Source organism: Scomber japonicus, chromosome 18, assembly GCF_027409825.1.
Source record: "Scomber japonicus isolate fScoJap1 chromosome 18, fScoJap1.pri, whole genome shotgun sequence".
NCBI lineage: Eukaryota > Metazoa > Chordata > Actinopteri > Scombriformes > Scombridae > Scomber > Scomber japonicus.
In genome coordinates, this window is record NC_070595.1 from 21,682,293 (window position 1) to 21,825,297 (window position 143,005).

The window sequence follows — 143,005 nt, forward strand, 5'->3', positions numbered from 1 at the left end:
GTTGGTTATTAATGTAACCATGGCATACCCCAGATACACAGAGTATAGGCATAACCATACTATTTCAGTGTGTTTTCAGTTCATGAAAGCTTATTGGCATATTTTAGTCACCTAAAATGATCTTGTTAAACATTTGGTTGTACAAAAAGGCCCTCAACAAAGTCAGATGTATGTTTTTCCCGGTAAATTAATTTAGTTTTAATGGTTTAAACCTCGCTAGCAGCAATTAGAATTAGCATTAAAATGATCACAGTTAACCACAGACTCCTAGCGTTAGCGTCTGCCCCACCCTCTTGCCCAAATATGATAACTTCTGGCCTTCAATCAAAATACATACTCAGGACTTCAAAACAGGAGTCCATAAACCAATGGGTGATGTAACGGTGGCTATATCCATGATTTTTTACAGTCTATATTCTGCCTGTCCATCCTTCCTTGTCTTCTGTCTCCTCCCCACCTTCCCTCTTTAGTACTGAAACAGGACTTGAAATAAATATTGAAATAAATGAACCCAGGAGCAAATCAGAGTTGATTGCATTTGACTGTGTGGATGCTGATTACAAAGCTTGTTGAGTGAGTGTTACAGTACTCTTGTTGATCTAATACATTCTGAGTGGACACTGAAGGCAACTGCAAGCTCTCATATACAGTATATTGTAAAATACACCCTGTAAGATCTGGAGAAGAAACAGAAAACAGACTGATTTCTTCTTTGTTTTTATTCGCGCATCGAATTTTGACATTGTACATTTGTTTTTCATTCAGGCAACAGGTTATTTTTCATAAAGTCCTAAGAATAACTGTACAGTATATAAAATTAATACAACAAACTATACACAAGAGGGACGACAGGATGGGACAGGAGGAGAGGAGTTAATCACTGGAATGTTTAAATGCTATGATACAAATAGAACAGTGGGAGTGAACTGCAAAATTATACATGCTGGATACACAGTCTACTGTTTGAGTTGGAAGAGGTAGGCAGAGCATTAAGAAATTTAATTTGCCTGAGGGAAAATCAACCGTAAAATGGAATTTACATACACATGTCAATTTCTGTAATGTTTCACAGCTCCATTTGTTAATTTGAAGAAGACTCTGCTGAAGCTGACATACAGAGACAGACTGTAGTAATAATGTAATCTAAAAACCAATCCGGGTGCTGCTCCACCGACGGTGAATAATGGACTAACAGCTATGACACTATAAAAGCAGCCATGGTAATTTGACTGGTTTATGAGGACAATTTCTGATTCACAGTTCTACAATATAAAAAAATAAGCATTTTTAAAGAAAGAAATTTCACCTGATGACATCATCTTTTCCAGTCTTGGTACTGTGATTTCTACTTTAAGGAGACTGATATTTTTGCACATAAATACTGAATTTACTGTCCAAAATCACTGACAATGCACAATGTAAATTCTGTTTAAGATTGGATTTTCCCTTTAAAGCGATTAACCACATTGCTCTGAAATGTCCCTAACCTCTTTTCATCGGCCCTGTGAAATTGGCACAATCAGCCAGAAGATGTGCAAAAACACAGTAGACTAGTCCCTAGCCTCTGAGGGGTGTTTCTTACTGCTGAAAGAGCAATAACCCTCTCTCTCTCTTGTCCTTTAATCCTGCCCACAGAGACATACAAACACAGTGACACAAAAATAACAGAATCATCTTTAGCACCACTGAAGAGCATATCTTGTCAAATGAACAGCAACACATTCTGTTCAAAATTCAACATATCAACAAAACAGAGAAATAAAAACCTCTGAGTAGGGGCAGAAAAGTGAAAACAGGTTATGTCAGCAGCTTTCAAGAGCATTCAAAGGATGTGTGAAATGTCTCTTGGTGTAAAGGACTGCATTTAAGACTAGAGAACATTTAAATCAGCAATGCTCTTAATTCTTGCCCTGAAATATCCCCAACCTAGTTGCTGAGGTATGTCATGACAGGTACATACACAGGAGAAAGGATGTTGACATATACAGTACTGTACTGTGTAAGACATGGAGGGCCCAATAGCTTATTATCAAGCCCAAGGATGGAAGCAGTCCAATAAAGGAAACAACCTTATCCTTTCAAGTAAGTGTTGGGTTCAATAACTAGCTACGCCTATTGAATACTAATCAAGGTAATTCACTGAACAAACTGCAGTTGAAGGGTAAAAAAGGACAATTTATCATTCCACCACACAGAAAATTAATTATAGTGCTTGTGTGGAATTAATATGCTAGGCTAGTTCACAACAGCTATGCAATTATCATTATAGTGAAATCGGAGCATGCAAATTAGTATGATGACGTCTCTGATTTATTCAGTCCCAGTCTTTGTAAAACATTAGGTAGCAACTAGTTCATTCATGGTCTGAAAAGTCTCACTTTCTATTCTTTGATTGTACAGATCCATCTAATTTATAAGTGGTCATCGTCAAGTGGTGCAGTCCTCGTAATTCTTAAAGGATCAATTATAGCACACTCAAACAGTGAAGAGAAAAAAAACACTTAAAATTAAATATCTAATTGGAATATTTCCCTTTGGTAAATGTGCTTTGTTCCAACTGTTGCATGTCCTCTTTCTTGCCATTATCCTTGGTGTAAAGCCATAGAACCTGTTTCATTGGCTGATGAAAAGTCTTAAATAATACCACAAACCCACCACATACAGGAACATAATATAATAAATATTGCTTGGGGCAGCGGTAACAGTCCAGTTTCTTTCTGCTGTGCACTTCTTTAGTGTGTGTGTTGTTGGCAAGGTGCTAACCACTGAAGCATACTTGTCCAACTTCGAATCCAAACTTCTGGTTGCTGTTGCCAAAGTCTGCTGAAGCCACATCTATAAGAGGGAGCAAATCTGCCGAGGGGGAGTCAATCTCTAGAACAGTCCTTTCCTGACCTTTGCGGAGCTGAAAGAGAAATATTAAAGCCATTATTAGAATTTACTTGGTTTAAATCAACTAAGTCCCTCTAGCCTAAATCCATATTCAAGCCAGTGATTTGATGACTACCCTGTTACTAAATCATGCACCAGCCGACAATAGTAACACAACTGATACACACATTAGTCTTATTAAAGCTAATTCCTATTTGTCCAGCTAGTCCATTTCCCTGGCATATCCCAGTACTGACCTGGCATCCATCATGCACTGCATGGATGAAGGGGCTTTTGGCTTGTGTCAGTTCCTCATAATTGCTGCCCCGGAAGCGGAGGGCATGCTGGTAGGACCGTGATGTGCTGTCAAACCAGCCTGCCGAGTTCTGGCAGGTGTAGGTGAATCTCTGTTTTGCTGTGGCACTCAGTAGTTTCAGGAAGGTCAGTTGAACCACATGCACAGGGGTTCCATCCATGTCAATGTAGGAGAACTGGACAATAAAGATACACAGATAGTAGTGTGTAACACAGGCAGAGAAATATTATGTGTACTGTAGGTCCGTATTGTAATGCTAACTACAATTAAAACTAACCCTAACCCTTAAATGACACAAAATCTAACTGTATTGGGACACCCACCCCCCCCCAAAAAAAAACAAAAAAACAAGAAATTAAGTTGTAGAAAAACTGAGCCTATAATCCATGTCTTATTCTATTTCTGTCTCTGAAGTTACCAAAACCCTAGCTTGTATTGATGCAAGGTTATAGCAAATTTTCTTCAGAATCAAAACAGACAGGGAAAGTAAAGTAGGAAGAAATAAATGAAGGAAAGAGAATGAAACCCTAAGCAAATCCAAGGACTTTGTGTGAGAAAGTCGGTAAATTGCAATTGTGCTGGCAGCTCTGTGATTATCTGAGAGGGTTATGAGACCTCTGATCGGGTGCACATGAAAGGCCAGTGCTCTGAGCATGCTGCCCTGAATGCGAGTCAATGAGACAGAGCTGCCAATGGCTTCATGTGAGTCATCCTGACTGCTGAAATCAACTGCTGGCAATATCAAGTCAGTTCTCATATTGCACATGGTGTAACAGGTTAATATCAAATTATACAGTGAACAGATTTATGAATAAAAACAAACATTCACATACAGCCATCTGCATATGGATAGACACACATGTATGCTTTCACACACACCCACAAACGCTCACACCTTTTTTATGTGCATGAATATCATTCAAACACTCTCAATTAGCATGAGTAATTTAGCTAAAAATTATTGCCTGGCATTTGGAGCCAAATGAGATTAATGGTAGGAGGTGAGGTTTGATTTTTTTTGTACCTGCTTGCCTTTCCTGTATTGGCTGTACCAGCTTCCTGGCTTCTCTTTGTTCCACGCTGCTAATTTCACCTTGACACACAATGGGAGAGAGGGAGGATGTTAAGCACGATTTTAGGGTCAGCTTTGCAAAGGATGACAGTAAGAGATTGAAGACTTACCATTTCAATCTTCTTGTCAGGGTGGAGACAGGTATCTCCATCAGCTGTGAAGTTACAGTAGACCTTGATGGAATCTCTGTGACAACCTTGGTTAGGATCTATCCAATAGTCTCCTACAAAGTGCACCGAGAAAAGATCAACAATCAAGCAGCAAATGTTAACACAATGAACATATCTATTATAACAAACTGACAATATGCAGTTGAAATGATAAAACTGCATTAAAAATAAAAAGGGTGTATGCTGGACAATCTATGCATATCTGATACGTCCAGCTTTTCCTGGAGTAGTTTTTACGGTAGTGTAATCAGGCTCCATTATGAAACAGTATGTTAACAGTTTTATGTCTACTAACCATCTTTGTAGTGAGGTTGGACCATCATGAGCTCTTTGCAGGTGCGGGCAGGGCTCTCAAAGGTTCCCAGGGGCCTCCTCATGAGCTCCACTTCGGTTTTCATGGAAGACAAGGTGGCAAAGACTTCTTCCATTCCCTCAGGATCCTCTAGAGGCTGATCTCCCTGGAGGAACTCTTCTATATCCAGATCCACATCCTCTTCCCTGGATGGGCCTGCCCCTCCTGTCTGTCGATCTGAGTCCCTTCTTCTCTTCCGCCTGCCCTCCCTGATAGGCAGGGGCTGAACCATTCTTGCAGGGGGTCCCTGGAGGTAGAACAGAAAGGTGAACAAGAGGTGAAGTGGAAAGAAAGAAGATAACACTTGTACCGAGAAGGCCATGATGTGGATCATTGGAGGCACTCACTGGAGGTCCTGGGGGGCCAGCAGGGCCTGAATCACCTCTGGTACCAACAGCACCCTGGAGAACAGAAGAAGACAAAACTTTGTGTCAATCATTTCGCACCTGGAGCCTTTCTCACATCACTTGGCTAAATCCCGGCTTTATCCAGGCAGATATGACTGCTGCTTTATAGGATTATCCAGCTGTGTGCATCAGCACTCTGTGGTCAAAGCCCTGGCTCTCCAGACACACTATAGTGGTTTTCATAACATCACACACCAGAACCAAATCCTATTAAAAGGGCCCAATGGAAAAATCACACACAAGGCAAGTGTGGCTATACAGCAGGCTTTTAGTTCCAAAGACATGCTGTAAACACAGTGGAGCATTATGATTATGAAGCATGGTACATTTAAGCCAACAAACACACTTTCTCTCTCTTCTGTAGCATATGTTCCTAGCAGCTGCTAACCGTGCTGAGTTGTGAGTACAGGAATGGCAATGCAGGAATAAGACACTATACATGACTCACCATGTCTCCTTTCGACCCTTTCTCACCAGCTGCACCCTATAAGTGGAGGTAGAAGTAAGTAAGCAGTAAAAATGTGAATAAATCAATCCTCACATCCAAATCTTCAAATGTTAATCCATAAATAATAAATATTTATTGACTTTCATTGATTAATTGATAAAGCCATTTTCCATTTTATAGAACAGTGTACTGAAACTCTTTGATGCCTTCGCTTTCAGTGACAACATGTCAACACTTAATTTCCTCTCTTCTCTCATGCTCCTCTGAAGTGTTTTGTTTACAACTGCAGAATCTTTGCAAAATTATAACTTGAGATTAAAATGTTTTCCTGATACAAAGAACATTTACCTTTCCATTAACAATTATGAGATACAGCAGACCACAAGTAAAAATGTGCAATAGAGTTGAAAAAAAATCCTATACAGTTCCTGCATATTGTTATGTCATGACCTTCTAGCTTACAGCAATTTTAAGTATACTGTTGTAAAATATGTCACTTACTGACAGTCCAGGTGGTCCTGGTGGGCCAGTGGGACCAGCTACACCTGAAACACCCTAGATATAAGAACAATTATGTCTAATTAGTGAACTGAACTTTCTTTGTGCATAACTGTATCAGATGCATCAGATTGCAACAAAACGTACTCCATCTCCTTTGGGTCCTTGTGTACCCTGGTTTCCTGGCAAGCCTCTGTCTCCCTTTTCACCAGATTCTCCTGGAGGGCCAATAAGGCCAATTAACCCACCATGACCCTGCAGACAGAAACATGGTTTATCAATATTGTTTCCCAGGGTTTAGACAGGTGCCAAGTATTCTCTCTGTTTGGGTTTTAACACTCACTTTATCTCCCTTATTTCCAGGGTCTCCTTTTAATCCGGGAAGTCCTGGTGGTCCCTGTTAAAAATGTCAGATACATTAGTTTGCTAACAAAAGTGCTGTGTATTCTGTAAATGAAAAATAGATTGTTGGATTTTGTTGGTCCTGATTGTGGCAAATGTCCCGAATCCCTCCTCTCATTTCATTGGCTTATCAGCCAAATATAAGGATCTTACTATTGGTCCTGATGGTCCAGTCTGTCCTGGTGGCCCATTTAACCCTTGCTCACCCTGGAGAATAAACACATGATGTACAGATCAGTTTACAGTATGTCAAAGCATACAAGCAAGGCATCACGCTGTTTAAATTATGATTGTTGCCAGTGTGTTCCTTCAATAGAGGCTTACTATCAGGCCTATGCAATCAGTATTTTGTATTGTGTACTGACCGCGGGACCTGGGATGCCTCGAAACCCTTCTGGACCAGACCTCCCTGGCTGCCCTTGGGGTCCCACTGGGCCTGTCTTCCCTACCGGACCCTCGGTTCCTGGTGTCCCCTACAGAGAAAAAGGAAAGAGCCAGACAGCATTGTATCAGAGGCTAAGTAGATCAGAAAGGCTTAGTTGAAGGGCACCATATACACGGTCACCCATAAACTTGTAATAATTTTGTTTTCAGACACATTCCTCTTTTTATTTTCTATTTATACACACCAGTAATCACCTTTGACCGGGTGCAATGAGATTGATCAGTACAATTTTGAGAATATTTACCAAATAAATCACATTGTCACAATCATTTCATGAGACAAAGTAAAAAATATTTTATTCCAACTTTAGGGGCAACCGTGTATAACCATTAAAATGTGCCAGTCTTTATCCTTACCTTGGCTCCCTTCATTCCTTGCTTCCCTTCTTTTCCTGCAGCACCTATATGACCCTGGGAAAAGCATTGTTGTTATAAAGACTTGATTTACAAAGCAACATGAACACATATAGCTACATTCACATTCATACAAACCCATAAAATACATTAAGCTCACCCTGCGCCCAGGAGGTCCTGAAGGACCTGGCTCTCCAGAGGCTCCTGGTGGTCCCTGCAGATAACAGTAAAAAGAGTAAAGTTAAAACAGACACACATCCACCTAGTCACAAAAAGACTGAGAGGAAAGCTCGGCCACGGTAAAGAAGATTTCTGCCACGCAGAAAAAAAAACACTGCTCACTGCATTGCCAGGATCCCCATTGTCTCCTTTAGCCCCTGGTCCACCATCTAATCCCTGGATGAAAAAAAAGTCACATAAGTACATTAAAGACAAATTAATAATAAAAATTAAAAAAATTAAAAACAACAAAACAATAACTCTCACATTGACACCAGGTTCTCCAGCGGGTCCTGAATCTCCTGGGAATCCAAGAGGGCCCTGTGGACCCAAAGAATGATTTAGAGTCCCTCATATGTGTGACATTTATAGTAACTGACTGACTGACAAGATACTCACAAGGTTGCCTTTAGGGCCATCATCTCCTGGTGTCCCTCTGGGTCCTGGGGGCCCAGCTGCACCAGGAGGGCCGGAGTCACCCTTCTCCCCCACTTCACCTTTAGCACCCTTAGACGCCAACAAAAATATATGACAGTCAATGAAAAGGGCGAAAAGAAAAAGCAAAGAAAGAATGACATTGAGAAAGAAAGGGACGAGAGACAAATGTGACTCACAGCAATGCCAAGCTCTCCAGCTGCTCCAGGGTCTCCAGCTTCTCCGTCCTCACCCTAGAAAAGAGAGAAGATGCAGCAAGATAAAAACACACCACAAATGCACAAGCCCACACACACAAACCACCATTGTATGTGCACTGGCACACATTGTGTAGTTGGTAATGGGGAATTTTAACCTTTTCTCCAACAAGTCCAGGCTGACCAACTCCACCAGGCATTCCAGGTGGGCCCTGTGACAGGAGGAAAGAGAACAACTTGAACTAAAACATCAGAAAACAAGGGCAGGTTTGAAATATTCATTTGAAAACCAAGTTCTTGGTGCAGTTTTTTTTCTGTCTTATTTTTTGGTTTGTTTGTCAGCAGTTCTGTTCACAGACTGTTGAAACTGGAACAGAATTATCACAACACAGGGAAAGAATATTGAGTGGCAGGTTTGCTATGTATGTGGATATTGTCTGAGTCACACAGTAGGTTGGAAGCTATTTCCCCTCTTTCAATCAAGTTTGCCTGTTTGTTTTCTGTGTGCAAGCATGTACAGTATGTCAGTGTATTTTGTGTTGCATCTTGAGACAAACCCAGTAAAAGCATGTCTTCGGTAGAGTGCACAAACATGAGAGCTGAGTACAGCCACGCACTACTACTGAACTCCTGCTGTCAACTGCTTTCCTCTGATGCCATCCCAACCTATTTCACTCTTTTCCACTATTCCTGTATCAGTCCATTTATGGATCCCACCATCTCTGCACTGCTGTATTTCCACGCTTCCTGTGATAGGGCATTAGCATGGCTGACATAGCTTTCTGCAGCACGCTGCTGAATAATTGACCGGCATGAAAGTCTGTAGAGAGATGGCCATTACTAGAGGTAAATATAACTGCCTCTCAGGGATGATAGGCTAATACTTCTTAATGATTCATAGAGCAGTAAATATAACTCTCTCCCAGGGATTATATCCTAATACTATTTAATAATTCAAATTTCAAAAGCAGTGGAGGGTCTGTGGCAGGAAGTGTTCAAACGAAGAGACTGTATACCGTACATAGAGACAACAGGCTGGAAAGTAAAAAGTATCTGTGGTGTGTAAGGATAAGCTGTTGTTCAGTTTGAACTTTAGATAACTATAAATAATGGAAGTCTCCTTAATTCCAAAGCTGATACACTATCATGTTTTCTTTATTACTCATATACGCATGCAATTACCATAATTTGAAAATATTAGAACTTTAATATTGGCACTGTCAGAGAAAGTTTAACATCAAAATTGAACGAGTGAAAATCCGGGGAGTTTGCCTCTCAATTTGAATTGAAGATACATAAATAATTAAAATATTTAAGAAACATAATTTTCAAAAGAATAAATCCAGATAAGAGAATAAAGTCAATGAATTATCTGAAAAAAAAGCAAATAATCCCAAGCTAAATTTGACACATTTTTAAGACTGATACATTTATTCATAATTGGGAGACACATCATAATATTTGTTAAAGCTGATTATGCTGATTAGAATAACCAAATTAAATGGACCATGCTAGGGCTGTTACTGTTTCAACTAGTTTAATACTGATTTTGGTAATCTGTGCATGTTCCATTGCATTGGTTTTATTAGGAACATATTGGAGTTAGAAATAAAGGAATTTATTAAGTGGCTGTGAACATGCATATGACAGCTTATAAACTGCAAAATCAAACAAACAAACCCAGAATTATAGCCATTTTGGAAATTCATTTTTATTTACCAAAGAGTACCTGTATGTTTATGTTTTAAACCCAAGTCCTCTGACCAAAAAAACATATCTTTACTCTTTCCCCAATAACACTGTCTAATGGGTATTATACTACAATAGTGATGTCAACATCTTAATCCAAATTTGTAATAGTGAAAAAAAACACCTGGACAATAAGCATGCATTCATGCTATTCTTTACCTCTCCACCAATGGGCCCCTGAGAGCCTCGTGGGCCATGCTGTCCTGGAGGCCCCTGTGGAGAGAAAAATAAAATGTTTTCATTAGGATCTCATTGAAGATGATAAAGATATACTGCATCAATAAAACACACAAATACAAGCTGAATGTGATCTGGGCTTGGCTGCTGCCCCCTAAATTAAATGAGTTAGAAGTCAGCTCATGGTGGATTGCTTATGCAATGGCTCCAGTATCCATGATCATTATCATAGTGACATGATGAAGACGTCCAGACAGGTCATTACCCTCAATGTGACAGGCTCTGATTTTTCTCATTTTTCCCACCCTCTCTCTCTCTCTCTCTCTCTCTCTCTTTCTCTCTCTCGCTCTCTCTCTCTGTCTTATTCTCTCTTATTAATAAGAAACCTCTCGCCTCTGATGTGCAAGACCATATTCTCTCAGCCACAGTGATGGCATGTGATTTGACTGTTCTGTGCAGCTCAAGAGAATGCCTAGCAATTAATCCTAACAGTGCTCTGTGTTTCAGTTGAGTAGATGTTGAGCTGTTCTCTGAATCACTCTGAAGTCTTGGAGGGAGCCTTGTGTTGTAAAGACACTGAGACAGAAAGACAGACAATCTGCCCAAAGAGAGACTGTGTGAGACTAGAGGAAACACATATCCTTCTGGCAGAGAGATACTTGAGCATTAGAGGGTAGAATTCTGTGATCCGCAACACTCACACATGAATGAAACTTCCCCAGTGAGTCCTCAGCATCTTTCCTCACCCCCACCACCCTTCTCTCGCTGTCTCTCTCTTTTGTTTTGGTTCCATTTTGATGCATTCCCTCCCTAATCTGGCTGTGGAGAAGAGGGGCTATAGAGAATCTTGTTGAGCGTGTGTTCATGGTTGACAGCGTTGTGAGATGACTGTCACAAAGGGGGATGCTCATTAGACAGCCAAGGCTGAGGCTAATCTGATTAGCAGCTGTCACACCGTCTTCCTGCTCACAATCAGCGCCCCGCCTCTTCCTTCCACTCCATTGCTCCACTGCCTCCTTTCTGTCACTCTCTGCCTTTTTTCTCTTTTCACATACAGGACCATCTCTTCATTCTATGAGATTGTCTGTCTTACACATAAAATTGTGGTCTATTTTGTCATTCACACTCATCCTTTTAGATTCATCACACACTGAAAAGACGTGTCTGTCACTGTTATAGTTTGAAAGAAGTTTATATGGCTAACATTTAACCATCATTGTGGGTATCATCTCATAAAATGACCAAAAGACATGACCAATGCCAGTAGACACAGAGACACAAGAAACAGAATTTAGAGGGTAATTGACTCAAGTGTGTTTTAAACCTAAAGCAAAGGCTATTACAATGGAAAAACAGCTTTTAGCTTATTTGGTCTGTAGAATAGCCAATTTAAATTAGTCTATCTCAATTTTATTGCAGCTGTCTCACACTAGAATAGTCTTGAGTGCAAAATCAAGATTACTCTATCAGTCTAACACCTCTCTGTACAACCAGTCTGGGGTCGAAACAATATTGAGACTAATCAAGGGCCACAGCAAACTGTGCCCCATTCAAGGCCACAGCCTGTAGTAGTTTGAGAGTGGTAATGATTATTGGCAGAGAAAAAGCTTGGTTCACAAGTTTGACACACAGCAGCAGAATCAGCACAGCTGGCACTAAGGAACTAAATAGGTGGCACTAATTAAAGTTTAATGAGCTGTGGTGGGTTGTTTGCGTACCAGCTATCGTTCATAGCCTGCTGATACCTTCAACCTTCTCAATACTGTGCATATAGAAATTGAATGCCAGATACAATTTTGCAAACATTATATTTTTCTTGTTCATTTACAGTATTTTTTTCTAAAATGGGATATTCAAAAATGACATTTGAGATGATAATATAATATTGATATTATAATATTCATAACATTTGTACAGTACTGTGGGATGACCTTTGTCTGCTACTTGGACATCACATGCAGGATTGCATGAATCAAACTTGCACCTTGTTAGGCTGTTTATAATATACTCACATCACACAATGACCAGCATGGTGCTTGAAAGTCCTGGCACTGACCTGATATTTGAATAGCACCTTTATGAGCTGGGTAGTTATTTCAGCCCAAATATAAAATAATGCTTCAGGAGTTTCCTGATCATAGACCGAAATGTGAATTTACAGTATTTGCAAGAGCTCTACTCCCTTTATTGATTCACTGTTTTTCTACTATTATATGCATAAATGTTTGAACCTCAAAAAGAACATTTGAACTGCTTTTAATACTGGGGATGGAAATGAAGAAAAGTGGACCAAGTGGAGAAACATATTAATTTAGATACTGAGGAATAATCACGTCATTATCCAGTATCTGGCAAGAGACCAAGATAAGTCAAAGTAATAATGATCATGAAGCAAAGTGTGAGATGTCAGGGAAGTGCTCTCATTTGGTGAATGAGCTGTGTTAATATAGCACTTGTCTGGTCTTCCAACCACTCAAAGCGCCTTATAGTACATGCCAACATTCACCCATTCACACATACATTCATACACAAATTGCAGAGGCTGCCATGCAAGGTGCAAACCTGCTCAGCAGGAGGAGTTTCTAATCATTCACACACACACACACACACACACACACTTGAACACCGATGACACAACCTGAAACAATTTGGAGTTCGGTATATTGCCAAAGACACTTCAACAGGTGGACTGGAGGAGCAGGGGATCGAACCACCGATCTTGTGATTAGTGGATGACCCATTCTACCTCCTCAGCTGCCCCTAGCTGAGACTTGAGGCTGGCACTGGACTTGTATGTGTTGAGAATACTGAGCAGCACTCACCATCGAGCCAACATGTCCACTCTCTCCTTTCTCCCCTGGTAGTCCTGGCATTCCCTATAAATGCAGATATGGTAAGAAATGCAGTCTAAGGCATGGAATAAAGGAGACATATATAAAGGGATGAGTCTTGGATGTACAGTCAGTCTTGGAATTTATATTGTTCTTTACCTGTAGCCCAGAAGGTCCAGATGCCCCCTTAAAGCCCCTGTGTCCTTCATCTCCTTTTGCTCCATTCATGCCTTGCTGCCCACGAGGACCTGGCTCACCATCTGCACCCTGACACATACACAGACAGGTCCACACTGTTAACACTGCACAAACCAAACCAAAATATATGCTGATATATAGTTATATGACTCTTTGTGAGTTAAAGCAACATACTGTCAATCCAGGCTGGCCTATAGGTCCTTGTCTTCCATAAGGTCCTGGTGGTCCCTAAAAGCATAGTGACAGTTAAATACACGTTCACTGAAGTAAAGTCATGATCAAAGCCATCTGTTAGTATACAAGATGATGTACAGTCCAGACAAACAGTTGTTGCAATGAATTACTCAAAACCAATTACAACCCAGTTTGTCCTCTACCTCCTGGTGATCCAAGGTAATGACATGATGTTGGAACTATTCACATAAAATTCATACTCACTGCTTCTCCTTTGTCTCCTTTGCTGCCCTTCTGACCTGGTCCTCCCGTCTCTCCCTATAGAGACAGATGCAGATATGTGAACACACATACAAACCACTGAGTCCCAAAATCAGCAAGCACTGAACAGCAGTGCTGCAGTCCCTGCTAACTATCCAATGTACCTACCTTGTCTCCGTCCTCTCCTGGAGGTCCAGGAGGTCCTGCAGCCCCTGGCAGCCCAAGAGGTCCTGGTTCCCCGTCATGCCCCGCTGGTCCCACAGGTCCCTTCTCTCCCTTGGGAACAGATGGAAAAACAGTACACATCTAGCAAACACTACAAAACATATTATCCTCATTTGGCAGCATGGCACATTGACTAATGCATCATACCAGGAAGGAACCTCGCACCCAAGAAAGTAGACATGATCACATTGATATTTTTTCTCTCCTTTTCTCTTTCTGTCTCCTTTACCTCTCTCCTGCTCCCTATCTCATAATAACACATTCCAAAGAGACAGCACATGTTGTTTATTACACAATGGTGGGAGGTGATGGCACACTATGTGTTCGAGGACACTGTAGCCTAAGAAACAAAATTAGAAATGTTCCAAATCTTACTGGCTCGCCTTTCTCTCCCATCGGCCCAGCAGGGCCCACGCCGCCAGGTGGTCCTGGCTGGCCAATAGCACCAGCCGGCCCAGCAGGGCCCCTCTCTCCAGTGGCACCCTGGAAATAAAAGATAGAGTCGAGGTGAGCATGTCACATGATTCATTATTTGATTTAGTGCTGTGGTCACGATCACTGATCACCATGGAAACAGCCTCCTGTTTCATATGGCAAAGCATTCTATATACCATAGAAACTGAACAGAGACCAAAGGACGGGATGGGATGTAATTTAACTAAATCACACTTACAATAGATCCAGCAATACCAGGCAGGCCCTCTCCTCCCTTCAGACCTGCAGGACCCTGCAGAGACACAGGCACAGCTTTCACAATCAAGCAACATCTGCCACCATTACAAGAATTACCATCAGTGCATTACAGTTTTACAATTGCTTTGGTACAATTTTATCAACAGAGTTCCAATTTGAAAAACCTTTATGAAAATCTCACGATGGCTGTTGACAATTTAACTACAAGATGCACATGTCAGGAGGATCTGATGCTGACAGTTAGTGTGGGTAAGTATGAGATTTAAGGAATTTTGAATTACCATAGCACCAGGGTTCCCTCTGCTCCCTCTGAATCCTTGAAGCCCAGCAGGACCACTCTTTCCTGAAGATCCTGATGGACCTGGGTCTCCCTAAAACCCACATTAATACACACATGTGATTAGATATAAGGTAGATATAAGGTAAGTAGCCAGTAGTCAGCAGGCCCTTGTGCAGTCATAAATCACACCAACCAGCAAGTCACCCAGTGAAGGAACATTTATCTTTTATGAGCCATAATACACTCAACACCGTAAGGTTTCCTCTGTTATTTATTAGCAAATTAGAGGATAGGATGAGACCCCGGAGATAAGATATTCAGGGAGTATTGAGAGAGTCCTTGGGCATTATCTAATGAAACAGTAATAAGGTGATGCTGGTAAGTGATTATGGTCCTGGCATTATGATGAAAACCACTCACCTTGGCACCCTCCTTTCCAGCTGCTCCTGGTAAACCATGCTCACCCGGTGGTCCGGGTGAACCTGGATGGCCTCTATCTCCAGTTGGCCCTGTCTCACCAGATTGACCCTGAAAACAACCAAAGTACACAACACCCTCAGGCTACATACAACAGTTATGTAAAATACATGTTATCTGTTTTCTTTAGAACCAACTATAAACTAATCTGATTACCTGTGGTCCAACAACACCTGGGGGCCCAGGGGGTCCATTCTTGCCTTGGAAGCCCTGTAAAATAAGACAATTTAGTCTGGTGACTCTCAGTCAAGAGTTGAAACAGAGGTAGTAGGATGCACAGATGCTTTTTATTTGAGGACTGCACACAGGGCAGGATGTTTTTTCTAAATTTAGTTTAGTCTTTTCAACTTGAACTCTGACTGAGAACTTCAGTGCTGAAGTCTCAGTTTTCAACTTGTTTGCTTTGTTGACACATACAGTAGATCAACTCTCTGTGAAGTTATTGCTGTGGTGTGCACCTCACAGAAGCAAAATGCTACACACCGAAAGCTGTATATAGCTTTACTGAGATAAAAGGTGACTCACTGATTCCCCTCTCTGGCCTGGATGACCTGGTAATCCATCTTTTCCAGTTGGACCCTGAAAAACAATAATTTTCTCAAATTATTTTAATGAACTAAACATGATCAAAGGTGATCATAGATATGAGTAACATTAGTTCATAGACACCACCCAATGTATCTTAGCCCACTCACATTAGGTCCTTTAGGCCCTGGTTCACCATGTCTTCCCTGAGGCCCTAGAGGACCCTGGAAAATAATAACACAGATTGTCAAAACTCTGACTCCAACCCGAAATCCTTTTTTTCTGGTGAGGGACAGGTTTTGGAGCTATGGTCCTATTTAGGTACAGTATATAGGTATAGTATGCTATCATCTAAGAGTTAAAAGGTTACCTGATCTCCAAGGGATCCTGGAGAACCATCTTGTCCAGCAGAACCCTACAAGTGAACAAGACAGCAAAAATAAAGTAACTGTACACAAACATAAGCCACTAAATGTTTCTATTTTTTCCTGTCAGCCAATCTTTAGCTCTCCAAAGATGATATTTGAAGGTGAGAGTGTAAACTGCAGCATCCCCTTTTAGACAGCAGCTTCTCACTGCACCAGATGTTCTGTCATCTAGAAATGAGCAGCAACAATCAGCTCCAACTTGGTTGGTGCATTCATCCATACTTTATGAGGTATGTTTTTATGTGTTTGTAACTGTATGTGCATATGTCTTTGTTTATGTCTTTGGTTATGTCAGTGTGTGTGTGTGTGTGTGTGTGTGTGTGTGTGTGTGCACTCGTATCAGCCTAAACTCACCTTTTCTCCAGGCTTTCCAGTGGGCCCCCTGGCTCCTCTTTCCCCTCGTTCTCCCTATCGCAAAACCAACAATAGTCTGATTAGCACGTGCATCACAAACATGGAGGTGGAAGATAAACTGTTGATGTGAAAAAACTATGCCTCACTCCCACAACCTGTGTTAAACTAATGGTATTATTATAACTAGAGCAGCAATTACAAATATGCTATATAGGCATGACACCTATAGCTTTACTTACATTAGGACCTCTTTGGCCTCCAGACCCCGGCTGACCAGCTGGACCCTGTATTGTAAAGATTTATAAGAGTTATTTATCAGTTGCTCATTTTATAGTTCCTACAATACATACTGTAGCAAAGTTTACATTTTCTAAAGAAGTCAGAATGTGATGTGGATGAAATGTCTGTACAGTCCTTACCCTTCGTCCTTTCTCTCCTGGGACCCCTGCCACACCAGGGAAGCCAAGTGATCCCTGGAGGGACACGTAGAGGTTAATCAGCCTCAGCTTTCCATTCATCACACATCAACCCCTAATGTCTCATTAATGTATAATTAACTACTGTATCAAATTAAAGCAAATCTAATCCATGAGCCCAACACAGCCTTAAATACACCATTCATCAACATGTAATGAATTGATGTCACTAATGAACTATTAATAAAATAGCCTTTTTTAATAAGCCATTTATCATCCTTTATTTTTAATCAGACAGGAAACAGTCCAGCCAAAGACACACATCTTGCTGGTTAAAGCTCTGATAAAGGAACCAGAGGACACATTATAGCTCATCAATGCTAAATCACCTTAGGCCCTTGTCGTCCTGGGTATCCTGGCAATCCAGGCACACCAAGTTTACCCTGTAGAAAATTAGAGGGGAGGAGGAAATACATGGGTAAAATATATGTTTATATACAGTATATATGCATGAAAACCATTTAATTAAGATTTGTATGGCATAATGCTGAGTATACATGTACCAAAACATCAAGGCATCTCTATACTAACGTATAGTGATGACAGAAAGATTCAACACGCACACTAGTTCAGTGCGCCTTAAGAGTAGGCTGTTACCAGACGTAATATACATATTCAGTATTACAGTGATTTCAGACACTCATTTAATAAGAAAGTTTTGTCAAAACATTAAATGGAGCTAAAGAAAATTAACTGTAATACATTATAATACATAATGCCTATAGAAGCACAATGCAAGTTTAGATAAAAGTTTTCTATAATTTGACAGCCTATTTGATCTTCCTATCCTCCTCTTTTTTGTCCCAACTTTGTCTAATGTTAATGTAATCTTTTATTAATGTACCTTCTCTCCAGCAATCCCAAGACCTCCTTGATCACCCAAAGGTCCTCCTTGGCCCTTCAGCCCCTCTGGTCCATCCTCTCCACGAGCACCTGGAGCTCCGTTATCACCCTAAAATGAAGAATTACAATAGAAGAGAGGTGACAATTTTATCTCTGCTCCAATAGAGAATAACAGAGAAAATGATAATGAAGTTTATGATCTGTAAGCGCTTTTACCCTGTCTCCCTTGATGCCCATGTCTCCTTTGAACCCTGGGAAACCATCTTCTCCCTGTGATGTATAGAGGAGTAGTAATGTATGATGAAAAGCTTTTAAATGATAAATGGCATCTTAATATTGTAATTTGTCAGTGTCCTAAGTCCCAATCCACAGTTTGCAATAACAAGCAAAATGTGTTTTACTCACCTTCTCTCCTTTGCTTCCCTTTGGACCTCTAACTCCATCTGCTCCCTGTGAAAAAGAGGATAAAATACTTTAGTTAATGACAATATAACATCACTGAAACACTTCTGGACACCACATTGAAAAATGACTGGTTATCTGTATTTCATCTTAAAACACTGAAATGATTTATAAGTGTGTATTGATTTTCTCTTGACCTAACATTGCTCTGGTATTGAGCAGTTATTGACCTTACATTCATACTAATGATTGCCATCAAGGTCAGACTTCCCCTAAAGGATGTTGAGCCAAAACACCAGATAAAACACCAGATGTAGGAATGTGACAAAAACAAACACCAAGCAGAATGACATTCCATGACATCTTTACTTTTATTCCTCAATTTCAAAGGCACAAAATTGACTGCTACACACCAACACACACAGTTTTCCTCTATCTGGCTCTGACATTTCTCCTATCTGTCAAATGCTCTTTACTCTGCTGTTAGTAGTCCCCTTGAGAACCAGGGTACCTTCCCTCCACCTGCCACCTGTCAGTTTAAGACTCAAACAGCTTGTCCGTCACAGGTAGACATACACGCAGAATGAAATGGACGAGGGAATAAATATCTTAGTGGACATTACACCCGAGATCATGATACATTTATGTCTCACCTTGACTCCACGGGACCCTGGGTACCCAATAGGCCCCTGAGGACCTAGTGAACCCTGCATGTAAAAAAGAACAAAAATATTACTCAATCTTAGCAAGCAGCAGCATCTGAACAGATACTCAGTCACTGTGTCCTATCCTTTATTGACAATAAGAATTTTCAAACAGAAACAGTGGATGATGCTGATGAATGCATGTGGCTGACTCCAATGGGCTAATGCTCTTGTACAATAAGGATGATAATATCATAGGGGCACAATAATGATTACAATGATGAGAGTGAGCATTTCTGTAGCCTAATGTGACTGAGTGCACAATTACAATAGACTGAATGAAAGAGCATGATGTTGCACTTTTAATATCTTGCTGTTAAACTACAGCACACAAGCCTTAGAAATGCAGTTACCCACTTGCATGCCTTTCTCTCCTGGGGGGCCCTCTCTTCCTGGGTGACCCTGAAGCAGGAAAAAAGCAATCAGATTGACTTAGCGCTGCTGTAAATACATCATTATTGTATTACTACTTGATGGAAATTTCTGAATGCAACCATCCAGTGAAAAAGAGGAAAACACAGTGGCATTGAGAATGAAGCACCATGAAAATATCATTGTGTGTCACAAAGCTTTGCAGAACAATAAAAGAAGCATTAAGTGAGAATCATTCGACTGTGTCTGACTGCAATCTAAAATTAATTATTGAAGATGAGAAAAGCCTCACTGTAAGAAGATTTCTCATTCTTTACTAAATGTCATACTGCTTCTGATCACTTCCATAAATGCCTACAGTATCCCCCTGCTGGCAGATGACAGAATGTGTATAGAGTACCACCCAAAAGTTTGGACACACTTTCTCATTCAAGTGAATGGAAGAGTGTGTCCAAATCTTTGACTGGTTCTATACATACAAAGTTATTATTTGTGTATAATTTGGAATTTCTGTGCTGTTGTGCTGAAGATAAAACTTCCTATTGAGGCTGCTCCTCTAGTTCTACTCCTTTTTGGTTAATCAATGAAAACATTCTTTATAAAACAAAATAAAATAAAACTCCCTGTGCGAAAATGTGTTGCCTGAGTACAGTGCACTCTTATAGTAAGTCAGTTGATGTTGCAGAGTTGTCATTCATATTTTGTTGTCTTGCCACCTGAGCACGTAGTTGACTGACAAAGTAGGAGCAGTGCACTCTCTATAGATACTGTGTGCAAAAGTATGTATGGATATGTGTACATGTATATGTTTGTACTTACAGGAGGGCCATCAATGCCTGGTAGTCCCTGCATGCCTTGTTTCCCCTGGGGACCCTGTACAGGACAGACAAAATCATAAATCCTGGCGCTGAGCAACAGATATAATATAACATCTCAACTCATCCCTAAGAGACCACATTTCCCACTTTGTTGCTCCTCTACCAAACATACAGAATTTATTGCTAAGTCCACTTTTTATTTCTTTTATCAGTTTGACCTCATGATGTGAACTGTTCAAGGCTGTCCCCTGTCTCTGTTATGCCTGTGTGTGTTTCTTTGGTATTGATTTCCTGTCTAGCTCTGTCTTGTCTGAATGGGATCCAGAAGTGGTTGGGTTTTACTGGCCTGCTTAGTCGGCCTCCCCTGAGTATGTGATGACAAAGATCACAAGGTCACAGCTTTAATTCTGAAATTAAGAGAGAGACATGCTACCTACCTTCTCTCCTGGCAATCCAATGGGACCCTGAGGACCAGCCAAACCCTGGACAGAAACATAGCATCAATCAGGTTAAGTGTCACAAGACTGGGAGAAGGCTTGGAGTTGAGGTTTTGCTTGAGCCATATGGCATGTGTGTGTATGTAAGAATCATAAACAGTAAGTGCTGATGTCTTTGTGTGAATTGGGAGTTGTATGGGGTGTTTACATGCTGGAAAATGTGGTGACATTTTAAAAGTCCTTTTTGTTGCAGTGGGGTGATACCTTTTATTTTAAAACAGGACAGTTTTAGTGCTAGTACAGTACCTGTACTCCCGGATTGCCCTGTTGACCTGGGGACCCTATTTCTCCAGATGGACCCTGAGAACAGGTAACACTGGTGGTTACACATTGTCTACACATCATCACATCACATGACTGGTTAACAGGTTCAATAGAAGGGCACACAAATACACTGTGGCTGATGTTTCTGTAGCTGACATCAATTTCAAAATCCACACCATGTTCATATGTCTGTATCTCTTAACATACATTATAGCCATAAGTTGTATGTAATGGTTGTTATGGGGATGAGGTATGAAGATAGCAGGACTGACCAGGTTTCCCTTTGCCCCTTGTACTCCATCAGTTCCACTGATACCCTGTCAAAAATATGGGATGAAATGTCAAAAGTTTGATTGAAAGAGACGCAGTTCAATAGCTTCCTTGTTTATCTTTAGTGGCATATTGATGATTCTATGAACTAGAGGAACTTTTATAGAGTTGAAAAGACTGAATAGCTCTGATCTTATAATCAAGGCGATGTTGACTTACCGGTTGGCCAGGTGGGCCAGGTGGCCCCCTTGGCCCAACAAGACCCCGAGAACCCTGGAGACAAAACACAGCAAATAGTCAGCAGCTAACCTGCATTCATGATGAGATGGAGTGAGTGTGGAATACTAAATCACAAATCAGAACTAAGAAGAGACAGAGAGTGAAAAACAGGGACAGACAAGTAATATATTTGTGTGTGTGTGTGTGTGTGTGTGTGTGTGTGTGTGTGTGTGTGTGTGTGTTTGTGTGTGTGTGTGTGTACGTGCACGCATCTGGTTTTGTATGTGATAGCCACAGAGACTGTGCTAGCCTGTGTTTGCGCAAGTGTGTTTGTGTGCTCTGTTTTTGTCAGCCTCCCTCTTTGTAGGCTGGCCAAGCCACCTGTTCCAAAGCCACATCTGTGATCTCCTGGGAAGTGATTGATATGGAAATATAATCATTCAGGCCAGGATTTTATCTCTTCCCTCTCTGACTCTCTTTTTCCTCTCTCCATCTCTCTTATCTTGTTCACCACCAACCAAAATTCTGTCTCGCGTTTGTCTCTCGCTGTCTCACTTTTTCTGTCACTTTCTTCTCTTTCATCAAAAAACAGCCAACTCCTCTTCTTTACTGTGTTTTTGTAGTTTAACACAGCTCTCCTAACAAGTCTTATAGCACTCTATTTCTTCCTGCACTGGGTGATCCATTTGGAGGGACAGAACCCTGCTGAGCCAAAACCTTACCTACTGTGAGAAAGATAGAGTGTGAGTCATAACCAATCAACCAGTGTTCACTGCAGATATACACCGAGAAAATGACAGCATCTTCACCGGAGCTCTCAAAATCTTTCTGGTCTCACATTGATATAAAGATTGAAAGTTACTTTGTAGGTTGAATCTCTGTGACAGAATTGAAATATACTGACAAGCTGTGCAATCTTATATTTTTATGTTTAAGCTGCACTCTTTCCAGGGACTATCTCTGGTAATGCAAGGGTCAAAGTTGCATAAATAAGGTGTAACCAGCCTACTATTATTCTAGTATGTTCTACATGTACAGTAAGAGCAGTAGATTTTGTATTTGTATGTGTCTGCAAGATTCTGATGGAAATTTCTGCTGTAGCTGAAATCCAATGATCTTATACAATCCCCACAGGATTTGTCATGGAAATCCATTGCTTCTGTGGGTATAAACTAAGAAAAGGGTTTTGGTGTTTCACCCCTAGCATCTACTACATTAAATATTCTAATATAGAGACATATTTAACATGAAATAAAGGTGTGCTGTGATGTCTGTATCTATATGTATGTTTGTGTGAGCTTGCTATAGGTGTCTTCTCTACCACCTTGATGCGGTAGAGAAAATTGTGTGTACCAAAGATCCCAAGGGCAATGTTGTCCGGAGCTTAGCTCCTGTTAGGGTCACCCTTTATGATAATGTTGAGGGGGAGCACCAGAAAAGCACAACTCCAGAAAGACCTCATCAGCAGAGCAGGCAGATGATGGTGTCCAGCAAATAGGTGGATCTCTAAAACAGCTGTGAAGATGGAGGAAGGCTGCAGCAGGGGAAGACCTACAATTGCCATTCAGTTCATGGCGGTGGTTGTAGGTCTGTCTCTGTCAAGGATTGTGTGTCAACTGGACTTAGAGGTCTGGAAGCTTTAAGCCCAAACTGGCATACCGTGGATGAAGCTGAGTTGCTGGATGTCAAGCCAGGAGAATTCTTCCGGCACTTCACCCATGACTGAGCAGCCCTTTTCAGGGTCCACTGCTGGTCTACAAGGCAGTTATCTTGCTCACACTTTTATATGGGACCACTTAGAGTAGGCATATCAGAGCCCTGGAGTGCTACCACCAGAGGTGCTTGCGAAATAAATATTGTGTATCAGCTGGAAAGAGAAGCACACTCACATCAGTGTCCTTGAAGAATCAAACACAGACAGCATTGCCACCACCATCTTTAAACACCAGGTGAGGCCTGGTAATACAAATGCCCGACACATGCCTCTCAAAATATGTCCTCTGCTCAGAACAACCACCTGGAGGTCAGAAAAAGTGTTTGGTTCTTTTTTTAAGTCTCAAAAATTCCACATAAACAGCTCTAACTGGGAAGACTTTGCTCAAAACAGAAAGGCATGGACAAACAGTTTACATGAAGGAGCCACATTCCATGAAGATGGTCTCCGTTGGGCTGCCAAGGTCAAACAGCAGCAAAGAAAGGATAGAATCTGCATCAAAAAGGCTCCCACAATGAGCATCCCCCATGAAGACCATCATATTTGACTGCGAATGATTGCCAATGACTGTAAGTGTGCATGTACAGGTAGGTGTGTGTATGTTTGAGAGAGAAAGACGAAGAGGGAACATTACTCACAGGTTCACCTGGTTGCCCTCTTGGCCCCACAGGTCCATCAGACCCCTAAAATAACAAAGAAGGAAAGAGATTCTACACATAAATCTCATGCATCTCTTTAAGTCAGCCTCAGGCATGGATACATTTGTATCCCCAGAGACATAATCTGTGAAAATAGCTCATTAAAGAAATTCACTGCCTGACAGATAAGGCTCAACTATCTTTGAGCAAAGACTAATAGGCTGCTCTATCAAACTTCACCCGCCCCTCTGCATGAATTGATACCATCTTGACAGAGCTTCTATCTTTCATATTTTCAATTCTATGTCAGGGATTCATTGCATTGCTTTCATGTCATTTGCAAACATCGATACTGAATGAGCTCAGTCCAGCATAACAGAATTAAAAATTTAGGAGTTTATGACTTAATTTCAGTAAAGCCTGCTTTGATTTGTGGTGCTTTACCATCCAAATGGTTTGTAGAAGTGATTCATTGATCTGGAAAAGATTTCCTTTTTAACCTTGTGTGATTGAAAATTAGGGAAAACAAAGCACTGCTGCAGGATGTGTTTTATGTTTGTTTCAAGTAGTTTTTGGAAAGTACTGTGCTCTCACCTTTTCTCCTGGCTCTCCAACAGGCCCATGAGGACCAGGCTTTCCTCTGTCCCCCTACAAGATAAAAGCATTAGCCACAAGCCCCGAGATATTTAAGACTGTTCTGTATATAGCAGAGGCTCGAGCAGATGCTTTTTAGTGTACACTGTCATTGCAGAAATCACAGCAATCATCATGATCATAATATGCAAATAAACATCTGCCATATGATGTGTGAGGTATTCATGCATGCAGTGGTACTGTAGTGGGTTAGTGGCTAAATGACTAAATAAATACAGTGACAATTTCAAGTCACCAAATCTAACTCACTCTGTGTCCCTTGTTTCCTGGGAGACCTGGCAGGCCGTCAAAACCCCTGTCACCCTGAGAAGTAATAGAGAAGCAAGTGCATTAAAGCCTGAAACACACACATACGGTAATGTGTAAACATTAGCAGAATTATAGTGAAAGTCTCCCCTGGCAGAGCCTCCCATCTGCTCTGAGTGTGTGTCGGGGAGAGGGAGCTTTTAGATTAGCTGTAGGTCTGCTAAAATGCTGCTTTGACTGATAAAGACTCTGCTGTTCTGTCAGACCCTGCATCAGGGGAGCCTGATTTATTTACTAAGCTCTTCCTGCAGCTGTTAGGTATTGAGTTGCCTCGTTGTCAATACATATAATAAGCTGTGGGCTGCGGGATACCTAAAGGCTTACACTTGCAAGTGGAGATTTAGAGTGGAGTTTGTTATCGTACAAGACCTTGCTGCCTAAACATGTGTGGGATTGTTATGTTCATGGAAATGTGGAAGTGAATTCAAGGAAACATTATACCAAACATCAGTAGTATGGTCTGACAACTGGCAATGTAGCATTCACACAAATAGCCTCAACTAGTATTCAAATATGCAGAAAGGATGTTAATCCTTTGCTGGAACAAATATTTTCTGGGTTCTTGGTGCAGCTCAATTAGCTGAGATTATCACTACTGCAATGCAGTGCAGTGACATCTCAAGGAGCTTACCTTCGAGCCTGTTTCACCTGGAGCTCCACGACCTCCGTCCCTTCCTCCATGCCCCTAAGAGATTCACATTCCAGTAAAAATTGATTCTACTTTGCTGTGCACCAGGCACAGTATGCTTTTAACATGAGATGCTGAGGTTTCCAGTACTGAAACCAGCAATGCTCAAGATATCTTACCCTCTTTCCTGACTTTCCATTAATTCCTGGAGGGCCTGGCAAACCACGTGGTCCCTATATGAGGAAGGGGAGCAAGATAAATGGAAAATGGTGTAAAGAGGAAGGCAAGGGGACAAAAGAAAATCAATAGTGTGACAAAGACAGTGGTACAATAGAAGCTAGTACTGAGCTAAAAATAATGTCTGATCTTACAGTAGGGCCACTGTCTCCACTGTCTCCTTTGAGCCCAGAGGTGCCTGGAATACCCTGAAATAATGATGTCAAAAAGTTAATAAAGCATGACAGGAGCAATTCAAACCTTCACTCAAATTTAAAACCAAACAAACAATATATGAACAAGCAGACACATCTTCTTCAAAATCAACTTTAAAACTTTATTATTATATTATTTTTTGCAGACCAACAGTGATTTATTTCATAAATGGGAGCAGAAGTGATGTGAACATACTGAACATGCACAATGGTGAGATTATGATGGGAAGGAGAGAGTAGGGGTTGTGACTGAGCAGACAGAATGTGAAGTTAAGGTTAAAGGTTTCAGGAGCCCTTAAGGTAAGATGCAAATTTGGTCAAGGTCAGAGGAGTGCCTTACCACTGGGCCTGGTCGCCCTGTAAGACCCATTGGACCTGGAGGTCCCTTCAGTGACAGCTGGAAGAAAAACACAACTTAATGCATTATGCATGCTGCACAAGGCCCATTTTAATATGCAATTAATTGCTCTGCATATAGTGTAAATTAAACTGATGTCACCAACGTTATAATATGGCATTATGACCAAAAAGTACAGGTTAATTTGAAGTTTACCTTCGTCTGTTGCAGGATAGCTTGTGCTTGTGCCTCCTGTGGAGAAACCACTGGTCCCTTTTGGGAATCACCTCCATACTGGAACTAGAGACAATGATAAGGAGGAGTCAGTCCCTACTGCAGGATTCCCCAAATGTAAATTAAGTTCAATCAAACAGCCCCCCCTTGTGGTGATGGCATGACACCACATTGTTAAAAGATTAGCTCTGTGTGTGTCTGTTTGTATGTGTGAGACGTGTGGGTGTATTTTAAAGTCTTACAGGTAGCATCAACAGGGTTCCCGGAGGACCTGGAATCCCATCGACACCAGCAAGACCCGGGCGTCCTGGGGGACCCTTAAAAGAGACGACAAGAAAAGTGATAAACACCTGCTACTGTGTGTGTAGTGCATGTGTATGTGTGTGTATGTTTGTATGTGTGAGAGAAAGGGTCTAAACAGAAAAAAACATCTCTGCAATCTAATGTTCCATTTCCATGGTGAATGTCTCATACAATATCTAATGTCTATGTATTTCCATCTTAGCAAACAATTTAGCAGCATTGAGTCATTAAAATGGTCTTGATCAGATCATTGTTCCACTATTCTAAGTATTATAGTATTCAAATTAATAAGCTAGTATACTATATATGTTAATGACTAAATGGCACTGATCTTGGTACTGCCCTTTGTCAAATCAATGAAAAATAACTGTGAAGCAGTTGAAATGTGTTTAGTTATCCTTTTGAAGAAATCTTAATTTGTTTTAAAAATATATTATATAATAACACAGAGTATAACTAAATTAGTTGTCAAGATTAATTATTGTAATCCATCCAGCAGGCTTATGATTTTCTACCAGAAGCATAAATTGTCTACATTATGTCCCCATAAGAATTACATAATGTCATAAAGACATGGGGCAATTAATGAATGTCAATCACTGGTGCACATTGTAAAATGTGTTAAACAGTCTCATGCATGAATAAAGACAGAGCTTCATGCCTTCAATTCCTTTCAATATAATATTTATAATACCTATGTTTCAAGACTTGGATGCTATTATTTCTTTTTAATTTTATCACACAAAGAGACTCTGTATTAAAACATATATATGATTTGTCAGTTGTGCAGAAATGGATAAAGAGGGGAAGGCACCACTGTTGCATCTCTTTTGATTCCATCTAAGTAAATAAAATACAAGCTTATTTAATGGGTGGGCTGAACCTGAACTGTAAATAGCTACTGGAAGCGTGTACAGGGACTGAATGTGATGTGCTTGTAAGCCATGGGGATCCGCATAGTAATATACTGCTATGAACATGTTTGCAATGCAAAATGATAAAAAAAAATATAATCTACTGGGGCAGAACTGTGTGTTGGAATGTGTTCCACTGAGATGAATAATGGAAAAATGCACTTATTTGAGCAAACACACATACACTATAAGAAAATTAGGTCAACCATGTGTGAGTCAAAGTCGGTCCCTGAAGTCCAGCAGGTTCAGTTCAGTGAACCAGGTCATTGTGATCCCATGGACATATGTCCCTTGGGTGAAGCAGGCAAACTGAGGTCAAATCAACCCACTGGACATTCTGCCAATGACTCAAGGTCCTCTCCTCACCACACTCACCATTTCACCAGGATCTCCCATGGGTCCTGGAGGGCCTGTTGGTCCAGCTGGTCCAGTGAGACCCTGTCAAGGAAACATTTGCAGCTCTCAAACAAATATTCACGCACAACGCCATATTGTAGTTTCAATGAAACACTAATATTCTACACCATAGTCTAATCCCCCAAATGCTCAACAATAATTGTTTTTTATTTCTTTATTTAGTTTTGAATCAAAGTCTCATTATTTTCACTTCTCAGTGATAATGCACTTTTAGTAGTCACTTCATAATGTGTTACTAGATGTACACAAAAATATTACCAAACCATATGTCACAAAGCATGATCTTGTAAAGCAGCATACTGCATTACAGTAGTACATTTTTGGGGGTCACCTCTGACCACCCTGTTTTCATTCCCCCAGAGGCATCACAGTTGCATCCTGATGGCTACTACAAAATTCTCAACATTTTGAACCACAGTACATCTTGTCAGTCCCTGTGTGTGTTACATTATTACAAATCCAGATTCTAATGGTAATATGTGCAATTGTAGAGACAAGACATAGTCAAACAATAACATTTTCTTCTATTTTCAGGCACTGAATATGCTCACCTGTGGCCCTGGTGGACCTGGGGGTCCTTCTACTGATGTACCCTAGAAACAAGCACAGATAGAACTGAATGTACATTTGGAGAGTGTGAATTCAATTCCATACTCATAACCAAAGCTACTAGACTATTCATTAAAAGGCTCTAGCAGCTCACCGGTTCAATAATGGCTGGCTCTCCCTTCTGGCCTTTCTCTGCTATGAGGCTAGCCTGAGGAAAAGAAACAGATGAACAGATGTGGATTGTTAGAAATCACTTGACAAGGACAATTGAAGGCATGACCACTCACTTGATGTAAGAGATCATTTTGAGATTTACCTCTCCATGCCACGTCTCTGCTCTTTCCCGCTCTGCAAACTCATAGCCATCTTCATACATTTCATACTCTTCATACTCTGACCCTGTGTTGTTCTTGAAATCTTCATATTCAAGAGTCTGGTAAGGAGAGAAAAACTCCATTAGTGACAGGCATAGTGAATATCAACATCAATTCCCTGTTGTTTCTGTGCCAATGTGAAGACATTTCTTGTATTTGCATTTAACCTACCTCATATTCTGTAATATTCGGGCCCACTGTTACCGTGGAAACTGAGAGATCATCATAGAGGTCTCCGTAAAGGTCATTTCCATACTCCTCCATTACTGGCTTCTTCACTAGTATGTCCTCCTGCAGGCCAACACAAGGGCTTAAATGAGTCATCTCAAAGCTGAACAAGGAGACTCTGAGCACTTCTCATTAGCACACAGTGCCTCCAAGTCAAGGCAAATTTTGAAATGTACAATATACATGTTAGCGAAGCAGTTGGATTTTGTGTGAATGTGTTGATTATCCAGGACATAGGTTGACAGGTGTGCAGTTAATTACAATTCTAGAGTGCAATTAGCTGATGGACTACATCAGATTCATGTGGCAGCATGGCACAGACTGAAACAGCATGAGCATGAAAAATTAGTTTACTTGGCAAATGAGCAAATAATAAACATGAAGGAGACATACAAAAACATCCCTTGTTTGTTACTGTGGAAAGTTAAAAGTTGATTAGATTTACAGTCATTATGGCATATCTATATTAGTATATGCAGTATGATTTAAAGGATTTGATGGTCTCAGAGCACAATATTTACCCAGAATGAACTGTGAACCCAATATTTATTCTTTACATTTGCATTTAGGAAAATGTACTCTATGTACCATGCATACCATGAAGCATGGTGTGCATGGTACTACGTGTTGTACAAACAAACAAACAAACAAACAAACAAAAAAACACAGGCAGAATGCACATTCAGTAGTGAGGTCAGTAGAAATTGATTTCTCATTTAAGATGCATTCTCCATGTTTTCTGGTAGGAAGGGGTGATGATTAGGGGATGGTGATGATTAGTGCTCGTGGTGGTGATAAACAGCTTGAGAGGGAAAAGGTGCTCTCTATGGTTAGAAGGTATTAAGGGAGTGATCAGTTAGAGCTGCAAATTAAAGGATGAGGTGGGGTTGCGGGACAACTACAGGTTAAATTGTCTACCTCCTCAGTGACCTTTGATTCAGGCAATGCACTGGGTACCACAGTGGGGGCCTCAATTGTTGAATCAGGTTCGTGTGTGGGCATCTCCATGAGGGTCTTGTCGAAGACTTCAGCGGGAATGACAGTTTCTAGGGTGCTCTTTAAGTCTGGCAACTGAGTGGGCTGAAAAGGTTCTTGGGATAGATACTCAGGCAGGGTTGTGGACACTCTGAGAAAGCCATACTCAAGACCCTCTTCTTCATGTTTTTTCTTTCGGGATCCCTTCTTCTTGCCCTTGCCTTTGCGTCTGCCTTTGCCCTTAGAGCCCTTGTCCCTCTTCTTTTTGTTCTTTTTGCCTTTCCTGTCCTCTTTGGATTGCTCTTTTGGTTCTCCTGGCTGGTCACTCTGCATCAAGGCATCAGACCTCTTTTTATGAAGAAGGGGAATGTAATATGAAGGCACAGGTGGAAGATGGAGACAAAAACAAACACTGCTGTGAATAAAAACACAATATAGGAAATAGCCAGGAACAAGAGTGTGACAGGAGGCATGCAGGCCTGCCACACCCCTCTAGGGTCAGACACCTACTGTGATTCCCACTGAGCTGGTAAAAACCTAAAGCAAACATGAAATTGGAAGGAACAAACATACAGTTACTGCTGTTTCCTCTTAGGCAAAGCAGAAGATATATTATATTTGCTTGTGTGGTCAGAGGTCACCCTGTATATGATTCCACAGAAGTGCTAATTCTTAGTGTGCTTTGGCAAGTGAACAAATATGGGTTGTGTCATCCACAAGACTGATGTCCATTGCATGACAGTGACATGAATGGCCCCTGCCTGAAAACAATGCTGAAGGCCCGGTCTGTGAAAGACATCAGTGACGTAATTTAGATCCACTTGTAAACAAGGTTATTTTGCAAGGGAAATATGATGGAAAATGGGTCAGTGGGCTGACAGATGTTGACATATTATGGATTCAGAGCTCATTGCTCATCATCAGCTGTAGCTCCATAAAAGCCAACTGGATGAGTATCAAAATGGCCTCACACTACGATTATTGAACCATCTCTGGGGCATTATCGATGCTGGGTGCAGAGTTGAGTGCAGACACATATGCACTCAGATAAGTGTGCATATGACATGCACATAAGCAAACAGACATTCCTTGAAACCCAGCCGCACACAATTGCACTTCTCAGTCTCTCTTCCTCTGCCTCTTATCTCTATCTTTCACACGCCCCTAAAGAAATATACAGTAATTCATATCCATGATTGATTGGATTTTTTTTTTGAAAGCCTTGAGGAGGGGAAGAGCTATTATATCTTGTATGAGTTATAGGTTTCTGGGTCTATGTGTGTGTGGCTTGCCAGAGGAACACCTGACCTACAGGAAAAAATGCTCCACTGCTGGCTGAATTTGAAAGACGACACATCTACTTTGACTGATGGTCTACTCTGTCTTAATCTCTTATGGCTCTTTTTTCAACACTCAAACACTCAGTTCGTTTGCACTATACTCCTCAAACGTCTTCTTGGCTGGGGTTGTGGTCTGCTTGTAAATCATATGATAAAGAGTCATAGACATATAGCCATGCTTGTTCTCCTTTTACTGGTTGGCTGTGAAACAAGGGTCTCTGCAAGCCCACCTTAGCAGCCAAAAGGAAGCAATACTGTTTCAATGTGAGTGCCAGAGGTTGAAACTTCTCATATTCCTTAAACTTTATATAAAACACATGACCTTTTTGTTTGCCTTTACAATGACATGTGTACAGACATTCAGGGACCTCTCAGCAGGATATAGACACAATGAGGCCATAGCCACATGTATTGGCTTCATGCAGTCCAAATTTGGAGTCAAAAGACCAAAAGATGAATTTTTCAGAATTATTTTTCAACAGGTATGTCCATGCGTTTTCCTCAGGTCCTTTTTGGAGACTCCAAATGGACACTTGGTTACCAAAGCTGTATAACCGCAATGAAACACCTATAACTTCACATCCCCTTTGCCTACAATCAAAATCTTGGTCTCTAATGAAAGCTGACGCCATATTATTATTATTATTAATATTATTATTATTATTATTATTACATATAACCATATTTTTTTGTTTGGCCATATCTATCTATCTATCTATCTGTTTATTTTGGTATAAGTCATATGTTAAGTCGAAGAAGAACCAACCGTGTACCAAAATGCCGAGTGCGTAATGATATATGGTTCAACTCTTTTACGCACCGGGCGCACGCCGGTTACGCTTGGAGTTTGTTTATGGACAGCCAAACTAATAGCTTAGTGTCATACACCGTTGGAAACCTCTGACTATTGGCTAAAAGGTTATCAACTTCATTTCACCGAATATTTCCATAGGCTAGAACAGCAGTCAATCAAAGCCATGTCGTCATTGTTGTCGGTCACATGTCCTCATTGGCTTTGGAGACATGTACTGCCTAATCCTAAACACCGATTGGCTTGTGTGTGGTGTCGTCAGAAGCAGAAGAGGCTCACGGTCGTAAACATCTAGTCACGTGTACTCTGAGATGGACGCGCAGGTCAGGAAATGACGTAAACGGACCGTATATGGTTTGCTATTTGTGTTATTACGTTACGTGTTGGACTAAATACATGGACATATTGAGGAAAGTATTCCGGTTTTATGGAAATGGATTTCATATTTCACAAGAATGGATACTTGGCGAGCTGTACAGACAGGCCTGAGTCATAAGATGATCGTTGTGGATAAAGGGAAGACTTTGAAGGTATGTAGGCATTATAGCTTTTCTTACTTAGCTCAGGGGCTAGCCGAGCTAATCGCTAATACTATTACGGCTGTGAGCAACCATATAAGTCGTGAGTGGTCTTGAATTAATCAGGACAATCTAAGCTTTCCAACGATGTACGGCATGAATATGTATGTTTAAGGGTTGGTGTTTAAAACATCCAGAAGAACTTGTGGCTCCTAACATCCGTCCTGTCCCTTAGACGGAACAGCGTGCGTTAAGTGGTTAAGCTATAAAGAATAAAGATATCCTATCCTTTGTGTTTCAATAAAAAGTTGCCTCCTGTTGGTGGCAGTACTGACCTCTTGCAGGGTCAGGGCTTGGCTGTTGTAGGGCAAAGCAGAGTCACAGTCTGGTATGTAGTTTATACAGTAGTCAGCAGCAGCCTCGGGGTCCTCATGAATCAGTAGCTGTTGAATATCCCCCTGAGATAAAGCAGAAAGCAGACAGAAAGGTAAATAAGTGTCATGTGATAAGGACTGGCATACAAGAGAAGGAGAATCATCTCAGTGGGGCATTGAGAAACACACAGTAGCTGCTACTGCACAGTAAAGATGTTTTGCAATTATCCCAAGAATCAACCTGTAACAATATACCACAACACCACAGACATGATGAGCACAACATGACTGGCTTCATACCTAAATGTAATGCAAAGGTAAATATCGTTGTGTAATCAAACTACCACTAAAACTGCTACTGAGTTTTGCTTCTCATAACTCCCGAAGGGGCTTGATTATGTACACAAAACAGTCAAATAGCTCTCTCTCACCACCCCTGTCAGGACCTTTCCCTTCCCATCCCGCCCTGGAGGCGTAGCCAGTGTGTATACACAAGCATGCACAGAGACAGTCTACTGGACCCCGCAGCACTAATCCTCTGGTGGATTTAATGGCCTTATACCCAACATCACTCTGTCCACATAAACCTCATATAATTACATAATGCTTTTCAGAGAGCTGAAATCATTCAATTAATTCAGTCATCAATCTAAAGAAAATTAGTTGATTCAAGTAAAATACCAAACACAATACTTTAAAAATGATTGTCTTTTTAAATACAATTAACATATGAATATTAAAGGTGATGCAACAATTTTGGCTCAAATCAATTTTAATGGGCATTTGTCATTTTTCATTTAAAAAAAACATTTCATAGGTTCAAAATGTAAAACAAAACATATATCCAAAAGATTGATAGTAAAAACAACTGAGCTGCAGGCACACTCTTTCTGAGGCACAAGTCAGAAAGTAATTCAACATGAACAACATGCAGGCAGCCCCATGGCACAGTGTTTGACAAGGTTTAGATTGCATTAGTGATACAAATCTATGTAACTGACAGGCCATTGCAAACATATTGCTGGGTGAAATGTTATCCAGGGACAGCCAGGCAGCCATTTGTGATGAATTAAGTCAGATTAACTGCTTGATGTTGTGGTAATTATAGACCCATTGTAATCTCTTTAATTAGGATTTAGCAGCCAGAGGTGAAATAAATCAAAACATATTGCCTCTCTGTTACCTGTCATCAGCTCATATATCTTCTAATAGAGCTTAAATCATGCCTTATCAGCAATGCATGTCCATGTGAACCCTGAGTCTGGATCACCATACACAAAACTGTAAACCTACTGTTGAAGTAGTCATTTGTGCTTTAATACATCAAACATGAAAGGTTATCCACTTATCCTTTTTTCTTCCAAAAGCTGGCCAAAAGCCAGTGTCAAGCAAAGGAAATTATTGCACTCTCTCTCTCTCTCTCTAAGGTGAGAGAGAAAGGCAACAGGGAGCTAATCCAATCTAATCCAATCTCAATTTGAGATCAAAGGCAACACTTTCACAGAGAAGTGTTCTTATTTTTCTTGCCTAGCAGGGTTTCTCTCATCTAGAAACACACAGTGAGTAAAGTGTTGCCCAAATTCATGTGTACCCTACCGTTTCGTGTTTAGTACAGGGAAAGAACATCTAAAGAGGACATGTGAGAACATTGTGAAAAGGAGAACACCTCAGCTGAATCCACAAATTTCTGATGGCTCACAAACATCCTGCAAGAGGTCACACACGGCTCCGTTGGCAAAAGTTCATTAGTGTGACCTCTTTGCTTTCCCCTGCTGTCTGCAATACGGTGCCAGCTCGCCAACAGTCATACTGCTTCACCAAATCTCAACTAACTAGATTTTATATGAGGCGCAGTCCACTCATTTGCACTGATTTAATCAGATCTCACTCACTAAAACAATAACATGTGTCCTTGGGTGAGTCACAATCATGTGTGGGTGAATGAGCAACCAAAGGTTTGTAACAAACAAGCTTACTGTCATGAAACAACATTTTGATGCCCCTCATTTGCTTAAAGTGCAACAGATGCTCACAACTAACCAAAAACATCTGAACACCATCTGATAAAAGACATTATCAGGGTAAACTATGATTTAAACAGACCTTGAACGATTTCATGTACTTCTCAACTTTTTGTGGTAAATTGATGGTGTTGCTAAGCATTCGATTGAAGCTAGCCTTTAATGATATGTTTGACAGGTCATAGTTTCAACATGCCTATTACAACAAGCCAAAAACATTTCATGTTTCCAGCCCTAATCAAGATGGAAAGGATCTGAATTTCCGAACAAATAAACGCTGAGTTGGATCTTATCTAAGCAGTCAGCATGTTGGAGGCACATACACAGGGCACACAGCGGCCAAAAAGGAGCACAACCCAACTTGTGGACAGTCTGATGTTTGCTTTACTGCAAATGCAAGCAGAGTGTTGAGTTTGAACACCAAACTTCTGAAGTCATTTGCAGGCAATCTGGAAGCAATAGAGACATTAGTGGCTGACCATGGTCCCCATGCTCCCACACTGAGCTCCCACGCTGGGAGAACTGGGCCGGAACACTGGCCTCCTCCCCGAGAACCAGGGCCTGGGAACAGAGGCCCAGAGGTCAGCCTGTTTAATCTCTCTTCCCCTGGCACCAGCCTCACCCGGGGTATAGAACACTGATGCTAAAATATGCAGAGCAAGACATACATACATACATATGACTTTGAGTAGTTGAATGCACACCCTAAAGTTTAATTTTACTATTACATGTATCAAAAATCTCAAACAGAAGAAATCATTTCACTCATTTGAGGTTTTCTTTTTCATTTTGTCATCAGAAAACAAAATATCAAGGCTTATTTCTATATTGAATTAAATGAAAAGTTTCAGACACATGGCCACAGAAAGTGCATGGATTGGACTACAGGAAGGATCTGATCAACAGATGAGGGGTATTAGTCATCACCACACACCACATCATCATAACTCTTCACATAGGATGATAAATAAAGCATGGGAGTATTTTTGGAGTAAGGCCAAAGAATTAAATAGTCTAGATTGCTTCTGAAATAGGGAGATTTATAGAGCTCAGAGGGAGACACACTGAAGTGGGATATAAAGTATTTTTAAAACTGGAACGCCTGTCAGTGCCTCTGAGGGAAGTTTAGGGGAAATAACTTACAGCATGGGAGGGGTAACTGAGGTTAAGTTAGGGCATAGAGACTGTAAAGTTACTGAGTCGACAAGGTTAAGGAGGTAGTTATTGACTACATAAGCAAAAACCAAAGGCCGTAGGTGTCCACTTGTCAGCACCCAGGACATCTGGTTTCTTGTGGTGAAAGTGGAGAAGGTTGTGGTTTCTGTCTATTAAGCCAATGGGGAGTGATAACAACTATCCCTCTGTACTTAACGTAATGTTCCCTTTTACAGACTGTGAGCTATTATTGGGACACCAAGGGGGAAAGGGGTTTGGGAGATGGCCATATTTCTGAACTTGAATATACCTCATACCTCTGTCTATCTTTCTTTGTCTTTCTTGCTTCATTGCTCAACAGACGCAAAGCCCTGAGGATATGGCAGGGGAAGGGTGCATTTAGAGACTTATGGGGGAGCATCATTGGGAATGATAATGGAGCAGTGGTTGCATATTGTCATGGGAAGCACAGAGAGATATGACAATAAAGGTTATTGCACTGAACAACAGAACTGGAGCCAGTCCCAGTATTGAGTTTGAATCTTTTGCTCGTCCATTTTATCTCTGAATATAGATACAGCTTTGGAAAAATTTTCAAAACCAAAGAGTCCTACCATCACCGGACATCGCCAAACTACACACATTTCTAGTCAAGCTGGTTTGTTAATGCCCAAATGCACACATGATCATTCTGAGTCAGATCAGCACATCCATAGCCAAGTGATCTACATTGAAGAATCCAAAAAGAAAAGAGAATGTGTCATTTCTTGGCTTTGCAATGGAAATGATGTGGCTGGGCATGTCAGAACAACATGTCTCTTCTTCCCCACACCCTTCAAAACACTTATTTTGCCCTGTAATGCTTTGTTCCTGCAGCACTTGATTGACAGGAGACCTCAGTCACCCTATAACCTCTTGAACCACGATTTTCATTTTAAATCTTGTCTTAAGTAGCTTTGAATTTAGTGGCAAAAAAATCCAAGTATTAAATACATTTATAATCTGTTTATCCCACAATTTCACTGACACAGTTATATACTGTATCATATTGTGTAGATCATATAAAGTATTATGTGCAGGGAAATGTTTTCGAGATATGAAGGGAACTATTCAAATCCAATATCTCCTTTTTCTTGTACCCTTTTCCCTTTTCTCCAAAATTTAGCATTTGATGTTTTAGATCTTGATGGATATAAAGTGGATATGAGTAATTCAGAGCCATTGTTGCAGCAGAGTTGAAGAGGTTACATAATCTAATCAACAGACTGTCCAGATAGTTATCACTTCACTCACTTGGCAATAGAAATGCTGAGATAAGGAGCAATATTTTTTTTAAAAAAGCACTTCATTAGGTTAAATGTGAAGAACTGTGAGCTAGAGGCTGAGAAACAATGACATGAAAGGTTCAAAACAAAGGACATCCCCCTGCAGCGGGTTGTCAGATGATTCAGCTAATATGCATTGTCTATTTCCCCAGTAAAATAGTCTCCCATGGTTTCACATACATATTTAATAGCACAGAGTTCACTTCATTTACCTCCTTTGTCCACCTCAATAGATAAGTGCACAAAAGGCATGCTTGCTGGCAATCAACTGATGCATTCTAATGAGTTCTTTTTAGCACTGCCTAACCAGACTTGTTGAAATGTTGACAAAAATACATTAAAACTTCTAGATTATGATAAAATAAGATTATGATCAGTTTCCAGAATTTCCAACATTTTGAAAATATCTTACCTGAAATACATCTTCATCCAGTAGCCGCGTCCCAAACACAGTGACACCCTCTGTGCTGACTACAGCGTTGTCCCGTCGCAGCAGATCCAGGGTCTCTGCCTTCTGACAGTCCAAGTAGAGAGTCACAGACTTGTCCTGCACACTGTAGGCTATCCTATGCCATCTGAAAGAGCAAAGAGAGAAAAAATTAACTGACAGGCCAACCTTAGGTCTTCTGAAAATTGGAATGTATTTTGTGCCTTTGAGCTTGTGAAGGATTCATTTCTTCAACTCTTTTGATCAGGCCAAATAATTGCAGCAAGTGCTAGTCAAGAATTTTTTCCCTTTGAGGTCAATCAAGGTCAAGCACACAGAGAGCAGATGAATCAGACTGCAGAAATGTGAGACCCGCCTCAGATTTCAAGGCTTGGAAAAAATTATACATCCACAGTTTATATAAATTACACAGTGCTGGTGAATCTGATCTGTTAAACACATATCAGATATAGTGTGCTGCCAAATCAACACAAGGGCAGATATTTCATTGATATATAGTCTAATGACATATTACAGGCCCTCAGTCTACCCACTTTCCATCAGCCAGGTTGATCTTTTTGAAGATAGGGTACATGTCTGGTGTTGGTTGCCCATGCTGGTCCTCATACAAGAAGACAGGTGAGCGGCCCACTTCGAGCCCAAGTTGCTGAACCCCCTGGTCATCATACACAGAGAGCAGGAAGAACTGGGAACCCTTTTTAGCTCGCACAGTAGCCATCAGGGAGAAATTCATGGGAAATTTGAAATCTGGAAGAAAGGAGAGGAGAGGAACGGAGTGGAGAGGAGAGGAGAAGAGATTAGAGGAGAGCAGAGGAGAGGAGAGATGATGTTAAGTCATAGCACAGCGGGGAACAAACATTTTTATAACATGCAGGCACCCCCTGCTGCCAGTGAGACCTGAGTAAAGATAATAATGATGAAAAATATTGCCCGGGAAAGCAGTGAGCACCCGCAAGGAGGCGTAAAGAGAGTTCAAAGTAAGATTTCTTAAGGTTTTAGTGAAAGAAGAATCCTTTACTGAAGTGACATGTTTGTGTGCTTTTCAGACATCCTCAAGTATTTCATTGCTGGGTAGCACTGGAGGCTACACTGTATATGGTTTAGTAGGAAAAAAGTCCACTACCAGGAAAAAGCTGTTTGGTGGGAGCACTGAGCTGGATCTTTTTGTCTATCCTGTAGGCCAGGTCTGATTCCTCCATCCCCTTCCTGCTGGTGCAGAGACCAGCCTCCAGGGACACCCCCTCCATGTTCTCTGACAGCTTCAGCACTCGCAGAACATCAATGGGATCAGCTGGGAATAAGAAGAAAGATCAAATGAATCACCTGCATGTAGTTATAGATAAAAGAAATATGGTGTTTAATTTGTTCATTTCATGATCACAGACTCTCTAACTCTGTCTTATTAAGCGAGGTATTGTATCAAAACACAAGGAGGAGCATGTGGCAGATGGCGGCAGCATGCTTATAGTCATGTCAGTCTCACAGTTCCATTCTGCCACTGTCACAGCCCTTTGGTGTCTGGCTCAGTTAAGTGCTGGTTGTTACCAAGCTGAAGAGCAGGGTTTAGTGTGGCTGGAAGGTGGTCTTAAAAGTGGGGAGGCTTCCTGCTTCCTAGGAGTCGGAAGAGACAGGCTCCTCTGAGATGTGGCGGCAGGTGGCCAGGCTTCTGTGGTTGTTATTATAGGACAGGGGTGGTACAGAGCCTAACCCATAATCCTACTGCAGCACACCTGACAGCTGACACCTGCACACAACTTACCCTTCACCCAGCAGGGAACAATATGTCCGCATCGCATTTATCACAATTTGAACACTTAACTGCCATAGATAAGCACTGCAAGCATTCTCCCTCCCTACTCTGTTATTCTCACTGCATCTGTCCTAACAAATCAGCTATAGTTTTTTATTAAACCCTCGAAGCTCATTTTTACTGAATAAAAGAAACATTTAACAAACAATAGATGATGTGTTCCCCTGTTTCATGTATTTTCGAAATACGTTTGGAAATATATGGAAAAAAAGATGGCTGAGATACTATCGTAATAAAATGAGAATAATATTATTCTCATGATAATTCTTGAAACAAGCACATTTTACTGCAAATAGGAAATCTGATCTCATCAATTGTTAAAATGGATGTTATAGTGTAAATATATAGAGTATTAATATGCAATTAGTACAGCAACTATAGATATGAGTTTTCTCCCAGTGGTGGGTTTCTCCCATTATAATGTTGGCTGCTCATGTTATTAGATGTTCTGTTGATAAAGTGCTGCCTTGAGCATTAGGTAGGATCAGAGCTTTCTGTGCAGCCAGTCTCCCCCCAGCTGCTATAGAGAGCCTGTTCGAGACAACTCAGCACTTAGCATTCCAGGCATCTCAAATGAGGATCCTAAACCTAAATTGCCTCCTGTAGCTCTCCCCGCTCATACAGAGCTCACCTTTTATTCTCCTCGTTAATTAAACATGTGGAGAGAGTTTACCGTTGCCCAGACATTGCTTACAAAAAAGCACCATGTTATATTTTATGGCATTATTTATTTGCCGAGGCCATTTATTCCAAGCAGCTTTGAGAGCTCACCCTCTCAGTCCCCTAGCATGGCAACGGGGCTGTAAATAGGTTAAGCTATGAATTACAGCCAGGCTCCAACAATGGAAAATATTAGGAACAAATCTAAAGGTAAGACCTCAGGGCTTACATTTTCAATTTATACAGAGTAATAAACAAGCTGCATGAATTAAATACTTACAGAAGTTGCTGGTTTCTAACAACAGAAACCCCAGGCTGTTTAACAAGTGGCACCAATAAAAGTTCACCCACACACAGTCTTTTAAGATGATTTTCAAATCTGCTCTAACCATCATGACAGTGAACCAAGGGCTAAATGTCAAGGAATAATGTATCCATTGACTTTAAAAGGTCGACACTACCATACCATAATGTGTAAGAAGGTCTGGGGGTGTTTGTGGTGTGATGTTTTTTAAGAAAGATTCATAAAAATTGTATTGAAGCTTCTTCTTAAAATTAAAATTAAATTAAAAGCTTTACAATACAGGTTAAGCTTACTAGTAAGTATTAGGGCCACATGAGAAAAGAACGCAACAAGATTAAACTCGACATGACGACTTTAAAGTCAGCACTTCGACATTGAATTCGAAATGTCGAGAATAAATTTGAAATATCATGCTGACTTTAATCTCAGCGTGTCGATATTTAAGTGTACTGCATGCAGGTGTAACCATCGATATCCTTGCATCTGCCCAGTTCCAGCGATTTCAGTTTGCAAGAATGCAGCCACTTCCTCCAAATTTGTATGGTTTATCCTTCTGAAAAGACACAGTTTTCGGCACAACCTTTTCAACGTTCTCACACTTATGGTAACATTGTGTTTCTGCGCTAAAAGAGCGAACATTTCTTTGTTGCTAAAACCAGTTCTGAAGTACATCTACACCAACCGGGCCAACTGATTGCTAGTTTTGTCGAGAATAGAGTCGACATATCGTGATTAAAGTCTACATGACATGCCAATTTTATTGTTGAAATTTTGACTTTAATCTCAACATGTCGACTTAAATGTCAACACGCTGAGATTAAAGTCGGCATGATATTTCAACTTTATTCTCGACATTTTGAGTTTAATGTCGACACGGTAACTTTAAAGTTGTCATGTTGAGTTTAATCTTGTCGCGAAAAAAAAAAGTTTTCCTCATGTGACCCTAATACTCCGTTGTACTAGTGTAACAAGCTTGACTTAATGATATTTATTTTAAAGTCAGAGTCAAACACAACCCTTTATTACTTAAGCTAAAGCCTCATCCTTCATTACACATAAAAGCATCTGCATATATAACAGTTTACCTTACGCAATGTCTGTGTCCTAATCCTTAATATTTGTATTTAATTATAGGAGGAGTAGGTAGTCTTATTCTTTGTCTGATCCCAGGTGATCTCTTTGTTGAACTGTTGTGGCTTTGTTTGATTCCTGACTGCAAATCAACATCCTTTGGGATAGAAAAGTGGAAGTTTGTGTTTATCTATCTCTCTGTCTGTCTGTCTATCTATGTGTCTTTCTATGTAGTTCTTTCTTTTTCTCCCTCTGTCTGTGATACATACTCATGTACAGGGAGGAGGGCAGTGTTTGTAACAGTCTGAATAGTGTTCTAAATTGAAGCATCATGGGTCTCATTATACTGGATTCTTGGATTTCTGTCAGCTCATCCGAAACAGCCCTGACAAAATGGCTTTCAAACAAACTAACACAATTAACTTTTCAGCACAAGAGCTTCAGTCTTTTCAAAATTGTTCAATTTTAAGCAATATAATATGGCGTTGCACCTGTATGAACCATATTAATTATATTTCAATCTAAAGCACACTGAGCTTTAAGGATGAATGTTGCGCAATTCTAAACATGTTCCAGCAATGACAGGAGACTCTTGAACTCTCACACTCTTGAGACAACAAAGTCGAAATGTGCAACAATGCCACAGGGAGAAATCTGAGAGAAGCAGCTGATATTTCTCAGAAAGAAAAAAAAGTATTGGCTTTCACAGTGATCTGTCCTTAAAATGTGCATGGAATAAAACACCCAAATTGTGCAATATAAACGTATGATGGATAAGTTTGGAAAGCTGATATGAAAGACATGGGAAGAAACTTAAAGGGATGCCCTGATAACTGCTGCTGCAAGACGAGAAAATAGTTGGAAAGGAATTACCATTTTTCTGTGAAATGTCCCTCCGCCCATGAATCTGGCATCAAAAGAAACCCCAGGCAAATGGAAGGCTGCCATATGAAGTCCAGATCCATGCAGCAATCAACAAAACAAAGTTATCTGTTGTCTGCTTTGGATTAATTTATATCACCTTGATTTGCGGCAATTTTGGCAGCTGTTCTACCTGTCCTGCAGCACTGAATGCCTGAGAAGGCTTTGCTTGCATCTCATTAGGCTTTGTGGTAAAACATATCGTATGCATACCTCACCTGTCAAATGATGTTTCCTTTAGAAAGCTTACGGAAAATCAACATTTCAAGAACACTTGGATATTGTTACTGATAGAACTTGCTACTTAGTGGTGACCCAGCTGCCCTCAGCAGCACGCTATTCCAATTTGAAGATATGGCTCAACAAGTTTGAAATAGCATCATGTAATCTCTAAGGACTGATGACTCAGAGTGTTTTCCAATCACAGAAGGAGGTCAGAGAACATGAGAAACATCCAGCTTTTTTCAGACATCCTGCATTTTTTGGACAGTTGTGACTGACACATATTGAACAGTATGTAATGTATAAGCAGGCACATAATAATGCAGATTAAAACACACATTTTACTTGTAAGATTTTTTCTTGTTCTTGTGATTTTCTTTATGGGTTAAAAACTGTGCCCAGCAACAACGTTGTCCACACTTCCTGACAGAAAAGTGCAGCTCCCTCTTCACCTCACAGATCCAGCTTTATCCTCGGAAAATGCCACCAAACACTCTACATCTGTGGATCTTCTCTGTCTGTGTGACAACTGAAACAGCCTCTCTATGCCCTGCGGTCATACAACTCAGCACCACTTCAGTCATATATGAACATAATGTGTTCTCTGTGTTTCTAAAGTAAATGTCTCTGAAGACATTCTTCATGACTCACACCACCTACACTCCCAATTCAGCCTGAAAATACCACTCACTCTCACACAATGCTACACTGTCAAAAACTATTGCGCCTGGGAACTGGGGAATTTTAACAAGACATGAAGCCAAAATGAATCTGGGCAATGAGAATTTCCCATAGTATTTTGGACCACACCCTGAGATGAGTGGAGGAAAAAACTTCCAATTATTGTTTGGAGATACAGCATATCTGTATCTTATTATAAATGACATGACAGTTCATGACCAGGTGCAGAACATGTGTACATCAAGCAGACTGTTATAGATTTGTAAACAACTCTTCTTCCATTTCAAATCTTTGTCTACTGAAATTCCACTTTCCGTGAAAACTACTGTTGAAAGAACAATTTGAATCAATTTCACAAGCTGTAAAACAGATGGTGATTAATAATAGGAAAATAGTGACAGATTCAGTGGAAGTGGTTGAGTAAATCCAGACACAGTTTCTTCCAGGCTCCGTGAAGAATAGCCTTAATCTAATTAGCAGTGGGTGTGACCCCCCGTCTGGGTCACTGCTGTGTGCGGACAAGAACGGGGAGAGAAGTGAGGAGAGATGATACACTCTGAACAAATTAAAATTTAAAGTGATGAATAAGATTGATATGCTAAATACACCCATTTACACCTGCATACAGTTTATAGCTCAATTATGACACCTACAGAAAAAAAAATCAACAACACTTTCCACCTCTGCCTTTGCCAAATTTTCTCAGTTCACCTGGCAAATGCTCTGTGCTCTTTTACTTGTGTACTAGTGTATCACAAATGTGACAAAGCTAAATTTAACACAGAGACAAAGGCATCTGTTGCCTGGAAGAATGCAAACTCAGAGGGAGAGATATTTATCCCACTGAATGTGCTTTGTAGCTGTGTCTGCTTTCAGTTATCACTGTAGCAAGTCAAATCAGCAGTTGTGCAGAAGACTGCTGAGAATGGGTTTTAACATAGTCTGAGGGGTTATGGGTTGTGAAGTAATGAATATTATTTCAGCGTTCAGCCTCAACTATATTGTTTGTAATACCGCACCATTAATATTTATATGATTAAGTTCTGTAGCCTAATATGTACACATGGGGAGATACAAGAAAACTAATTAAATGCGAACACAGAGGTGATGACCGATGTTCGAAATACTGCAGCAACATTTCTGCAAGAAAAGGGCTGTGGAGTTTTTATGCTGAACTGCACAAATACTGAAGAATCAAAGGGCCAGTAAGAAATGTTCTGGATCTATTTGCAATTTTGTTTTTTTTGTTTTTTTACAATGACATGGTATTGATGATTCCTCCCCAACCCTGAAAAACGGTATGTATTAATGACGGTGATAATCATAGTTATTCATTTTTATAAATATAAGAATTTTATGCAATTCTTCTAATTGCATAAAATTGCATAAAATTATTTGTGTGTACGAGTATGTTGTGGAGTGAGCTGTCAAACGAAGTGCCCTTCAAGGGATTAATACAGTTGTCCTGAATCTTGAATCTTGAATCTTAATTTGGGCATCATAGTCTTCAGGTGATCTGGGAGGAATATCTCCTATTGGACAAAGCTGTATGTGTTATACATACAGTACAGACAGTGTGACCATTTCTGGTGGAATTGCATTTACATAATATATACAGCACTGCTGTGGATCCTCCGACTGACCCTTTCCTGACTACATTTAATTAACGAGACATGAATGACTGAACCTCTCATGCCTCAGTATTCACTGTATTATGTATGATGTATCAGATCAAACGCTCCTGTCAATTACACCAATGCAGTCCCTATATTTAGCTCAGCCAACCTTATAATCGTAACATTTCCTTGTCATTAATAATGGATTTACACCAGTTTGTGTCTTACCTTTGAGATTTTGGCATTACTGATTTACAATTACTGAGTCACATAAATAATCCGCCACTTCTCTTTGCTCATTTTGTACAACATGAGGAAAATACACAAATCATTTAATAAAATATAAAAATAAAACACATTTAAGATTATAGGTAAATAACCGAAAATGTTGAATGTGAATGTGTGCAATTAAAATGGGTCAGTGAATGTGTCCTGTAGCTTGGCCTCACTGTGAGTTACTCTTTTGGTATTAAAGCTGAATGATTCTGGTGGAATCTGGTTACAGATTTCCCTCCAATTCACATCAGCACCACATTCTTCAATCTCTACAGTTTGTTCTGCACATGTTTTTTCACAGCTTGATGGGCCACAAGGCCAAAAGCTGCTGGGCCCTTAGAGAAAACACCTGCCCCACAAGGCCCTGAACTGGGCAGACACTACACGCAAACATTCACAGAAACACACATTTGTACTTCTATACTTGTGAGGAGATTCTTGCACTACAGAAAATCCATTCCCTTACCATAATCTGCACTGCATGCCTAACACTAGCCCTCAACTTAGCCTGACCCAATTTCTAATCACTAAATTCCCTTAAAGAACTGGGTAAGGGGGTGGGGGTAGCTTGTGAGAATGTCTGGTCCTCAATAATATGTAACATAACACACTACCAGATACACACACACAAACACACACACAAAATTCCTCATGCACATGCGCATGCATAGCACACAAACCTAAAGCAGAGAGGCGTACATACATACAAACATGCGTGCATACACATGACCAAGCCCATTCAAGTTTCAACCCCAAGCCTTCACTTGGTTGCTCAGACATCATAACATTGAGACAGCTATTAGCATAGCACTATATGGTACACACATACACAGTATGTGTCAGTAGTGAAATCATCAACAAGTGGTGGGTCTCTCTAAAACTTTGAGACCAATATCATTACGTAAATCATTGCTTAAACTGTAGTAGCATGGTGTCTACTAGAGGACATTAGCAAGTTCACAGAAGATGAAATGTGAGGAGGCCAACGTATCAAAGAAGGTAGCATATTGTTTTCAAGAGTATACAGGTGGCTTTGGTAAGAAAGCTTACTTCTGTGACCTCTACAAAGATGCACATGTGATGACTATGAACAACTATGATAACACTTCTCTGAGGCTCATAAACTGGGATAAAGAAGCAGATGACATGTAAGGAGACACTGCAAAGAAGTCAGCTCCTCTGATGTCTGCTCATTGCAATTCTACAGGGAGCATCTTCAACTAGTCCCATGGAAAGCTGCCTGAAGTATCTAGTGATCAGAAACATAGAAGCCTAAGGGGAAGGGGGTTTCTGAGTTTCTGGAAGCCAGATGTGCGTTAAATAATATAGATTGCCGTCCAGCGCCATAACGTGTTTAAACATCATTTCTACATATTAAAGACTTGGGAGAGCTCCAAACAGTCTGCCTCATCAAAACGTCTGAGAAGCAGTTTGAGTTGATACACATACAGCATTGGTAACTAGGGACAGACATCAGCATCTCTGGCGCTTCTGATGTTTGATGTTAATGTTCATTAAAATAATGCAAACAGTAGAAGACACTACAGCTGCAATGGGCATAAAATTCCCTTTTCCTCTTTTCTACCCTGCTAAATTCAGCTGCCTTTTTCATTTGTTTTCATTTGCCACTAATTTGTTACTGGATCAAAGGGGAACAAGGCTTGCTGTCTTCTTTTGGGAGTCTGATGCAGGATTGGCAAAGAGGCTGGATCAAACAGGACACAGTGAGTGGGCTGTTCGCACAATTTCCCCTCTGTCATACAACCAGTCAGGGATGAGACAGGACATAAGCAAGAGGAGGGAGATGATGTAAATCAAGAGATAAGGCATATAAAATAAAAACAAACCATCCTGTTTCCAAGACTTTGAATGGACCAGAAACAAAAGAAAAGAAAACCAAACAAAAATGTGTTGAGGCAAAAGAACAGAGGATTCTGACTGAAACTAACCATGGACGTGTGCAAGAATGTCTCACTTCCTGTCAGCAAACATGACTACAAAGTGCTTTCTCATCTCTCTTGAACACACACAGAAGGGATATGGGAAAACATTCTTGCACTGTAGTACACACAGACACATGCACACAAACATTTGAGAACAAACCACATGTACAAGACTGCCATATCAGCACCGCCATATGTCCATGCACTTTTAAATCATCTCAGCCTCTAACATCACAAGCCCTCATACGACAGCAGTGGAGACCACAGCCACTGTGTCAGTTGAATGTGATTATGTCAGTTGGCTCGCTTCCCCCTGCCGTCTCGTTATTTCAGCCCATGAATTCCAACAAATCCTGCCAACCATAAAGTGGGTGCATGTGGAGAGTCACCAGTGGAAATGAGGCACTTCTGGTGATGACAGGGTTAACCTCTGCTGTTGAGACATGTCACTCCACCAAGACGTCTCTAAACCACAGCACCTGCAAAAAAAAGGTCTGTTGCTGGTTGATACTCAGGACACAGTCACTGGGCATGAAGGCCTGTGTTGGTGATAGATAGCAGTAGGCCAAATGACATACAGCATGTATGCACAAGCTGGTTGTTACTGGCTATCTTGGAAATGAGGAAGTCTTAAAATGATTGATGCACTTGGCGAACACATTTGAAAGTGCAGTTAATGTGGACTCTAGGTCACTGTGACGAACACACCAACACAGCTGTTAGACAGAGAACAGGCCAGATTCTTGCAGATGGATCATTGAAAAATGAGTCACTACACTCGATAGTACTAGACATAGTGGGGTTAGGTCACTTACATTTACAGCTATCTAAAATATGACTTGAGGTTGTAGCCTGCAGTAAGACATGTAAAATGTGTGCCAGAATAAACATATCTACAGTATAGCAGTAAGAGTGTTAGTGCTAAGCGCCTTCACTTAAACCTATGTGAGCAGAGGGAACATTAAACAGATCCATGACAGGAATTTTAATCTACTCAGTTTGGTCAGTGTTCAGCCATTCACCTCTTTCTCAAGCCAACGTTAAACCTTGTCACAGTAAACCGACACTGGTCACAAGCAAACTCAAACATGACATCATATATTTCTTGAGGTCGTTGCAAGTCATACAGCACACCTGACGCACGCAGGACGCGTTAAAATCAAAATGTGCGCATTGTGCAATTGTAGCCTATGCATATACAAATATACTTTATACATAATTGAAAATCATTTGCACAGTTCGGAAAGGTGCCGACAACTGCTAACAATGTGATCTCATTTGAGCTCACTCATAGTTGTAATCCCAGCCTGAAGCGACTCAGTCTGTTAGACAAGAAGCAGCATCACCAAAACATTTACACGGATTCAAAGCAGAGACATCCAGAATTCAGAGTGAACCTTAAAAACAGAGTTAAAATCATGTTTTTGCGCTAATCTCTGTTTGTTGGCTAGTGGCCAAGTGATGAATGACTGTGTCTGAGAAAAGTCATGGAAACTTGATAAAGTGGAAGTGTATCATCTACAAAATGCACCACAGCCTGGACTATCGACATTTTTTTCAAACTTATTCTAGCATATATAGCTAATGGACATCTTTATTTAACTGCAGGTGTTCAACTATATACGTTACCAGCTTGTGTCGTCGTAAAATGAAGTAGGATCAACACAAACAGCGATATTCTCGTGCGCCCCCTGGTCCTTAATAAACGGTCCATCCTTTCCAAGCGGGGACCCCCCTGTGCCGCCGCCGCCAAAACTTAATAACTATTGCAGAAGTTGTGTTTGTAGGGAACTAAGCAGCCATGCGGGCAGGAAAGGAGAAAAGCCAGTCTGTAGTTCCACTTGCTTGAATGTTGGAGAAGTTTTGTTGTGGTGGCTCCTCTCAGTTTCGCTCTGTCCCTCTCATTCAATTTCTCCCTCTCACCATCACTCCCTCCCTCTGCACTCCACCTCCTCCGCCTCTTCCCTCCCATAGGACGGTGTCCTGGGACGCATGGATGAGCAGTGCGCCTCCAGAACATCCATAAATCAAGGTAATAGTTCCCGATAATTTGTTAGGTCTCACTTCTCAGAGGTGACCATTACTGACAGAGGTGATGTGGAGAACAACGCTCTTACATGGAAACCTGTCTGTTTGCTTTTTTTCCCTTCTTTTTTGTGTTTTACTTAACTGGCCAGTGTAGGCCATTAGCTATATTATCCATAGAGACTATAATAAAATACACAGGATCTATGCATGGCAATAATGGATTTGACAACATGTCTCAGTGATTGCATCCATTGGCCATCATCATTATTTATGATGCAGTTTCAGATATCTCATTAACTATTTAATTATTGGTATTTGTCCAACAGATTCCTGAATTTAACTTTCACCTGACAGTGAAGATCAGAGTTTGCTCAAGCTGGATGATGTACAGTATCTAAGCTTTGGACTTCACAGCATTAAATTCACCTTAACAATACAGCACTCATAGCCATTTCAAGGAATGATGTTGTTGCAAACCAGGGCAGGTTATCTCCACCATCAGTCTAATCTCAGCCCAGTGTTGGAGCAGCATCTCTGTAATGTTTGTTCAGGCTGGAGCTTGACCACTGTGAGGCTGCAGGCTAAATCACCTCAGGTTAGAGGTTGCTGACTACTGACAGTGCACAACTGATCAGCTTTAGTTAGTTCAGGGGCAGGCACACCTGGTTAGAAACCATTATCTGAAACAATAAGATTTATTATTGCACAGCTGCTAACAACATCCCAACTTGTAAAACTTCCTAATGTCAAAAAAAAATTCAAAAGGCAGTTTCCACCTAACAGAAACATTAATTTTGCATGTTTAAACTTTAAAATATTGAAAAGACGTATTTGTGTGTTTCTCTGTTTTGTCATAAACATCCATCCCAATCATCTGCCAAAATTTGAGCCAATACAGTGCTGATCACCTGTGGAGGCTACATTCCTGCCAGAAGTTTAATTAATTATAGGAAGACTGTGGTATTCAGCTGAGACATGTTCTAAGACTTGTGTAAACCTTGTCTAATTGGAAAATTACCAAAGACAACATTTTTAGAGTCCAAGCTACAACAAGCCCTTCTAAAGTAATTGGAAGCTGAAATTGCATAGACCATAAGGAGAAAATTAGCCTAACCCCAAGAAAGAAGACTCTCAAATCATAGAAAAAAAGGGTGAAACACACCCATTTAAAAGCCACAATTCTCTCTTTTATCCAAAGACGCTGGTGCACATGATTTCTAGCTAGCAACTCTGTGTCAGAAATTAAGCAACACTGATTAACAGACTGGTTAGAAATCCAAAACATGGAAACACTTACACATGAGTGAAAATGTAAGATGCAATTTTAAAAATCCTCCTTCAAGTTATTAAAAATAAGGGGCCCCATACAAATATGAGAGGAAACAGATACATCCCTGTGCCTCAAGGACACTAAATTATATGTGCATATGTAGAGTGATTAGAAGTAACACAGACAGCCATAGGAGTGAGAGATATAAGAAGGTTTGACCGAAACACCGAGATAAGTGGACAGATTGAGGTTGATTTGGTAGGTAAATAAAGGACGCCCTGACCTCCCACTGTCTCTGCTCTCAGTACCAGCTTAGCCAGCCTGAGTCAGAGTCACATTCCTAGCAGCTTTTAGCAGATAGTTACCAAGAGTCCATTGGATAGTTTGAGCTTTGGGTGAGAAATACTTCCAGAGCATGTGCTATGTTCCTTTGTTCCACTACTGGACTTGTGCAACTCACAATTGTACAAATCCAATGATTAATCTCTTTGTATTTTGATTAATCTTTAAAGCACACAGGAAACAATAAAAAAAACTTTACAGCACATGGTGTGATTTGTGATGCACAGGAAAATTGGAATTAGAAAGTCACTTCTTCTGTTTGTTAACATTCATTAACTATGGGGTTTTAATATATCAGACTGATAATAATGAATGCATAGTAAATAGATTATCAATTTTCAAGATGATGCAATCAAATGCTGCTAAAAAAGTGCTTAACATGGAGAATTCATTCAATTCATGCTGTCGATCTCTTTGCCCTGATAATTGATATGCAGAAACCAGCTGAACCACTTTGTTTTACATACACTTCTATTGTGCAGAATGCCAAGCTACTACATTACACTCCATATGTTTTTTGACATGAAGTTATGTATTAATGGTTTGAAGAAAATCACAAATGAAGTTTGGCAAGAAATCAATCTACCACTGACATTGTAGAAGGAAAATAAATGCTCACAGATGTGTAACATTGCATGGAAACTCTCTTTCTGTTTTCTGTTTTTCCCGTATTAAAGTTTTACTCTTTTGTAATTCTTATTTATTTATTCTGTAATTACTCCCAGTTACATAGATTAGGCCTACAGTATTGCAATTTGATGTTTATCCTCAGCATGTGGTATGGTGTTACAAATTGGAAGTATCTCTCTCTCTCCCTCTGCAGGTCATTCTGTGCTTATAAATGATGGTTAACTCTTCTTATCATTTTATCACTGTGAGGTTGGAGGGGGATGTGAAGAAATCTGTCATCACCTTATTCCAGGCCCAGTGAGGCATAGTGAAACCTTATTAATCCTCAAGAGGAGAGGATGAGCATTTAGGATTAAAGAACCCTAATATGTCCTTCAATTGAGTCTGCCTCCGGTCTGCTTCTTATGTTGAAGAACCTGCCAGAACAGGACAAAAGGCCAACTGTCAGGGGAAATATGCATGTGAACTTTCTGAGGGATTATGCGACCGACTCTTTCAGCTTGCCAAAAAAATGATTTATGTATGTTTAAAGGGGAAAAATACTTTTAAAGCTATGTTTTTTGTTATCTAGTATGCAGTCATCATGAAGTAGTGACCTTACAAATCATCTTACACCATCACTTCTTAATGGGATTGTGATGTCATTTCATTTAGTTGTATATTATGTGATAAAAAGTTGTTTTTAGTTTCTGTCATTGTGATATAATGTCTTGGTTTGTGGTCTGTGTGTGTGTGTGTGTGTGTGGGTGAGGTGAGGTGAAGCCTGACAATTTAATTTTACCATTTATAGCTGAATTATAAAATGAGTCACAAATAACAACTACAGTTTTATTTGCACGTGGAGATCTTGAGAAATATTAGTCTGCCACACATGTGACACGGAAGAGAAGCTATGTCCTCACTGTTAAAGGTGAACTTTTTTTTAATGGATGGTGTAAAATGTGTGTTTTGCCAGTGAAAAACAAAAAATAAGTATAAACAAAAGAAAAACAGGCCCTGAGCATTTGCACATTTTGCGTGTGGGGGATAATGTCGGTTAACCCATGTCAGAGGCTGATAAAAACCCTGATCTGTGAAAGAACCTCAAGAAAAACGTGAATTGTGCCACCCACTGACTGCTGATAGTATCTATATATATATCACACAGCATGTGTTCTTACTTAAGAGCTTTTACAAAACCACACCCTCTGAATCCACCCTGCAATAGGTATTTTGGGTTCACCTGGCTTCAGTACAAGAGAGCAGAGTGAGAGCATCAGACAGGACTCTGCATCAGACAGGGTAAGACTGGCTGCGAGGTATTTCATCACAACTGCACTAAAGCATACCTTAACCAATTATGTTATTTGGAACTGAGAAAGAGCCTTATTATTGAGCCTTGTTGAAAATAAGCAAGAGCTGTGCTGTGATTGGATGCAGAGCCATGTTATCAGACATACTGTATTATTCCACAGAGTCACTTGCTACACAATGCCTCAATTAAGTTGCCAAACTGAGGTTGAGGCCATGAGAATGTGTGTGGAAATCTTACACTGGCCCAGTAAAGGGAACTGCCAGCCTGGTGATAATTATAATCATTAGAGATGATGGGAGACTAAACTAACTAACATCTATGGGCTATGTCTGTTAAATGAACTACTCAAACATATACACTAAATAAACTCGACCAGCAACCACACTCAATAATGGTTTTGATTTCTAAATGACCACACAATTTAGTTAAAGAATGGTACAGGGGCACTTAAGGTAAACTGAAATACAATTCAAAACAGCAGCTTGGATTCCAGCTCTCAATAAATCAAATTTTCTTGCAAATATGCTAGAAAGGTCAGGGATGACATTGAATTAGGTTAGTGTAGTAGATATTCAGCCTGCACAAGGAGCTTAAGATAAAGTAAATGAGTTGGTCTGAAGAGTTCTGCAACATGGTGCCACAGTGGCTAAATGAACAACCCCCCTTGAAATCCATCTGAGTACTTTGTTTGCCTGAGATTGGATCTAAATGGCACCATGTTGTTTCTCTTTGCTTTCTATTTTCACAACCCTACCTGAAAACCTTTGAATAGCCTATACAGTAAGTGGTAGTGTTCTCTGTGTTTCAGCATGTGACCATGAAGAAGTCTACACAACAAAAAACTGCTTCCTATATATTTAAATTAACTATGATGATCAGCAAAATGAGTTTTTGAGTTTCATCATTCATTTCATAATTTAAGTAATGCTCTTCAGCAGGCACGAGCCTTATGTAGGAATAAATGATGAGTTGTAGATAGAATATATCTCTATAATTGTCTCTAAGAATGTCATTCACTAGCACTCAGAGATGCCCCATTATGATCTTCAGTGTGTCACTGCTCACAAAACACTCTCTGTAGAGTGTTCATTGTGTGTGGTCTGCAGCTGCAGCAACAGTTTTAACTCTCTTCTTATGGTACAGCTCGTGGGCTATTCTTTTAGCACTTTCAATTAGCACTGCTCTCTGTGTCTGCATCTGAACAGCTAAGAACACTTTCCCAGCTCTCTGCTCTTTAAGTCTTTGCACCAATTCTTTTCTGTTTTTAAGTCTCCCTCCCGCCCGCCGACCCCCAGCCACTCTTTCCCTTCGTTTCTTTCTTTGCTTCTATTCTCATGAAGTTTGCATTCCACACCTCCTCTGCAGACTACACACAAAAGAGCAGAAAGCGCCAATGCTGACCAGTGGCAAACATTCCAGTCCTCTAGGCTCTTTCACACAGCCTAGAATCCTTCATCCCTCCAGTGGCTTTGGCTAGAGTCTGTCTCCTGTCCTAAAGAGGAGCAGGAGAGAACAGAATACATGGGATAGTCAGTCTGATACAATTAGGGAAATCTATGGAAATCAGTAGAAATTACTAAACAGGCAAATTGTTATATTTCAAGGTAATTCAAAATTGATTGTATTATTTGAAACCACCAACTGTTTCTTCACTGATTTGTGATGTGCATAATAACATCAGCAACAGAATCTTTATATAATCACTCTATCCATCTCTAATTATGATGAGTGAAAACAGACACTGACTTTATAAAGTCAGCTGGAATACCAGTAAAAGATCCAAGAGCTGCTCATGTATCCTTAAAGTTTGTACACAGGAAATTGGCTATGAAGCTATAAAACTGGGTTGAGATGGGATGGAGGTGTCAGCTGCCGGTTAACATGTCTGTGACTTGGACTTCGATATAGAGGTTACGGATTATTTGGGCCCAGAGCACAGCTGGAGTATTTTCAGGTGTCAGAGGAGAGCAGTGAGAGTTCTAAGGGAGGCTGTTAAAAATCAGACTGCTACAAGGAGGGTTAAATACTGTAGGTACATGTAGTTTAGAGGCCCAGTAGAGAAAGTAGAGAGGAGAAAGGTTGGGGTGAAAGGGGAGGAGAGTTTACATGGCAAAGCATGTATGGGCTTGTATATTTTCCTCCCCTTTGTCTCGTTCCTCACTCCTTCTGTGTCTCAGTCCATCAGTCCTTTGAAATTCCACAAATATAGCTTGAAGGCCACGAGACATCACTGGCTACCTTTCTTCACCTCCATCTACAACTGTCCATTTTCTCTGGAGGCCCAAGGGAAAGCATGCCAAAACGCCCCTGACCCACTCAACTACTTTATTCTGGACAGTTTAGCACCAACTCCAGTGCTGGAGTGGTCATACGGAGTACCAGCAGCTTAACTGGGCCGCTTTATATTATGGGTTAGTGAAATAAAGCAAAATACTGTGACATACATTAGTATTTTTTCAAGTGTGTGACAGCAATGGGCCAGTGTATCTAATCTATCTAATGTATTGTAGTGTATTAATTAAGCCTTCTTATTTTAGTGGAGATAATTCTAGCTTCAACATCAATCTCTGCTGTGTTCTACTATTTAGAAATGACTTAAAATATACAATTTGTAGCAGATTTTATTTTTAATTATTGGGTAAGTTGGTAGACATGACATTTTCCTAGCCCAACACTTGCTGCTCCACAACAAGGAATATGCATTAGTTGGGATCTAAAGTCTAAAATTTTGTCAAATTAATTTTTCAGTCACATGAATATTGTACAAGCAGAAGACACTCTATTTTTGGTTCCTTATGATTTTGGTGATCTATTCTGCCTTTTCACTCAATGTCAGTTCCTCTGATGCCTGACATTTAAAATGTAACCAAATATAAATTTATAAACTAAAATGTCATTTTAATGCATGTTTCACATGGTGTCAGTAAAGATTTAAAGCTACTTTAACTGACAATGTCAATTATACTTTTATTATCTCATTGTTAAATTCTGCTTTCCGGTGAGAGAAATGGGTCATGGTTTAGGGATGTTCTAAATAAGCAGACATCAGCTTTGCGAGACAGCAAGAGGAAATTGGGCCTGAACTCAATGTAAGCTGACAGTCTGCTCTTTTATTACAGAGTCTTATATGTTGAGTTATATATGCATCACATGCTTTAATTTTCACAGCAAGGCTGAACGTGTCTAAACATCATCAGCCTGCTGGTTACTAGTTGACCCTTTATGGTCAGGGCAGGACTCCATTCATTGTCAAAATATTCTCCCCCCTGGGAGAATATCTCCTTTCAAAGTTATGACGGAAATGAATAGCTGCTCTTGGCGATGGAAGCCTGTCCATACGTAACCTAAGTTTACCCTCAAAAGAGAAAAATAGGCTTAAAAACACAGATATCCATTCCCTCTGCTGGTCTGTGTCTGTCCTCTACTTTCAGCTTTTGTCATGTCCTTATAGCCACCTTGATGCTTCACACTTTGTTAACATGTTAAAGTGGATATGGGGTTAAAGGGGTTAACCAGAGGGGAGGATTACAAAAGTGGGTCCTCCATTCATCAATATGTGTTTGTGTTCAAAACTATGTTTTATAGGGAAGAAATGTTTTTTGTCAGAATAGTCATATCAGTGAAATACTTACTCACATTTCAAAAGTTGGGGAGCAAATATCAACAGAGAATACACATAAACTTATGTAATCTTTCTAGGGTTACATAACAATGACATGCTTTAGACTTTGCACTTTTGTTTTTCTGATCCTGTCTGTCTGAGGGTACACCAACCTATAAAACGCATGCACATTAATCAATCAATTAAAAATAATTAATTCTCACTCCCCAGGGGTGGGTATGGGAGAGGGTGCAGCCCTCACAGTGATCCAACCCCACCTCTGTTGAAGGGGTTTTTTCATTTAATGTCTTTGCACAGTCAAACAATAAAAACTATTATGTAAAAAAACCTATATATTAAAATAATATATACATTATATACTAAATTGTATATCCTCTTGAAGAGAACAATTGCAGTATAAAGTCTATAATAACTCACATTATGCTGAACCCAAAACCAAATATGCTAATTATTCCATATTTTAATGAATGGATTTAATGCATCAAATATTAAAAAGATAAATATTTTTTACAGCTAACAAATGTCAAATGCAAGAGGAATGAAAATCAGAAAACATATTTAATTTGGGAAACCAGCTGATGTGTGGCTTTTGTAAATGGATGCAAAATCTGTTTAAGTGAATTAAAAATACATAAATAACTAGCTAAATGATTTACTCAGTGATTACTCCAGATTGGTCTTTGGACTATCCTTTAAGCTCATTCCTGCTTGGGTTTCAGTGTAAAAGTAAATAGGAGTCATAAACATAAAGGGTAGACTATGTAATCCTCCACCCTTTAAGAGTTTAATGTCATTGTGTCATATTTAGCAACAAGCCCAAACAAGGAAGACTCTGACTCTTGCACTATGGCCTTTCATTAGAGAAAAAGAAAGATCAGGTTTGAGATCTTATCAGAGGCACTTTGACCCTTTTCAACATCTGTCAATAACAGGGTCCACGATAGCCTGTTGCTCATGTTATCATCAACAAACCAAACAGAGAAGCAAAGCAAGACCATTCTTGTGTTTAGTTTATGTTTAGTTTGTAGCGATTCCATTATCATAATGTATTTGATAAGGTACTATGCACTAAGTGCCTCTTTAAATATGCTACACTTTTCCTTGCCACCAGATGGCAGTACAGTGCAGCATATTAAGTCACAATATTTAGGGTCAGCAATGGGTGACAAGTTTTATAATCAGTCAACTAAAGCTGAACAACCACTTGCTATGGGTTTACAGTCTGGGTAGAAATAATCGGCTGTAATAACTGTTATTAATATTACTAATATTATCATTATTATTATTATTATTATTATTGTTGTTGTTGTTATTGCTGCTATTATTATGATTATTAGATGACATCATACGAGTGGCCAAACTTCTTAAGGGCCCATTTAGATTTTGTGTTTAACGAAATGTATAGATTGAAATTAAAGATAATAAATGAAAATAACATGAAAAAACGAAAATAATGTTGGCTATTATTAAATATATAATGGCTAACATTGTAAGCCATTATAAGAATATAAACTCTAACATGAAGCAGTGAAGCAGTAACAGCATGAGCTCTTTGAATACTGTATGACTATTAGCACACGGTGATGTGTTGTGTTGGGGTCACCAGCTCAGAAATCAAATAAGCACTGCCCCCTCCATAACGCGCACGTGCGCGCATGCACGACACACACATTTTTAAGGAATTAACTTCATTTTAAAGGCAGGCGGTACCTATCAAGTAAAAAAAAAGCTTGTCTACCAGGGGGTGTTTGCGATGCCACGTCGTTTTTTTTGGTTAGTGATTTTATCGAACATGTGACTGCATTAGACGCTCACATGGCTGCCGTGGTTGCATGATCCGCTTTAGTTTTTTAAAGTCCGATAATCGGTAGCTCCCTCAGCAGCGACCATCCGGAGCAGAGGACCGCTGAAAAACACAGCGCCTATCCGGACAAATCATGGCGAACAGCGGGCAGAAAGTTGTGCTGATCACCGGCTGCTCCTCCGGCATCGGGTTACGAATCGCCGTCACGCTGGCCAAAGATGAAAAGAAGCGTTACCATGGTAAATGCGCTTTCTTCTACATTGTTTCTTTGATCGGACCTATTAGCAGGGTAAGCCTAGTGTGGTTCGCTTGAAAACCTATTCCGTGTTTACTTTTCCCTGCAACGCTCTGCTGTTGTACCAAGCCTCCTTTACGCACTAAGTTCGGTTGAGTTTCATGCGCAACGCTCAGTCTCAACGCGAATAAGTGATTTAGTGTAGTGTCCATTGAAATAGCTAACCCTAGTGATATCGTATCCATATCCTTTTGTGAGTACTGGGATTCAGTCGCCCCTTTGATTCAACTATTATCATCTGAAAGCGCAGTTTCCAGGGTAGGGCTCTGGAAGGATGCCGCTTGCCAGGCGGAATCATAAAAGGAGGCTTGTCAGTTCTCTTTCAAGTGACTTCTCCAGCACAAAGCCCCCTTTTTATAGCAGTGAATTGTTGACCGCCTGCTCCGGTTTAGTGCCGTGTCTAATGTGCCTATAGTCCCCTCACTGGAGCAAGAGTTGAAAGGGGGACAAAGTTTGAGACCTGTACAAGCGAGGGTTCACTCTAAAGCAAGGACCTTGTTTGAAGTCTTCATTGGTGCACAGTAGAGTTAGGGTGTCCTACTCTGACATTGTTGTTCAATGCAGCTCCTCTCCTGCTTCCCAGCCATCATTAATGTCACTCTAGGCATTGGGCACCCAAAACCTTTTCATGTCATGGAGCCTCAGATAGCATTACATTAGACTATCTTCCCACCCCCACCCCTCTGTTGGTAAGTGTTTGCCTACAAGACCCCCCTGTGACAAGAGTTTGCTGTTAGATGCGACTTTATCCACAATTGCGTAATAGCTGAGTTGACAGTGAAACCGATAATTACAGTTGTCATTTGCATTTTCTTATTCAACTAATTATAGCCATGCTAAGTCATCACTGTTCCTCTTTCTCCACTGTGAAAGGGTTCGTTCAAGTTTTCTTTTTCATTGGGGCCACTGGGGTCTGGAGGAGTTGATTACCATGAAATAAATGAGCAAAACAATAGCGATTAATTGTTCCCTTAACACTGGTTTTGAACACAAACTTTCCTTCTGTGTGACCTGCTCTCAGGAAAGCCACCTCTAAGCAATGACGCTGATCTGCTCCATTCCCAGGGTCTTTAGGAAATCCAGCCAAGATTAAATATTGCATTGTGCATAAAGTAATGATTAGTTGCTGTAACATGCAAACTCAGAGAAACCCCAAAAAGACCTCTGTGTATGGAAGGCAGTGTGGTTCATTCAAGAATGTTTAAGCTGCCCAAGAGTAATTCCTAAAGGAGCCAGAGGAACAATGGATCTCTTGTTCACTTCTCTACGAGTGTGTAAATCTCTTTGTTGCTTCACAGACACCCAGCTCTCAAATCATAAGATTAGACTTAATTAGACATCATGAGGTTGGTTGGACTTCCTTACAGTCAAGAAGAAGAAAAAAATGATATACATCTATAAAGCTCCGTTGCTGCTGGGACTGTAAAACTTCATCACATCTTCTCTCTTATTTAAATCTGGTAACTACAGCGCACGATCCAGTAACTACTTAACCTTAGATATCCCACATGTTTGTACTCATGCTGGTAGAACTGGTTTCAGGTAATGTGCACCTTTTAAATGCAATGAACTGCAAACTGCCTTCAAACTTGAGTCTTACATTTCCCTTGGAGATTTTAAAGCTATAATTATCTTGTGTTTTTATGATTCTTGTAACGGATTCCTGCGGTTTTTTAAATTATTTGTTTATTGTGTTGTGTTGTTTTTTTTTTCTGATGATTGTGTTCTTGTCTTGTGAATGTTTTTGTTCTCAGGTCTCTCTTGGAAAAGACGTCTTAATCGCATGAGACTGCCTAAATAAATAAAGACTGACTAATAATTACATGAAACATCATCAATACACAGTGTATGTTTGACTATTTGCTAATACTAGTTGTGTGACACTTACACAGCCACATCCTCTAAAGAGTGGTTTCATTATGATACATCACGCAATGCACAGAAATGCAAAACCTCCACAGCATAGCAATGTCTCTTCTAATCTCACTTATCCAACCTTGGCTCTGTTCAGGCAAGAATCAGGTGAGGGTTTGCCTTTATCTGTTAAGGATAACAGGTAGATTTAGAGGAATGTGTGAATACGAGGTTGTTTACCCCGACTGATTGACATTGTGCAAGAGCTCTGCCTCTTTTCTCTGCCTGATAATGTCAGTCAGCCAAGTAAGCAGAACACACACTGTGGAAGAAGGCATAAAAGTCAACACTGTGCTGATAGCCACTGTCGCTGGTGGTGATAGATTCCTGAGCTGTATGTAGGTTAATGCACTGTGTGTAAAGTTCAAAGGGAAACAATTATGTATCCTGTAAACTGGCGGGCGTGGTGATTTCAAGGAACTTTGGCCCACACAACTGTGAGCGTGTGTGTGTGTGTTCTTGCTTGGGTGTTTGTTAAGGAAAATGCTTACTGGTTCACAGTCCTGTGTGTCACTTCAGTGGTGTGACAGTGGGTCAAGAGGTTTTACTACAACAACGGAGGATTATTTAGGATTTAGTGATTCTGTATAAAATCAAGAACAGTGAAAGTATAGTGTGAAATTTAAAGAAATACATACATTGACTCAAATAAAAACAATCTTAATAGGCCTACTGATAATTTGAGTTCTTTGCATTCCTAAACATGCCATTGCAGTTCTAGGTTCTAATCTAATTAACCATTTCTTGTAGTATGTATGCCCTCTTTGCAATTTAAAGTTAGAAGCTACATCATACAAGTAAAATAACATTTTGCGTTTCCACTTATGTCTTCTCTCCTTATTAGTTATTGCGACCATGCGGGACCTGAAGAAGAAGAACAAGCTAGTGGAGGCAGCAGGAGATGCGTATGGGAAGACCTTGATGTTGCTTCCACTTGACGTGTGTAGTGACGAATCAGTCAAGCAGTGCATCAACAATGTTAAGGACCGCCATATTGATATCCTGAGTGAGTGGGACACACCTGAAACTAGGCCTGCATCCGTCATTTAACCCAGTTATTACTTCTACTGTATAGATACATGTTTATGTATGGGGTAGGGTCACATGTTTTACGCATAGCCACATTTCTTTCACTATACATTTTAGAATGGATGACAAATTGTCGTCATGTGTAACCTTGAATAATTAAGTAATTTACTGTGCAAACTTCAGTTCCTTATGTGTGCAGCAATGATGACCAAATGCATATAACATCAACCCCCACCATTCCAGTTAAACTAGCATGTGTTTAACACAAATAGTAATACTTTCATGAGAGAAAGTAACAGCAAATATCTAACAGACTTGTCCAGTGAAGAAGCAAAATATCACAGTACAGTGTTATTACTATAATACTAATACAACTTGAGGACTGAGCTTTTGAAGATTCGTAACTGAAATGTCTTGAAACTCCATGGTTTTGCAGTTGATATTGAGGGTGGGGGGCTGGGGGGTGAGGGGTTGGGAAAGAATTGAAATCCCAGTGTGACCATCATACAGATATCCTAAGTGAGAGAGATACAATGAGGGAGAAACAAAACCTAGAGCTCCATCTGCCCGTGACACTGTCTTCCACTTCTTTTTCAAAGCAGCATATGTGTTCTTAAACCCAGAAATTTCAGCAAATGTAACCAACTATTCATTGGATTATTGATATTAATCAATTATTCTATAACTACTTCACAAGTTGTTTTTGGTCATTTTCTGCTGTAGGTGCATTAAACTAGCAATTGCATGTATTGCCAACATAATAAATCATTAACAGAATTCTTTCTTGTGTTTAGACCTTAAGTCTGGATAAAGGTTCTATTATAAACCCGTTTCCCTCTTACTCAAAATCCCAAACCCCCTTCACCTAATTACTCAAAACCCAGAGGCCCTTTGCCATGGACTGATGTTATATCACACCTATCTGTTGTTGTCACACACTGACACCTGGTGGCAAGACCAAACAAGGCACTCTGTAGTCTGCAGTATAAATGAGGAGTGCAATAGAGGCCCATGGACAGTGCAAACAATAGTTTTCTGTTGAAATTAAATCAATAACAATAATAAATGAGAGTGACACCTCAAAGCATTTTGATAATTGTAATGTTGGAGATACGAGCATTGTGTCATCTCTCTATGTGCTTCCTGTCAGTTAACAATGCAGGTGTGGGATTGCTTGGACCTGTGGAGAGCATCAGCATAGAGGAGATGAAAAGAGTATTTGAAACCAACTTCTTTGGTGTGGTTCGCATGATCAAAGAGGTGATGCCAGACATGAAGAAGAGGCGCTCTGGACACATTGTTGTCATGAGCAGTGTAATGGGTCTTCAGGGTATGTATACTTTTGTGTAATAAACATACAGAATAAAATCTGCAGTGCAGAAAAGTTTGATGTAAAGGCACATAAAGATACCACTCTGAATGTGGAAAGAACTCAGTTTCAGGCACTTTAGTTTTAGACAGTAAAGCATTTCTGCTTTATTACTGCAACTGAACTTTTAATATAACTGAGATCTCTGTTTTATTCTAAGGTTAATTTTAAAAGCAGAATAATTGAATTTTAAATTCATACATTCTACAAGATTGCTTCTAATCATCTGTGATGACCTGCAAAAGTTTGGCAGACAATTGTGTCAGAAAATCCAAAAACTAGAAAATCACTTGTATTTAATTTTAAATCTCAGAATGTGTTTCGTGCTTTCCGATCAATGAAATTAGTGAAGTCAGACTAAGAGTTTATCATACCCTGCAAAGTGATCCCAGTGTCACATTTGATCATATTTGACAAAACTGAAACATTATAATTGCATTCCAGTTTATTACAAAAGCAATTTTCAAACAGAGGGAAAAACACAGCTGCTGATTTATAGCTCAATCTAATCTGCCTTTCGGTTTCCAATAGATCAGCTGAAACTGCTTGCCAACATTTTTTGGTTAAACCATATATCAGAATCTGCTGACCAGGCAGTTGCAAATGTTTTTTGTTTTTGTTTTAACTTGTTTGAAGTGCCAGATCCAGTAATGAAATTACTTTATTTGTACCCGGGAGAAAAACAAAGCATGGCTGGGGTTAACCTGATTTTCATATTCTGTCTTATTGTCCTCGGTGACACCTACCTTTTACTTGATAAGAAGTAAACTTAGGCCTTTATGTTCAAATGATGCTTGAGTGATGTCTGCTGTTAATGAAATACTGTGAAATCCAATGTCCTTATCCTTTATTTCCTTGTTTCTGTTCCTGCTTTAGGAGTGGTGTTCAATGATGTTTACACTGCTTCTAAGTTTGCCATGGAAGGGTTCTGTGAGAGTATGGCGGTGCAATTGATGAAGTTCAATATCCGGTAGGTTATCCTCTTTCCTCTGCTCTTTCTTCACATCTGTCTTTACTTTGTCCTACACATAGTCCCTCACAGGCCTTTCTGTGTCTGATTCTTCTCAGGTTGTCCATGATTGAGCCTGGCCCAGTGCACACTGAGTTTGAAACAAAGATGATGGAAGACGTGGCCAAAATGGAGTATCCAGGTGTAGATGCCGACACAGTTCGTTATTTTAAAGACGTTTACCTGCCATCATCCATAGATATATTTGAAGCCATGGGTCAGACGCCAGAGGACATAGCCAAAGTAAGGAAACAGGTTCCACATTTTACCAGATCTATCTCAGTATTCAAGAATCAATGTTGTGTTTTTCTGATCACCACACTGTATTCAACCAGTCTATATTGGAATGGAATCAGTAAAAACTTATTTTGCTTCTCATCTCTTCAGTGCACTAAAAAGGTTATTGAGTCAAGCAGCCCTCGCTTCAGGAATCTGACCAACAGCCTCTACACACCCATTGTTGCCTTGAAGTACGCAGATGAGACTGGTGGCTTGTCTGTCAACACCTTCTACAACCTACTCTTCAATTTCGGCCCTCTCATGCACATCACCATGAGCATCCTCAAGTGCCTGACGTGCAGCTGCCTACGCAGACGCACCATCTCACCAAACTGAAGAGGATGTCCAATCCTGCCACCTACCCTGTGTTGTTTACCCCACCCAGTTCCTACTGCCTTTTCCTAAGGTTTTGGGTTAAGCAGGTAGACTAGAAACAGTAACTATGGAGAGAGGAGGCGTCTTTTAGTTCAAAGACATTACCATGATAAGCTTTGCAGGACAACATGCACAATTGCACAAGTTTGTCACAGAGATGTTGTATGCAGGATGAACTCATGCACACACACACACACACAAACACACAGACACACAGACACACACACACAGACACACACACACACACACACACAGAAATACAAGCAATACACACACCTTTATTGGATTATTGTACATTGTGCATATTATGAAGAGAAGGCCATACCTTAGACATTGCAATATGGGAGGAACTGAATAATATACTGTAAGTGGTTAGATGTCTACATCGTTTTAAAGAGAACACACAGCGAGGACTTGTGATATGAGTACCATGGAAATACAATGAAGCACAAAGAATGAACTCAGTTACAGAGAGAAACAATAAAATTATAGGAAATAATAATGATATAACTTGTAGCCTAGAAAACTGTACACTCAGGCTCAGCAGAGTTGTAACATGTGCCCTTAATTTCATGTTTGCCTTAACATAGTGTTCTCGTGGTCATAACTGCTGTTGAATCATATTTTTAATCTTTTGATAAACTGAATGTTTTTGGTTTTAAAGGCTTGTGAAGTGGTAGACCATACAGATTTAATCTAGCAACTTGATTTTGTAATAAACACAATTCTGATTTATCCTCAAAGGTATTTTTTTAAGGATATCATTAACAAAATGGGACTGTTTTGACCAATAGATGCACATTCATTATAACCTCTGCAAAGGTTTATCTCCGTCTGCAAGACTCTTTGGGTACCAAGAGGGGGCAGTATTTAACTTTTTTTTTCACAGGGAGCCAACCTGTAGGATCATCAGCAAGCAGTGTTGAAGCTGTTGTGTATAGGAATTTGTGGCCTAAGATAGACAAGTGCAACAGAAGTGAATGATTAAAATCTTTGGGATTTTAAATTGGGATTATAAATTTTTTCAGACATTGATCATCATGTTTTTTATAAGCACATTTTATTGAATTTCTAACAATAGCTGTTTCAATAAAACAGTAGCTTACATCACCAATTCATACTTGGAAAGGTTACTTAGAAAAGATAAATATTCCACAGTGGTAAGCATTACAGAGAGTTTTCATGTAACAGCAGCATCTCAGATATGTAAGCGTGACTAAACTATTGAGATAATGTAAAGCTATTGTGTAGCTTTATAGCTCAAAGTGTCACGGAAGGTTGGCTCTACTGCTATCCAACTTTAGCTAAAAAAGTAAAATGTCTTGCACAGAAAGCAGGAACTTTAGAGTGACAGTTTCACAGTCTAGACTTTATTACATAGCTGATGTTTTCTGCAGCAATGAACCTTCAGTGCTAAGGCCTCTTGCAGAGCTTGTACTTGTTTTTGCATTTGCGTGTTTAAATGTGCACATGCGCACACATTAGCATGTGTTTGCATGCATGCGTGTGTGTGTATGTGTGTGTGTGTGAATGCATTCTAGGTGCATGTCTATGGGCCAAGTTAGTGATCTGTTGATGGATATAAAGAGGTCATGGCCTGCTCCCCATCAGAACCCCTCCCTTGAACCCCCACCCCTCTCTCTCACACACACACATACACTGCTTTGTGCCGTGTGAGAGAATGTGACCTGGTTCCCATCCCTGAGGAGGGGTGAACCCTAATGACAGCCTCCTCAGACACATTGCACAGCCCTCAGCCTCCCTCTCCAGCTGGCCCCCTCAGCCCATCGGGCCGGGACCCCCTGGTCCACACAGGGAGGATGTGGTTTGCCCTGGATAGCCCAGTCAGAGTTTGTCCGATTTGCACACACCCTGTGCCATCCCATCCCATCGCACCCGCCATGCCCTGCTGTGTCCAGCCTGCTTACACTTACCCAGTCCAACTACATAGAGCGTATCATCAGAGGACAGCGCAACTGGTTGCAGACCTGTAGTTTTGGTGCAGTGTACAATGAGCACAGCTCCTCAGCTCTGTGTATGTGTCTTCATCAGAGGCGACAGCTCCGCACAATGGAACAAAGACGCTGTCAATCACAATCAAATGGGTGTGTGTGCAGGGGGTGGAGGGGAGGGGGGAGTAGGGGATCCAAGTTGGTTGGGGGAGGAGTCTGTGTGTCCTGAATGTTCAGGGGGATGCCAAGACCCAATGTGGGACGCTGAAGGCTGAGGGCAGCGGGTGGGGGGTGGGTACTGGGGCACTGAGGGGTGGGGGTGTGTCGGATTTGGGAAAATGAGAATTGGGGTGCCCAGGCCTGAATGGGGGACCTGTTTACTAATTGAATGAACACAGGAGTTACAGAAAAGTCTCATTAAACAAGAGGTCTTATCAAACCATTGTTGTGTACCTTTGTTTCACAATCAAGAACATAATTGCAGTATAATGAGGGCAGCGTGACATAGTGAGGTCTTTGCTTAATTGTAACCCTGTCACTAAACATACATTCTCTGTGCCTGCATGCAACCTTGCTGTGTGCTAACAAGCCAGAGTTAGATATGGAATATATGAGTAGAGAGAAGGAAAAAAAGGGGGAACCCCAGTAGTTATCTTTGGCATGTTAGCAGGGTACATTCTTTGTAAGCTGTCTCCTTTCTTTGTTGCTGGGTTATTGCTTATTCAGCCATTTTACCGCATCCTCCTTTCACTGGTGTCATCACCGGAGGACCACACCTAAGTCTGACTCTAAGAGTGATGAGATAGACTGGGGAGTCAGAGAACAAAAACAAAAGGGAGTTGCAGTGAGAACTGAGTTGTGAAAATGGGAGACAGAAAGTGTGAAAGGAACAGAGGAAGCAAAAGAAAGGGAGAGAGCTTTGGCATGCTGGCACTCAGTGGAGCTTGTGTCTAGACAGGGTGCTTCAGACTGATCTCAGGTCAGGATGGATCAACACAAAGCTCCACTTATCTGTTTCATTTATTATATCCTGCGCTATCAAGAATTCACTCTGAATACTCTTGAAGCATCACAAAATGGCAAACAGAACCACCACATGGTGTTGTAAGTATCAGAAATATATTCAAGGCCTAACAAGCCGATGAAAGCTGAAAAAGGTGCAGGTCAACCATCATTTAACATCGCTGCGTGTGACTGGCGATGTGGCCACATAGGACCTATAAGTATCCATAGAGCTGGTCTGGGGTCTGAGGGGAGCTATCAATCTTTATATAGTCCAAACAGGAGAAGCCCAAGTTACCCTGTGGCTGGCCTGTGGCGGTAGGTTCCATTAGGGCAACAGAGGCCACAGGGAGAAACAAACACACAGCATCTATCAGCGTCTATCCCTCCCTCTCCGGTCATTCCCTTTCTCGTTTCTTCTCACTCACTCTCTGTCTCTCTGAGGCCCACTGTCTGTCTGCCCTGTCCTCCGTCCATCTCCATCTCCGCTGTGCAATGACCTCTCACAGACCCAACGTGGTCACTTGTTTATTCACACATGGGGGAAGGGGGGTCATCATCTCTGATTCTGAGTAGAGGTGCTTGTTTGCAAGCCCATTCAGGATCGTTTGGAGGTCGGAACATAAATCAAGAGAATCTTGGCTTTTGCTGGCCAGGCATACACATTGTTTTACAGACACAGAACTGCCATTGTCACTATCATTACAACATTAGCATTGTCCCCTTCCCCTACTGCTCCGCCAGAACATAAACAATCTGGCAGGAATTTCCAGACTGGGGCTCAGTTTGCCCACTACCGTATCGTTTTGTTCCGCTCTGTTCACTCTCTCAAAACTACCAGTTCCAGTGACTGTGAAACTGTGATTAGAGGGTTCAGTCTGTGTACTGGCATTATAATTCTCAAACAAGGGGATGATGGGTGATTGTGCCGGGCTTAGAGACGATGTAATCTGAGCTGTGGTAACATGATCCTCTTGTTTTTATTGTGGGCAATGAGGTAAGATTGGAGTAATATTCCACAGTAGGAGCCTGACAGCAAGGTTGGTGGTGTCAATCCACAGATTTCGCTCAAAACCTGAAAGTCCTGTTTGTGGGCAGGACAAGCTGTGAGAGTCTATGAAGCAAAAAAAAGAAAAAGAAAAGATAGAAGATATACAGATAAGGGGGAAGAAACAACACGATCATGTAATGTAACAAACAAACACATTTTCTTTCTCACCATTCTGTGCTCACTTTCCGCTAACATATCATCTTGCTTTTGGTTTCTAACCTCTTCCACCATGGATCAGTTGTTACTCTCTTTCCATGTTGTAATTAGACGTCTGGGAATCCAGTGTGCATTTATATTTGTAATTTACAGAAAAATAACGATATGTTTTGCTTTCTGGTTTGACCGACACTAAGGAGGGAATATTTTCAACCAAGGGATGATTATACTTTTAATTTGTTTCCCAAGGATGCCTGTGTTTTCCTCTTATGTCTCCGCCAGTATGCAACTGAGCATAGTGAGTGTTTATGAGCTGGAGAGAGAGAGAGAGAGGGAGGGCGAGAGAGAGGAACTTAAAGACAGATACAGAGAACGATAGATAGATAGATAGATAGATAGATAGATAGATAGATAGATAGATAGATAGATAGATAGATAGATAGATAGATAGATAGATAGATAGATAGATAGATAGATAGATAGATAGCATGCAAAGTGACAGAGACAGTTAGTCTTTATGTAATAGACAGTGAGCTCATCAGAGAGTCTATTGGTATTGAAGTTTGTCCTTGCCTAGCAACCCTGGCTGTGTCCCAGCTTCATCTCGCCACCAGAGAGAAAAACTCACTCTGGACCCCATCAGCACTGCCATGGATCTGATCTATTCACTGTTGCCAACTGTAGAGATGAAAAACCGAACGGGGTGCAGGCACACCCATGCCAGGAAGCCTGTCGTAGCCCAAAGAGTCCACATCATTGTTTATTCAGCTTGAGTGCATCACATCTTGGCAGCCAGGGTGAGAGAGAATAGACATTCAGAATGTCAGCTCATGAGAACATAATCATAACATACATTGCTTCAAGTAGCAGTTCACTTTACCGTGAGGATTAATAAATATGGCTCTCGTGAGCACTTTCATGGCCTTACACAACAAAATCAGTTGGCACAATTTGATGATCTGCTTCATTCAAGAGCAGATGAACGGTAAACTGTGTACTGCATTCATGCATCCACTGAGGCTGATTTTTTTTCCTTCATCAAAACAAAAGAATGCCTCTGTCTAATGACCGTGAAAAGATGTTCGTAGATTTGTCCCCAGTGAAGAGATGTCTTTGTTGGTTATCTCCATTGGTGAGCCGCCTCCATTTGGCTCAACCTAATCAGAACACAAACACTCCTCTGTCATTTGGCTGCTCTCCCTCTCACCCTGTATCTTTCCCTCTCTCTCAGTCTGTCTCTTATTATCTAACACCGCATATTAAATTCTATTTTCTCCCTCCTGTACTTTTTTTTAAATCTCCTATCTTCTTCATGCTTGTCTATCAGTGTATGTGCAACAGGAAGAAAATCACACCATTCTGTTGTCCTCTTCAGCACTATTCCACCCAGCTTCGCCCCTGATTTTTTTTCTCTCTTTCATCTCCCTTCTATCTAATCTACTCATCTAGATGGTGTTTGTCTCTCCCTCAGGCACAGACTCTGAGGCCTGGCATACATTAACTTTTCTTGTCTGTGCACAGCCTGGTTTCGGTTGCCTGAGAGGAAATGTTGCAATGTAAAGAGGATCCCTGAGGGAGAAGACTTCTACTGAATCCCAATGTATACGAGATGGTCACATCCTAAATATGTTCAGGCTTACAGTTTCCTGATACAAAAAACACATACACAATACTGTTTGCCTTCAGATACAAACTACCATAATTCGCTGCCAAACATAGATACAAGATCAAGATATGTTATAGAGAAAAGAGGGAAAATAATTAAGTGAGCAGGAAAAACATGAGGTTGCACATGGCAGTCTTTGAGAGTCCTCACCAAAAGTTAAAGATGATATGCACTGACATATATATATATTTGAGTTTTTACAGTTACAAATGTTTGCACACTAAATTTAGAGAGCAAATCATTGAAACCTCAAATCTATGTACCCCAAATTGTGCAAAACTTGCTTTTTTCCATTTGGAAAGTGTCATTCAGAATCCTACACTTACAGTGTAACATATGCCACTGGGCACTTGGTAAGACTTTAATTTAACAGTATACAGACCTTTGATAAATGGTTTAATATGTCTTAAAATGTCTTCATGGGGAAGTCATAATTGTTAAACTTAAAATGTCCTTATATCTGCTTACAACTACATTGTGAGTGATATTCAGAGCTGGATATACTGCTCCAGGTTATGTGTACTGCTGCTGGATCTCATATGGTGCAAATTTTTTTTCTCTGTGCAGAATACAAATCCCACAGTCTGTTCTTGATAAACTGTACTGTGCATGTGTCCCTTTGTTTTACACATTTTGTTACACGGCTTTACAGTTGCTTTTGTTTCAGTACTGTGTTTGTATGTTCAAAACTTATTTTCAGCAGTCTATAACAATCTGTGACTAAATGTAGAAGAGAGCTTTGATTAGTCTTGCGATGCATAAACTGTAGTCTACCGTTTCTGTGTTCACCTGGGTTTCTCGATGGGTTCTCAGCCTTAAAGACATACATATTAGGTCAAATGAAAACCTGTCATTGCCCTGAACTGCCACCAGCCACAGAACTGGCAATGGTCCCAGGGCACTTTACTGTGGCTGCCCACTACTTCTAAAATAGGTTAGTTTCAATTGAGAGGGCAAATATGGCCACATGTATTAATAAAGAATAATTTGATATACAGATGTGTTTTATTACAGCTCTTTAATGTCAAAAACATACAAAATTATAACATAATTTAGGAGTATCACTTATGTTTTGGAATCGTGTAAAAAAGAGTCTCAAAGAGTCTAGGGATATGTTTGCTTTTATAGCAGTTTTGAAAAGAACAATATTATGTGCCTTAGATTGCTGAAGTGATGTCAAACTAATGACTTGATTCTGTTTAGAGACAGATTTTAACAATATATAGTGGTCACCTGCAGGAAATGGCCTATTATGCTATTGTTATTCTGAAATGTTGTGTGAAACTGTAACAAAAGATAATTTACAGAATTTACATCCACATACATCAAATTTAAATTACCAGACTGTTTTGACGATAGAAGGTAAAAATAAAATCTTGAAGCAATCTTACCTCTGCCGTTATTGAGAGTAACTTGCACCCATACACTACATGTAACTGTCACAAAACAGTGTGAGCACTTGATGGAACCAGACCCAAATATTTCTTTGCCTTATTAGAAAGACCAGACCTTTCTCCCAGATTCAGGACCTCTCCATTTTTCCCCTGACCTGTGGAGAATGGCCTAACTGTGGCATTTGCTGGAGGTCAGGTCTGCCATGAGTACTGGGCAAGACCCCACTCATGTGATCACCCACTTCCCTGGATTTATGCCAGGAAAGAACAGAGTGATGTGTTTGGTCCATGGTGGGAAAAGCATCCCTTGGAATGTGACTTTAAGAGGACTGTGTGGGACTAGCAAGAGGGTCTTCCCTTTTCAGCAAAAAGGTCTCTCCTCCTGAGGCTGTGGGAAGGTCACAGGTCAGACGTACCCAGTGCCCACTCTCTGTGACACACAAAACCCACAGCTGATGTTGCAACTCTATCCAGAAGCCCTCAGGGCAGCGGTGGAAACAACTGGCTACACAGCTAGTTGCACAATTCATGTTGTGCTCCATCTGACAAAACACACATACATACATTTTTGAGACCGTCAAAAGGAGACTTGTTAACAGTGCATGGGTCTTACACATTCATTGTCACTAGAAGTATGATACACATTTCAGATGAGTACCGTCTTCTTAGTCATATGAAACTAGGTGTTCAAACCTGTTGCCAAAATGTGAGTTCAAGAAGGACATGAGGTAAGCTGGGATATCCTTGCATGGCTATTATGCACAGTGTGAATGTGTTTTTTTTTCTTTTGCGCCTTCTCTTTTATAGCTTTGTTTTCTGTGTCTTGTTGCCTCGGGTTAGTGTCATCCTATGTTTTGTTCCTGGAATAAAGCAAAGCAACCAGTGGAGCAGTCTGGGCACCTCACATAACCACTTGCCTCAAAATCCCAGCCAAGTAAACTTAAGAATTTACTATTTAGTTTACTATTGAAAATTTAAGGGTTTTAACCAAAATCTGCTACAGAGAATGTATGTTTTTGAGATTGCTTCAGATATATTTACGGCTTTGTTCAAAAACCCATCATTGTCAATGAAACATGGGAGAATATTCCCCCCTTCTTGACCTATCCCCTCCTTTCTCTTACAACACAAGCCCTCACAGGAAAATAATAAACAGATGAGTAGGATGGGAACAGCTCCCAGCAAGAGCAGCCAGGCACTTAGGCAAGCAGGCATCACTGCTCTGGTTCCCAGGCTTTAGGGAAGAGGGCATGCCTCAGCTTGACTGTCCAAGTCATTCAGTAGAACCAGAAAAACTTGACAGAAATTACCGTTACCTGTCACTTCCATCATCCCACTTACTGGCTCTACACACCCGTTTGCGCAAGTCTGGACATACAAACTGAGGAATTGAGAGTAAAACAATATTTATACATAGAAACCATCAGTGAAGATTATTTGTTCTATGCGTGTGTGTGTGCGTCTTTTTTTCATGCAGATCTCCATGATCGGGTAGTATAGCTGTTTGTGATGTGTGTGCTCTCAAAGTTGGGTAATCTTAGAGAGCAGTATATTCTAACAGGTTTGTGGGCCTAGGCCAGTGCCAGAGTAATCTGCAGACAAACACAGACTATTAACGACTCAGTTTCACAGTAACCCCCCCCCCCCCCCTCCCTTCCCCACACTGCCGTACACACCCACATACTGAAACATACAACCACTTGCACAATTCTTTCCACACCAGACACACAGACTTTCTAGGAGACTCAAAATGGCTCTCTTTGTCCCATAACACATTTCTCAGAGATGTCCAACCTTATCATCTAAGGCAGAGTACAGAAATGCATCCCTGCTCAGCACTCCAATACACAGACAAAAGTACTGGCTTAATTTCCCTTACTCCCTCCTCTCTCCTTCATTCTCTTTCTGTATTCTGGCGAAGTCCCCTTTTGCAAATTAAACACAGATCTCCCATAGATGCTGGGCTGACAGCTCCCGCTACGTGCCAACACTACTAAACGTCTGGAGGTCAGAGGGTCTAGGAACACAGGATTATGACTCTCTTGAGCCAGACAAGTATTTCAGTTGGCTCTAACTGTATATTCCTTTGTGTTGGATTTGTGTTTGGATCCATCTGCTGGGTAGTGATTGACACAACAATTGATTATGTTTACGACAAGGTTGATATCATGGAAATATTAAATGAATGACCGACATGATGCTGTATAGACATGTGTGCACACAGACAAAAACACACTGTATGCACACAAAAACAAAGTGGTGAATGAAAGCCTCAGAAGTATGTAGAGACACATAATGTAGGCGGGTGTAGTGACACCACAGCAAGATTAAAGTGACGAAAGCAATGGTGTCTGGACTTGATCAGTGTGTGCTGTTTGTCTATGAGTCATTCTATTGTCTGAAATGTCTTGCATGTGGGAGTCTCTGATCACCAATGTTAAATACTGTTGCACTTCTGCTTCTGCAGTGGGAAATGACTCCTCATGTTAATCCTGACAAAAGTAATCCAGCTATAAAGAAAAGGAACCCATGTGCCACCTGCTGCTATTTGTCTTTTTTCCAAAATGTATGTCTTTCTTTCTGTGTCTTGGAACTTTGTTCCACAGAGTGTGTGCATGTGTGAACAGGGACACACTTTATTACAATCAGTCTACCAGGAGCCACTTTAACCAGAGGAACCTAGGACCATATGTACTACATGCAGACACATACAAAAAACTTGGACGCCCTTTTAAATGTGGCTGCATGTGCATTTAAGTGTTTGCATGCATGAATATAAAAGAATTGTACAAAACAAAAGCACAATGAAAATGTGTGGAAGCCCCGGTAGACTGGTCAGTGTGGCGGAGGGTTTCGGCAGGGAATTGGGTACAGAGAACAGGCCCTTGTATGGTGAAATGATGCAGACCCTCATTCCTTTCGCCTTACGAAAGACTATTTTGGGGCATTTTGAACTCTCCCACGCAAGCACAACAATTTTGGGGTTAGTTCATTTATTTATCTTTTAAGTTTTTTAAATTATTGAAGCCCAAGAGAGGGACGTGTATAGTTGTTTTTGGCTTTTAAGTCACAGCTAATAGGAGGAGGGGTATGAGTGTGTCTGCATGTCTGAGTGTGTGACTGCCTGAAGTGAACAATCATTGCATTTGGCCCTTTTGAGCCTTATCCCAAAGCACCACTGTTGCTATGACTCAACTTTCATATCTGTAGCATATTGCAAAAGGTGTGTCAGTTCTACAACACCCCTGCGCCTATCACACCCTAACAGAGTGAGTTTCTAGCACTGTACTAGTCGAAGCTGGATGTGATTTATGGTGATTCTCATATACAGCTAGGGGGAAGAGGGAATGGGGGGCGATGGCGTGGGAGAGTCCCTGGGGAAAGAAACCTCTCTCTCACAAACTCACTGCAGAGGGCCAAGAGTGGGGTTATAACATGAATTTCAGTTTTTTTTTATCCCCGATTGTGGGTGTAACACAAAAATGTATAGCATGAAGGGATAAAAAGCAGCTCATAGCCATAGTGAAATCTCTCTACTTTTGTCCTTATTAACATTTGACTTTTCTGCTAACATTAACAGGCTTCAAAGGAAATACTATGTGGTTCCACATTTTGGAGATGATGACTGTTTTTCTGCCACTATTGTATTGACAGCTATAAAGAGTGCTGTATTATTCTTTCCAACAAGGTCATATAACTCTTCTTGGCATATTTATTTGCTGTCCTCAGATTCTTTGGTGATCATTGACAGTTTCAACAAGGCAGTTGGGTATTAATTCACTGTGCGGTAATAAAGAAAATATATATCCATAAAATATAAATCAGATAAAAATAAAAAAGAAAGGGAATGCTTTTCACCTCATCACCAGTTCTGTCACCCTGATGCACTGTGTCAATGTAGCAGTGCATTTATGTCTTAAGGTAGACAGATGAAAGGGTCGCAGTTTCTTAGATTTTTCTGTTTGACTAAGACCCTCATGAAGTTTTTTAAGCAGTCAGACAGATGAGACAAGGGGCTTTCAGGAGCAGTAGTGTGTGACAGCCTGTCACTGGTTCTGGTGAAAGTGTTTCTGTAGCTATGAGCTCTGACAAAATATAGAGGTCATAGACTATAGAAACATAAATGTCCCCCAAAGTACTCATTTTCTCACGCCATAGAGTTGAGTATTAGTATGAGGGTCACAGAAGGCAAAATAACACTGTAACAATTTTGCCGGGTTGTTAGCCCGGACTAATTGTGTTTGTTTATTTCAACCAGATATAGCAGCAACAATAGCAAACACTATTTAAAAGGAAATGTAGTGTGAGACAGTTCTATTGACGTGAAACTGTTTACTAGCTGGACTTATTCAGCTGCAGTTTGCTCTTGCTATTGACCATGAAGTCTTCTTTCTCCTCCTCCTCCTCCACCACGATGTGGTGTCTACTAGGGATGTGTTTTCTGCTTCCTCGTCTGACCCTGGCCCTTCTTGCATGAAAGCTCGTACACACTTCCATGAACCCTGATGTGGGCCTACTACATGGTACGGGAGATAAGATTGTGGTTATAGTGTAGTCTTTCTGATGTCAACTTTATCAGAGAGGCCCCATGAATGGGCCAGCATGGTTTTGCTGAAAGTGCAACAATAACACACCTATCACACTCCATTCCCTCTCTCTCTGCTGGGATGAGTGTGAAGGATAAACTGTCAGACTATCTCACAGAGATCAAGTTCCATACCGCAACATCAAGCCTAAAAAAACTCTCTGAGCAAGATAAAGCTTGCACTGTGGATATATTTACAATGATCAAGAATATCACTATATGTGTACAAAGTGCATTTTCATAGTAAGAGTAATGTTTGTACACGAGCAGTCAAACTTTGCTAAATGTTTATTCAAGCTCTGTATCAAAACCCACACACACACAAAGTCCAGTTTCTTCCCTCCTGCTGTGCCATATTGTTGCCCAAGTTCTTACCATTCTGTAAACACTGACAGGAAGTGATTTCACTAAGTGGATGAATTTCTTTATGTGGAGGAGTCAAACTCACATATCCTCAGGGAACAGACCTCTGACCCCTGTCTCTCTCTTTCTTCATCTCTCTCCAGTTCACTTGTTTTCTCACTGGAAGCCCCAACTCAGTATGCATCCTATACAGCAGCATTACTGGCTTTTCCCAGAGTGTTGCTGTGTTGTTTATAGCGAGAATGACCGCTAAAATGTGATATACAACTACATTTCTCACTAGAGCATTGCATGTTCCCAGTGTTTAGGACCCCCATTAGGATAGTAAGGGCGTGCATGTGTGGGAGGAGGAAAAAAAGAGACATCTTATGGTTGCAATTTGAAGATTCTTTTTTTAGTCACTCTTAAATGTGGGAAGTCAAAGTCATTGAGCTCGGGGCGTCTGTGGGAAGACAAGCTTGAGATCTGGGAGAGAGGGAAGTTTAGATCTCCTGGTGGAATTCTCTCACTTTCAACTAAGGGGGGCTTTTGGTTTTCAAGGGCCATAGGTTTGTTGAAAGTTAGGAATGCTTATTTACATTAGATTGATTCAGTCTGTCACAGTAAAGGGGGAGGCATACAAAGTTAATCTGCAGGAAACGGAACATGCAGCCCACACCACATGCAGTTCTCTGTAATGTGGGAATCCTGAACCACATGACGCTGTAAATGCTGGAAGACAGCCTGGAACAGAACCACAGATTATAGTTTAACCAGGGGGTAAAAGTCAAAAACTTAGTCCAATTCGGTGTGATCTCGCTGTGTTTTTGTGTGTGTGAAAATGAAATAGAGGGAGAGAAGAGTGAGCGAGAAAGAGAGAGAGAGGGAGAGAGATTGAGACCGTGTATAGGCTTGTAATGGTGTAAAGTGCATCTTAGCTTTTCTCACTGGTTCCCAGAGTCTGAGCCAGCTGGATGGTAACTGTCGAGTCTTTGCTACACAGCTGCCCTCCAAACTGATTAGAGGGAGCTGGCTCTCCTCACCAGCAACCATTGTGCTCTTCTATCCAATTCTATCCAATTTGAATCCTCAAGAAAATGGGAGCACAAGAAACATTACATTGGTCTTGTTTTTCACTGTCTGTACATTGAGGAAATCCAGTGTGGCCAGAAAAACTTCCCTTGACATACTTCAGTGATTTCTGTCTGTGCAGTTAGAGTACCAATAGCTTGTAAACAAAGGGGATTAGTGTGAAATATGATGCAGAGAGATTAGGACTTTTTGAATACACATATTGTTAAAATCCAACTTCAAAAGAATATAGTTGACAGATGTGACAGTTGACCAATGACATTGCTGAAATGTATCTGTTTGTGCGCATGGCTTTTTAAAAAGAGGTTGAAATGCAATCTGCCCATCTGTACGTGGTCTACTGCAGTTGGCTCACTCCGGAAAACAGCACGACAAAAAAGAGCATCAAATCAGCGTGTTAATTCACAGTAAATCCTCTTAAAAGACTCCGTTCCTTCCTGTCACTCACTCACATACGGGGGTCACAACCTCCAAAGTGTATGGCCACAGAAGTTTTAAAAACCAGAACGAAAACGTCACAGGGCCAAAGCTGCAGCATAAGAAATCAGATACCCACAAAATGGACCTGCTGCAGGGGAAAAAAGCACAAAGAGAGTTTCAAAGACACAAGCATGCAGATGAGGGAACGTGAGCTGCACTGATGTGGAGGTCACACAGACATTGTTGCAGAGAGCAAACTTGTGCACAACTGGGTGATAGCAGGTGCCGAGCAGATCTAGTTACCTGGAGAAGAAAGTGGTCATGATTTTAAAGAACAGTTGGGTGAAATCGTCATTGCCTAACCAACCCATAAAAAGGGATTGGACAAGGTAGAAACCTTGGAATTCCAATAAAATAAATAAATAAACAAAATAATATTCAAATCATAAAATCTCTGTTCTTTAAGGCTTGCACTCTAATGATCTTTTCATGCTTTTGACTGATTTGGTAAACTATTATCCCCAAGGGGAAAGTGACTAAAAAGGCAAGTCACAGACTACATATGATAAATTACTATATGGGAAATTTCTCTACCCTATTTTTCACATAGCCCACAGAGTAAACACTGATGCTGATGTTCTTGAAGCATGTTCTAGTGGGAAATCTAATTTTCCATGAGCCTGTCCAGCTCTGCCGCTATCAGTGAGCATGGCTGGTTTTAAGTTGGCTAATCAGATTCAGTGTTGGTCAAGTTGTGTTATCTGGGCTGCCATGGTCCACCAGTCCGCCCATTCTGTGAGCTCCTAGTGGGAGTGCAGTTTCCATGTAGTCATGAACTATAAAGGAGAAGTCGTGTTGGCCTCCTACAGTACTGTGGGAAAGTGCAGCTCTCGTTTCCTCTTATTTTGACCAATCTGGTTATAAATGGACATTCACAGGCAGGCAGTCCTTCAAGAAAAGCCCAGAGCCCTCTAGTCACATTAGCCTCTTTAATATTCCACATCTCAAGAGGCCAGAGTTTTGAGAGAGAGTTGCTGGGGGTCATGCATTTTTCCATTCGAGAGAGCAAAAAAAAATCCATGGGTATGTTTTGAGTGGACATTTAACCCAAGATGTGTACAATAATAATGTAGACTGATTGTATGAAACTGTCCCCAGAGACTTTATCAGATTTCAGATTCACAGTATGTTTTTTTCACTATTCTGCTCTTTGTTTTTACTCTACCATTTTTATTGTAAGCCTTTTTATATGTCCAACATAAACAGAGGACAGATAGAAAGATAACCAGCAAGAAAATCAGATAAAGTTTCAGTTTGAATGTTGACATATGTTCTGTCTGTTGCACACTTACACAGTCTCAAACTGCAACACCGTAAGATTGTTTTGAAATCAAGCATTCTTGTGCAAGTTGCATTCCTGGACCCACTAGATCACCACAGACGTACTCCATATCATTAGATTACAGGCCTGCTGAGGTCAGAGCACCCACAGAGGAGCTTCATTGTTGTGTGTGGTGTCAGATCAGAGGCCAGTAGGAGGGGATAGAGTGGGTCTTGGCCTCTGTTCCTGGCCAAGGTTCAGAATGGACCCACAGCTGCACAGGCAGGGTCTTGCAGAATCCTGGGCCTGAGCTGAGCCTTGACAGGTGTTGCATTAAAATTGCCCCGAAAGCGCTCCCTTTGGCTTAACAGTGATCCCCTCTTGCAGACGCTTGTGGAATGGCACTTTCTTTGGCATGCTCTTAACGCAAAGCTGATCTGTGACCAAATCACAGTCTAGCACAAAATCAGGCCTCCAGAAGGCCACTAAAGGAAAGAAGAACAAGATTCAGTATGCTTCAGGTTACAGCCAGCAATGTAGAGTGTAATTAGTCTGAAGATAAAGAGTAGGCTATTGTACTAATGGTATACCAATACAGTACGTCATATCAATACATATATGTAGGTACACATGGACAAGATGTGAAGTTTTGGAATAAGGTGGTAACAATTTGGGAAGTTACAAAGAACTTGTACTGTAGTTCTTCTTCTTCTTCTTCTTCTTCTTCTTCTTATTCTTATTCTTCTTCTTATTCTTATTCTTATTCTTATTCTTATTCTTATTCTTATTCTTATTCTTATTATTCTTATTCTTATTCTTATTCTTATTCTTATTCTACCTACTGAATTATCACCCCCTTATTCTATAACTTCACATCTTGTTACTATTGATATGACTGGCATACCATTAGTACAAAAGATTCAACTCTGGGGTAAGTATACTTTATATTTTGAGTAATCTAGACCATTATCCAACATTCCTCTGAGGGACAGAATTGATAGAAATACTGAGAAGGAAACTGACCCTGAAATGTACTTATTCAGTTTTCCGGTTTCATTGTTTGGGTGACTAGTACATGCTTCCTTGTATCATTTGTTCATTCAAATATTTCTCTTATGCCTCACTATTTTTTTTCTGTTCACTCACATTTCACTGGATGGTAGTTTTACTGCTCACTATCTAATTTACTCAAAACTCTGACCTGATACGACAAAGCGGCACTACATATTTGGAATGACAAAAGAAAACAGAAAGTACAATTCTTCAGTCTTCTACAGAGGTTTTGAATGGGTTCCTAGAATCCCGCAGGCGGACGTAGTAGCAGCAGCTGTCACTGTCGCTCTCTCTAGCCTGGTGCAGAACAGAACACTTATAATGGGTGATTAGTGTCAGATATCTGGCTGTTGCCGCCTGGGTCCAAACTGTGGGAAATAGTCATGCTGGTTGCACCTGATCCAGGGCTCAGTTTAGAATTTCCTCCTATCTAAAGAGGAACACAGGGATCTAGCATACACAAAATCCAACTTTAGAAGATTGACTCAACAAAATGGTATTTCATTAAGATAAGCACAACTCTGCTACTCAAGAAGAGCCTCTCCAACCATCACTGGGCCAAGGAACATAGAACACTAGTTTACCGAACATTTTTCATCACAAAAAAAACAACAGTTTTCAGAACACAATGTGACACTTTGACCAGTGTCTGTGAAACTGTAGAGGCATGCTGACAGACATGCAATAGGGTCAGGTGAGGTGAACTCCTAGGCCTGTTTGTATGAATTAATAGCTGATGTTCTTGATGTAAAAAAAACCTAGAACTCCTACAATTCAAATTGAAAGTAGATGTTCTCTTTTGTTAATAATAAGGAAATAAAAAGGAATATGGCACACAGTCCCTCTTTGTTAGATTTTATTCTGGCCAATAAAATATCTGGATCATTACACTAACTGGCATTGTTCAAATTAGTCTGTTCTATTTAAAATGTTGCATCCCACCGAAGATATAATAATAGGATTATAGTTTTTGTTTAAAAAAAAATAACATTCAGTGTTTAATGTGGATCCCTGTATAAAAGAACAATGGTACAATAGTCTGGTTCCACTTATCTACAATATCAAATTAAGTGTATTTGGCTTTCTCCTTTTTTCTTATTTCGCAAGGATTGGTAAATTCAGTCCTTCTGTGTCTCCTGAGCAGCAGTGGGCTGAGGCAACCATGGAGTGATGAGGACCATGTGGAACAGCTCTGAAGAGGCATCACCACCTAATCACCTGCATGTTGCACAACAGCCTCATGCAGCTGTTTAGAGAACATGGGATACTGGGAAAAAAAACTGAAAAGCAGGCATTAACATTTGGCCGTGCAGTGGTGCAATGCACATGCAAACTGTTTTATGAGCTGCTTCATCTCTCCCTTTTTCAAGCTATGTCTTTGTCTCTCTCTCTCTATCTCTCTCTCTCTTTCTAATTCTACTGGCACGGCAGCATGTGAATGATGCCCCTCACCACAGCTAAGTGCAGTGGGTAGACGGCAGTCTGTGTGACGGCTGTGGTGTCCTCTCTAAGACAAAGGGAACTTGGCAGGCTGCTGGGCTGCGGCTGGATCAAACAGGCCTTGTTTATTGGACCTCTCTCTCTTTGCTCTGCGCTCATCAGAGGCTGTGTGTGAGCCTGCAGTCTGAAGTGTCTGAGAGATCTGCTCACTCCTCGAAGACGGGAACCACTCAGACCACACACAGGGCTGCTTCAACCACCACAATGAATGACCAGAGCAGAGGCTGTCATACCAACTGTGCATATGCTCTCTTCATGACTTCTTCAAGTCACTCAGTTTGTATCTATATTGGTTTACACAGCTTTAGAAAATAATTTCTCTCTATTACTCATTCTCCCCTCTCTCTTGTTACTCAGCCTCCCTCATCAAACCTCATGCCTTTTATTTATTTCTGTCCCTGTACTCACTCTGAGAACAATGCCCTGCTCCTACTCTGTTTCCCCATGGTGCTAGCTCTGGAATGTGTGCCTGTTAAAGGTGATATATATTTACCAACGGCAGAGAGAGAAAGGCTTCATTACTGCTTGATACAGATAGAAAGGAAGAGCCGAGGTTGAACACCAGTTCCCAGAGGCATTATTCAACAGCTTTTACTCCGAGGCCATGGATGATTTCTCAGATTTGTACAGTTAAGACTGCTGATGGTAAATCTTATAACAACATGACAGCAGCAAGCAGTATGCAAGACAGTGTGTTGGTGCTTTTAAGAGAGATTATGATCAGCGTGAATCTCAGTGGAAGATGTGGATGGAAGATCACGTATGGACAGGTTGCTGTCTTATCTTTACATCTACCGTTAGGTTCCCACAGAGTCTTTGGCACTTAAGGCTGACACATGAACTGTACAGAAGATTTACAAAGTTATGACTTCAGGTGAGAATAAGAGATTTGGGTGTCTTCCCTTTCTGAGGCACTTTCCTCTAAATGTTATGGGTTTGACTGACAGATAGCTCTTATTCTCCCACATTCTCCTATCTATGCCCTTGATTCCCACGCTAAGCACCAGTGCTGATGGGAAAAATGCTAAAACACAGGGACAGCCTTAAATTTTAGGATTCTTGTGATGTGTACAAATCTGTCACACAGTTTAAATAAGGAAAGGGAGAAATGGCACATTGCAAAACATGTCAATTTTTAGATCGAGTCTAAGAAAAAATACTTGAATTTATTCAAGGGGAAAAATCTAACACACAGTATTTTTCCTGATATTGTTTCTGTTGTTTTAAGGAAGTAGTTGATTTTGGCCAAACAATGAAAATGCAAATTAGCATATGAGTTTTAAAGGGCTGAAAACTATGTCATTACTGTATAGCAATACCATTGTTCCAGCCTTTCTCCTGAAAAGAGAATAGGCTAAAGAATGTAATCACAAAAAACAAACCACAAGTGTTTGAGGTAGGGGCTGTACACTCAACTCACAAAACCTTCATTGTCACACAGGCTTCAATATGTACTGTTTGTGAAATTAATCTGTTTTCAGAGTTTCATAGAGGGTAAAAAATTAACTGTTCTGAAGTCGAGTGCTCATATTTTTACTTTATAATCGATTTCCTTTCCTTTTCTTTTCTATAACTCTATAACTATAACTATAACTCTTGCTTGTTTTTCTGTAGAGTATTACTTTAAATTGAAAACAACTTTTCTCCTTGGCTGGAAGAGCTTACAAGAACATGTAAAAAGCACTGAGACTCTACCAAAATGTTGTAAGATAACTGGAACATTTGAAGAGTTGGATATCAGATATGTATTGCACTTTTGGAACCAAAGTACAAATGTTTGGCTTCATACACCACATGAGCTGTTTGTAGTAATCTTATGGCATTTTGGACCTCTGCTGACCACATCTGTTGTATAGGAGAGGGCTGCAATAGAGTAAGCAATATATGTTACAGTGACCTGTGTTGTAACTTATAGTATATCAGTGCCTACCTAACAAGAACATTGCAATTATATATTTTTTGCAGCACAGAGAGCAATTCTTGGGTTAACCTTGCTGTTGTTCATTTTAAGAAGAAAATAAGGAGGAAGTTCTCACACGTAAAAAGGATTTTCATTCATGCTCAGTCAAGGCCACTGAGAACTCTTATCTCTCCCTCATCAATCCTAACCGTGCAGAGCAGCTTTTCCCACATAGTCACCTCATCCAGCAGCATAAACAAATACACACAGCCCTCAATCTGCGTGTGGAACAGTGGAGCTAAGATGGGAGACACTGAGAGCTTGTTCACTGAAACACCAGAGCTTCTGAACCTTGTACATAGTGACCTGGCTGTAATATGTTAGTGTTTGATAAGGAAGGGAGAATTAAGAGAAAAGTCTCATCAGTGTAGAAGAGGAGTACAGAGAGGAGATGTAAAGGGGCTGGACGTGACTGAACAGTGGAAAACGTTAGAATGCTGGATGCCAGGCAGAGTTACTTAGGGCCATAAAGCTAACCACTGGCCTACCCAGAGCATGTGTTTCTGTCATCAGGAGGATTGTATGCCCTGGGTGCCTGTCACTTCAGGATTTCTTGTTGCTTTGAACAAGCCAGCGTTCAGCGCAAATACCCCATCAGGACAGAGAGATGAAACAGGTTTTAGGCTTGTTAAAGCAGGGGTATAGAGCTGCACATGTGTGTACAGAAGACCAAACATCCAAATAACTCAAAATCCAGACTGTATAACAATGGAAGCCCACCTGTTCTTAGGTTTCACTCAACTCATTCAATGGCAAACATCTCTTTTCCAAATATCCCATTAATAATTAATATAATAGCTGCATTTGGCATTATTACAACCAGTTTTAACTTCAGATTATATATTTCAGTACCATTTTCGTACATCATTTGTAATAAGTAATGCATGTTGAACAAACACCAGGCCTGATATTTTTCATCCTGCACATTTACCATTACTCACTAAATTCAGCTATCCACTCAACCCTCCTTTGTCCAAGACATGACATGATGGAAAATGTATTTTGCGAGGGCTGTGCTGAAAAGGAAATCCAGGCATTAGTCACTCGGGCCCCCTCAGTGCTGTCACAAAAGGGACTTTCTGACTTCAAGCAAATGAGAGGATTCTTAAGGACTTGCCACATTTTGCTCTGCATTGATGTCTATTTCCTGAGTGTCAGTTCTGATCACTATTTAAACAGTTCCCCGCATTCATTCATTTAGCCTTGATTTCAGCAACCACAAGGATGGTGGTGCCTAATTGCGGTTTGTGTAAAAAGTGGTTTGTTCTGTAAGGGAATTCAAACTGATCCAGAAATTCAGTTCAGTGTTTTATACAATTTTCTTCATTGGCTTCTGTGTTTGAAAATCATTTCTCACTGCTTTATCCAGATCACTCCTACACACTCTTGCTGGATGAATACTACACATGGAAACATTAATGTTGAGGGTAAACCAGCAAGCTCTGAGGAATGAGCTCTTAACCAAGGACTCACATTTCAGAAGAACTTCAAACAGTCTGGTACTGGAGGCCAGTTTGAGTAAAACCACAAAAAGAGTGGACCGCATGTGAAGGAGAGAAATTCTCTAATATATGAGGGCGTGGGCTACGGACTTCCCTTATTTGCGACCCCCTCAATCTGGTGCCTCAAGTCCCACTGTGATTGCATTGACCCTCTTCCTCCTTGTGCCCCTGAGGCTGCACTTATTGTAGCGATGTGGGGCTTCAGTGCTTCCTCTTCCCTGTTTGTCCTACAGGAGCTTGGAGAGACTGGGGAATTAGAACAAGCTGTTGAAACAGCTCTTCCATGGGAGTGCATGTCAAAGAGACCCCCAAGATGGCCTTTCTCATATATGTGGGAAATCCACATCCAAAGCCTACTGCTAAGAAGGAAGCAGTCTGTGTGCTGTATATTCACAAAGATTATAGAAAAAAGAGATAATCAATTCTGCATTACTGCACTGACAACAGCAAAGAATTTGATGGTGTGGTAGAGACATGAAAAATGTCTGCATTTGTTACCTCAGAAAAAACCTTGTGAAACTTTGTGTTATATTGGTGACACAATCTGTGTTGTTTACTGTATATTTGAAATGATATTTCACTAGCATGTTGCTTGTGAATGTAAGAGTTTATGCATTTGCAATGCAGACAGAAAAAGGAAAATAAATCAATTGGTATCTACTAGTTTGAATCACAGAACTAGTCCTAGTAATTATGTCCCATAATGGAGCCAATAGTGTAATTAGGGGTTAGTACAGAGCAGAGTGCAGACCACATCTGGGATCCTCCAGGGACTCCCTGTCTCAACATGTTCACCAGAGTGTGAGAACCTCAGCCCATAAGCACACCTAAACACACAGAGCTGCTCCAAATACAGCACTACAACATGACCTTACATGACAAGTTTTGTATTAAATGATAGAGTGGGATTTTTCTAAAAAAAATGTTTGAAAAAGCAAAAAAAGCTAAAAAAAAAAAAAAAAAAAAGCACCAATTTTCTCACATATTTACCAAAAACGTTTTTAATTGGCATTCCGGATAAACTTTTTTTTTCTCTAAAGTTTGACCATGTTGGGAGGATGCTATGACACTGTGAGAAGCCTAAAAGACATGGGATATCATGACACGCAGTGCAATCATCACACTTTGCTTTGACTAAAGGAATATGAATCAAGCAACAGGTGATCCCAGGCCTGTTTTTCTCCTCAAAGCAGCAGGTGCCTGCTTTAGTCCAAACAACTCAGCAGGGGCCTTTACTTTCCAGTGAGAACCACAAGGAAGGTCCAAGAATTCACGAGAGCTACATCACCACCTGAGGTTTCCAACACTCTCTGAAACTATTCTGATAATGTTTGGCCATGCCTGCTATAATGTTGATGGATTTGAAAACATAGTTTCTCAAGTCAAATATTCCACATACAAATGTCAAAATAAACCCAAACCCTACGGTGGCCGAGACCCGCCATAGCTGCAGATAAAAGTAACGCTGCAAACAAAAACAAACGCTGCTGCAAATAAAAAGAAACGCTGCTGCATATAAAAGAAACGCTGCAAATAAAAAGACACACCGCAGCAAACAAAAAAAAACCGCTGCAAATAAAAACAAACGCCGCTGCAAATAAAACAAAACACCGCAGCAAACAAAAAAAAAAAAAAAACACCGCAGCATATAATAAAAAAAACTATGCAAATAAAAAAAGACAACGGAAGTGGATTACCGGGGACTGTTTTTGCCGAAACAGCGGAAGAAGAAACAACAACAACAGGAGTACGAATTGGAAAACGAACTAGAAAGTAAGTGAAAATGGTAGTGTTTGAGGGTGACTTGTCTGTTTCAGCCAACATGGGGATGAGGATCGGAACTGCAGACACTTAAAACACGCTGTTCCGCCTACGGGACGGGTCGGAGGTTGGGAGGTAGCCACAAGTCCTTCTGAATGTTTTAAACACCAACCCTTAAACATATATATTCATGCCGTACATTGTTAGAAAGCATAGGCTGCCCTGATTCATTCAAGACCACTCACGAATTATATTGGTTGCTCACAGCCGTAATAGTATTCAGCCACTCAGCTAAAGTAAAAACAGCTATAATCTCTACATACCTTCAAAGTCTTCCCTTTATCCACAACGATCATCTTATGACTCAGGACTTTCTGTACAGCTCGCCAAGTATCCATTCTTGTGAAATATGAAATCCGTTTCCATAACATCGAAATACTTTCCTCAATATGTCCATGTATTTAGTCCAACACGTAATGTAATAGCACAAATAACAAACCATATACGGTCCCTTTTACGTCTTTTCCTGACCTACACGTTGTTGTTTCTTCTTCCGGTGTTTCGGCAAAAACAGTCCCCGGTAATCCACTTCCGTTGTGTCTTTTTTTTATTTACATCGTTTTTTTTATTATATGCTGCGGTGTTTTTTTTTGTTTGCTGCGGTGTTTCTTTTATTTGCAGCGTTTTTTTTGTTTGCTGCGGTGTGTCTTTTTATTTGCAGCGTTTCTTTTATATGCGGCAGCGTTTCTTTTTATTTGCAGCAGCGTTTGTTTTTGTTTGCAGCGTTACTTTTATTTGCAGCTATGGCGGGTCTCGGCCACCGTATTAGTGGATGATGGTACCCAAAGGGTATGGGTACACATGACTTCTGTTTTTACTGATGGGACCTGAAGTGACTATCCACCATCCTGTAATCTATCCTCCTGCCACAGGTGTTCTGTTGAGTCAGTGCCACAAACTAGGAAAGTGTGATAAGGGACATCAGTGCTCCTAAAACACCTTGCTCCCACCTTCTAACCCTGCTTTGATGGTTGACGGTTTGCAGGGCCTAACAGCTGCTATTAAATTAGAGAGTATGAGAGAACACAACACGACTCAAGAATGTCTGGATTGTCTGGATTGCCTTTCTCTTCCGCAGAGTCCTGGGAAGATGGCTGCAGCTAAATCAAAGTTTTTGTCAGGATGCTGGATAATCCAATACATCGTATCCGCGCATAATGCATTCCTGGCCTCATATTCTAAACATTCCTTTGGAAATGCCAGCTGGCTTTAAACATTGGGAGGGGGTGCACATATGCTGGAGATGAATATTGGAAGATTAATAACTGAACAGCAGGGACAGAGGAATTGAACATGTCAGTTATTTGTGGCAGGGTGATGGTGTCTGCCCTGGGCTCATTTGTCAGGCCATCCTGAGGTGAGACCTCCTCTCTCATGCATTATCACACTTCCTTCATTAGTTGCTGGGGAGACAGTGACCAGGTCACTGGGGTCAGTGTGGCCAGAGGCATGGTTGTAAAATTACCCAGACAATAAAGTCAGCCTCAATAATGGTGTAGCAGCCATTCAAGAGAGATTAGCACTACACAGCTTTTACGGATCCACCCAGGAACACAAACTCTGCCTAAAGCCAAAAGGATACCACACAAAACACACAGCAAATTAGGCAGTGAGGGAGGAGCATCACATACTTTCCAGACAGTGAAATCCTTGGGCCATGCAGTTGTTAGGGCCTAACATGAGGTGAACATACAGTAGATAGTAAGGCCATGAGAGAGGAAATGGAGGAACAAGAGATTGATAGAGTTGGGGTGAGAGGATGGGTGGGATGGAACAAACGAAGGAAGCAAGATTAAAGGAGTGGGATGAGTAGTAATGGCCGGACAGCTGTCTGAACAACAGTAGATGGGGTGTAGAGAGTAGATGGGAAGAAAAATAGGAATTAGAGAACTGAGAAGAGAGGGATGATACATTCATGGAAGCTTAGAGACACAAGCTTCCAGATAGTGAGAGGCAGGGTGGATCCAGCCGTCATGCTGATTTTCTCCTCCTGCTGCCATAGACCAGCTTGTTATTTTTCTTCAACGTGTTTTAATAAAAGTGGAATTACTGCAAGCCCTCCTCTCTCCTCGGCCCCTGGGTGGTGTGGTGTGGAATGTCTGCTGCTGTCAGCCACCCCTTCCACCCCCTCTGCACCATGACCAAGCCTTTCTAGAGAGGACTTCTGCTTTAAACATACACTCAACCTATATGACCCGGATCTGAAGAGCAAAATAATAACAGTGACAGGATAACAGTGAGCTCAACTTAAAATTCCTTCAGCCCACATTTCATCTCGATATGGGAAAACAAAAGCAATGAAATGAGAATTATCCACATACAAGCATGAACTCAGTAGTCTTTAGTCTCACTGTGAGAGATAGCGAGAGTGATTGAAATAAAGAAATCTACAAACAGTCGTCAACACTCCTTTAAGAGTTTTTCCTTTATAAAGCAGGATAGTCAGCACTCGGGCACATATACTTAAAGTATATTGAACCCAGACACTTCCTTTTAGTCCCACCCTGTATTACTCCATTACTGCTTTCCTTATCACTCAAGTGTGCCTCTAGGCCAACCATAGCTTGAGGGAGGAATGTGGCATGCACCTCTCAAACCTACCATTTCCTGAATTCACCTCTTTTTCTTGATTTGATACTTGCTTTCACTCCATATGCTGACCACACAGAATCATCAACCATTTTTAATGAAGTCAAACAGCTGCTGTGGCGTGCCTGTGTGTGATAACATCCTTGACTGAATCAAGTTCTGCTCCTGCCTTCCACAACTGATCTAGTCTACTCTGATGAAGAGGAAGGCGGTGGGGGTGATAACCACAAATGTAATCTCATACTGCTTCAGTGGGCTTGGACAAAAGGGCCGATGCTTCCATGATGGATTTTGCATCAGAGACTGCTTGGCCGACAAAGGGAGTAGGCCTGTTGATTTTGGCAGGGAGACAGTCACACTTTGGACAGTGTTGGCAAGATTCATGCCAGACATTCACAAATAGCCACAGTCCAACTACAAAACCATTATATCTTATGAGCAAACATCAAAAACCAGATGGGTCAACCTGGCAAAAAATAATAAAAAATACATTCCAATACCCAATACGATATGTGCTGGATCAAAAATACCTCGCAGAGTTGAAAAAGAGGGAGGCCATATAGCTTCCATTTTCAGGAATTTTATTTTCAACTGCATGGCGGTTCGAGCACTGTGCTATTTGGTGTGGGGACCTCTCCCTTTTCCAACTCAACCTGACAAACACACCAACAACAAATATATCCATTGCTTGATTTTTAACCTTGGAAGAATGAGTCTGCTGTATATGGCATCCCTGATACTGGATACATGGAGGCTTCTGTGTTAGTGGCAAAAAAGGCCTTGTTTCAACTCACTATGTGTACAGGTATGTGTGCATAGAGCAGACGGTGGGTTTGGTAGGTAGAAAGGTACAGGCTAATTATCCCATTCTTGGTTGCTTTAGTAGTAATTATACCTTAGTGGTGCACTTGCATTGTTACTCACTGGCTGTTGTTTTGATTGCGCACTGGTCTGGTTTAGTGTTTTTCCCTGTTCTTTTCTTAAGGAGAATCTTGGCTCAGGAGGACTCTGCTGGGACACGTAGAGGCACAGGTGGGGCTGTGGGTGCAGCCTCTCTCACCTCAGTGTGGAAGTGTGGGAACCACTTTGCCGCCAGTAGCGCATGAGTAACAAGGACCCTGAGGGAGTGTGGCGTAATCTCCTCTAACGCTCTAGTCTCTTCTCTTTCTCCCACTCAGTGGAACACACACATTCACTCAGAAGACTGGTAAACTCATGCATTTATGTCAATCAGCATGTATTTGCAAACAACAATCTTCAAATAAAAGCTCAATGTGTAAATCACATGGACACAGACGTATTTGTAGTGAAAACATAGTCACAGCCAGGTAAATAATAGCTTGCGTTGGTTTGCCATAGGAACTTCCATTAAAAATGACACCAAAAATGTAACCATTTGGAAAAGTATGTGACATAAATTTTAGGCTTAGTCTTAAGGTGCATCATTATCTCTGATGAATATAAAACTAGCAGAGATTAAATCCGTAACTGACGTGCATCATTAAAATGCATTTTAACAAATTTAGCATTTTTCAAAAGCAGCTGACAAAACAAACAATGTGAACACACAAGGTCTCTATCAGATTAGACTAGATAACTGTGTAATAAATAAACAAATAAATGTGTATTGTGCACAAATTATGAGCCAGTGATCTTTGTCATGATTCCCCCTACACGTCCTTCTGGATATAGCATGTATTTTTATATTTCCAGATGAGAGAAAGTGCGGTGATATAAAAAAATCTGTAATTTATGTAAATCAGCAGGTCATTAAGCCTTGTGTTCATCCTGTGTTTCATTTTAAACTCTAGGAAGAGTCAACAACCAAAAACTGAGCAACCCACTGAGAGCAAAATGAATTGCTAGTAAAGTGCTCAGACAAAAATGGATGTTTCCCTAAACGAACAATGTTTGCAAAATCACGTGCCACAGAAAACTACATACACCATTTTTACACATGTTCACAGTATACTGCGCTCAAGTGAAAATAATTGATTATGATGTGTAATGTGGACATCTTTGTAAAGGAATGCAAAAGAATGACAATAAATTGCTGTTCTAATACAGATTTTATAGAGCTGTGTTGGTGGGGTTGTTGGGGGCAGTGGGCTGGCAGCTGTTGCTGCTGTGCAGGGGCCCTCAGGTCTCGGCCTACCCCTAATGGCCAGACCAGCTGTCGGAGTTCTGTCTGTAGGGGCGCGGGGCTTCAGGAGGCGGGGAGGGCATGAGAACTTCCACCCCCTTGTCCTGGGGGGCGGGTCCCCGCCTTGTCTGCCCTCCTCTGAAAGGGGGTGATTGATGGCGCAGGGTTGACACCATGCTTCCCCAACAATTGACTCAGGAGGGACAGAAGATGAACAGAGAGCTCGGGACCCCTCCACGTCTTTCTCCTCTGGTTTTCAGAGGCAAATGTGGGATCAGTCGCAGTTATAATTCAGTCATTTTTCTCAATATGTCTTTTATTTGACATTTTTAGTGGAGCATATGCCACTTGAAACACTTTTCAAGGCTGTCAGTGAAATATCTGCCAACAAACTAAAGTTATTTTCTGCTTTATTTGTCAGATTACATGGATTTAACATGGTTTTGTCAAATGACTTAAATGACCCCTCTGCCTTTCGTTAAGATAAGCCCTCTTGTTGCAGCAGGCCTTCAGTGCCCTCTTCCTTATACCAGTTCAAATAATCCAGACATCAGAGAGGAAATCCATGGTGCCTCCAGGGTGGACAGCGTCATAGTCTCAAACGTGTGCATTGGGTCATCAGCGGCATCAGTCCAGAGTCTAGGCACCGGGGCCTGCTAACACAGACCTGACCTTTTGCACTAAACCCCAGGATCCTCCCTGGATCCCTTTCACCAAGTTGCCAGCACCTCCGTTCTCCTTCAAGATTTACAGCCCTGCGGAGGGAGAGAGGAGGTGGAAGAGGTGTGGGGGCGGGGGGGGGGCATGGGGCACTGTCCGGCAGCTGTTCACAGTGGTCTTAAGTAGCTATTTCACACGGAAACAGAGTCATGGCTTTCTGAATTCCTCCAGCTGGCCAGTCTCCATCTCCGTCTGCAATACATTCTTGCACAGAGATGTCTATTGCACTCTCTGCCCTCCATTCTCACTGTTCTGGTAATGCAAATGCCTCCAGACCCTCCACCACTGAATTTCAGTCCACTGTCCACCCGTGTGTAGATTTATATCTGGAAAGGAAGGGACAAAAATCTTGATCTAGTGATAGAGCATCCTGATTTTCTTGTGGAGAGAGGGATTCATTCATTCCTACAAATTCCATAAAATCTCTGTGTGCTCCACTGTCTTCTAGGACAACAATTTAGCAAACCGTTCAGAAACAATTCAGAAAACTAACATCTCAGAGAACAAAAGATTGCCATAGATAAAACTTCTATTTCCTTCCTTCTCTCTGTCCCTGTCTCCTGCAGAAACAAGACGTGTGTACACATAGAGGATTTAATAGCCGTTTAGAGAGCTTGTGTGAAAGTCAAACACTTTTTCCCACAATCCAACGAAAGATCCATCATTCACGTGTGTTTACTTTAGGCAAAAAGCCCTAGTCTCCAAGTCACTGTGTGTGTGTGTGTGTGTGTGTGTGTTTGTGTGTGTGTGTGTGTGTGTGTGTGTGTGTGTGTCTGTGTCTGTGTGCACGCGTGTGTGTCAAAGCGAGTGGGTGGGAGGAAAAGAAGCTCGGTGGAAGAGGATACAGAAAGTATGAATACACACACAACTCCAGCAGTAACCTCTGTTCTTCATTGTGCAGGATGACAAATTCATTAATCAGGGACAACGTGAGAAAGTGTCCTATATATGAGGCAAAGAGAACAAAAAAATTCAATTGATGTAAAATGTATTATAATACTTTATATAATGAGAAAGGTTATGTTAAAATTTGACTTTTTGTTTTAAAACTTAATGACAATCAAGACAAAACCAAACTTGATATAACATGAACGCAATTACATAAATACACACCTCTCACAATGACAAAAATAGGCATAAATCTAAATACTTCCCTTCTGCTGTAATTAGCATTCAAAGTGAATTTTAAAAAAACCTCATGATCACAGGCACCACAGGAAAGACTTTGCTGTTTCTTTGCTGTGTATTTTCCTGAAAAACTGGCACAAGTGTGGAAAGGGGGTTGAACAAACAAACACTTAGGATCCTGGGAAAATCAGAGGTGTTCCTTTCCTAATTGAAGATCCCAGCTTCCCAGAACAGATCAGAAACAAAGAGCAGTTATCTTATCACTGTGGGATACGGTTGAGTGTGTATTGATGTATGTGTGTATGGGGGCTGCTTATGCCTTTGTCACATACAGAGACAACATCAGGAGTGTGTCTTCTATCTTTTCAAATCTCAGTATTCCACTACACTTGAAGCTGAAGTGCTTACCCACAAACCCTAAATGATAAAGAGATCATATAATTATGAAGCAGCAATAAAGAAGACAATCCAGATCATCAAACTAAATGCTGCGCTGCAATTGGCCCTGACGTCTGTCTGTAGGGGGTCTCAGCTGCTGATTGGCCGTGACCGGTTTTGTAGAGGGGCTTCTAATCCTCTCCACACTCTCTGTGGGTGCTCTTAGGGCTTTTCCCACATAAATCAGTCTGGCCTGGGTGGTAAAGTCATCACATCCACTGTGTCCACACACACTGCCTGTTAGCACCCCTATCACATGGAGCGTGCTAGCTCTGAAAGGCCACCGAGCATGAAAGGAGGGCACTGGCTGACCACACTATATCTATTCTGACTGGCAACCCCACTCAACACTGTATTGCTGTTATGACAGAAGTGCCATTGTATGCAAAAATTACTTAAATGTGCACATCCACAGCTACGATACCATGCACTGTCTCTTATGAGTATAGTATACAAACTCAAATTATTAAAAAACTACTATATTATGTGACTCCTACTGCGTAAGAAACACACTCCCCTGCTGTGTGAGAGCAAAGTCAGGGTAGTATAAGGACAGTGATAGCATAAGTATAGCATTTTGCCATTTACCCATGGGTGGTCTTCACTTAACTGCCTTTAGTCAGCTTTTATTTTTTTATTCTTGTCTCTGCAAACGTCATCATTCACATATAGTTCTGGATAAAAGCCTTTCTGTTTGCAATGTGCATCACAATAGAGCATGTTATCCCAAGGTATTACATGCTCAGCGGGAGGAATTATATAGAATGTTGTCCAGCTGGTTACATAAAAGCAGAAAGGTAGTGCTAGAAAGACAGGCTCTACATTAAATGTCTACACTCAAGTCAAGATTACATGTAGGCCTACTATTTCTTCTGATTTAGTTCAGATTGGAGAGCTGCTGTCTTTCCAACAGACAACAGTTATAAATCCTGACCTGTGACATCTTTGTTTGTGTGTTTGGAGATTACCCCTGAGTCATGCGCGAGAACTTTGTCACCAGGGCTTCCACTCTCACACTTTCACTCCAGTACAAACAAAACACTGATTTATTTCTTCTGTTTCTGTGTGTGTGTGTGTGTGTGTGTGTGTGTGTGTGTGTGTGTGTGTGGAAGGACAGAGGTTGAGAGACAGAAAAGATAATGAGACAAAGAGAGATGTAAAATGATTAAGAATTCTTTGAAATGACAATTTACAGACTACAGTGCCAAAAATGTCCCAGGAAGTAACCAGAGACTGTCCTACCACTGGTGTTCACACAAGATTTAGTTCGCTGTTCTCTTTCATTTCTGAAACAATCAAGGAGAGGTCACATTTCCAGAGGGAAGGACTGGAGCGGCCACTTCCACTAATGAGATCAGGGAGAAAGAAGACAAACTGGAATTCTCTGATTGGCTCTTTATTTCCTGGAGTTAAGCAGTGTAGATGGTAATCCTCCCAAACAAAGCATTTTAGCTTGGGAGTGAAGAAAATTGGAAGTCATGTGGACATTTCAAAAGATAATACAGCAAGTCTGATTACATAGGGGGGTTCGATTATTCACTAACAGGACTATTCAAAGAAGACAATTTAAACATCCTATATTTAACTGGCATCCAGTTATAATATGTTTCCTTGTACTGTAATTGTATTTGTAAAAGACAATTATGTTGATTATTACAGTTATGTTATTGTGTTTAATTTATTTTTCTTGGAATAGTTTCTTTTTCTTTTTTTTACATTATCTTGATTCATAACCTTGACTCCTACTGATATTTTTGTTGTAAAAACATTGTTAGACATGAAGAAGCTTTCATGGAATGATCAAGGCCTTGAGTTTTGCAGAAGAATGAGGCACGTGAGGCATTTGTAGGCTTGTGAGAGCCCAGATAGCAACATGTTGTAAATGCATACTGTTTGTCCCTGAGAACACTGAAAAATCTTTCCCCGGGACGTCCTCCAACTGGAAGCAAGTCAAAACACAGCCAGACGTTGCCAGAATGAGAATCAGTTTGTGTCTACTACATCGCAGCAAGATGAAAACACAAAAACACATCTTATTACATATGCTTGTAAAAAAAAACTGCATTACACCTTCTTACATGTCTCTATCTAGTTTTCAGTTGTAGCTGGAGAAACAAATGTGTTGGATACAAGCCTGAATTAAGATGGTATGATATGGTGAGATTTTAAAGAGGATTTTCAATCAGTTGCAGTAATATCCAAGTGTTAATGAAGTATACAGAAATCAGTAATCATGTCATTATGCACAAAAAGCTGAATCAAGCTATTGAAAACTTTGCATTGCCCAACTTTCATCACACGGTGGGTGCCAAATGAAGCAGGTGTCTGTGAGGCCTAACAAGCTCTTTTCACTGACCCCTATAGATGACGTCACAAGTACTAACGAACTTCACTCCAAACCAGCCTGCCACATTCATGGCCCTACCCATGCTTGTAATTTATTCAAGGCCAGGACCAGGAATAGTGTGATGGAGAGGGGGAGATGCTGGTGTAGGGGCAGTGTGCTTGAATATTAGTGTGCTGCCCTCCCCTGCAGAGAGAAACTGTGTCATAATGCCGGACTCCTTTTATGATTCAAATCAAGGCTTTTGTCTCTGTAAGCGACCGGCTCCGCTCTGTGCCGCAGAACAACCGAGGCACTATACAGAAAATGAGTCCACTGCCATAGGCTGAGGAGGTGCAGTCTGAGAGAGCAGGACAGCAGTACATGGGCTGTGGGGATGGCAGGAATGCCTAAACTCTCTGCTACCATGTAAACACAATTCACTCTCTTATCTGCAATTCATAAACTGTAAACATGCAAATAAACAAGTAAGCTTGCACAGAATTGGACACCTTCCAGTCTGCTACCATAATATAGAAGCTTTGTAGTATTTTTCCTCGGATCACCACAATGCCACAGTTTATGATGAGATTTAAACACCACAATAATTTGCATAAACATAATCAATGTATTAATGACTGAAGACATAGAATAACCTACACATTCCTTCATTTTCATATTAAAAGAACTATCTGTCAAGTTTTATGGAAATATCATGGTTTTCAGGTTTTTCTGAACTCTTGTGTGTGTCAGGCCTTTGTTAGATTGTATCCAGTTTTCAATTGTGCAAGTTCTATAGTTACTTCACTTCCCAGTAACTTTCTTTTTTTTAATCAGTAAATGCTTTTCACACACCCAGCATTCACTTTTCCGAATTGTGTAATTTGTAGCTCTGTGGCTGGAGAATAACCCAGATGAATCAGCTGTTGCTTCAGTGCAGATTCTTCTCTACCAACTGTATTTACAGACTGAATTTGAGCCTTACTAAACTTTCCATTTCAGTTTAATAGTAATGAAGAGAGACAGATAAAGATTCTGTGAAAGCTGTTACACTAGTTGTGCAATGGTAAAAGCAGTTGTTCAATGATTAACTCAGCAAAGTGTCCATTTTTAATTGCTTCCACTGTGGTTGCTGAACTCTCTTCAATATAATTTCCTTCCTCCTTTCTCTCAAATAAAACTATTCCGCGTGTGTGTGTGCGTGTGCGTGTGCGTGTGTGTGTGTGTGTGTGTGTGTGTGTGTGTGTGTAGGGGGGCAGTGGCGGCGGTGCGTTAAAGTCCCTGAAGGATCCTATGTTGGGAGGATCTGCCCACGGGCTATCTGGTGTGTAGGGGTGGGTGTGTGTGCGTGTGCGTGTGTGTGTGTCTGTGAGAGAGAGAGAGAGAGAGAGAGAGAGAGAGAGAGGAGGCGGAGTAACACCAGACGCTGGGACAGATCGGGAAAGAAAAGTTTTTCAAAAGTTTCAGGAGGTTAACCGAGAATCACAGCAGCCGTGGCCGAGCTGCGGAGGATAATACGCGTACTGGGGCCTAACGCAACTCTTCCCGGCTGACTTTATGAAAAATCCCCCATCGACTTTGGAGCCTTTATTTTCATGTGAACTTAACAAAGGATGTATTTCTACTAAAACCCCAACTTAAAGTGCTGGAAACTTTTCCACCGAAATGGAAGGGAATATTCCATGGATTATTTTGTCATTTTTATTGTTTATGCATATTTGTGAAGGTAAGTCTAATTTTAAGTTCTAATTGTTCTAATTAACTTTTCGTGGCGCACATGTTTGTTACACATCCATAGGTAGATAGGGTGGTAGGCTACCCATCAGATTCTGTGACCTGCACTGTTAGGCATGAGAAGTGAGATGGTTCGGGTAAGGATATCAGCGCAGGTCACAGAATCTGATGGGTCACCAAATACGCTGTAACATCGGACTTGTCCGGACAGGCACTGCCCCGTTTAGGGAAAGATCTGACCATATAGACTACTGATGAGCACTGGCATCTTAATGTGCAAAAACTGATTTGTAAAATTGACATTATATTTGATAGATGTTTGAGTTGCAGATAAGAACTGATAATCTGTAACGTTTTCCCCAACCAATTAAAACTTAATCGAACCGCAACCGACATTGACGACGCTTAACGTAACACAATACGTCTACAACACACAATAGTTGTGAAGAAACAGGTTTTAGATGTTGATGCAATAGATGGTTTTCATCTTTGGGGAAAACTTGATGGCACGATGAGCGCTGCGGATCCACCGAAACCCCAAATCTTGAAGTTACTTCTGTATCAGCGTCTGAAGTTTGGCTATTGACTTTGTGCAAGGATGTTTAACCACAAAAAAAGAAGTTGTTTTTAAAAAAGAAGATATTGTGAGTAAATCGCAGGGTGAACATGTATTTAAAACGGGGGGGAGATTAGCTTTAAGTTCCCCCTCCCCTTCTGAACAAAGCCCTTTTAAACAACTGAATATTTTCCCTCAAAACGGATGAGCTGTGATTGTCAGACAGCTGAAGTAATGTCTCCAAAGCTAGTTGATTTCAATACAGAAACAATCTCATTACGCTCATATCAGCAAGTATCTCTATCAAGGAAACACAAACACACACACACACACACACACACACACACACACACACACACACACACACACACACACACACACACACAAGTTTATCTGCTATGACAATGTAAACAGAAAATATGCGGGTGTGTCTGCAAGATGCCCATGGAAGAGGCCTGCCATCCAGGAAAGACATACTTGAAATCTGTATCAAATCTATTAATTTTTTTAATTTTTTTTACTAATGTCATATAAATTTGAGTCATTTCATGATATTTTACAGAATTCATGAAGATTTCCTCTATTATTGCAACAAGACATCACTTAAAGTTTTGCTTTGAATTACTGTCTGTAGGATTAACATGTTCTGGTAAAAGTTAAAGTGAACCACATCCAGTTATTTGTCAGTTGTGTGGCTCTCTCTAACTGCTTTCTCAAATTTTCACAGGGTTCCGATGCACGGATAAATACAGACCTTGTGAAAATGGAGGGACATGCTTAGATTCATCTTCGCGATGCATGTAAGTGGAACATATATACAGATATACCGGTATAATAATAGTAATATTGGTGGGCCTTTCTTTCAGGAAAGCCTCAATTCTGAGTTTTCTCCTGCTCTCTCCTCAGTTATTCATAATCTCAGCCTCTGAAAGGCATTCAAACCTTAAAGTGTAAGCCTTGTGTGTAAATTGATTTACACAGGATATTTGTTGTCACTTGGTTCATCAAAGGCTCATAGGAAAGGTTGATTTTCAAAGTGATACTTCAACAATGATGGGAAAATGCTTTCTTTATATCCTAATGGCTTTTAATTTACAGCATTTACATAGAAGTGATGAAAGACAGGACAAATTGATTAGGCCTACACAGATGAGTTTCCACAAGCCTCAACAAGTTGGCACGTTGGCTGCCACACTCATCTCTTGCACCTGTTAAAGAGCTTTGTCACACATAAATCACAGCATTGTGCTACACATTGCATGAGAACTTTTTTCCTTCTGTTTCACTACAGTATTAAATATCATTGTTATTTTTAATTTGTGTTATTTTCCTTGATTTTACAGTTTTTCTTTTTACTAGGAAAAGCAGTTCACTCCAAAATACATTTAGAAAAACTTTTTTGATGAATTGGCCTCATTTCCCGCCTGCTTTGGGCATTTTCAAGCCCTCTCATCTTTTGACAGTGATAAGGCTTTTGTTTTTCAAATTGGTGAGGGGGGTTGTGTGCGAACCTATTACAATAGTCAAGTTAAATAGCCTACAGTGTCTTGCCTGGGGGTCATTTGTCCTTTTTAAAAACCCTGTAGCTTAGGGAACATGCCTACGTGTTTCAGATGGAGGAGATAGTCATTGATAGAACAAAGACTTGTTGACTGCCAGCTGCCTCCAAAAAAGTAAAGTAATTATTTTATTGGATTGCAGTTTCACATACTTATAGTGGTTAAAATTGCGCCAAAGCTATGAAGCCATAGGCAAATCTTTTTAAAATATATATACATATTTGTTAAACCTAAAAGTAATTATGTAGTGGTAAGACTCAGTGGTTTTACTGGCAGTACTAGACACTAGACCCTAGCCAATGTGTAACTTGACTGCATGTGGAACAAGTAACTGCCACCCACATTTTTTCAATCATTTGCTGGATGAGTGTCATTAAGTAAGTAAATGTATAATTTTAAGCAGCTAGATCTTTTTTTCAGCATACATAATAGCATTTTTCTGAGTAAATCTCCAGATTTCACCACATAATATCACCACATTGTGAGGAATGTGACTTCTTTTGGAAGGGGCCATTCATTTATCCTTTGTGTTCGCTTATTCCTTTGTGTATTTGTACATATATAAGGGGTGTAGGAGCTGCAATCACTACGCTCGTTCAGTGCCAAAAAAAACGAAGCACTTAAAGGCAAAGTAAAAGGGTTTCTATTGCAAGGGGACATCAAATGTCATACATTGTAGAAAGAGTGCCACAGCAGGGCAGAGCAGTGGAGTGAAGCATGGCTGCATGAGAGTGGTCAGACCAGTCCTAGACAGAGGTGAGTGCAGGAGCCACCCCACCCCATACCCCTGGGAACTTACAGAAACAGGAGATCCAAAACAGCAGAAAAGATCCTTTCTTCCACCAGATACCTGACTGTAACCTGGCACTATCAGAACAGGGTGTAGAGAGGGAGAGAAGAAAGGCCACAGCAAAAATGTGTTAATATATAGTAGAAAAACAAAATGCAGCTACAGATGCATGTTTTGGTTTTTGAAAGGAGAACTAGTATCTAAACTTTGCTTGAAATCCCAACTGGCATTATTTTGTATAGAGAATATTGATCCTTTCCCACTCTAAAGTTGTTCAGCTACTGTGTTATTTATTTTTTCTTGCGGCAACTAGCCTCTCAAGTGACAGTAATACTGTTTATGGCAGGTGCCATTGTTACTGTCCCAGATACCAATGTATCCTCTGTCTTGTTGAAAAATCCAACTGTGATACCACACTATATCTTTAACACGCCAGAAATCAAAAAGTGTTTCCTTGTTCACAAAGTTCTCTGTTTCTTGTTTCTTTTCTGTGTCTCTGAGTGTGCTGGCTTCCTCCTCCGGTGACAGTAAAGGTCACAGGCTAGACTGGCTGATAGGGGATTACAGGAGTAATCCTAAGTAACCCGTTGAAAAGAACAAACTTTCTGATACCCATTTCACCCATTTCAATGGCCAAGTAAAAGTCTGATTATGATAGATATTGGATACCATTTCTTTCCCATCTTTGCCATCTCTGCCTCCATGATCGCAAAAATAGTAGCATACGATTCTATATTTCTAAATTGCTCAAGCACAAAAAGATTTGAAGCTTGAATCTCCAGTATAGAAACACTGCAGCGACCACTTTTAATGGTATTAAAGTGTGACATATGTTAATCTACACTTGTAAACCAGGGTCTTGTGTTGGTAGAGAGATCCAGTAACTTGACCTGCAGTCAGATATGACCCAACCTGTGCTGAACTCAGAATCTACATTGTCCATTGGATTTGTGTGAAAGCTGTTATTAAGGAAGGACAAATTGACATTGACACATCACTTTATAACAATTTGCCATCTGCACTGAAACATGCGTCTCTATCTGCAAATGGTGTGTCTGATGGGAGTGTGGAATGTAAAAGATGTGTAGGATAAAACTCAGACAATACTAAAGACAAATGTATACTTTCTGCAACCATATGGATGTGAGGGTCCACATTGGTCTGCGTGACATAGATGTCATCATCCGGCCAAGTACGCGAGGGTCAGCGCGCAGCCCAACATTTTTTTACCATGCAGACTATGTGTATAGCAAGCGCATCAACTGCACATGTGCCAGAACTATTGGTTTTCTTTTCTCAACTTTTTCTTGTTCAGCAGATACAGTAACTGCTCAGCTGCATTCAGACTGAAAACAGCCATGTGTTAAACAATACATGGGGCTATGCTGGTATGTTAAAAGTGCATTCCAGCAAGTGCAGTTAGAGTAACAGATCATTGAAGGCTGATCAGAAAAACACTGCACAGTAGTTTTGTAGTAGATTCGATCCTACACCCCTGGAAAGTTATAACGCTGCAATCCTGTTTACTAGCGGGCACATGTGGAACGTGCCTTTCTGTGAACCTCCGAAAAAAGTATGAATGGAACCGCAGGCGCGTCCGCAAGACCACAGCTGTCCATGGAACTCGGAAAACATGAATTGGCCATAACACTTTCAGAGATTTTGTAGTTCAGCATGTCTGCTCTAGAGATAAAGTTACACTGAGACACCAGCTCTGCAAATCTATGCAGAAGCATTTTTTAGTCTTTATGTGTTACTGTGATGAAGATTTTACAAGAAAGTTCAAAATATCACTTTTCAACCTTGTATAGATTTTTAAATATAAGCCTAATGAAAGGTTTAATCAAATTTTCAAACCTACCCCTTGACATGCAGGAAATGTTTTTGAAGTATTGTTTCTGTGATCTTACTGTGGCCAAGAGTTTTGAACTTGAACTGAAGGGCTGATAGTGTCACAGAGAGGGTGGCCTTCTAGGTGAGCAGTCAGGAAGTCCAGTTGAAGAGCCATTGGCCCCTTGGCTTCGCCTACCAGCAGAATATGCTGCCTAGAGAGGGTCACAGCGGCGTGGCCAGAGGAGAGATAATTAGGCAGATTGAGAGGGTGTCATTCAGAGAGGATCCAGCTGGAGGAATTGGAATGGGGGTAGGGAAGGGGTAGAGGGAGACTGGGTAGGAGGGAGGGAGTAGGGGGCTGCACAGAGGACAGCTGGTGGATGTTGTGATGGTAATCCAGTGAAGTCAGATCTTGACAAAGGGGAAGCATAGGGCCAGGTGCTGCCATTGAGCAGTCTGCCGCCCCCATACTGTGAGAGACAAGCTCGTGGAGGAATGAAGCCAGTAGCTTGCAGTCTCTCTAGCACATGTTGCTTCTCTCACAGTGCAGCCAGGTCCACTCTTTCTCTCTCTGCATGTTGTCCCGGCTCCGGCGGCTCATCTTCTCCCTCTGTCTCTCAACACAGTGGCAGATCGCAGATTACAACCAACACTTTCCTCTCAGATCCTCTAAGATGAATGGAAATAAATGTGGGGCTTCTCCACTGTGTGAGGCCCCGGGATGGATACAGTGGTCCTCTGTATGTTATTAATGCTTTGCCCTTGGCCTCAGTAGCAGAGTTAGTATATAAATTGTGAGTCTTGTGTTATGACCCTATGGTAACTCCCAGCCCCTTGGGACATGACTAAAGACTTTATCATTGATCAGGAGCAGACACTATGGAGTGTTGTTTTTATAGTAAAACATTAGTATTTTCCTACTTTATTTCACTTTTGGAAAATAACAAGAGCTGTAAATGTGTTTGAGGGTAAAGAAAACAGTCTTATTTTTAAAAAAATTCCTCGGGGAGGGCACAACCTTTCCAAATGGGAAATGTGGCACCTCCAAGTGAATTTACTCTTTTATCAAAGACAGAAGAAAAATGCCCTTTTGAGGAACATAATTCTCTATGAAGTGGAAATATATATACATGCCAAGGCCCATATTTACTGACAGACCATAGCAAAGAGACAGATTATATTGTTGGCTTAGTTCAGAGCACCTCAGGGCTAATGTTTTCTTTGGCATCTTTATGGTGGATTAGAAAGGAATGCTTAGTAAGATCCTCCTGTCCCTCTGGTGCTTTCAGGTTATTGTCTATACCTCACATCCATTCACCCTGGTAGCCTCTCCAGGAATGTCTTTAACAATACCATAGCCTTGTCTCATTGAAAATGGGATGTTTGGAATTATTTGTTTGATTTGGTTGCTTTTTTGTGTGTGAGGCAACATATAGTTCATATCACTCAGGCTGTCCTGAAAGGCAAAATGAGCCATTGTCATGTCATGGTGCATTACAGACCAAGTCATTTCAGATGACTTAATAGGAGGACAGTTGTCATATCCACATAAGTACTATCTGATAAATAGGTTACACTATCATAAGGAGGAAGATTCAGGCTTGTTGTTATTTCTTTGGGTGATGGCTAAAGACTGGGAGCTGTGGTTCCCAGGCCCAGTCACAGGAAGTGGTGCCTTCTGACCTCCATGCTACACACATCCTGTCTTATCAGAGCAGCTTAAGCAGCTTACTTGATGTGCCTGGGGCTCCCTGCTCCTCAACTTTCTCATCTTTTCCTCATTTTATTTTATCCTATCCTTCACACCACATGGATATATTGTGCTAAAAGTGCTGAATCATGTATCACTTAGAACATATTCCTATGTATTTGGAAATGATATGTGTGCTTACTTGCTTGTCACACATATCCAGAAAATGGCCGCTGTGTACTAATTCATGTCAGTTGTGGCATTATTGTGAGCTGGCACAGGAACTAAAATCAAGTCAGGATTTGTGTATTATTATTATTCTTTCTGGAGTCTATGTATGTCTGAACCACATACTTATGTAGGGATAAGGCTGCGTCTGAAGTCTCATCCCCTGGCTGTTTGTTCTTATCCAGGAGACGGTGACTTCTGAAGAGACATTCAGGCAGGCCTGATTGCAATAACTGAGGTCTGCCAGCAAAATGTGCCTCCCTCTCCCTCACTTTTAGAAAAGGAAGGGATGGGTCCATCATTAAATGATTCAGGAAAAGGCATTCTTTTTTCCACTAGGAACACTTCTAACAGACATCTTGAGTTTAGCCAAGCAATGTTTTACCAGTGTTTACCCTTTTCTAATTTAATATTTGTCCGATGTTCTGGAATTAAAGTACCATGCCACATGGAAAAACATACATTATTGTCTGGTCCACAACCTTCTTAAAACATCTTAAGTACTTCTTCGGGTGACAGCAGTTGAGATAATAGACATTCTCTGGCTGTTTTCCTCGCGTTCTCCTGAGCTTATCACTTAGGAACTTTGCCAGTGCCCTAAAAACAAATCTCATTCTTTCACAGCTATAGCCGTGTGAGAGTCAGTGCTGGTTTCAGTCAACCAGTGCGACAGTTTCTGTCAACATTATTAAACAGGAGTGCGGTTTATCAGATGTTGGTGCTGTTCTGTTCAATCTGCATTCATTGTGCAGCAGATGTTTGCTATGAAATGAGATACAATACAAGCCATTACAAGGTCTGAGATATCTTTTATGTTTATGTTTTTACTGTTAGGACTAACTTGAGAGAAAATTCTGGACAAGGCATTATAGTTGATCTTTCATGCTGAGTTGCGGAAGGGGTCTTTTATTTAATTTCACAGTTTTACAGAAATCTGGTTCAGTTTAGGTGGCTGGGTGGGGTTTTGTGGTTGAGTCCAGTGGAGAATGCTTTGAAAGACTTCGACCCTGGGATTCATGCAATGTGGTTATGGGCAAATGTGCTGCTATTTGAAATATGTCAAGGAGTATTCTTCCAAAAATCTGTTGACACTTTAGGCAAATTTGTTCAGATAGTGTATGAACTGAAATTTTAAAACTGCCTGATCCATTTCATAGCAGCACTACCAAACAGCAAGAGGAGTACATTTTTTCCACTTGGTGCAACACATTTGTACAGTCCCCACTACTCAGGCAATGCTAGCATTTACATTCTGGATTTATTTTATACATTTGCATCCGAATGTTGAGGGTTATCAGACATGGGAAGGATGCACTGACAGCCTTCCTGGCTTCTTTGTCAGGTTCATTACTGTTTTTTCACAAGAGAAAGTTAATTGTCCCTATATTCACATGTTTAATATTCATGCTCTGGGGGTGCTCTGGAAACCTCCTTCTAGAGATTTCAATACCCCCATTGTATGTCTAAGCACAATTGTTGAAACAAACTTTTCACTTTAAACTGTGAAACCCGCATCCATTTTAGCACGATCCTACTTAATTGTCAGACTGAATTGGTCCCGTACGGCACTCAGCGCTACCTGCATATGTAGGGGATCAGTTCTCTGAAGTGCTCCAACTGTCCTTACGAAACCCTGTCTACCAAACACCCCCCTTTTCTCACTCTGGCTCTCTCTCACCATGGGTTACTGTTGCCAGGTTACAGCAAAGGCCTGTTGGTCCGTGTAAGCCCAGGCCTGAAAGACTAGCTGTTTGGGTCACTGCTCCCCCCCCAACACTTTCATACAAAGGAGTTCTGACTACTTTAGCTCTTTTATTTGGGCCACAAAACACTCCCCAACCCCCAATCTGGCTCTTTGCTGAGAAAGGGAGAGCCAAGCTGAGGAGAGCAGAGCAGAAGAGGCTGTTGGAAGAGGGGGGGTGTAGATGGTCTCCTGTTGGCAGTGTGGTGTCAGTATGGACTCTCATAAAGGAGTAAAGCTGGTTCTTGCTTGCTTGTGGAAGGAGGGGCTGAGGGACAGGGTTGTGTTGAGATAAAGAGACACTGTTTAAAGAGTTTTCCCAAAGATTTTTTTTCTAGCAACTTGGGTTCAAAAGACTATGTAAAACCTCATTTAGGTATTTTCTTGCGATATAGAAGTTTAAATCTTGTCCTAAACCAAAAAGTGGTGGTTCCATTGTTGTTCATCATCCTCTCCATGAGTCCTAGGAAATGCCCTCAGAGACAGGAAGACTCCTTTATACTTGTTGCTTTGTGGAGCATGACTGCGTGTATGAACCATGTCAGATTACAGCCTCTTTGTTCACAGGTGAGCCACCCTCTGACCTCTGGCAGAGTAGTTGCCATTGTATAGGAGAGGATGAGCTCAGGTTACCCTGCTTCAGTGACCCAGAGAGCAGGAAAACTGGCATTGTATTGCACAAGTATAGGTGACAGAACTAACTCACATAAATCAAATTTAAGTCAGCAGATTCTGATACGTGATGCAGAACTGCTGAGAAATAGCAATGTACTGCAGGAATTTCCTATTTCAAAAGATCATGCTCACTTTCACTTTAAACACCTTCTTCTTTCAATGTTTGACAAAATATCATATCTTTCTTCCTCCTTTTGCAATTTCTTCAGTGGATCTTCTCTTTTATGGGTTCACTATACTACCCCTCCTCAGAGGCTGAGGCTTGTTGTAAGTTAATTTTCTTTGTGTTTGGGCGTGTAGTGATTATTGCATGTGTTTGCTTTGTTGCAGTGGTGCATTTGAATAACAGTCTTGAAGTATGCTCAGCAGAATTATTAATGCATGTGTTTCTGAAGGATGACCACATCTCATTTGGTGTGAAATGGCTTATGTGTGTTAGTGTGTTTTGGTTACTGGACTAGCCCCATGAGCAAAACAGCACAGTTGTGTTGGCTGTGTAGAAGAGTTAAATGCCAGACACCCAGAGGTAGACTGACAGATGTGGACAGATGCATGGTGCCGGGGCTGCAGCTGGCAAAAGCCTTCATATGTGCTGACACGGAGATTACCCACTCTGGCCATGCCTCCACTGCAATTGAAGACCTCCTCCTCATCTGCTGCACTCTCTTCCTCAAAGGTCAGAAGTCGACACTAACTAAATGTGACCCAGGGGCCTATTGCACAACAGCAGCCTGCACCTGCCCTTCACATCCGCCACAAATAAGGCTGGGCCCAGGCAAAGGCACAGTTACTGGCCTTGTGTTCCCAGAAGCAGTGTAATTCACAGGGTTGTAAAGGGCCTGATAAGAAAACTCTCAGGTGCACCAGGACAATGTTGCGCGTCTCTCACAGTCTCTACACTGATAGCACTTGGATTTGTGTGTTATGGGAGTTGCATATTGGCAATGAGTCAGGTCTAGACAAAAGAATGTGTGTTTTGGCTGCTGAGCCCAGTGTTCATTTCTAATGGAGGACAAATCATTTATCAGGAATTACTATCAGCATTCATACACATCCACATACACATGCACGGTCACACGTGTACACTTACACAAACATAAGGACACACCAATGTACTTAATTCTCATAGCTGAACACACCTTTATTTCAAATACCCAGTATTTTAGTCTCTGTAGTGCAACATCAACATGCACTCAGATACACAATATGGCCCTGTGTTGAGTAAGTTAGGTTATTCTCTGTCCATAGAGAGTCACGATGGTCTTCAGAGAACAACAGTCTTTTAAGACTGTAGATCTTTGGCTTTCTTTAGCAGTCAAATGCCCAAAGTACAGAACGGCCCCAGAAGAATTTGACTGTCAGCCTGCGTTGTATTTTTCAAGCAACATTCTTCCTCAGTTCCCCCAAAGCCCTCTTTGTGCTGCATTTGTGTTTCATTTTTAGTGACACCCGAGATTCCAGACATAGTTAATTTGCCTCTAAATAAACCCAGCCAAGCCATGACAAATAGCCATGGGGTACCAACAGAGGGTGGGGGGTGGGTGGGTGATTGGTTGAGTGTCGGGCTTGCTTGTTCGTCTGTGAGGTTGCTAGGGCAACACGGATTGTGCATTCGGAGTGAGTGCCGTGTTTTCAGAGCAGTGGACGAAGGATTACAGGAAATATGACATGGCATTCTCGCTGGACCAGACCACTCCCTCCTCCTCCTTTTCGTTGTCCTCTCCACCAGTTCCACCTTCCAAAGACATTCTCTCCTACAGAGTAACCCCACCCCACTCCCTGCAGCCTGAGTGACATTATCATCACAATCAGACGGGGGACCTCTGACATCTGACCTTTCAGCGTGTGAGAGGAGGGGGTTGTTAGGGGGAAAGCCACGCTGGCGTTCAGGGGGGCTTTAGGAGATGGAAGAGTAGCTGTTGTAACAGCCAATCCTCATCATGGGTGCCTCAGTGCTGTTTTAACTTCCAGACCAAGCCTCAGGGCCTTACTTCTCACCTTTTACTGTAGACTTTGTCAAGGGAAAATCTTCATTCCCTATGGGTTTGTTACAATTAGATACCTGTTTATTTTTTAAATACCAACAAAATATTAGTTTGGACACATTTCACTTCTCTGCATTGTTCCTTTGTATGTGCACATTCTTGTGGATACGTCTGTGTGCCCCGTCTGCTTTGTGCTGAGGACTGTGGCTCCTCAGTTTCACTATTGTCTTTGTAAATCTGGAAAAAAAGCCAAACAAAACTGAGGAGTCTAGTGGCCTACTCACAGCTGGGGACAGCACCTATAAAATCATTTTAGCTTGTTTTTTTGTTTGTTTATTTTGTTTTGTTTGTTTAGAGGTGGAGGACACATGCAAAAATGAAAAAGATGAACTAACAGCAGTGTAATGGTGATGCTCATGTAAAAGAGAACAGAGGAAAATCCATTGTTGATTCTGCCCAGGGGTTCCTCTCCAATGAAAGAGAAGACAGAGCCCAAGGGCGGGCCAAAACCCAGCCATCACTGCCCTGTCATCAGCATCAAACAGCCTGTTTGAGGAGGGGGCTTGTCCCTAGCCAGGGGCTCCACTGTGGGTGTCAAGTTACCAGCTCATACTAGCCTCCTTAGTCCCAACTTTGTCTGAACTCTCACAGGACCTCTGGAAATATCTATGGGAAACCCTGTTTATATATTTATCTCTTGGTGGAACACTTTTAGGTCAGACTTAGTGTTTCATCAAGATAACTGTTCTAGTCACTGTCACAGTCACTGAGAGGAAGATGTGTTGTCTCTTTCAAATACTACAGTTGCTCCTTTTTGGTTAATGTGTGCTGTGTGTAGTCCCATCTTAGTTTTTTCCGTGTCAGTATTTGTTGGTAATTGCTAAGTTTCCAGGCTGCTGTTTCTGGGTGTGTTCTTTTTCATATATGAGAACAAAAATGAGAGCTGAAGTGCGGAAAAACTGTAAGAGTGGAGGAATGTTAGCTGACATGGAGAAACTAAGCTCTCCAGCTAGAAATAACACAAAGTGTGTGCCTTATGAAGCCTGGAAGACACAGAGAGGCAACCTCCATCTTTATATCTTAAAATTACTTTTCTTGTACTTGGGTGTCTTATTCCATAAAAATGTGTTGCATTATTGGTGCTTATGGGTAGTCAATATTAATTCAAATTCATTCCAAGAACTACAGGCCTTACTCGTGCCAGGGTATAAGTCATGAGTCAGCAGGCTTTGTCATTGGGCCCAGATTGCCAAACCCAGTATATTGATGAATATGATGGGAATTGTGCTACACTGGACTTGCAATGTCACAGTTCGGTCTTAAATACCTTAGCTTGCAACCTGTTTGAACTGCAGACCAAAGACATACTAATGCTTTATGTGTGAATTACTTTGTCCAGATGTCGTCCCGGATTCATTGGTCCTCTCTGTCAGCACCTGGATCCCTGTCATCGATCGCCATGTCTGAATGGAGCAGCTTGTAAGAGCCAGGTGGTCAATGGTATCCCACAATACACTTGTGTGTGCCAGAGAGGGTTCAGAGGTACAGATATTATAATTTTTCTTGATTTGAAAGATCAGTTCTGAGAGAGGAAGTTCCTATTTTAACTGAATACAATTCATCTTTAATCTTCAGGCCAAGACTGCTCCCTCATTGATGCCTGTGCCACAAGTCCCTGTGCCAATGGGGCCCGTTGTGCCAATTGGAATAACCACTACAACTGCTCCTGCCCACCTGGCTACCAGGGAAAGAACTGCCGCAATGACATTGACGAGTGTCGCAAGCCTGGTGTGTGCCTCAATGGTGGCCTCTGTATCAACACCCATGGGTCCTTCCGCTGCCAGTGCCAACCTGGATACAGCGGGCGCACATGTGAAGTGTCCACTCTGCCCTGTGCTCCATCTCAATGCCTTAATGGGGGCACCTGTCGTCAGACCAGCGACCATTCCTATGAGTGTGCTTGCTTACCAGGTAGATATGAACAAACACACGCACACACAAACACAAACCAGAGTCAGTGTGCAGACCCTGCTGTTTTCCCATTTCCTCAGCACAGTGGTACAGATTTTTCCCAGGCTTATGACGTAGCTGTTAGTGCTGTTTCTGGGATTTACTCCTGTGTCCCAGGTCAGCTTCCTGTCTGCTATTAATAGCAACTGATGGGAGATGGGATGGTGGGAGAGTTGAAGAGGCAGCCCGCCTACTCCACTCTGCTCTGTTCACAACAGAAGAATTTACTTTATGGGCCTTCTGGTTTCCCACTGGGGAGCTGACAGGAAATGTCTCTTGCCAGAGAGGAAGTCATTGAAACTGTGAGAGATTATAAAACAAGCAAACACTGCAGGGAGTGCAGACCTCTGAAGCAGACCGGAGTCATGGCTGTTGCTGGCATCGTGTGGGAACCATCATGAGAAGATGTAAACAATCAGACACCTTCTGAACCTTTTTACTGCCCACGTTACCCCAAACCTCCTGTAGTGTGGGAAGTATGACTTAAGGTTATGAGAGAGCATTAGTAATGCTTTGTGTATTGAACAGGATCTGCTGCATGTTTGATAAACTATAAATGTGTGTGTTAGTGTGTCTGTGTGTCATAACTCTTTCTCTCTCTTGTTTTTAGGGTTTGAGGGACACAACTGTGAGAATAATGTGGATGACTGTCCAGGCCACAAATGTATGAATGGAGGGATATGTGTGGACGGAGTCAATACCTACAATTGCCAGTGCCCACCAGAATGGACAGGTATAGCACTATTTAGATCATATTTGAAATTAACTTTAAATATATGTATCACTGTGAATATGTGTAAGCCAATATGTCATTTGACCACACAGGGCAATACTGTGCTGAAGACGTCAATGAGTGTCTCATGCAACCAAATGCCTGCCATAATGGGGGCACTTGCTTCAACACCATCGGGGGTCATACCTGCGTCTGTGTAAATGGTTGGACGGGAGATGACTGTAGTGAGAACATTGATGACTGCGCTATAGCTGTTTGCTTCAATGGCGCAACCTGCCATGACCGAGTAGCATCGTTCTTCTGCGAGTGCCCAGTTGGAAAGACGGGTAAGTGGGTTTGTCAGATGGCCTTTGTGCCTCTCTGGTAGTCACTTCTGGCTGCTAAATTGTTGATAACTGGCATGTGTTCTTTGTCTCCATAGGTTTGCTATGCCACCTTGAGGATGCATGTGTGAGTAACCCCTGCAACGAAGGAGCAGTGTGTGACACCAACCCTCTTAACGGTCGTGCCATTTGCACCTGTCCTGCTGGCTTTGTAGGGGGTGCCTGTAACCAGGATATGGATGAATGCTCAATTGGTAAGGCTGCTGTTTTTTTTAAACATTTGTCAATGCTGTGTTAATATGTCTTCTGCTTTCTCTATATGATAGCATATGAGTGTTTCATATACTGCTCCCTATTTCTCTACCCACAGGTGCCAACCCATGTGAGCATTTTGGGAAATGTGTGAACACAGAGGGCTCCTTCCAATGTCAGTGTGGCCGGGGATATGCTGGCCCACGTTGTGAGATTGATATCAATGAATGCCTGTCCATGCCCTGCCAGAATGATGCCACCTGCCTGGACCGCATCGGAGAGTTCACGTGCATCTGCATGCCAGGTATTCAGACCTGTTAAGTTGTATTTCAGCACTGCCAATAAAAGAATACAGAACATCTCAATTCAGCATGATGTCATGACGGACATCTCAAAACCAACAGCAGAGTGGAACAACTGATTATTCAAACTTGATCTTCTAAAGAAGCATTATCTACAATACTGCCATACTGACTGCCAGGGTAGACTGTTATGTAATACATTCCCATTCATGTTGGGGGTATGGAGGCACTTCTCTCCTCTCAGCACACTGTACAGCCAGACAGGGTATTAGTGTGGTATAAGTGATGGTTTGGACACTCTGTGACAAAAACACAGTGAAACTCTCACGCACAGTCCTACATGCATCCTGGGGTTTTGGGAACTATACAAATTAGAGCTGGGAGTCGGGTCTATAGGACTGGATGTGAGAGAGGGCGAGCAGTTAGGGGGAGGAGTGTGCTGTGAATACTAATGAGTTATAGAGTGGTGGGAATGGAGCGGAACAATAGGGCCCCTCTGTGCTCCACTTTGCACCCCTCATACACACAGAGAGGGAAAGAGGCCTTTTCCCAGAGCCTCTCCCCCTCCCCCTTCCTCTTCACCCTCCTCATCATCAGCCAGCCTGGCAAAGCTCATGTGGAGCCGCTGATTATTTCTGATTCCACGCTAGCCTTCTCCCCAGGGGCAGCGGTCTGCTCCACACTCTGTTTCACCTCAATGGAGGAGCCCTTCATAGTTTGCTAACGCAGAATGTATAACATGCATCTGGTGAATGGGACACTGACCCAGGGAGTGGTAATGCTCCATGGACAGTAGGGTGTTGCGATTTCAGGTCAGTAGAGTGGGAACACAGCGGATTTTTTTTTTTCAATCTGTGGTTCAGCACAGACCTGTGTCAAAAGCTGAGGGCTCCCATAAGAGAAAAGTTTCCCACAAAACCATTATACATTGCACAGAGTACATCCAAATCTGTGCACACCCCTGTGGCTTGAACTGACAAACCTATACATAAAATTTAAACATAGTAAATCTGCTTCAACTGCAAAATTGTTCATCAATTTACTTTGAATTTCTATCTTCCAGGTTACATGGGGACTTACTGTGAGATTGATGTGGATGACTGTGAGAGCAACCCTTGTGTGAATGATGGCATCTGTCGAGACATGGTCAATGGATTCACATGCACCTGCCAGCCAGGTAAGACTCTTTTCTGATGGGCTTTTCTTTGTATTCCTTGTGTTACGGTAGCAGTAGGACCAGAGAGCCAAAGTTTAAATGTCCCCAGAATCAGATGAGGGATGGTCGGCCTTGCACAGTGTTTAGAGCCAACACTCATATAAAAAGACAGGCCCAAAAGGCTGCCTGTCCTCTTGCCTGAACAAAGACACTATTGTGACCCCGCTCCCCTACTCTCTGGAATGTGGAAGGGACAGCAGACTATAGCCCCTATTACACAGCCTGTTCAAGGCGGGAATATTGCACCGTTGTTCAGTCTTGCTGTTCTGTGTAAAAGGTACGAAGACGGAATGGAGGGAGGCATTGGTTGTTCCACTATCAAGTTGGTCAGTGGAGGTAGTCACATTGCCAGATTGACACCTGTGTAATAAGGACAGCTGGCATGGTGGGACGACACAGACTAGACACCAACACTATTATGTTACATGTCATGCCCCTGATTGTGCAATGCCTGCATACTATCTATTTTGCCAGGTTTGTATGGTTGATTGTAAAAAAGCAAAGCTGGCATAATGACAGGTCTTCTTTATGGCAATATCACAGAATATCTGTATAAATGGAGCTTCCCTCACCCTACCCTGTTGCAAGGGGGAACAGCAGCCCTGCTAATGAGATTCTTTTCCAGATCCGCAATTTACATCTGGGACAGACGTCCCCCCTTCACCCCCCATCTAGCTATTGAGCTGGTGGAGCTGATGCAGGAAGGGGAGGGGGGGTTCCCCAAAAGAGAAAACAATCCCACCGTCTCCTCTAACCCCCCCTTCACCCCCTAGCAGCCCAAGCACCACCACACAGCCCATCCTGACACTGTTAATCAAATGAGCAGTGTGGTACCAATGCACTAATTCACCCTGTCTGGGCACTTTGCCCACTGATTTCAAGCCTGCCCAGGTTCCCAAGCTTTACAAGCTAAGAAATAATAATAATAATAATAATAATAATAATAATAATGAATTTTATTTAAAGGCGCCTTTCAAAGCACTCAAGGACACCTTACAAGGAACATATAACAACAACCGTACATAAACAATATAAATCAGGTGACATTTAGTTCAAAGATAAAGAAATATGAATGTGGATATGTTGTTATTATTATTATTAATATTATTATTATTATTATTAATAATATTAGTGGTGGTGTTACAAAGAAAAAAAAAGCAGTTCCACAAGTTGGAGCTCTGACATTACAGTGCAGAGTAGGCAGAGTGCAGACAATTTAAAATATAGTGAGCTGAAGCTACTGTGCTGCTTCTATAGCAATAATAATTTAACTCAGATCCACCTTCTACATATTTGATTGTAAGATCTTCCTCAAGACATCAAGGTCACAGGCTTTCCATTGCATTTTGCAGGGCTCATGTCAGAATCGGTCCAAGTGCACAAATGACATGTCCTTAACCAGTCGAGATGCTCCCAAACCCAATCTTAGCCAGACGTCACTAACCTAGCCAGAGACCTCTGCCCTTCTTAGAAGAGACAGAATTGCCCTCTGACCTGAGCATGGACCCTTCCACTGGACCTTCCTTCTGACCCCTCACCTCTGTGTTTGTATGTCCCAGGGTTTACTGGCACCATGTGTCAGATCGACATAGATGAGTGCGCCAGCACACCCTGCCAGAATGGAGCAAAATGCTACGACCGACCCAATGGATTTGAGTGCCGCTGTGCTGAAGGTAAGGGCTTCTGTACCTAATACTTGTCATAGTTGTTAGACCTTACACAGCTTGTGATGTTTTCCAAGGCAGAAGAGCAGGTGAGCCTTAACCACTTGTTGGGGTGTGTTTGGTCTCTGTGTTTTTGGGGCTATTTCTCTGGATGTCTGCTGGTCTAGCAGACTGACTTGAGGCCCCTAATCCCCCTCTTTCCCTCATCGGCTCTCAGGATCATGGGGTCACTGAGGACCAGCAGTTGCCAAGAAAAGAACCTTGGTCATCACCCCGACATCTGTTCATCTGTTCAACCCCCACACACCACCTTATGCTGCATCTTAACTTTCATTCCTACACATTCAGTACCCTTTATTTTTTAAAACAGGCCCAGATAAAGTGAACTACAGTAAAGTTTGTTGCAAAAGTTGCATGTGTTAACTGACTATGTGTATTTATATTTAACATGTTTGTTTGGACCTATGCCTATGGAGGAGCCCGCTTCATTGTTTCAGTTGCCAGCTGCTTGGTATTCCCTGTGTTTGTGGGCCCCTTCTGTTGAGTGAAGTGGCCCTGTTTGACGTGGTGCAGTCTATTGTTCCCTCCGCCACAGAGAACAAAAGCAGGACTGGGAGGCCTGTGTAGGGATGTTCTTTACTGCTTTGCCCAACTCAGCACTGCACTACACACATACCATACAAACCAACACTTACTTGTCTAATACACAGACACTGCTGGCATGGAAACCACAGTGATCAGAACCCAAAACTATAGAAGCTTCTATAAAGAAGAAGTGGGAAACGGGAAGTTCAGTGTAGTTACGAATGAATTGGGAAAAAGAACTTGATGAAATTGAAACTGAGAAACTGAACTAGATTTTCTTTTTGATTTTCTGAAAGTTTTAGAGGAGCAATTTGTTTGTACCGGATGTTTTATGATGTAAAGGGCCAATATCACCAGTTGTTGAGCAGCAAAAGATTGAAGCTTTGTTACATTAAATGATCATCATTATATATGGCATAACATCTATCTCCCTTTATGCCCTTTAGGTTATGAAGGCACACTCTGTGAGAGTAATATCAACAACTGTCAGCCCGACCCATGCCACCATGGTACTTGCATAGATGGCATTGCCAGCTACACCTGTAACTGTGATGCTGGCTACACAGGCTATCGCTGTGAGAACCAGCTCAATGAGTGCCACAGTAACCCTTGCCAAAATGGAGGAAAGTGCGTGGACTTGGTCAACAAGTACATCTGCCAGTGCCAACATGGAACTTCAGGTAAGAGAAAAAAACTCCATGCAAACATAATCACCAACATTTACAGCAATATTACTGCAACTGTAGGCTAAATATATGCTCACACATCCAGAAATGTTGTTTCTTAATTCTTTATTAAGATATTTTTAGCTATATGTATTGATAAATACATATATAATTAATGCTATCATATAATATATAATCTTCACTTACATTTTCTATACTGAAGCATGGTTTCCGGTATTCTTAAACTGTTTAGAATTAATGTGGAAACTTCTCTTTTTCTTTGTCAACTCAGGCACAAATTGTGAGATAAACTTTGACGATTGTGCCAGTAACCCATGTGATTATGGCATCTGCAAAGATGGCATCAACCGCTATGACTGTGTTTGCAAACCTGGCTTCACGGGTAAGGCCTCCTGAAAGTGAAAGCATGCATTTTTCCATTTCAGTGGACATATTGGCAGACACACTAATTATGTACATCTCTCCTGCCAGGTCCCAAGTGTAATATGGAGATAGATGAGTGTTCATCTAGCCCCTGTCGAAATGGAGGGACATGTGTGGATGAAGAGAATGGATTTCACTGCCAGTGTCCTGAAGGCTTTAAGCCTCCTTACTGTTACTCCCAGGTGGACGAGTGTGGCAGCAGCCCATGCGTCCATGGCTCATGCAGGGATGACATCAATGGGTATGGGCTGTTTCAGTCTATGACTAAACTAAAGTTTCAAGTGACTCATGTGGCAATGCAATATCAAAGCAAAACTTGGCATGACCAATTCTACAGGTTTCAACTTGTACATCAGTTTGTTATTTCAACTTGATGTCTTCTGGATTAATGATTGTACTCCTATCTTTCCAGTTACCGCTGTGACTGTGAGCCTGGATGGGTGGGAAAGAACTGTGACCTGGACAGGAACGACTGTTTGCCAAGTCCCTGCCAGAATGCTGGCACATGCATCGACCAGCTCAATGGCTTCACCTGCAAGTGTCGCCAGGGCTTCAGAGGTAAGAGGGTGGCATAGTACCTCAACACACGTCAACATATAAAAAGCACAGTACAAAGAGAGGAATACACATTAATTGAAATCATAATCGACTATATAATAGACTTAAGCTTACACTTTTAGTTTTGGATCATTCCTTTACTGTTTCCTCCTTGCATTCTTCTACCTCCCCCTAGTGGTGTATAATAAATGTGCAGATACATTCTTAAGAGTCAGGTCAAGGCTCAGGGTTCATCAAAGTTGGCTTCTGAAAAAATGTTTTAATGTCTTTTCTTTCCTTCTGACAGGTAATCTCTGCCAGGTGAACATCAACGAGTGTGCATCCAGTCCCTGTTTGAACAAGGGCACTTGTGTGGATGGTGTGGCAAGTTTCACCTGTCTGTGTGAGCTTCCGTACAGTGGACACACTTGTGCTGATGTCCTCACCCCTTGCTCCCCTAATCCCTGTGCCAATCAGGCGATCTGCACACACACACCAGACTACTTGGGCTATCAGTGTAACTGCCAACAAGGGTGGCACGGTTAGCAAATTTTGTACTTATAATCTCATTCTAATGTAATTTTGTGTGGAAGCTCACAGAAAGTGATCATAAATTCTATCAATCTATATCTTCTTTTCCATTCTTCAGGTCAACTGTGTAACATAGATGTGAATGAATGCATCTCCAGCCCCTGCAAGAACCGTGGGACCTGCACTAACACTCTTGGAGGCTTTGTGTGCTCCTGCAGAGCTGGATATAGTGGGCCAACCTGTGAAACAGACATCAATGACTGTGCTCCTAGTGAGTGACCTCATAAACTTAGCATACCGAATTACTATGATTTCAATTACTATCAAGCAAAATACTGGGTCCATTTACATTTACTGTATTTGACTAAAGTTGCCCTCTCCTTTTGTGCCATCAGATCCGTGCCTAAGCGGAGGTTCCTGTACAGATGATGTGAACTCCTTCCACTGTACCTGCCTGCCAGGCTTCACTGGTCCCCGCTGTGCTATAGAGATCAATGAATGCCAAAGTTCACCCTGCAAAAATGGAGGAACATGCACAGATTATGTTAACTCCTACACGTGCACCTGTAGGCCAGGGTTTACTGGCATTCACTGTGAAACCAACATCCCTGACTGTACTGAAAGGTGTGTGTGTGTATTTGAGTCATGTCTCATGTTGTACTCTATCAACCTGCTTATACACACATCCATAAAAACGCTATATAATAATAACACTTACTAATTTAAATGTATGTATGTCCACAGCTCTTGCTTTAATGGAGGGACGTGCACAGATAAAATCAATGACTACTCCTGCACCTGCCGTTCAGGCTTCACTGGCTCCCACTGCCAATATGAGATTAACGAGTGTGACTCCCAGCCCTGCCTCAATGGAGGTGTCTGTCAAGATGCCCTGGAGTCCTTCCGTTGCTCCTGCCCCAAGGGCTACACTGGCACTCGCTGCCAGGTACAAACACACACACACTTTGGCACCCTTGGAAGTTATTTTAAAAGCCTTGAGTCTTCATAACCTATATTTTTAGACCAATAAATGCTGACAGTTTTTACTTTTGACTCTTTCCTACCTAGACACCAGTCGATTGGTGCAGACGTTCCTCTCCCTGTCAAAATGGAGGTCGCTGTCGTCAAAAGGATGCTTCCTTCATCTGTGATTGTACTAATGGCTGGTCTGGACGTTACTGTGACATCCCTAGGGTTTCCTGTGAGACAGCTGCTCGCCAGAGAGGTATTTCTATGTTCTGTACAGGATGACATATCAAATCTCAGTCTGTGTTTGTGTTGTAACTATGTAATTAATTGCCTCCTAAATCTTTCTAACCAGGGCTCCAGACAGATGAGCTATGCCACCACGGTGGTCACTGTGTCAACACTGGGAATACCCACTACTGTAAATGTCCTGCTGACTACACTGGTAGCTATTGCGAAAGTCAAGTGGATCGCTGTGAAGACAAACCCTGCCGCAATGGCGCCACCTGCAGGGGATATGTGGGAGGTTACCACTGTGAAGTGAGTCCATAGCTTGGTCAATATTATGTGCCTCACTGTCATATTTCAGCAAAGTCACTGTTTGCACATGGTTTTGTCACAAATGTGGAGATAAACTAATTATCATCTGCATCTTATTACAGTGTATGCCAGGCTATACGGGACAGAACTGTGAGATAGAGATTAATGAGTGCCAATCTCATCCTTGCCAAAACGGAGGTTCTTGCATTGATCTGGTGGGACATTACATCTGCTCCTGTCCCCCTGGCACACTGGGTATGCAAGCATATATTCAAGTGAAAGTCATTTAAATGATTAAAGAGATTACATTATTTTATAATAGTATTTAATAATCATCTCCCTTTTAAAGGTGTTCTCTGTGAGATCAATGAAGATGACTGTGCTCCACCCCTGAGGATGCGCAGTGCTCCTCTTAAGTGCCGGAATAATGGTACCTGTGTGGACAGAGTGGGTGGATACCGCTGCAATTGCCCCCCTGGATTCACAGGAGAGAGATGTGAGGGAGACATAAATGAATGTCTCTCTAACCCCTGCAATCCCTCCAACAGTCTTGACTGCATCCAGTTGCCCAATGACTACCAATGTGTCTGCAAGCCAGGCTTCACAGGTTAGACAACTAGAGGCTCCCCTTTGGCCTCTCAATGTGCATTTCCTTTTTAAAAAACACTGACTGCATTGCTTTACCATGAATATGTTGTTTTTTAGGTCGGAGGTGTCAGAGTAGGTTCAGTGTGTGTGAATCTCAGCCTTGTCAGAATGGAGGAGCCTGTTCTGTATCCAACTCAGCACTGGGATACACCTGCACGTGTCAGCTTGTGAGTGCACATTGACATAAAGGGTTTTAATAAATTGGGCATCACAGATATTCTTGTTTTTCTTATTGAATGTTCACAATATTAATGCATAAATTATGTCCATCATCAGGGTTATACTGGGCCCAATTGTGAAAGAAGCATGTCTTGTCGGGAGCTGTCCTGCTACAATGGAGGTAGCTGTGCACTTACCACACGAGGGGCACGCTGCTCCTGCCTGCCAGGTTATGGTGGGCCCCAGTGTCAGCACCGCAGTAATGAAGGGTGCTCCTCCCAGCCCTGCCGAAACGGAGGGTTGTGCACTGAAGAGACCAGCTTCCCATTCTTCCAGTGCCAGTGTCTCAATGGCTGGACGGGTAAACGATGTGAGCAGCCCCCATTACCCTCGTGTCCTTTAGCAGACTGTCATGGCAAAGCCAATGATGGTTTTTGTGATAAGGAATGCAACACATTCCCTTGCCGCTGGGATGGAGGCGACTGTTCTCTGGCTGCCAACCCTTGGGCTCGTTGCACAGACCCTCACTGCTGGCGTGTCTTCAATAACAGCCAGTGTGATGAGGCCTGCAACAATCCTGACTGTCTGTATGACAACTTTGACTGCAAAAACAAAGAGAAAGTCTGCAAGTGAGTTTACTTTCACTGTTCACAGAATTCCCCTTAGTTTTCTTACTGTACTGATTTCAGAAATTTGAACTAATTCCTCTGTTTATGTCTTCTTTAGTCCAATATATGAAACCTACTGTATCGACCACTACGCTGATGATAAGTGTGACCAGGGCTGCAACACAGAGGAGTGTGGCTGGGATGGCTTGGACTGTGCAAAGAAGGTTCCAGAATCCCTTGCTGATGGTGTCTTGGTTCTTGTAGTCCTACTGCCACCAGAGGAGCTTCTCCGCAGTAGCACAGCTTTTCTGCAGAAGTTAAGTGCAATCCTACACACAACGCTGCGCTTCCGACTGGACCAGAATGGAGAAGCCATGATACTTCCGTACACCCGCCATGAGGCACGACTTAAGCGGGAGCTGCAGCCTCAGCAGGAGGTTATCGGGTCAGTCAGAAATACAGTTAACATAAAAGCTGAGATTTTGTCTCATAGGTTGTTGCATTACACTATAAACACTTGCTTCTCCTTTATTCCTGTAGCTCCAAAGTGTACCTGGAAATAGACAACCGTCTGTGCGCTGAGGACTGTTTCCCTACAGCAGACAGTGCTGCAGATTACCTGGGAGCCCTGTCAGCTGTTGAAATGCTCCGCTTCCCATACCCCATCAAAGAAGTCCGTGGTGAGTAGGGATACTTAAAGAACACAAAAAGGACTGGCAAGACTAATGAGGCACAAATGTCTAATTACTTCTTTGTCTTCTCACTACAGGTGAAAAGATCCCCCCAATGAATGACCCCATACCTCAATGGGGCAAACTGATGCTGGTGGGGATAGCTTCTCTTTTCCTTTTGGTTATCCTTGTGATAGGAATGTTGATTGCCCGTAGAAAGAGAGAGCACAGCACTCTTTGGTTCCCTGAGGGCTTCTTCCTCAAGAAGGAACCTAGCAGCAACAAGAATCGCAGGGAACCTGTGGGCCAGGATGCTCTGGGAATGAAGTAAGTTATTTGCGTGCAACTTTTAAGGCTAATTTAGTTGAGACTGGATTTTAGCAGTGTGCTCAGACATTGCTTCAGGGAAATTGAAGTTGATTTCTAGTGCTTACATTGTTTAACCTGTTTATTTGTAAACAGACACATGCCAAAAACAGTGGAAGAGTCTCTCCTTGGAGATCACAGTGACCAGTGGATGGATTCAGACTGCCCAGAAGCAAAAAGGCTGAAGGTCAGTTGAAAAGCTTTTTTCGTGTTTACAAATGTATATGTAAAATGTACAACAGCATTTTAGCTTGCACTTGAAGTAAGTATTGAAACTGACTTTTATTGTTTTCTGAGTTCAGGTTGAGGAGCCAAGTATGCTCTCAGACAGTGAAGATGCAGTGGACAGCAGGCAGTGGACACAGCATCACCTGGCAGCCGCAGACATCCGTGTGCCTCCCACCATGGCCCTCACCCCCCCTCAAGGAGAGTTTGAAAGCGACTGCATGGATGTTAATGTCCGAGGCCCAGGTTAGGAATGACATCATCAAAGTTTTAAGATTGAATTTGCCATTTGCACATTTGTGCTTCTTCCTTTTTGTGTGATCTATAATGTTGAGCACTTGAATAGACTAAACTCACCCATGTCTGTTTTCACCTTCTACCAGATGGTTTTACACCTCTGATGCTGGCATCATTCTGTGGAGGTGGCTTAGAGCCTGAGATCACAGAGGAGGAGGAGAGTGAAGAATGTTCAGCAAACATCATCTCTGACCTCATCTACCAGGGCGCATCCCTTGCTGCCCAAACAGACCGCACTGGTGAGACAGCACTCCACCTGGCAGCTCGCTATGCTCGTGCTGATGCTGCTAAGAGGCTTCTGGATGCCGGGGCAGATGCCAACGCTCAGGACAACACAGGACGTACACCGCTGCATGCTGCGGTGGCTGCAGATGCACAGGGTGTCTTCCAGGTAAGCAAGCAAACATCATGTTTGTTGGCCACCAGAAGCATCTTTAGTAGCAGTGCCTATAACTTATTTTAGTACATATATTGTATAAATCATAATGTTTAACTCAATCTGTCCATCTTCTTAGATTCTGATTCGAAACCGGGCTACAGATCTTGACTCCCGTATGTATGATGGTTCCACTGCACTGATCCTAGCTGCACGGCTGGCGGTAGAGGGAATGGTAGAGGAACTCATCACATGTCATGCTGATGTCAATGCAGTGGATGAATTGGGTAAGTGTGTGTAATTTTTCACTTTAGTGTGTGTCCTGATTGCAGATGGTCATGTTGTAATAATATACACTGAAACCATAGATGTGTAATCTTAGTGTTTGTCATCTCTTTCAGGTAAATCTGCACTGCACTGGGCTGCTGCCGTTAACAATGTGGATGCCACTGTTGCCCTGCTGAAGAATGGTGCAAACAAAGATATGCAAGATCTCAAGGTCAGTGGTCTGTTTTAACCACACGTTTGTATCAGCTTGTCTTAAATAATGATATATTTGTATCTCACACAGCCTATGTTTGTTTTGTTGCCCTGTTTTTCTTTTCAGGAGGAGACTCCTCTGTTTCTTGCAGCCCGTGAGGGCAGCTGTGAGGCTGTGAAGGTGCTGCTGGCTCACTTTGCAAACCGAGAGATTACAGACCATATGGACAGATTGCCAAGGGACATTGCTCAGGAGCGTATGCACCACGACATTGTGCAGCTTCTTGATGAGTACAACACAGTAAGAAGTCCCCAGGGCCATGGAGGGGCTGGACTTCACCTCACTGGGGGACACACTCCATCTCCTCTTATGTGCCCTCCCAGCGCCTTCCTGCCTAGTCTGAAGAACACCCCACAGGGCAAGAAGAACCGTCGGCCTGGAGTCAAGGGTTCTAGCCTGGGAGGCCAACATGCTACGAGTCTGAAGGAGTCAGTCAAGGCCCGCAATAAAAAGCTGACCTTGGACATGCAGAGTGCCTTACTGGAAAGCTCAGTTACCCTGTCCCCAGTTGACTCACTGGACTCACCCCATGGAGGAGCTAGCAATGCTGGTTATATCACCAACCCCACTTCTCCTGTGACGATGCAGTCACCAGGGCTCTTCCACTCCTCCATGTCTGTTCCAAATACCCCGATGGTACATAGTAGCATGTTGGATGGAGGGGGCCCTTTTGCTGTGTCTCTAGCCCAGCTCAATGACCTGGGAGCCGGAGGAATGTCCTTGCAGGGACGTGTCTCCATGGCTTCAGATGTCAACCATGGCTATGTGCTGAGTTCAGGCCAGATGGGGCTCAACATGGGCCTGGTCAGTCCTGTCAGTGTGCCCTTTGACTGGCACAGCCGGATGCAACCCTCCTCCCAGTGTGGTCAGGTGGTTAATCTGGTGCAGAGTAGCCAGGCAGGCATGCACCCCCAGAGCCCAGCCATGCAGCAGCAGAACATGCTGATGCATCAACAGCAGCTCTACCGCAATTCAATGCTGCAGCCCACACCTGTTACCTCCACACCTACTATCAGCCCAGTCAAGCTGCCCTCCATTGCTGAGCAGCAGCAGCAACAACAACATCAACAGCAGCAGCAGCAGCTCATCAACCACACCATCACCAGCCAGCAGAGCATGGCCCGCATGGGCACCTCCACCCCACCAACACCCCAGACCTCACAGCCTCCACCATCATTCTTCCAGCAGCAGCAGATGCCTCAGCAACCCTCACAGTCCCAGCCTCCTGCTCAGCCCCCACAGGCAGCCACGCCAGCAGCCCAGCCTACGCAGGCTCTTCCCTCCCAGCCTAGTGGCAGCACTGCAGGAACAGAGGACTATCCTACACCTCCCTCCCAGCACAGCTACTCATCCGCACTAGATGCCACACCCAAACATTACCTCCATTTGCCCAGTGAGCACCCATACCTAACCCCTTCCCCAGAGTCGCCCGAGCCATGGTCCAGCCCCTCTCCTCACTGTGTCTCTGATTGGTCAGATTCAACACCCAGCCCAGCAGTTGCTGGCTCTGCCCAGACCCAAATTACTCAAATCCCAGAGGCCAATGGCAAAATGCAGGTGTTTGCATGAAGATCCCATTACCCCTGCTTGAAAAGGGACCTGGGGTAAAATAATTTGTGGACTGGCTCTTGGGCCTGTCTGTGTTTAAGTGTCAGCCTGTTTCCAAGATTTTCATTGGATTTGGATTGACTATGTTTATCACGAGGACCGTCTGCTAGTGATTTTGCAGAGAAAAAAAAGTAAAGGGAAATGTGTGTTGTCTGAAAAACAGCAGACAATTTAATGAAGTAATTCTGTCACAGATGGACTTGTTTTTTATTATAAAAAAAGTATATGAAGAAAACCAAGTCTTTCATTTCAAAGACTTTGGGATGCTCTCCTGAAAACTAACAAACATTTAAAAGTAGATAAGAGAAAAAGTAAAATGTTGAAGGGAATTCATTTATTTTTATTTATTGTTTTTGTCTCTCTGAATTGCTTTTTTTTAGGTGTTTTCACCCTCTTTCTGTCCTAGTTTCTCTGCCACCCCCTCCCATTTTATACGGACCACCTATATTTCTATTTAGCCAGTGTGGCAAGTGATGGTAAAGTAATATAATTTATCATTCAGACCAGTTAGCAGACAGAAAGAGGAATTTCCACCTCTCTTTACTGATATTTATTTAGGCCAACAACAGCTGGTAAAGAATTTGTTACTTTCCATATGAGTATTATGAATAAGAATGTAGAAGAGTGTCTCTGAAGCACTTCAAGTGACTAGCGTCATAGGGCAAGTATGGGTCAAATACAACTATTAACTACAATGGTTATTTATGATATATGAGTGGCATTTAATCCATGGTCATTTTCCTTATTACCTTTCAAAAGAAATGAGCAGAGTTAAGATTTAGGTGTGATGCTCTCAATTCAGCTGTAGCTTCTCACTGTTTCTACAGCCCTGATGACCTCAGTCTTGTAGCTTGTTTTCATTCACTTTAAGGAACAGATTCAAACAGAGAATTGTTTTGCCTATAAAATCAGCCTGTCACTGCCCTTTTTAGACTATGTTTAATGTTTTGTTTTTTGTTTGTTTTATACTCTGTATATTTTTGGAAAACATGGATACTTTTTTAACATCACTTCGGATGTACTAAGCTATGCTTATCAGCTGCTATTTTATATCAGTCTTCCCTACAAACATTCCTCCATTTTACCTGTCTTTTTTTAGCCTGGAAGCTGTGCCTCTCAGCAGCATCCAAAACAGAGTAGAACCAGATGACAGACAGGTAGAAGTTTAATTTGTTGTGCCAACGTCATGTCTGTGACTGGCCTAAATGGAAACATTCCTGAACTATCTGTGGCAGTTGAGGTTGACAGTCTCACCTCATCTCTGCCTGTGGTGGAATAGTTGTCATTGTGAGGGTGTGGCTGCTGGGCTGTGACTGCTTGTGCCCTGTCACTCCTCAGGGAGGTGTTTAATGGCATGCAGTGGGACAGATCCCCTGCATCTACAGTAGCTGTCAGTCCAGGGGCCGTGGAGTTGCATCTTAAGATGATTGTTAGACTGAAGGAAAGAACACTACTATGTAGTGCTGCACCCTTTATCTTTTTACAAAAGTCTGGGATGACACTCCCAGTGATTCTGCCAACACCTTGTGTAATGTTTGACAAACTTTTATCCCCACAGGACCTGAGACTGTAGGATAGAAATTCCCCTTAACGTACTATGGACATTTCAGCATAAAATTGATAATAGTAGAATTTTGAGAAAGTAACCTTTGCATTTTCATCTTGTCATGAACAGAAATGAGTAGGCCACCACTCCTAGCTACTACTTTTGGGATGACCCAACACTGCACGTAGTTATATCATAGACGTGAGTCTTTCATTCATTGTTTTAGCCTGATCACTATAGAATCAGCTACTATTCTGTCAGACCTGGGAAACACGTTGTTTTTCACAACCCAGTTAAGATTATACTCACAAGGAAAACTGCTTTTTGTTTGTTTTTGTTTTTTTATATATATATATACTGTATATGTAACTGGTCTTTCAATTTCCTTACCAGGTCGCACTAAGTGTTTTGTACATTTCAACCTCCCAACTTCTGTTTGTAAATATGTTTGTTCTGGGTAGATCTTTGCTTGAGAAGTGTTATGTTTCTAAAATGATTGTTATGTACTAAAAAGGACAAAAATAAAATGTACTTCATTTAGCATTATTTGCAGCTGAGGCTGTGACTGGTATTTTATTGGTGTTTATGGACGTTATTAGAGCAGTCATAGGTATTTTCTATCATTATTCATTTCTATACCTGTTTAAAAGTAGTTCAAAATCATTGAACATAAAACCTTTCTACAATTTTCTTTCTACAGTCAAAAGTTGTAAAAATAAGTTACTTTTAATAAAGCCAGAAGGGAACTACATTTTTGTGTCCTCATTCAGTGGTTGTTTTATATTTTAAAGGATGATTTCGTTAATTCACATCCTCATATTTATAAACATGAATTCTTAAAATAAAGTTATTTGAGATTAATTACTCAATAGCTTTCTAATCTGTTTCTTAAAGTTATGTAACTTATTTTTAATAACCTTTTGAATTCAGTTTGTGGAAATATTGTATTAAACTATTATATTATTAAAATATTATATTCAAAGTTGCCTTATGTTGCCTTGTAAACATTTAACACTAGTAAACATAAGCTCAAAAAGCAGATGGAAACAGGAGGTTAAAATAGTCTAGTACTCATTCTAGTACACACCCCTCTCTCAGAGTAAGGCCACACTGAAATCTCTCATCTTATTTTTAGCGACCAGCAGCTGCCAGAAGTCACGCTACAGTCCCAAGAATCAACAAGGTTTAAGAAGTTGTAAGAAGTCTCTGTAAATGTACCACACAAGAGATCAAACCCAGTCAGTCTCAAATATTCCTTGCAGATATTTGTAAGGTTTTTTCACTACTACACCAGGGCAACAATGGTGAGTTTGGTGTGACTGATGCAAGTATTTTAATATGTTTAATATTATAATGAAACATTCACAATATAGAATGAAATATTTCAAATACTCAGAGTACTTTTTGTGGTTTGATTATAGGATTTTATTGTTGTTTTCCTGCTGATCCCAGTGGCAGCCTGCTCCCAGGTGTTTCTTCCAGTAGACTGCTACGACTTGTATAACAGAGGTTTTGGTCATAGTGGAGTGTACAGTATTTACCCAGCAGGACCAATCTCTCCAGTCCAGGTCCACTGTGACATGGGCTGTGAGGGTGAACCTGACAGTGGTAAATGGACAGTATGTATGTTTAAATATTATTTATCAAATATTTGAATACACTAAAACTCTGTTTTATCGCACAGCCATTGCTACTGAATGTTTTGTAGACTACTAAAATATTCCATTGCCTTGTGTTGGACCTTCAAAATGTTTCATAATCCTATCGCAGTGTCCAGGGGCCAAAATGCAGCAAATGAACAACTGAGGAGCATTAGAAGTGAAAAATATAGAAAGTTTTTTTTGGATTTGAAGATCCCTCACTTAATCCCAACATTTAATTAAGTATTTCTTTAAAGCTGACTGTTTGGAATACCAATACAAGAATACAGCTGCTGATTGATTTTATTTAAGCAACAGCCTTAATAACCGATTCCACTCCAGGTCATTCAGAGAAGAATGGATGGCAGCGTTAACTTTTACCGTGGATGGGACCAGTACAAGACTGGTTTTGGACAAGCATCTGGAGAATACTGGCTTGGTAAGACTAAGCGTTTTTGCTCTGCAGCTCTGCTGAAATCAAAGCTAATGCTGAAGATCACCTCTTTTGTGCATGATTCCTCAAAAGTATTTTTTCTATCCTTGTTCTCTGCCAGGTCTGGAGAATATTCATCTCCTTACTCAAAGGAAGAGTTACGAACTGAGCATAGAAATGGAGGACTTTGAGGGGGCAAAGGCTTATGTCCACTACTCTTCATTTTCTGTTGGTCCAGAGCAGGAGGGCTACAAGCTTAGCTTTAGTGGCTTCAAAAATGGAGGAGCTGGTGAGTCTTAGAAATGGTAGCTTCAGTGCTTGTATGATCAGTAATGTAAGTGTAATTCAGAAGTGCAAATCTCTTCTTTCATTTGCAACATCCCAAGAAATTGGAACAATTGATTTTCTGTTATTTTCAGGACTTTCACTGACTGAGCATGATGGTCAGAAGTTCTCAACATTTGACAAAGACCAGGACACTCACTCTTCAAATTGTGCTAAGACCTACCTGGGTGGATGGTGGTATGGTGAATGCCACAGTGCCAACCCTAATGGGATGTACTTATGGGGCAGTTCAATCTACGGGATTGGAATTAACTGGGTGTCTTGGAAAGGATATGAATATTCTTTGAAAGCTATTGCGATGAAAATACGACCAAAAGCATAATGTTTTTAATATGATTCAATACTTAATTTATTATGTTTTTTTTGTTATTTCATTATATAGTTGTAACTTCTGTCATTATAATATATATTTATTTTTGCTTGTTTATTGGCTAGTGTGTTTGCCAATTGGGTAAATCATATACAGTGTGGTATTTACTATGCTGATTAGATTAAACCTTTGTTAGAATAATTTTTGTATTATTTATTTTGCTGTTAAAGTTAAGTGTAAAACATATTATCATTGAAACCTATAGTGAGTAACAGTAAATGGAAGAGTGCTTGGATATAACATTTGTGTTATTATACAGTATTAACACATACAAATACACAAGCAAGACAAATTAATTGCACCGCAGGAAATATTGTATAAATATAGCATACAAGGATTTATAATTATGTCTACAGATATACATATAATATCCTATCACTTGTGCCATGTTCATTACTGCTCAGGAAAAAGAACCTCTCTCAATTTACTGTTGGACTTTACACTGTGGTACCTTCTCCTTGAGATTAAAAAGTATAATCTCTGCAACTTGTCAGCCAAATCTTTATTTCTTCCCTACCCTCTTCTGAAACAAGCGCAGCACTCCAAGAGTAGCATTGAACACCTTGTCATGTTTAAAGATCATCTTATAGAAAGTGTCCAGAGGGAGACGCCCTGTTGGATCGGCATGCTTCAGTGCAGTCATGGGCATGTAGAGGCGGTTGGTCTGGTGGCGGAGAGGGGGCTCCCTGGCTGTGATCACCTTAAGTGTTTGCTGAATGATAAAAACAACAATATTTCAACACTGGTTGGCGCTTCTTCATTATGCATTTTCACTCTTTATCTGTTAAACTTGAATAAAAACACATAAGTCATCACTTGCCTCTGCCACTTCCTCTGGTGTCTGGCCTAATGAGTTGAAGACTTTTTTAGAGTACGGCAGATACATTTCACGGAAGATTCTGGCAGTCTCCTCATCCGTCTCTGATAGATCCATGTTCTTAGCATCCTCGTACACTTTCCTTTCAAACTCTGTTACCACTGGGCCAGGTTCCACTAGAGTTGTCCTTGTGATAGAAATATAATAGAGATAACATATGGGACCACTGTTCCATTACAATCAACAAGTTTTAAACATCTTACCATTGTGGCCTTACTGATAACTCAAGTTTTAGTTTGATCATGGGCACTTGTGGGATGGGTGGCTGCATTAAGTTGTTTAAGTTGATTTTTGAGGACATGTAATCACTTGATGTTAAACTTGAGTGCTTGCACTGCCAGACTTTCACAAAATCCTTCCACAGCAAATTTGGAGGCAGAGTAGACATCATTGAACAGAAGCCCTGTGTAGAAATGAGGAAACTTATTAGCAACCTCTCTTTTAATTAACTTCTTGTGTAATTTCACTGACACAAACATACACACCCTGTATTCCCATAACGCTGCTCATCACAACAATATGGCCGCTCTGCCGTCGCTTCATATCAGGCAACACTTCCTTCACCATCCGTGCAAGGCCAAAGACGTTTATGTCAAAGAGCTCCTTCATGTCGGCGATACTCTGGCACTCCAGCGGCCCAATCATGCCAATACCTGCATTATTCACTACAACAGCAGAGTATTCTACGTCAATATTTGTTTGTGTAGAAATCCAGAATGAACTTCAGATATGTTTATAGAAGAATGTAAAAGAGAGCTACCAGACCAAGAACATCCACCCGTCTGTCTGGCAGGCTGTTGACACACTCTCTGATGGAGGCTTCACAGCAGGCATCTAACTGTTTGATTTCCAGTGTTTTGTTTAAGGAGTCACCAGCTGCTTTCTCCAATGTTCCCCGTTTTCCAAGATCCCTCATTGTTGCAACCACTGCCCCAAATTAAAAAAATGAATTTACAGACTGTCAGCAGTTATTTCTATCATCTGGAAAAAAAAAGGTCATATGATGGTTGAGCAGAGTGAATGGCTGACCTTTGAACCGTCTGAGCTCATCTTTGGCCAGCCGTACAGCCACAGCCAAGCCGATGCCAGAGGAGCACCCAGTCACAAGCACTCTCCTTGTCCCCATGGTTCTCTGACCTCTGACCTCAGGCCTTACAGTGATCCAGGCTGTTCAAACAACATGGTAAACAGGGAAATTAAAATGAAACAACATTATGTCATCATCGTGTTTTCAGTTAATTAGTTTTTATTAATGGGTTTCTACCCCAATGATCAATGCATGCAAATGAGTGAGTCCTTTAAAATGCCCGGATTATATGCTCTAATGTGCTCTGATCTGATTTTTTGTATCCTGGAATGTTTATCTGCTTACAACAGCAAGCTTAGTGATTGGTATGAGAGGCCCAACATGCACACGTGAACTCTGTCCGAGGTGAAATTATGTATGTCAAATGTTTCTTTCTCAAGACACACTAAATGATAATAAAATAATAATCATTTAAATTCAATCCCAACTCAAACTGTGCAGCTACTGTAGATCAGTGCGTGATTATTATTGTTTGTATTGAATGTTGATATTAGCATATGGATGCCTCAGAGTAGCTCATGGGTTAATGCTGTCGGACATTAATACTAAAAATAGTTCTGTCTTAGAACACAAAAAGAGGAAAAAGGCTATTGCAGCATGATTTAGAGCTTCTGGATTAAGACCCCTGTGGCAGTTTTTACTCATAATATGAATTTAATTTAGAGCCTTGAGTTGTAATCCATGACCCATCAAACTATCAATGCCATAGATGTAATATATTAAATGCAGTTTGAATTGTACAATTATACCGTGAACAATTAAATACAGTGGTGGAAAGTTAATAACTAGGAAAATAAATAACTATATTTACTCAACTACAGTACTTAAGGACAATTTTAAGGTACTTTTACTTTACTTCAGTATTTCCATTTTATGCTACTTTATAATTCCACTCCACTACATTTCTCTGAAATGTAAAATGTTTGATGTAATGGAAATGTTGTATTTTCTACTCCACTACATTTATTTGACAGCTTTCATGACTTTACTACAGATAAAGATTGACACAATGGATAATATAACAAGCTTTTAAAATACAACACATTGTTAAAGATGAAACCAGTGGTTTCCAACCAATCTACTCATGTCATCTAATAATATACCTCAGATTAAACCAATACCTGTACTGCAGAACTTTTACTGTATTTGCTGCTATACTTATGTACTTAAGTAGGATTTTCATGCAGGACTTTTACTTATAATAGAGTACTTTTACACTGCTATACTGGTACCTTTAATTAAGTAAAGGATCTGAACTTCTTCCACCATCAGAGTTTACAAAAGTAAAATATTTCCATCTGAAATGTAGTGACATAGAATACAGAGTATCATGACGATACTCAATACAGTATCAGCACATCAAAAACTAGATGTAATGTTCTGTATATCACTCAGATTGTGACACCGCAGGGATTAAAATACAGTCGACTCTGTCCTTATTGCAGAACTAAATCCGTCCTAGACGAGTTAACCGCATCAAAATCTAGACTTGGATTGGTTGTAGACGGTGTTGTGGTTTACCAACCTGTAGACCAAGCAGCGTGTCCTCCACAGCAGCAGATGTTGGAAACAGATAATGTAAAGTGTCTGCAGTATTACTCACAGAGGCAGGACACGACCAAGTCACAACGTGAAAGGCTGCTACATAAACCAAGCGATTACCTAAAATGGGTCACATAAGCCGATTCCGTACGTGGGAGTTGTAGTTCCCATGCTGACCTCAAGAGCTCCCTCAACTACAAAGCCAGTAATCATAAGGTGCATACTGAAGGGGAAACTGTGCAATTCAGGAGCATTTACCTGCGTGTTGCTTGTGTCGTAGTGGGACTGACGGCTGTGTTTATAGGTTCACACAGCCTACAGCAGTGCTTCCATGGGTAGGATGATGCCACAGTAACACAATCTGGATAATGGGGATCAGGAAAATAGCCATGTCGTCAAGGCTGTATACAATATTAAAAACATCAACAAGTCAAAGTGTCCATTGCATTTAACACCTGCCTCTTTGCTGTTTGTGCTGTTTGCTCTAAATACATCCTCTCACACATCAACTTATAGCTACTCTCTGTAGCTACATGAGACAGACTGTAAAGATGACTAAAAAGCAGTTTATCAGTCTATTCTTAAAAATATTCATTTCATATAATATAATTACATGTAATAACAAGTGCAGAATTGTGGGATACCAAGCAATGTCAACAGTGTACAAGAGTTCACATAGGGCATGATAAACAGCCAGATGAGTACACTATATTAAGAGACTTCTTCTGGATTATTTTAAAAGTTTCATTAAAATTTGATGTTTGAATATGATTTTCTGGAACAATTAAGTTAAACACAAAATTAATTTTATACCACACTGCACTCAATAATACCCATGCAACTTTGCTGCATTGTCTGACTGATACGTTTATGAAGGAAAACATTTCCACCATCATCCTTCTTCATTCATTGATGATATTTGGACTTTTAACATCATGAATACAAAATGATGCAACAGAAAATCCAGAATCAATCCTCAAGTCCAGCAGTGTTTTGTATGATAAACACATTGATGAAGGGAACGAGATGTTGACAGTGAAAGTTGGTCTCAGCAGGATGTTTCACTTTCACTCCCCTCATTAGTGACAGCCATGTGTACAAACTGAATCTCTATGGTATTCGGACAAGGAACCAAGCTGATCATGACAAGTAAGAATGTTTAAACTGATCATACATTTTAACACAGTAAGTACATTCCACTTGTAAAATATGTTAACTATCAATGGTTATGTCACTATTTTTCATTTCACAGTTTATATTGCAAAAAAAAAGAAGCCAATATTTCAGTGCAGAGAAAAACATCAAGTCTTCCTGCTTTGTAGAATAGTAGGTGACTATCTGCATCTTTTCTGCTAGTGCTGTTTGACTTTTACAAGTTTTAGAAATGACAAATTCTGATGTTCTGATGTTAAAGTGTTACAGTGTTTAGTTTTAGCTCTGCTTTATCTTGCATTGATTATTTTAATAAAAAAGTCCATGTGTTTTATTAAAGTGAAAACCAAATGAAATCTGATGTGGTGAGATTATATAACAGCGCATAATTCTCTTTTAAACTAATGAATGATTGGCTTATTTTTATAATCATTAATCAAATAGCTACAGGGCAAAAAGCAAATATGGAGTTGATACAAAAGAAATACACAGTGCAATAAACAATGTTTATCAATTAATTATTTTAGGACTATACCCTCCTTGCCTAGTGTGGTTAAATATGACCCCATCTGTTTCTTTATACTTTGTTTGTAATAATGAACTAACATTGAATTGTGACTAAACTTTTTTATTATTATTTTTTACACATACCGGATTAATTGATTGTGTGTTTAGCACTGAGAGTGTATGTGCCTGCTTAAAGCATAAATTATTTCCAGGAAAATCTGCTGATTATACTGTTTTATCCAAATTACTAATTTCAATTTATAAAAATTGGGTGACAACTTGGTAAATTATGCATTATGTTAATATCTTTTGTAATCATCCTCAGTTGAATTCTGGGCCAAGACAGAAGAAGATATTGTGTACCATTTAATGAACATATCAAATGACAGAAGTCATATTTAAAAACAGATAACCAACATCTCTCATAATTCTATATAACTCTTATATACATACCTTAAATGGATAGGGTTGTTGTTATGACTGTAGCACTGTAAAAGTGAAATTCATTGATCAAGGTATATTTGATGATATTTGCTGCGTATGTGCTTGTTAATTGGAGTTGAAAAGTAATCTTCGCAGATTTTTAACAAGTCACCAAAAGTTATGTATTGTAGTACATCAGCTCTGGCTCTGCAAATAAGTCCATAATTCACACAAATTGGGGGCATTTAACTGATCAAACGATAATAATCAAAACATCAGTGAGTTCTCAGACAAGAGCTTCTGGTTTTACAGATAGCTGACTTGAACCCTTCATTTACCTGGAGCTATAAATAAAGAAAGGAGGCCTTCAGCTACATCCTAGAAAGAAAGAGAGAGGATGAAAATTTAGTTTCAGTTGCTACTCATTGTATCAAATCAGGTGAAAAATATTGATAAGTTCTGAAATCTGTTGCGCTTTTATTGGAAATGCACATATTTAGTGTCATTTAATTCATTAAATGTTTTGTTGTTGTTTTTTACTGAAAGGAAGACAGTACATAATGGTTTGAGAAGAAAATCAACACAAATATTCTTTGGACAAAATGATTTTGCTTTTTATTGAATTAGACTTCATCAATTTTAGCAATTGCAAAGCTGATACAACACCTCCACCTAACTGTCGCAACATTTATTACAAGCATGCAGACACATCTTTTCTCGAAGCTTGATAAGCGCAGTTTCGGGAGCGGGAACACACACCAATTACACCCCTTCCGGCTCCTATATAAACAGACCTAACAGCTTCCCCCTCGTTCACTCTCGCTTTCGAGTTTCACGTGCAGGCAGTCTCAGTCAAGCTTTCATGGTCATCCCAGAAACAGATCGTACTTCCCGCATCGCATCAACAAAACTTGAACAAATGCTACGATTACTACTCCAAGAGTGAACTCACCACGGATCACGAACTGCAGATCAACCCGTCCGACTTGACTGAAGATTCGTGGGAAACCGGTTCTCCTCTCGTCACACAGCAGCAGACCGCAGCCGAGCGCCCCGCGGGGCACATGCCGGCTTCGCAGGCACATACCGGCCTTGCAGGCTCTTCAACCCACACTGATGTGACACTCCCGGTAGATCTCCGGCTTCCTCTCCTCCACTAGCGAGGGCAAAAACCAGGGAAGCAACGCACAAAGCCGCTGGAGCAGCCGCTGGAGCAGCAGCTTCAACTCTCCCCTCCTCAACCGCTTCAACAGTCCAGATAACTCTCCACCACACCGGACTCGCACTCTCCGTCCGGCCGCCTTTACATCCACAAACGGACCCCGACATCAGCGACCGAACTGCCAACGATTCCTGCATAGGATGCATTCCCTATCAACCTCAGCCACATTAAACTAAAGCTTCATCGTTTACTCAGCATCAACAACAGCAACCGGCGCTCCCGCCTTCCGGGTTTTCGTCTAAGCCAATCACCGCCCGGTTCGGCACGCGTGACGTTACAGAGCCCCGTAGCCCCACGGCCACAGCGCCCCCCGGCAGGGGCCAGGTAGTATTGCGCTACTCATTCTACTCAGACTTGTCAGTATTATCGTTTTGGTGTCATAAAAGAAAAAGAAGGAAAATAAATAAATTAATTAATTTATAAATATAAATAAATAAATTAAATTAAATTAAAGTGGCTCCCGAGCAGCAGTCCACAAACCAGTGGGTGACGTCACATTGTTACGTCCATTTCTTCTATACAGTCTATGGCATTATACCAACGGCATCAGTCCTGCATCATACGTTATCCATCTCCACTACTTTGTAGTAAAGATTCATAATTAATTTAAAGTTACTTCCACATTGTCTTTTCCATATACCAGCTGGAAGCTTCTTGCGCTGCTACTCTAACGTCACTTTGCCATTGCACACCGTTACACGTGCTTGAACATTATAAACACCAGGTTGCACGTTGCCAGCATATCGAGTCAATCGTCATTTTAGGCATCATCTGCCATTAAACGCATCGTATTGCACGTTACTAACACAGTTATCACAATACTAACCGAAATCACTCTGTATCGTCCACGTTAAAAGCTGGATCGCAAGCTACTAACACAATTTATCACAACCTGAAATTGATTCTATATTGTCTGAGTCATAAACCCCCTGCCGTCTCCTCACTCCAACCGCAGCGCCGCTCCTAGACAGGGACATCAGGCACCGGGATGCCTGCAACCCATGCGGTTTCTTACTCCAGCCACAGCATTTCGTTTAGACAGGGACATCAGGCACCGGGATGCCTGCGACCCATGCGATTTCTTACTCCAGCCACAGCATTTCATTTAGACAGGGACATCAGGCACCGGGATGCCTGCGACCCATGCGGTTTCTTACTCCAGCCACAGCATTTCGTTTAGACAGGGACATCATGCACCGGTATGCCTGCGACCCATGCGGTTTCTTACTCCAGCCACAGCATTTCGTTTAGACCGGGACATCAGGCACCGGGATGCCTGCGACCCATGCGGTTTTCTTTACTCCAGCCACAGTGTTCTGTTTAGACGGAACATCAGTCACAGTGATACCAGCAACCATGCCATTTCCTCAATACGACCGCAGCGCTTCGTTTAGACAGGGACATCAGGCACCGGGATGCCTGCGACCATGCTGTTTTCTAAATCCAACAGCAGCACTTCGCTTAGTCGTCTACATCAGGCACCGGGATGCCTGCGACCTATGCGGTTTTCTTTACTCCAGCCACAGCATTTCGTTTAGACAGGGACATCAGGCACCGGGATGCCTGCGACCCATGCGGTTTTCTTTACTCGAGCCACAGTGTACCGCTTAGACGGAACATCAGACACAGTGATACCAGCAACCATGCCATTTCCTCACTACGACCACAGCGCTTTATTTAGACAGGGACATCAGGCACCGGGATGCCTGCGACCCATGTGGTTTTCTAACTCCAACCAGTGTTCCGCTTAGACGGGAACATCGGGCACAGTGATACCAGCAACCATGGCGTTTCCTCACTACGACCCCAGCGCTTCGCTTAGACAGGGACATCAGGCACCGGGATGTCTGCGACCATGCTGTTTTCTAAATCCAACAGCAGCACTTCACTTAGTTGTGTACTTCAGGCATCGAGATGCCTGCGACCGATGCTGTTTCCTTAAATCCAACAGCAGCACAGCGCTTGTTTAGACAGGGACATCAGGCACCGGGATGCCTACGACCCATGCTGTTTCCTTAAATCCAACAGCAGCACAGCGCTTGTTTAGACAGAGACATCAGGCACCGGGATGCCTGCAACCCATGCTGTTTATTTGTCCAACCACAGCACTTCGTTCCAACGGGAACATCGGGCACCGGGATGCCTACAACCCTTGCCGTCCCTTCATTCCAATCACAGCACTCGGCTTAGGCCAGAACATCAGCACCAGGATGCCAATGACCCCTGCTGTTCTTCACTACATCTGCATTACTTCAATTCGGCCAGGATGTTTGATGTCAGTGACCCCGCCGTTTACTCAACCCAACCTTGGCTCGCCTAGTTCGACAGCAGGCAGCTTTTATCGTGGACATCCTGCTCTAGTTGCCACAGAAGCCTGCTCTAGTCAAGGCTCCTGGCACCGAGAGCTGCCAGCACTCTGCATCAACCGGAACATCTGCCCCCGGGCTTCCAGCGCCCCGCTGTCTCATCATCAAGGTACCAGGATAACCCATATTTGACTACACTGACCCCTGCAGCTCATTTCTCCCGGGCAGTGACACCGGGATGTCATTGCCCCCAAGTGCTACTCCCGCAACTTCATCAGACAGAACCATGCATCGTTCTCCGCCAAATGGCCAGCTGAGACCACCCCCCTTTCACACGTTTAACGTAAACTACCTGTCGTTCTCTCTCGTCACTTCGACCATTTCATTATCAACGCCCCAATCACATGTTTAACGTAACCTACACTTCATCCTATCTCATCACTTCTACCATTTCATTATCAATGCCCCTGTCACACGTTCAAAGTAACATATATATGTCGTCCTATTTCACCACCATAACTATTTCATTATCGACGCTCTATCGTATCGTCCTGTCGCTTCTGTCTTCCTTGTCACGGAACCAATCCTGTCTCGCCAAGCTTCGCTTGTGGTTCCATCTCCTCTCTAGCCGGAACGGTATCTCCTTCTTTTATGATGATCAGCTGACTAACTCCCTTGACATCCAGCTACACTGATGCCGCTCCTTCTGCTGATTTTGGGGGTTTCTACAACGGTAGATGGTTAGCATCAGAATGGCCCCCAGAACTCATGGACAATAGCCAGGTCGCTTCCTCCGCCTCTTCGAAATCTACCCCCGTAGTAACCACCGCTGTTCTATGGGGACATGAATAGTCTAGTTAATCGATTCTTATACACTATGATAATCTCAGTCGTTGAAATCATTAACCAAGGTCGCTCCAACTCCTTTTCAATCACGCCATTCATGCGTCGCTCACGTGGCACTCCATCACTAACCAATATCCTCCGTGCCGCCTACGTCCCAGGCAACCATAATACCATCGCTGACTCTCATTTTATGTTCCAGAAGTTCAGAAACTGGCTCTGCACGCCAAACCGCTGCCGACTCCAGTTCCTCCATATTCTGCACTGACTTCAATCTGTAAATCCATCTTTAATACTACTGATCTTCGAATTCCAAACTACAATATTAACAGCTTATCTTCTACACTCTCCTCCTACTGGACAGCTTGGAATAAGTTCCAACACTTTCATGACCGACACAACATCATTTCCCCCTCGTTCTATCTCACCACCGTCATCTGCTACATCACCTATGCTCATTCTGCCATGAACATAAAACACCTACTATCAAATCCTACCTCAGCGGTACTAGTTTTTCTCCAAACTAATCACAGGTAATCCCAGCCCAGCCATAAACCATCCCCAAGTAAGTCACTTCTCGCTGGTCTCGTCAGCCAAGAACCAGCCAAACGGCTTTCTCTTACCGCCAATCTGCTGTCCACTTGCTTACACACCATTCGCTGAGGATACCAAACTCCTCACATCGCCCTGACCCTCAAAGCGAAGTTCATATTCCATATTCCATATAGCATCTTCAGTTTCCTTGGATGCTCAGAATTCACTGTGTCACCATCACACTTCAACCCGTGCCGTCTTGCTTGTATCTTGGACTCTCACTATTAACGGTCATTAACGTATCACAGCTATATCTGCTCAGACTCAACGATCTAAGATCCGCACGAGCACGTCTCAAATAATTGGAGGTTTTTTGGGGGTTTGTCACTGCCCGGGCGCAGCGGCGGATCCTTCGTCCGACCTCCCCACACCGCATCAAGAATCACTGTATCAAGAATCGTTCCGCATCAAGAATACACAATTCATTCAAATTCTGTCAATAAATCTGTTAAAACGTATCTCGTTGGTGATGTGTTCCTTGCTCGTGAATCGAAGCTTGATAAGCGCAGTTTCGGGAGCGGGAACACACACCAATTACACCCCTTCCGGCTCCTATATAAACAGACCTAACAGCTTCCCCCTCGTTCACTCTCGCTTTCGAGTTTCCCTCCCCCCCGCCCTCTCTTCTGTTCGTCTCTCCTCTCTCATAGGTTCCTGGGGGTTTGTCACTGCCCGGGCGCAGCGGCGGATCCTTCGTCCGACCTCCCCACACCGCATCAAGAATCACTGTATCAAGAATCGTTCCGCATCAAGAATACACAATTCATTCAAATTCTGTCAATAAATCTGTTAAAACGTATCTCGTTGGTGATGTGTTCCTTGCTCGTGAATAACATCTAAACGTGTAATAAACAAACAGCAGAAACAGAGAAGCGGATTTGAAATGCTCATTCTGCTCCTCTAATATACTTTAGTGGGACACTTTGACTTGTTGATGTTTGTCTCTGAAGTCTGGGAGCCCAAATACTAGCCGGTCTTCTATTGGTTGACAGCTTTGATCCACAAAACATCCGAGAGCAGAGCAGAGATCCGCGAGCACAAATTCCCTGAGCGCGAGAGGAAGAACTCGAGTTTGAGCGCAGGAAATCTGTGCGAGCAGTGTTGTAACCGAGTGCGAGGACACAGTGCGAGCATGCACAGAGCAAATTTGAGCGCGAGAGCAGAGTTTTGAGAGAAAATATCACAAAATCTGAGCATGAAATCAATAAATACTGCTCTCAAATCCATTTAATATGCTCTTGAATTAAGATAGGGAATAAACTCCATAGAGTCAAGAGAAACACACAGACTGATGAATCCAACATGAGGTCAAAGCTGCAGTAAGTCAGCCTCCTTACATGTTAGAGCAGTCATGAGAGCGCAGAGGGTCCCCAGCATGATGTCAGTGTGTGCTGAGAATGGCCTTGTAACTTGGAAAGTGAGTTTACTGCTGACAGATTAGAGGGTTTGGAGGATGAGGAGCAATTTAATACAACAACTGTTAGCCTGGATAGATGTTGCAAAGTCACCTTTAAAAAGAAAGAATATTAAATACTTAAATATATAAAAGACTACTATTTTAAACATGTGACACAGAAACACATAATAAAATACATGCAAAGCAATTAAAAGGTGGATATTTAATAACAATTTGTTCATAGAATGAGACATCACTGTGCTGCAGTTTCTGTCATCATGTATGCACGGACTTGACAAATTTACTGGTTGCAGTTCCTCCTTGTGACCACGTGAGGACAGTAAACACTCATCACCCTAAATACAAGTAGCTCAATAGACTGAAAAAAAAGTTTGGATTTAGCCACCTTGATGTCATCCATTGCTTTGTGGAGGGTTTTATGGACCAAAACTACAACTTTGGTGATATAATTATTAAAATATATTTTTGTATATTTAAAAGTGTTTATTTACAGACAACATTATTATTGAGTTGAAAAACGTGTTTTAACACTTGAGAATGTGTGAGAGCTGGAGGGCCTGAAGGGAGTGTTTCCTTTGTCCTTGACAAAAGACTAAAAGCCTCTG

General features: G+C 41.4%; 5 protein-coding genes across 5 annotated transcripts; 3 read left to right on the forward strand and 2 right to left on the reverse strand.

Annotated features, from left to right (window-relative positions):
• Positions 1 to 1,276: 1,276 nt before the first annotated feature.
• On the reverse strand, positions 1,277 to 49,470 carry col5a3a (collagen, type V, alpha 3a). The gene is made up of 67 exons (XM_053339244.1): positions 49,250 to 49,470; positions 39,240 to 39,407; positions 38,650 to 38,863; positions 38,081 to 38,243; positions 33,129 to 33,251; positions 30,068 to 30,472; positions 29,093 to 29,212; positions 28,864 to 28,980; positions 28,702 to 28,755; positions 28,550 to 28,591; positions 27,957 to 28,019; positions 26,607 to 26,681; positions 26,347 to 26,430; positions 26,134 to 26,190; positions 25,734 to 25,787; positions 25,542 to 25,595; positions 25,366 to 25,419; positions 24,678 to 24,731; positions 24,369 to 24,422; positions 23,775 to 23,819; positions 21,423 to 21,476; positions 21,206 to 21,250; positions 20,916 to 20,969; positions 20,610 to 20,654; positions 20,174 to 20,227; positions 19,340 to 19,384; positions 18,932 to 18,985; positions 18,282 to 18,326; positions 18,093 to 18,146; positions 17,878 to 17,985; positions 17,363 to 17,416; positions 16,977 to 17,030; positions 16,797 to 16,841; positions 16,558 to 16,611; positions 16,146 to 16,190; positions 15,946 to 15,999; positions 15,776 to 15,829; positions 15,407 to 15,460; positions 15,194 to 15,301; positions 14,775 to 14,864; positions 14,474 to 14,527; positions 14,176 to 14,283; positions 13,744 to 13,851; positions 13,579 to 13,632; positions 13,315 to 13,368; positions 13,102 to 13,209; positions 12,934 to 12,987; positions 10,094 to 10,147; positions 8,344 to 8,397; positions 8,168 to 8,221; positions 7,953 to 8,060; positions 7,821 to 7,874; positions 7,677 to 7,730; positions 7,495 to 7,548; positions 7,338 to 7,391; positions 6,902 to 7,009; positions 6,690 to 6,743; positions 6,478 to 6,531; positions 6,282 to 6,389; positions 6,138 to 6,191; positions 5,637 to 5,672; positions 5,129 to 5,182; positions 4,725 to 5,028; positions 4,370 to 4,482; positions 4,212 to 4,280; positions 3,129 to 3,362; positions 1,277 to 2,905 (listed from the first exon to the last, which is right to left on the reverse strand). Exons 1-67 carry the CDS (start codon positions 49,332 to 49,334, stop codon positions 2,759 to 2,761), a joined length of 5,616 nt encoding a protein of 1,871 aa, XP_053195219.1. The 5' UTR covers positions 49,335 to 49,470; the 3' UTR covers positions 1,277 to 2,758.
• An 8,998-nt stretch (positions 49,471 to 58,468) lies between these two features.
• Positions 58,469 to 65,615, forward strand: rdh8a (retinol dehydrogenase 8a). Its single transcript, XM_053339227.1, has 6 exons — positions 58,469 to 58,849; positions 61,664 to 61,825; positions 62,999 to 63,178; positions 64,094 to 64,187; positions 64,286 to 64,469; positions 64,614 to 65,615. Exons 1-6 carry the CDS (start codon positions 58,744 to 58,746, stop codon positions 64,839 to 64,841), a joined length of 954 nt encoding a protein of 317 aa, XP_053195202.1. The 5' UTR covers positions 58,469 to 58,743; the 3' UTR covers positions 64,842 to 65,615.
• A 32,905-nt stretch (positions 65,616 to 98,520) lies between these two features.
• notch3 (notch receptor 3) lies at positions 98,521 to 128,188 on the forward strand. Its single transcript, XM_053339151.1, has 33 exons — positions 98,521 to 98,764; positions 100,056 to 100,128; positions 111,229 to 111,371; positions 111,465 to 111,800; positions 112,450 to 112,572; positions 112,665 to 112,898; positions 112,994 to 113,149; positions 113,266 to 113,451; positions 114,513 to 114,626; positions 116,225 to 116,338; positions 117,361 to 117,594; positions 117,872 to 117,982; positions 118,072 to 118,264; positions 118,436 to 118,581; positions 118,868 to 119,101; positions 119,210 to 119,362; positions 119,487 to 119,715; positions 119,836 to 120,037; positions 120,160 to 120,316; positions 120,413 to 120,597; positions 120,720 to 120,852; positions 120,947 to 121,204; positions 121,303 to 121,412; positions 121,522 to 122,033; positions 122,131 to 122,457; positions 122,553 to 122,692; positions 122,782 to 123,010; positions 123,146 to 123,236; positions 123,352 to 123,520; positions 123,658 to 123,962; positions 124,087 to 124,234; positions 124,349 to 124,446; positions 124,555 to 128,188. The coding sequence occupies exons 1-33, from the start codon at positions 98,704 to 98,706 to the stop codon at positions 126,055 to 126,057; spliced, it is 7,407 nt and encodes a 2,468-aa protein (XP_053195126.1). The 5' UTR covers positions 98,521 to 98,703; the 3' UTR covers positions 126,058 to 128,188.
• Positions 128,189 to 128,943: 755 nt separating this feature from the next.
• LOC128379282 (microfibril-associated glycoprotein 4-like) lies at positions 128,944 to 130,382 on the forward strand. The gene is made up of 5 exons (XM_053338906.1): positions 128,944 to 128,955; positions 129,064 to 129,261; positions 129,625 to 129,721; positions 129,837 to 130,004; positions 130,135 to 130,382. Exons 1-5 carry the CDS (start codon positions 128,944 to 128,946, stop codon positions 130,380 to 130,382), a joined length of 723 nt encoding a protein of 240 aa, XP_053194881.1.
• Positions 130,383 to 130,424: 42 nt separating this feature from the next.
• zmp:0000001048 (retinol dehydrogenase 8) lies at positions 130,425 to 134,008 on the reverse strand. Its single transcript, XM_053339228.1, has 7 exons — positions 133,920 to 134,008; positions 132,337 to 132,474; positions 132,073 to 132,234; positions 131,793 to 131,972; positions 131,617 to 131,710; positions 131,251 to 131,434; positions 130,425 to 131,142 (listed from the first exon to the last, which is right to left on the reverse strand). Exons 2-7 carry the CDS (start codon positions 132,431 to 132,433, stop codon positions 130,933 to 130,935), a joined length of 927 nt encoding a protein of 308 aa, XP_053195203.1. The 5' UTR covers positions 132,434 to 132,474; positions 133,920 to 134,008; the 3' UTR covers positions 130,425 to 130,932.
• Between the last annotated feature and the right edge of the window lie 8,997 nt (positions 134,009 to 143,005).

Bases quoted from the DNA above. Each gene is read 5' to 3' on its own strand.
- zmp:0000001048 (XM_053339228.1), bottom strand. From the start codon at position 132,433: ATGGGGACAAGGAGAGTGCTTGTGACTGGGTGCTCCTCTGGCATCGGC. The intron at 132,235-132,336 runs GTCAGCCATTCA...AATTTGGGGCAG, and splicing joins TGAGCTCAGACGGTTCAAAG to TGGTTGCAACAATGAGGGAT. The intron at 131,973-132,072 runs GTCTGGTAGCTC...CTGCTGTTGTAG, and splicing joins CAGACGGGTGGATGTTCTTG to TGAATAATGCAGGTATTGGC.
- rdh8a (XM_053339227.1), top strand. From the start codon at position 58,744: ATGGCGAACAGCGGGCAGAAAGTTGTGCTGATCACCGGCTGCTCCTCC. The intron at 61,826-62,998 runs GTGAGTGGGACA...GCTTCCTGTCAG, and splicing joins CCGCCATATTGATATCCTGA to TTAACAATGCAGGTGTGGGA. The intron at 63,179-64,093 runs GTATGTATACTT...TTCCTGCTTTAG, and splicing joins CAGTGTAATGGGTCTTCAGG to GAGTGGTGTTCAATGATGTT.
- notch3 (XM_053339151.1), top strand. From the start codon at position 98,704: ATGGAAGGGAATATTCCATGGATTATTTTGTCATTTTTATTGTTTATG. The intron at 113,150-113,265 runs GTAAGGCTGCTG...CTCTACCCACAG, and splicing joins TATGGATGAATGCTCAATTG to GTGCCAACCCATGTGAGCAT. The intron at 124,235-124,348 runs GTAAGTGTGTGT...CATCTCTTTCAG, and splicing joins CAATGCAGTGGATGAATTGG to GTAAATCTGCACTGCACTGG.
- LOC128379282 (XM_053338906.1), top strand. The intron at 129,262-129,624 runs GTATGTATGTTT...ATTCCACTCCAG, and splicing joins CTGACAGTGGTAAATGGACA to GTCATTCAGAGAAGAATGGA. The intron at 130,005-130,134 runs GTGAGTCTTAGA...TGTTATTTTCAG, and splicing joins CTTCAAAAATGGAGGAGCTG to GACTTTCACTGACTGAGCAT.
- col5a3a (XM_053339244.1), bottom strand. From the start codon at position 49,334: ATGGACCGTTTATTAAGGACCAGGGGGCGCACGAGAATATCGCTGTTT. The intron at 26,431-26,606 runs GTAAGACTTTAA...CATTGTCTCTAG, and splicing joins GAACCCTGTTGATGCTACCT to TTCCAGTATGGAGGTGATTC. The intron at 4,281-4,369 runs GTAAGTCTTCAA...TTGTGTGTCAAG, and splicing joins CTGACAAGAAGATTGAAATG to GTGAAATTAGCAGCGTGGAA.